This window comes from Chenopodium album, chromosome 10 (assembly GCF_948465745.1).
Source record: "Chenopodium album chromosome 10, dcCheAlbu1.1, whole genome shotgun sequence".
Lineage (NCBI taxonomy): Eukaryota > Viridiplantae > Streptophyta > Magnoliopsida > Caryophyllales > Amaranthaceae > Chenopodium > Chenopodium album.
In genome coordinates, this window is record NC_137843.1 from 27,579,094 (window position 1) to 27,723,272 (window position 144,179).

Sequence of the window (144,179 nt, forward strand, 5' to 3'; positions counted from 1 at the left end):
CACGTACATCCATTTTTTATTTGTTATTATGTTTTTTTGAAACACACGTACATCCAGTTTCAATTGTTAGATCTTTTCAAATTCAATGACCTTGATTTATTTTGATACATATACATTTTTTGTTATTTAAAGAGCCACAAGGACAGATGATTAGAATTGATTTCAGGATCTTTTAAAACCACAAAGAAAGCTCTAACCACATAAGATATCCCACACTCTCATTTTCATACATATACAGATATACTAGTAAATAAATGTGACTATGTGAGGATATAATCTCATCTGATATATGTCCTATATTATCATATATAACCGGAGATAAATAACATACTAATCCGTAGACAAATAATAGGCTGATTTGGGACCTTAAAAAGCTGGCTTTGTAGGCTAGGGCCTAGTAGATTTGGAACCTTATAAGGCTGGCTTTGTAGGCTAGGGGTGACCATTTTGGCTCGTTTAACTGCATAATTAATGCAAATTGGACCAACCAAGATTATTATTGATGAAACTTTTGGATCATTATATGTTGTTGTTAGGCTGTTAGCATTGAAAATGAGAGCATAAAATAAAGACAAACTCTGAAAGTGAGAAAATGAATTATTGCCAAAATAATGTCCTTTTTTTTCTTTTTTTTTTTTTTTAGGGAAAAATAATGTCCGTTTAGTGCAACGAAAGATTATAATATTTTATGCTAAAAGTAGGTACAATAATCTATTGAGGATTTGTGGATAATGGTTGATGTCAAGTGTCAACTGATGAGAGGAAAACAACCAAAACATTAAAAAGTGAAAAGAACTTACTGAAATGTACTCCACTTATACTTTTAAGAAATTTGAATTTTAACACCATAAAAAAATAAAAAAAAAATGAAAACCTGAATTTGTTTTTTAACACTACCAAAAATAAATAAATAAATAAAAAAACAAACAAAAACAAACCTTTTATTTTAATACCACAAAAATTTTACAAAATTTGTTTTTACCACCACTTAACTGATTGATGGATGGAATCCGTTAGATAGGGTCAAAGTGCCACATGTCGTCATGCTATTGGTTAAATTAAAGTAAAAAAAAAAATAAAAACCCAAAAATTAACCACAGCCACCCTCCACCACCACCGGCGAGCGCTTTCCCCGCCCACGGCCATCGAAACCCACCCCTCCTCCTTTTTCGCAACCGTAAACCATATCGGTCCACGAAGTGTTTCCCACCGAAAACAACCATCATTCTCCAAAAACGACCACTGACATTAGCCACTAACGGTCGCTATCGATCGGTTTAGGGGCTGAGTAGTCGATTTTGACCCTAAACCAGTCGATTTTGGCCAATAGTCACCGTTTTTGAGACAGGGGAGCCGTATTGGGTTGGGAATCCACCAACGAGTGGTTTGTCGACGCCGATAGAAAGGATGCGTTCGGTGGTCGGATCTGGAAAAGGAGTGCACTGTTGGGGGCGGGGGTGGCGACTGTGCGTATTGGGTAGGGAAGGGGTGCCGATGATGGTGGTAGTGGTGGTGGTGGTGGTTAGGTTAGTTTTAGGGTTATTTATTTATTTTTTTTAAGCTAATAACATGTCGACACTTGGCAACTTGGACCCCACTTAACGGATTCTAAGACAGAATCAGTTAAATAGTGGTAAAATCCAATTTTAAAAAAATTTTGTGGTGTTAAAATAAAAGTGTTTTTTTTTTTTGGTAGTGTTAAAAGTCAAATTTTGGTTTATTTATGATGTTAAAATTCAATATTTCCTTATTTTTAAGGAAAATTTATCTAAACGATACTTATTTGTTTATTTTTTTGTGAAAATTGATCTTATATGTTCAAAGTGATGAAAAAGATCCTTATATAATTAAGGACCTTGACATTAGAATATGACCACTTAATTCATGTTTCCGATATTAGCCATCAGTGACATGCACGTGATATATAAAAAAAATGTCTTTTTCTTCTTTTTTTTCCCATGATTTTGAGGAAAGAGGAGATTTGAGAGAAATTTGGGGATAGAAAGAGAGAGAATATGAAAGCGTTGGGAAAAAACCATCACGTGCCACTTGCGTGATGGTCAACGCCGGAAAAGTAAAGTCAATGGTCGTATTCCAATATCAAGGTCCTTCCTCACAACAAAAAATGACTTATAAAAACCGTTTTCACCACTTTAAATATATAAGGTCCTTCTCCGCAAAAAAATGAACACATAAGCACCTTTCTAACAAATTTTCCTTTTTTAAACGAAAAATATTGTGCATAATGGACTAACCGTAAATATGTTCTCACAACAAGCGTAGTTTCATTAAAGAACTCGTTAAAAAAATAATAAAAAAATAAAAAAGTAATATTAAAATTTATTTTATTCTTTCTTTCTCACAACAGGCTGTGTATGGATTCATTTAAAAATTTCGTTAGCGACCCGAACATATATTTTTCACTTTTTCACAAGTTGCGTGCGGCCTCTGCTGAAATAGTTTCCTTTAAGCTCTATTATCACAACAAACGTGTAGGTCTTGTGTATCACACATTCACACAAACTAGCATTTTACTCCAAAAAGAAAACTAAGAAAAAAGAGAAAATCATGTCTAAGAATTGAACTTGTACAACGCCTTAGACAATCCTTTCTAGTGATGATAAAAATGCTTTTATATCACCTCGACTTTTAATTGAAATTCATGCAAGTTAATGTCACTCATGAACTCCTCCTTGATGTGGTTGATCATTGGTCTCGTGACTTATGTTCTGAATTTGGCATATACATAGCCTGCTTCTCATTAGTTTTTAGGCTTAAGTGAGATTGATATGACAAAGATAGACACAACAAATGGTTCAGATTTAGGTCATGTTTGGTGAATAGTTGAAAGATGAAGCTGAATGTGTAAGTTGATTTTGACTAGTTGATTATTTTAATTTATTTAACTAACTTAATTATATAAAAGTGTTTGGTAAATAAGTGTAAGTTGATAGTTATATGAGTAGGTAAAATTATCAATAAGGACATTGACAAATATTTAGTGTTGATAATTAATAATTCCTAAAAAGGTAGGTATATGGCCAAATTTTTATGAAATTTAATGGACAGATATGAAAATAATTTGAAATTGATACTTCTTCCTCATTGTTGTATTTTTCCTAAATTTTTCAAGTAATTCATGATAAACTATAGTTTTTGCTCAATCAAAATCATTGATTGTTGAATGTATATTCAAATTTTTTTCACTGAAACTAATTGTGTAACTAGTTGTGCGTGTGTGCGCAACGTGCACACCCCCCAATTGTGTAAATTTTATTTAGTAAAATGTTTTTGTTGTACCTTGTACTACCTCCGTTCCTAAAACTTCGACTCACTTACTATTTATATAATCAAATTAAAATAACTTTGGCTACATTTTATTATTTATATAATCAAAATAAATTAACAAATTTGATCTTATTAGATTCCCCTTATGATAACTTTTCAAATATTAACTTTTTAAAACTTTTACTTATACATAGCTAAAGTTATTAATGGTCAAAGATGTTCATTGGAGACCGTGCAAATACAAAGTGAATCAAACTTTTAGGAAGGGAGAGAGTATATTTATTACATATTAATTAATTAGTTTATGATTATTATAAGTTATGTATGCTAAACAATTACTAGCTACAAGTTTAATTTTTAACTAACATAAAATCATAAATAGGTTGTTCTTGGATTATTTTACGAAAGAGCTTCAAGCCCTTTTGGTTAGGAGGTATTGGGAGGAAAAGAAAAAAAAATGGATTCTTATTATGTTAGGTTTTAAAAATCAAATGGGATTTGATAGGAAATGAGGGAAAATAGAAGAAAAGCTCCTTTTACAAAATCTTCCCTCTCATTTCATCACAAAATTGAAGGAATTTGGGAGGAAAGAAAGAATTTAAATATATTTAACTTAAAATTAGTTTTTCTCTCCATTTCCCCCCTTTATTAATGTCATATCAAACAATAGATTCCTCTCAATTTTCTTATTTGGTAAATTAGGCATGAGCACAACACAGGCACGGTGGGCGGTACTTCCGGCACAACCCACTAACATGGCACGACCCAGCACGACACGCGGCACGCCAGGCACGGCCCGTGAGAAAAAGACTAATTTGTTGTTGTTCTTTTTCAACGACTTTGTTTTTATCAGCTATAAACTGCTAGTTACCGGATATATTTCCCCTCTCTAACGGTTACTACATCCCCTTCCCTATAAATGCTTCAACTTCCATTTTTTTCCACAATTCATCAACTCATCTATTCTCAATTCTCTAATTCCCTACTCTCTTATAATCACTACTTCCCAAAAAAAAAAAAAAGAAATCATATAATCTTTAATTCTCTAAATCTCTAATTCTCTCATATATTAAAATTAATAAAAAAAATTATAAGTTTGGGAAATTAATTAGTGGAAAGCAATCGAAGCGTCGTTGTAAGTTCTAACTCAATTTTATTATTATTATTATTATTATTATTATTATTATTATTATTATTATTATTATTATTATTATATCTCAAAAACGGTTAAAGTTATATAACCTATAAAAAGTTATTATTGTTATTATTATTATTATTATGAAAATAACAAAAACCTACAAAGTCAATCAATTTACAAGAAATTGGTAGGGAGCCGAGATACAATCTAGGCCACTCACCTCTCTAGCTATAGCGAACCTGATCAAGGTGAAGATGTGAGCAGCTGCACGAGCACCTATATCCTGAGTCTTAGCGAACGCCTGAACCCGCTTGAACAACGCAATAGCATCCTTCTCTAATTCCCCCAACGAAGAAAAAGGATAAAGGAAAAAAAAATAGCCAATAGCCCTGCAACGCGTCCCATACTTGTCTCGCTTCCGCTGAGCCGCCGCCGACACAACAAGACTAGGAACGAAGTCAGACAACTTCGATTGAAGACCCCGTCAAGACAACACATACATCAAGGCTTCTATCCCAGGAATAAAGCAACACACCTGCTGGTCGAAGAGCCCCGTCGTTCCCTCCATTCAACCCAACGTTAACCTCCTTTCTTGCAGAATTTCCAGACCGAAAACAAATATCAACAAGGGTGTTGGTGTTACGAACAACGTTGTGCCGATGTTTAATACCTACCATCCCAGCACAAGACACTTCATGATCCCCATAAATTTCCCCATCAAAAACCTTTGAGCAAGCAGAACACGGTGTTGAAACGGAGAACAAAGGAACAGCCAACCGGTAGCAAAGAACACAACGGTAAGTCTTACCATTCATAGTCTGACCCAAACCTGATATCGGGACCGTCTGCAACCAGGCCGAAGTGTGATCCCGCTGTTGGGACTTCAATAAGGCAACCTGACGCGGAGATAAGGAGAAAGTGGAATCCGCAGATGTAGTGACCTACGTGAAATATATATCTGCCAGTTTTTTCATGAGTTTGGGGGGCAGGGATCTCACTTGGGTTACTTATAAGTTCATTCTCCACAATCCTATTATAAAGACTAAGAGCATCATTGAAGGTCGGTCCTAGACCAACAATACCAGAATTGCGAAAAAGCGTAGCATGAAGACCAAAAGACTGCACATGCGACGCAAGGAAAGCATAGTGTCGAACATCACCCGTCGAATAGACACCCAAACCACCATAAGCAAAAGGTAAGGTGGCAAGTTGCCATTGCCAATCACCAAAACCAGTCCCCGAAGCAGTTACAATGCGCTCTAAAGAAGCCCGAAGGGCCACATTAAAAGAAATTTGTGCCGTTTCAAAAAGACGAGGAGGACAAGTGCACATAGCAAAGTAGAGTTTTGAAACCCTGGTAAATGCACGAAGAAGCAATAACTCACATTTGGGATCATTGAGCTTAGCAACAACATCCATTAGCACAATGGTCTTCGACACTCTCAAAGTCATGTTTGAAAACAGGAAAGATCACTCCTGAAAATACAATAGAACAACGTAAGAATTTCACCCCCAAACCGCACCTGAAAGCCGCCTGAAAACGCAATAGAATCGCCCAAAAACAAGCCATTCAAGAAAATGCCCAAAAACCACCTAAAATTTGCTTGTAAACTGCACCAAATAACGAGCAAATCGCACCAAAAAATGCCCAGAAACCGCCTGAATTTCGCTTGTAAATTTCCTGACTTGACTTGAACCCGTTGCCTGACTTGAACACTCTTGAAGCTGCCGGAAAACCCACCGGAAAATGATATGGAAGCCTACCCTACCCACCGCTAATTGCCCACAAGAGAGAGTTTAGTTTATTATTATTATTATTATTATTATTATTATTACTATTATTATTTGTTTTTGTTATTGTTTAGGAGAATACAAATGTTATTATGTCTATTAACAGCTCTAACATGAGATTTTAGGAATGGAAAGCGTTTTTCAGGCAATAAAGGAAAAAGGATATTAAAATATCAACGGATTGTGCAACTAGGTGGAACTCCACCTATGAAATGTTGAGTAGAGCAATCAAGTACAAGAGTCCATGAACAATTTTTTATAGTAAAAAATTTCCACAATTTTCTTTACTAGATGATGATTGGTCTAATTGTGAAAAATATATGCAATTTTTACAATTACTATGTAGTATGACACTTTGTTTTTATTCTTTTTATAATCCTTGTGCTCATTCTTTTCTTAGCAATGCATGTTTACTTGCACAACTTTTCGATGAACACCGATCACAACACGATTATGATGGGTATCTTCCACTTATGGAGGAAAAATGGCGTAAATATTACACTACTCTTCCTATGATTTATATTTTTGCTTTTATATTAGATCCAAGACAAAAGTATGATGGCACATTATTAATTGATAATTATTTTGAAAGCTTGAATAATTTTGAAGATGATGTTGAATTTTTTAAAACTAATGTGACTAATCAATTTTTTTCCTTATATAGAGTTTATAAATCTAAATATGGAATCGTGTCTCGATTTTCTCCTTCTCAATCATCCAAAAACGTAAGTAAAAAGGCCAACAGTTTATTTGCACTAGCTGCTAACATGATGTCTAAGTTTTTAGGTAGTGTAGACACCCAAAAGTGTCTCCCCAAAACCAAACCCAGTGATGAATACCTTTTGTGTCGAATGATTATCGAACGAGGTGAAAGTGTGAAAGGTCAAGTGTTGCGGTTGGTTTTTATTAAATTCTTTCTTTCTGTTTTCGAAAACAACTCTATTTTATAAAAACAGCCAATCCAGTTTAGTTTGGTCCACGACAAGGGTCCAATAGTAGTGTAGTTGGATGGGGCTCGCAAAGAGCTTTCCAACGATATATTATAAGCCCAATTCTGATGAATAATGAGGAAGTTATGGCCAAAATACTAAACTAGGCCCGGTTTGATCTTTACTTACGGCCCAATGATCTAGGGGAGGGCCCAATTATTATTCCTAAAGTTATTAGAATTAATTATAGTCTTCTAGAATTCTATATAGGGTTCTCTTTAATCCTAATAGAATTAGAATTAATAATTATATTTTGATAAGTTTTATTTGGAATAAAATATTATTTTATGAAAAATACGATTTCAGTTTTCATACGGACTTTACAAATCGATTTTGATTCATATGTGGACTCCGTGTTGAAAGCGCGTAGAAATCCAGGCTGTCGCCACGCGACAAGCCTTGTCGCCACGCGGCAGACCCTGTCGCCTGGCGACAAGGTCGGTTTTGCAGCGACAACGTGGAGTTTTATTCTTTATCAAATTCTACTTATTTCCGGAATGTTTTCTTATAAATAGGGTCCTAAACCTCCGTTTTTATTCATCTACAATCAACATTCATCTACAATCGTCCACAATCATTTACAATCATCTCTCTCTAAACTCTCTCTAGCTTTTCTCAAACAAAATTCCACATACACGAGATCTAGAAACACCTAGCCAAGTTCGAAGTCGCCTTCGCCCTAGACGTGAAAGGTTTGATATTTCTGAGGGTTTGGTCCCTAATCTCTATTTCAATTATTTAATTCAATTGTTTGATTTTATTATTTTCCTTGAAGTTACTAACGCGTGTATTTTGTTATTAGAAAGAGGTACGAGGCATCAAAGTATGTAATCTTGTTGCTCTATTCTTGTAGAAAGCATGTTTAAATTTGTTTAATTCCTAGTATCATGTTAGGATGTTTTTGTTGCTTTCTAGTATCATGTTTAGGGTGCCTTTTACTCTTTTCTAATATCATGTTAGTACCATGTTAGGTTTAAAGCATTGATCTTTATTGCTCAGTGACATTCTACGATTTGTTATTAATCTTGTTAGTATCATGCCTAGGATCTTGCTATTATTGTGCTTTAACATAATTATAATTGTTATGATTATTTTAATTGATTATAATGATGATTATGATGATTATTATGTTGCTTGATTATTATTATTGTTATTGCTTATCACGCCTTTTATGCATGCCTAAGGGAATTTGTACTTGTAATCACGCTTAATAAGATAATTAATAATCTTGTTTAGGGATAATATGATTATAATTCAAGTGATCGCCAATAATAGTTTATTTGTGCATTAAATTCAACCAACATAGATGAACAGGTTTAGGGTTAACCTATTGTTTACATGCTAGTCAGAAAGCGCACATGAATACGAGAAGAATGAAGTAGAGGCCTATTTAGGGCAGGTTCAATCTCTTTTAGGTTGGATTCGTACCTTCATCCCCGAACCCTATTTGGTTCAAGACCTTTTGGAGTTGACGATCTCCTGGATCGTTAAGGGGTGTAATCTTCACCTTGTGAACGGTTTACAAGTTCCTAAAACTTGTTGGCGACTCTTTTGCTCTAGCTTCCTTCCCTTTGGACGCCACCATACTTAAGTGTATGATCACAGTGGGGTTCAAGCTTGGGGTTAATGGCTTGAAATATTCCCTACAGGTAGTGATTCATTATTTAAGAGAACACAAAGCGATGTTTCGAAGTTGTAAATGTACTTCATGAAAGGCATGGACGATGAAGTGAAGTATGGCCTCGACATCCTTGATTGGTGGAAAACACAAAGAATGAAGCATCCAATTTTGTTGGCAATGGCTCGTGATATTTTTGCTATCCAAGTCTCCTCCTTTGCCTTTGAAAGAGCTTTTAGTGTGTTAGGAAGGGTTTTAGACAATATAAGAACAAAACTAAAACCTGAAACACTTGAAATACGTGTTTGTTTCAAGGATCAGTTGGATGCTGAAACTCGCTGCCAAGATCGTACTTATGTAGAAAACGACGACGATGAAGGAATGTCAGGTTCTACTAGATCTCAATCAATTCAATTGGCCAATGAACTTGAACAAGAAGAAGACGAAGACAAAGAAGAACAAGAAGAATAATCAGATTGCATAATATTGTACGAATTTTGTATTATCGAACCCCGTATAATAAAATAAGCTATAAAGTGAAGTTATTCATCAATTATTGTACAATTTTTATCATTATAAGTTATTGTATTATCGATTTATCGTACCGACGTATAATAAAATAAGTTATTCATCAATTTTTGTATTATCGCAATCGTAAATTTTTTAATTATATGCATTGTTGCTTTTTGCTAAATTATAATATAATAATACAAAAACATAAATTATTAAACTATTTAAAAATACTCATTTTAAAGTTGTTCAAAAAATATATATATATATATCGATTTTAAAAAAAAATTGAAAAATTCAAGGTCGTGCCGTGGGCTAGGATGTGCCAAAAGCTGGCCCGACCTGGCACAACCTGACACAAGCCACCACCTAGCACGGCACGATGTCCTCCTGTAATTATAAACATTTGTTTATAGGTGATTAATGCATGTGTTGAATGTTATATATCTTTTCAATGTTCAAAACTTTAGCAAGCTACTTTATACTTAGTATCGAGTTCATTCAAGTTGATCTTGAAAACTATGTTTAGTGGAAGAATAAGTACCTATGACAAAAAAATAAACATTAGATAAAGCAATAGAATAGTCAAAAAATAAGCTTGCATATATTATACCAAACAAGTATAGAAGACTTGAGACCTGTATAATTACTTGTATAGATGTATGGTGTTACAATTAAAATGTATTTAACTTTCAATTATGGTCCATGTCGATAAAAAAATAGATTGATAGATGTCAATTTAAAGAATGCTTGTGATAGTCATGACACGGCAATACCGATAATTATGAAGACATATCGTCGATGTGTGTTCCAAGTGCCTATAAATCATGAAATGTGGCTTTGCCCCTGGATTTGAGTTATAGTTAATGTATTTGGCCAACCTTTGACATAGCTTCTAGTTTTTTTTTTTTTTTTTAATTCCCTGCTAGAGCTGCACATATGATCTTTCAAATTTCACTTTCATGGAATTTAAAATGAATCAATACCCTTGTAAACTTGATGTCATGAGCATAGACATCAGTTTTTTGTTACTAAATTAGTAATTCCAATTGATTTACCAACCGACAATTGAACCTGATTTCTCAAATCAATTTTAGTTTTAGACACAAAATGACAAACTTGGTTTTCCACTTCACATCTCCCTGCAACACAATTGCTTATGCACTGAATTGTACTAGTACTTGCTACCTTAGTTCCTTAGGCCTCATATAGGACATTCAAGTTTTAGCTACATCTATTTCAGCTACACGACTATAGTACCATGTAGCCAAATTTATAATTTGCAGCTTATAACAATAACTCTTAAATTAGAGGAACAAACTTTTGGCTTCTAGTCCCAAGCTTAGATCCAACATCATCGGCATCGGCCACTAAGCTGTTGGATTCGGTAGTAAGAAAACTGTAGTAGTTTCTATCAAGAAGCCAACTGCTTGTGAATTTGAACCTTCTGGAGGAGTCAGATCATTTACTACCATATTTTGAAGGGATTATAGACAGAATAAGGAGGAATTCCTAGTTTATATTTGATATCAACTTCATTTGTTAATATCAGGGTACTGATGTCATTTCACATGGTTTAGTTAGGGGCAAAATCGTAAAGATAATAAAATAAGCTGTTTTGCAAGTATTTTCCGTTTTTGTATTCCCGTTTTTGTATGGAACCGACGTTAACGTCTGGTTTCCTCTTTAAGCTCTTTGTCAGTTTGCTATCTACCCTTTCCATATTGTGAAACTCTAATAGTACTTCAATGGTTGAATCGAATCCGATGATTGTTTGGTGGGTAGTCAGTCGAGGAGTTGTTCAATTGCTGGCTAATTGCAAATCCCCAATTATCGGTTGGTCGGATTGGTTGAGCATCAATTCCGGCAGTCAGTTGCCCGCAATTATTGGTTAGGCTTTGAACCAAAATCCTCATTTATGACCAGTTGTTGGGAGTCGGCGGAGGATTTGTTGAATTAGAGGGCTATTTGCAAACCTGATTACCAGTTCCCGGTAGTCGGTGTAGGCGTTTTCAGTTGAATCTAAGTAAGGTAATTGCAATGTTGAATTGTTTTAACTATTTAATTGGTTGTTGATATTAATGTCGATGCTGTGTATATTTGAGTTGTTAGATTCGCTGATAAATATTTGATTCTGGATTGATTTTGGCAACTAAACATTATTAATTTTTGAAGATCAGGCTTGCAAATTGTTATTCCAGAAGCTAATTGCAATGTTAATTTTATCTAATTTTGTTTTTACTGTTAGTATAATTGAAAGATGAATTGATTCTTGAAATTAGTTCTTTATTAAAATTTGGTCTTAATTAATTGTATGCATGTTGATGTACTGTTAAATTGGTTAATTTATTGTTGCAAATACTCAGTTAAAGGGTAATTTTGTTTTGGTAGGTAGAATATATGGGTGGAAGGAGATGTTTGAAGCGTAAAAGGAGTGCTACCTAACAAGACGACTTCCAAAAGGTATTTGTCTGTAATTTAGTTTTACAGCATACATTGTAAGTTGTTGATTGCAATCTTTAATAATCGGCAATGTTATGTTATTGGAGGTTGATTTTTACACAGCCACTCCTTTAAAGGTTCTAACTAAGGACATTTTTAAGGTAAAATGTATTTTGTCTCTGCTATTTGATGTAGTTGTTGCAATGGTTACATGTATTTTGTATTTGCTATTGATGCTGCAGGATGATTCATTAATTGTTGGCGGACAAATAAAAGCTAGAGGGGAGGTGATATTGGAAAGGGATAGAGCTAGCAGTCGGGTGAGTATTTGTTTAAGGACATTATGGTTTTACGTTTTAATAAGTGATTTGTAGTTCTAAGTAGGTGATGATGAACCTCTTCCTTGCAGCCACCTAACACTAGTTGTCGTATTGAGACGTTTGGAAGAAAAAACAAGAAATGTAACCCAATTAAAATAATTATAGTCTGATGAAAGGCCTTTGTCAGGCCCATTAGTCCAATTAGTCCACTCACTACAAGCAAAGCTAACATTTACTACATTGAAACAAAAAAAAAATAAAAAAAAAAAATCTCACACATACTACATAATTATAAGGTACAGAATTATAAGCTACATTACTTAATATAATATTTTTAGCCTTACCAATTGCTATAATTCGAACACCCATACGAATGAGTTGATGAAGTTACTGTGGTACAAGCTCCCAAATGTATGAGTTGCTTGTTGAAGTCCTCAAATTGTAGTACACGTCCCTTGTGAATGTTATTAAAAGACAACCACCAGCAGTGGCGGTTCTTGAAACGCCACAGACGCGGAATGTGTGTAACCCTTGAAGGAGTAATCGTGCCATGTGTATCGACACTCGTGTTTTAGTTAATATTATCATATCCGGCATGTTTAATTCTATTGCTGACTTGATTGATGGCAAAAACGTCTCCTGAGCCATGTCCCTGCAATTCCACAGCATGAATTTAGTGGTTTCCAAATTCAGGACCTTCTCATCGCTCTTGGTGACCAACACCTTTATCAATGCAATCCTCCCATCTAACTTGTGGGTTGAATTTGCAGAAAATGATATGGTTAAACCAGTAGCATACAATGGGGATTTTGACGTTGAACAACTTGAAATCATTCATGTAACTTTGCAGCTTGATTGAATGTTCCCCTTTTGATATCCAACACATCTCTTTCACATCTGGAATTTCTGAGCAAGGATCAATTACAGCCCTAACTGTTGCGGGTAGAACACATTCACACCCGGGCCCCTTAACACCACAAAACTTGGAAATGAACCACTGTATAAACACCTTAAAAACTTTTGGATGTAAAGCCAGGTCGAAAAGGTCTGGTAAGTGCGCTGGCGTGGCATAGTTCGCAGGTGTTATCCGCACCAGGTCTCCCTTAACCCTTTCTCCATTCGCCACCCAAGCTGCTGCTTCCATTGAATTAACCAATTTTAAAGTTACCATGTTGTCCTTCAATTTCGGATCCTCAATTATGCCCAACAGACCCTTGTTCATGGGGTTAGTATTTGTAGATCGTGGTACTTGGTTTTTGAATAAACTTAAAGTGGTTGTATTCACAACAATTGAAGGTTTTGATTCAAGGTTTTTTTTTCAAATTTGGAAAACTCAGAATTTGACATTGGTTTTATGAGTGACACAGGAATATTTAGATTTCTTTTCACCATTTTTGGGTGGACTTCAACTTCGTTGTGTGGGTAGAAGGTAAGACGTTGTTGGTTATAAATACAGCCAAAAATGTTGATTCATTTTAAGCGGTGAAGTGAGTAAAATATCCCGCCATAATGAAAATGAAAGTGTAACAGATTTTGATATAAGAGAAGCGCCAATATTTACCGCCAAGTGCCTTAAGTCAATTCTATAAACACCTTCACTGTTGATTTTTCCAATCTTTTATTTTAATGTTTTGTTTTTTTTTTTAAAAAAAATTGTTATTACAATATTTAAATAATGAAATCATTATCAATTATGTTACTACATAAGCTAATTTGATTTAAAGTTTGTAACATTTATTTCAAAAAATCGTACTTTTAATAACAACTGCATTGAATGAACTTCGATCAAAATTTATATTATTTTTTGCACTGCAAATATGCAACAATGTAGCAACATAGATATATGATACGACTTGATACTAACCCAATTACAAGGGTTATGGGTTACAGTGTTCATTCGTTAAGGGTCTATTATATAAAATGTATATGTTATCCCTACCTCAATTGCGGGTCCCATACAAAATCTATTGGTGAATTTATGAAATGCATATGTTATTCCTATCCTAGTTGCGGGCCCCATACAAATTCTATTGGTGAAGTTATATAGGAGTAGATTTTTTCCTTATCCTGAACTCATTATATATATGGATAAGTAATTTTCCTTTTCCTAAACGCATTATGTCTAGGACATAATAGTACACTTACATATTAGCTTTCACCAAATTACTATCATGAATAAAAAGTGTATAACCAATTGCCGACCACTAGATGTAATGTTGAAGGGAGGAATCCGTATTAGTGAAGTTACAGAAATTTATGGAGAAAGCGGGGTTGGTAAAACACAAACATGTTTGCAGTTGGCCATCAATTGCATGTTGGATCCTGAAGCAGGCTTATACGGCTCATCCAATTACTTGCAAGCGTCCCCAATATTTCCTGTGGAGAGACTGCACCAGCTTAGTAGGAACCTATTTCGTACCGAGTTCATTGATGAAGATCCTCTAGGGTTTGTTCAGGTAAAGAGAGTAGATGATCTAGAGCATATCTTTTTGGTCCTTAATCAAGTTGAGGCCATGGTTTTGAATTCCTCTGAAGGTTGTAGACACACTAGAGTTGTTGTTCTGGACTTAATAGAGTATTTTTTTGGACACGCTCATGATAATACACAATGAGGATTAGTCAATCGGACGCACCAGTTAATAGTTGTGGCAAGAAAAATGAAACAAATAAAAAGATAATTTAATTTAGCCTTCATCGTGGTCAACGAGGTCACTGATGTCTTTCAGACAAATGGATTTTTCTCTGGGAGGTTTTGCACTTACACTTCAGGAAAGTAGGTTAAGGCAGCTCTTGGAGCAACATGGGAAGAATTGATGCCGAATAAGATGTTTTTATCGAAACAATTTGTTCAAGGTGAAGGAACCAGTTTCTGGTACCGGGAATGGATGATTGTAAAAAGTACAAACACCATCTTACAAGGCCGGAAATGTACGTTTTGTATCACAGACGCAGGATTGGTACCAATAAATTCGCATGTGCATTAAGTTGTTCTATTTTTATTTCTCTTCCTTTTAAATCAAAGTAACAAACTTATCCTCTACAAATCAATTGTCTTATTTTGTTCCTAGTTAATCCCAAGACATCTTTTTTTTTAATTATTACTTTATTATGGTGTTATTTATGTTGTATGGTATAAGGTTATATTTATGAATGTACTGATGCCTTGTGGGCTAAATGCCTATGCTGACTCTTCCCATGTGAAATTACTTTGTAATACTACACGGGGCAAAGTAGTCCCTTTAAAGTAATTAAATTTGGTAACTAACATGGACAATTGGTTAATAAAATTGAGATTAGAATATTAAACATTGAAGGACCTAAGTTTACTGTTTCAATAGAACTTGAACATTTAGAACAAAATGGTTAATATAATTGACATTAGAGTATCAACCATTAGATTATTACAAAGTAGCAACAAACATGCTTTCATTCCCCACTGTCTCTTTTGCCTACTAACTGTTCGATGTTCGCTCTTAAGGGTCCTCTTGTCTAGTCCTCCTCATCATACAAGATTGGATACGGGAGGCGGTTGGTGGTTGATGGACGTCGCTGAAAAGTAAAACAATAGACAAAATCATTAGTGTTATCGAATGAGGCAATACCCAATATAAAGCGCTTAATACAGTTGATTGTTACCACTAATTCTGCCCCTTAACAGTGGCCAATTAATGTGCCTGATCTTTGGTAGAATAGAGGAGATGCAATTTCATTCCAAAACAGTGCTACACCACCCAGTCTCTGGTTGGAAGTCGCGTATAAGGTGTAATCACCACTCAAAGCCATCCTCACGGGTGATAATTGTCCAATTTGTGCTCTAGCCTCTGTTACTATTACAACAACGGGAGAAAACTGTTGATGAATTTGGTTAAAAATGTTTATGAATGATGGCCTGAGTATATCAATTGCGTTCCAACAAACAATATTTTCACCAGTTTTAAACCTGGCCAAGGGATCATTTACATGAGCCGATGTTCCATTCACCGTTACCCTGTAATGGCCTGTTGCCCTGTTACGCGGTATGAACGATACAACATCTACCTTCACCATCCTTGTTGAGTTTTGTAATCTGATCACCCGGACATTTTCGTTGTTTGATCCAAACATCAGTTGGATCTCTTCAGTTGTTAGTGCATAAGGATCGATGTTTGAAACATCATTCACATGCTGCGGACTAGATCGATTCATTGTGTTTTGGGTGTAAAAGAATAATTTATTACAATAGAATTATAGTGAGCTGCATATGGATTTGTGGAAATGAGAAGGAACAAGGATGTCTTGGTCCTTCTTAGTTGTGAAAGGAACTGAAATCAGTAACAGGTTCATTGCAAGGTAAGTGGCAACAAATACTGACATTAAGTACATGCTACAACTGAGACATTGGAATAGGGGGATGGGTAATTTTTTCCCTATACTTGTTATTTTGTTGCTATTCACATGTCATCTAGCTGGTAATACTTGCTTTGTTGTAATGACTCTATTTTTTTTATAAGTAAATTAATTCATAGGTAAAATGACATCAAATGACATAAAAACTATAGAAAAACATCATACACACTTGCAATGCATTAAATCATTAAATTAAGATCATAACACCATTAAATAAAAATAAAATAGCTGAAATGCATTACATCATTAAAATAAAATACAACACCACCACATTAAGGAAATTAAATACAAACACTATCCATCTGTTAACATCACTTATACATAATAGTGGTAAAAAATAAATTACTAGAGAATATGTTAACTGACCCCCTTTAATTTCATCTACTCATCATCGTCATCGTCGCTGGTGTGAACCTCCGAGTCAAATGACCCCCTTATTCCATCAGCCAACTTCTCAGCATATGTGAGTAGAGAATGTTGCAAGTTCTCAACATAATTTTCTGGATAATTAGCCTGCCCATACAATGGTGTCTGCGCCATCTCTGGGTAGTTGGACATAACCCCGTTCTTTTGGCACATTAAGTCCTTAAACATGGTAAATTGTTCAGTCTGATTTAAAAGTGTTACATATATATTCCTCCCCAAAATTAATCCACTCCCCATGCTTCCTTTTTTTGCCAGTTACATGCTTTACCAAAAATTCACTACCAAAGACTACTGACCCCCAAGGTTCCCCGTGAATTTCAATTAATTCAGCAACCATTTTTTTTTTTCCACTTATTAAGTTTCATGAACAGGTGGAAGAAACTAGACAAATAGCAATATTTCTCAGCATAATTTTCGCACAACCAAAGCAAACCTCTTAGTGTTTTCAACTTGAACGAGAAACAAATTTTGAACAAGTCGGTCATGTAAAAAAAAGTAGTACATTTCACGACGAAATTTTGGTAGATCTATAATATTAAATGGGTTCAAGTAAGGGTGTTCAGGGTGGAATTCTATACCTGCCACAGCTCGACCGCTTCGACTTATAGCAGCTAGTTGATGGCTGAACATCAGCGACCTGTTTTGAACCTTGAGGGTGACATAACCAAGAATCTATTGAATCTGGGTTGGGCCATCTTCAATGCGAGCCATTATAATCCCCGCGTTCGTAGCTTGCTTCCTTTTTTTACTGGGAGGAGAAACAAATTCATGTGGTAACCCATTAAATGGGCTAACTATTTCACTCAGTTCTACCCCATTGATGGCCATGGTATAAAGGGTTGCAAGTGTGACTAAGGGGAGATTGGAGCTAAACGGTTGCAGGTCAGAGTAAGGGGAGATTAGATTATGATTTTATCAGACATCGTTTATATAGAGAACGCAGCACATTTAATAATTCTATCTACCAAGAAATAAAAAAATTAAAAAAATTATTAATAATTCTGTCTACCCAAGAAAAAGGAGTTGGTAATGTGAAACTGTTAATAATTAAACAATATGAATATCAGAACTTATCATCAACGATATTCGTGTCCAATAAAAACAGAAATCCAATCCAAACCAAACCGAATTATTAATTCGGATTGGATATAAAATTTAAATCGGATCGGATCGGATTGAAATTTATTGAAAATTCGGATTTTAGGATCGGATCGGATTGACCTTGTTTGGATCTAAAGAACCGAAATATGAAACATGCTTTTACAAATAAAAATACTTTATATAAATCACGTTAAATTATGTTCATAATTACATAAATATAAAATATGTTTTTAATATTTTTATTAATCTTCTACAACTATGTATTTAAGACTAAACTATTTATAATTGCATTTGCAAGGTATTTTAATTTGGATTAGATTCCTGCAAAATTCGGATCGGAACTGAATTGAACTGAATATTATGTGGAGAAGGAAATTAAGATCTGAACTGAAATGAATAGAATTGAATGTTACTAAACTGAACTGAACTTAATTGAACCGAATTGAAGTAAACTGAGTTAAATATGTAATGTGAGAAGGAAATTAAGAACTGAACTGAATTGAACTTTACTGAACTAAATTGAATTGAAAAGAATCTGAACAGAACAGACCCTAAATTTAACTAAACTACAATTCAGGTAATAACAACGTCATTAATGCATGGCTATTATAATAAGACCTTTACTCAAAAATTATGAACCATTCCACTGTACTAAGGCAAACACTCGTAGCTACTAGCTATTTATAATAAGACCAATTACTCACAAATTACTAAATATACTTGCTAGTTGATAAAACCCTACCCCTACCTAAATCTCGGACTTAGATCCTACTAAAAACTACAACCCCTTGATCTACTTCTTTATAACTAAACCTAAGGGCCGAACTAATTTCCTACTCAATACTCGCAGAGTACTGTTGACTAGGATCTAACTACATGCACTTTCTTTTAGGCGTGTCATTAGAAGCGGCGCCCTTGGGTTTACCCTAGAACCTTACACTTTGCACTCTTACATTTTCAATACCTACAATATCTCAAGCCTCTTACACCCTAGTACCCTTTATAATCAAAACGTGTTTTCCATATAAGTAATTGAAAATTGGAAATCTACATTCAGATCAATGAATACAGATATAAACTACATCCATAATAATGATTATAGAGATGAAAACTACTATGTTGGACACTAGATGTCTCTGTAGAACATACCGCACGAACAACAGCAACAAACTCTCTGTGGAACTTTGACTTAGAGCTTTGACTTCATTTCATGCTCATTTATGAAACCATTAATCACGATCACTCCAATACGCCTGCCACTTACTTTGATTGAATAGTTATAAGGATATGCACAATAGCCATCCACATGATTGATATGGCTGAGTATGACCCTATTTAATAGATTTCATTTCCTAATAGGTTGTTTGTCATAAAGTATTCAATTCAGTTATGTGCTCTTCAATTGAAACTTTTATGCTGAAATATTGTCGGCCTCTCTAACGAGTAATGGATTATGGAAAACTATATTGTGTTACAAAAAATAAAATTCTAAACTAAAAAATTAAAAATGTAATCAAAAGCTAACTATAGATTTGTTATTATTATTATTTGATCTAAATCATTATATATAAAAGGGATATAAAACTAAACAATGTTGTACTACTCCGTATGATCTACTGGAATAACTAATAACAGAATATTGAGGATATACTAGAAGATATACGTTAATGAAAACCGTTTGAAAATGGCAAATCCAGTTGTCAAACTCAGTGAGTTAAACTTGAACCGATTATGACCTTATCCGATTACAACACAACCCGAAATAGATCTGATATGTTTTTTCCCATAACTAGCGGTGTCCATTCGGATTTCGGTTTGGATTTAGCCCAAATCCAATCCGATCCGAAATAAATTTCAATTTTTAATTCCCAAATCCAATCTGAAGAACATTTGGGTAATTGGATCCGATCCGAAAATCAAAATGAAAATACATTGCAAATTTTTAGGGGCATAAAATCATTATAAAAATAAGATTGCAATAATAAAATTTCAAATCTTGAAAGTAAAGTAGTACATGATCTATACAAGTATTGAAAACATAGCTTTACATGATTAAATATTATTATAATCATAAACATAGTTTAACATGATTAATATTAACAATTTTTTTTCGCTATATAACGCTTTCGTAATTCAGCTATTTCGTTTTTTGGATCCAAACAAGGTCAATCTGTTTCGATCCGAAAATCCGAATTTTGTATGACATTCAATCCGATCACATCCGATTATAAGTTTGGGTGCGATACGAATTGGTAATTCTGTTTAGTTTGGTTTGGATTCTAAGTTATTGATTGAGTAAGGGCATGTTACTAAACTGTGCTGAGCTAAACTGACCTGACATGAACGTAGTGCAGCTGAACTGAACTGAACTGAACTGATTGGAGTTGAACTGAACTGAACTGAACTAAGCTAAAATGAATTTTTTAGGCGGCACGGGAAATTAGGAGCTGAACTGAACTGATCTAAAATGACCTAAATTGAACTTCACTGAACTGTTTAGAGCTGAATGAACTGATTGGAGCTGAACTGAACAGGGATATTAGGACCTTAACTGAACAAAACTGATTGGAGCTAAAAAGAACTGAATTGAGTTGAAGTGAACTGAACCGATTGGAGCTGAACTGAACAGAACTAAACTAAAGTGAACTGAAATAAAGTAAATTTGAATAGGCCCTATACTTTTTTTTTTAAGTTATTTACTATATTATTTTAGGAACGTACTAAAATATAATTAAATGCATGACTACAGTCTTCGGTTTCTAAGTATGTAACATTGTTTTGTATTTCAATTTCAAATCTCATTTTGTAAATCAATTCTAAACATCAAATATAAAATTTCCAAGCAAATTAAACCTAATACAATGTATGTATTTGTAAATAAATATGCATTGTTTCACTTTTTAAAAATTCTACTCCGTGCTAATTAATTTCAAATAATTAGTATAAAAGTCATTTTAGGAGTTAGTAGGGGTTAGTAGGCTGAACTAGGTGGTGGGTGGGTTTGAACAAGGATTCCTTCCCACTCTCTGTCTCCATTATATAAGCAATTTTTAACTCTTCACTCCAAACCCGCAAAAATACAACCTTAAAATTACCAGAATCCACTCCAACTTAGAACTCTATTTTCTCAAATGGCCTCAAACTATCCACCTAGTTTATACCCTTCTCCCATCTCAAAAAATGCTGAATTTAACTACTTCCAATTGAACTACTATACACAACCTGAAATTAACTTCAATGATTTCGTGTACTTTTACAGTACTACTGGTTTTCTTACTAAGAACATCGTTGAGGGCAATGAGATTCGTGATATAATCGCGAAACCGGAGGAGAAACAATACATGATGAACAATCTCATGATATTTAACAAGGCTGTAGTCATCTTCCCAGCACACCTACCAAACATTGCAGATGTTGTTGGTAGACCCGATGTCCAGAGCGCTATTCGTCAGTTGGAGAATGACCCTGAAATTGTGTACGAAGGGGCAACCAAAATCATACCAAAGCTACTAGTTAACATGATTGACCCCAAGCCGTTTATACCTAGGGGTGGGCCGATCTACACTCTGAAGATCAGCAATGCAACCACTCACTTTGGATCGTGCTCGGACTCTGTTCAATTTATGAAGGTAGATTTAAATTTTATTGCATGCTTAAGTTTGATTTAAAATTAGATGTTGATTTACATATAATTTCGTGTTTTTATTTGATTTATACATAGACAATGATTTTAATATAATTCCATGTTTTAAATTGATTTGTATATAAACATTTATTTAATTTAAATTGCATGTTTTGATAAGATTTATTTATAACAATTTATAACCATTGATTTAACAATTGACTGATTTAAACATTGATTAGCTTTGACATTGAATAGTACGTGTTCATTGTACTAAATTAACATGACGTTCATGACATTGGCAAATGCACTATTGTGAAGTTGAATAAATTTTTGAGCTTGTGCGTTTGCAAATTGTAATAGCTCCACCAAAATGTAAAGTGGAACTCTTGTGTTGATCGTATTCTTAAATTTTGGATGCTTTAAGACGAAAAAAAATGAAATTGTCCTCACATTGCCTAATTGAAAATCTTGTACCAACTTTGTAATGGGTGTCTAGGTGGGGTGTGAGATGACAAGCATCAATTTTATGGTGTACTGTGCTAAAGTGGACGCAGATAATCCCTGTAGCCGCTACTAGAGAGTGAGGCTCGTTCCAGAAGTAGAACATGGTAAGAAAAATCTCCTAGAAGGAGCAACTATTGTCCTTTGGAATGGTCTCGAATTTCTAGGCCGTCATTCACTGTCCATTTCCGTGAAATAGTTGCTACGCATAACCCTATCTTCATGGTGTTGACTAAGGTTGGGAGAACAGCAACAAACTGTACCAGGGTGCTAGGTAATCTGGGCACCACGATGTGCTGGAAGGTTGAAGCCGGAGGGGGCTTACTAGGCGGCAGTGTATTGCTATGGGATCCGACTAGGGTTGCTGCTAGTGTAACCCTAGCAGATTCTGCCTCTATTGAACTTCGCATGGTTGGAGCTATATCTCCTGTGGAGATTTGAAATGCAGGGGTAATAAGTTATTATTTTGGGTATCAATTTAATTTATTTAGTATCATAAAATAATTTTGTCACTCAATAATGAATTTTTGGTTGTGCTTGCTGCAGGATTGTTGAGTCTGGTGCTGCATCAATGGAGTAGGAATATTATAATGTTTAATTATCCGTATGAAGCTGCTTTCTAATGTGATGATCTTAATCAACAGTAGTTAATGTATTACTCTAAGTGACTATATGTTAATGTAGGTTTTTTGTGGTATGTATTAACCTAAGTGGCTTTGTGTCACAAGGTATGGACTTGTTTTAGTGTAATAGTTTAACTAAGTAATAAGGAATACTAATTTGTCTACTATTTTCTGTCATTAATAGTCGTCGCAGGTAACGTAAAGTAGAGTAACACATGGTTCACATAAGTTTAAAATCACAATGCATGCTTACATGACATTAGTAGGAGATGAATACATTATTTACAAATATGATGGTCTACAAATTTATGGCATTTATTTACAATACATTAATTTGGAGGACTACTTAAAAAAAATAACTAATATTAGAACGGATTGCATAAGGTTGAACACATAAATAAATTTGCACACATAATTAGTTGCAACCCAAATTAAGTACTAAAAAAGGCAAAAATTTACTAGATGGGTATGCTGAAAATTATTTCATTACAACTTAAAAAATACATAAAGTTTTTAATAAGGGAAGTTCCCACACTATGTTTAATCATTTGATTTCAGAAAAGTTTTGAATATCATTACTAAATCTTATCGGGTTTAAAAAACACGTTCTAGTAATAATAGTACCCAGGCGAAAATTTATTGTAGTTGAATTTGGTGAAAATTAGTTCACATAAAAGTTCTTCTAAATAATTAGATTCCAAAAAAAAAAAGTTTTATGGTCAAAATTAGATTACAAAAAAAACTACTTCAAATAAAATATTTGGACCTAGATTTGAGAAGACGTACCACAATGTTTATCTATTACAACAAGGCATCCTACTTTTGCAAAGTAGTCTGACTAGAGTAAGGTTGAAGTGACAATACATACTGATACATGGGGAAGAGAAGGTTGAACAACTAATGGAAGTGACCCGATATCCCGTGAATTGCATCCAAGCAATGAAAGAGTGGACCTGCTAACTAGAGGAGTGTAGGCATCATTGTACCTTTTTATTTTGTTTTCCAAATTTTTAAGATTAATATAATTTCAATGAACTCATTGGGGAAGAACATGGGTTGTAGTAGTACACATTTGTAAGTGTAGTACATGGCAAAGAAGATCAAAGTGGATCAACGAAAAATTTATGAATTTTAATTCGCTTTAACGTTTACTTATAATTTGTAAATTATATTTATTAGTTATCTTAAATATTTAATATTCTTCCAAATTTAGTACAACCAACCAGGGATTACATTCATAGGAAAAAGTTGAACAATTAAAATGATTTACAAGGTAAAGCTGTGATGTACAAATTTTTATAAACAGTAATGCTGAAATTAATCGTTACGGTCCTACTCAAAATACCAAAAAAACTATCATAATTAAGATTAAAAAATGTTTTACCTTTGGGTTTAGCATTACGTTTAGGGGAAAAGGCAGCAATAATACTAGAATTTAATTTATAAACCTGGGTTCACTGTACACCCGGGTTTATTGCACAAAAAAATTTGTTGGTCATTTATAAGGAAATTAGCCCGGGTGTAGGGTACAGCCGGGTGTAGAATGATCGCTCTCCGATAATACGGTGTAGTATGAAGTACAAGGAACAAGTTAAATTGTAAGTAGAGGGGCATGTGAATTTTAAAATCTCTTTAAGTCCAAAAATCGTATATTGTGACGAAAAAGGATAAAAGCTTTTTTGCGGGAAAGGTAAAAAAATTTGAAGATGTATAAACAAAAAACTGATGTTGCCTTTCACATGCAAAATATGGTGTGCAGGGATTTGTTGTCAGGAAACTGTCCCATGCACCACAGAGAAGTAACTTTATTGGGTCTATAATTACATAGATGAAGTACACTATGGTGAAAGGTCCGGTCTAAGTCTGCAAATATCCAACCACTTTTACCAATTGTCATTAATTAAGTAAAAATTTCAAATTTAACACACTTGATTTAAAAATAAAATAATTGTAACATTTCCAGTGTTACATGTAACAAAGTATAAATTTTAATGACAGTAATATTGGTTACTGTCAATTTGGAGCTTATATTATCAAAGGGTAAAAGAAGGATTTGATTTGGTTAATATTTTTCATAGAGTAGGGTGGCAATTGGATTTGGATAAAAAAATTTCACAAATGAATATTTCTGTTCAGTTCAAAGGATAAAAATTTTCACAAATATTTTTATAGCTTACGGCATTATGGGCCAAAAGCCAAAGCAGATACATTAATATACAAAATGAAAATGGTAGATCGTACCCAAATACGTAGTATATGTTAAGACACACCAAGTTATTTACTTAACTAGTTAACCTGTGCCGTAGAGACGTAAAGGGTAGTATATCTTATAATATAATTGACACTAATATCTACAAAACCCGTAATATTAATAGGAATTTCACCGATTACAACTTTCACATCTTTCTATTACAACAAAAAATAGCTTAAGTAATTGAATTAAACAAAATAGCTAGCAAATTCGCCATCTATATGACTTAATATTAATACAAGTTACTCCGTATTTTTGTACCTTTTCTCTACCTTAACCTTTAAACTAACTTTCCACTTCTTAAAATCATCCTTAAAAAATGTTGAGTATGTACTCCATCCCATCAGTTTTCCAAATGAATATAATTATTCTATACTTTGTTTGTATAAGAAAGTTTGGAAGCAGATAACAATATAAAAGCATGTGTAACAAAAGGTAAAATGGGCATAAAAAGGTAAATTGTAAATGGTTCATTAGTATCATACACAAGAATTGCCATTTTAGTAATTCTAAAATTTAGAATAATAAGTTTTTATGCAGTTTTACGGCTAAATGTAAACTTTATCTAATTCTTATCTTTCTTTGAACCGGTTTGGTTCACTTTATTGGTTTTTTAATGTCATGTTTTTTTTGGGTTTTTTTAAAATTTTCTAAAATAATTTTTAAACTTTTTTAACAATGAGTATTGTTCATTTTTGTCAGAGCAAAGAAAATGATTTTGTGTAACTTTTTTAACGATATTCTATGTTTATTTTATAATTCCTTCGAACGTTTATTTTGTGTTACTTTTTTAACGATAATTCTATGTAATGCATGTAATGTGCTACATAAAAGGAATTAGGCATAGATAAGAAGAAGTAAAATGGTTGTTTTAGGGATTGAGCACAACTATAAAACACATGTGAAATATTTAACTCAAATAAACAACGCTTAGTTATAATAACAACGTAATATAATCTAAATAAACAACGCTTAGTTAAATAACAATACTTTTTTTTTTTCATTTTAGTATCTTAAATATATACATACATTTTTAACGTCTTGTTTTTGTTTGCGTGCTTTCCTATTTTGCACCTAGAATTTATAAATTACAAGTTTTGTACCTAAATTTTTTAGAAATTTAAACATAAAATTTAAAATTTTCACCCAAAAAATTACAAAAATACACTTTCCGGTCCATTCCGGTCCGGACCAGAATATTCTGGGTTTTACTCGGACCAAACCAGAAACCCGGAATCCCCAATTTGTGAGGACCGAAGACCGGACCGGAATCAACCGTTCCGGTCCAATTCCGGTTCGGTCCCGGTCGGTTTTCCGGTCCAGGTCCATTTCTGCACACCCCTACATGTGATCATCCCTTGCACCTAAGAAACGCTAACCCACCCAACACCAAAGTTCTTCACTATGTCAAAACACCCTAACTATGTGCTTGTTGGTTCCAGTTCTGGTAAATATGCCCAGAGTGTTGCTGAGAAATTCAAGAAGCGTCAGCGAGCACTGCTCAACAAAATCCTCAAAAAAAAATGCTAGCAAAGCCCTAAACATCCCTAAGAAAAGGTTGGAAGTTCCATCTTATACCCTATTCAAGAATAAAATGAAGCAGGAGGAAGTTCCAAGGGTTCCCGCATTCCAAAACGTGAGCCATATTCATCACCTCCGGTTCGACGTGCTGATGTCGTGAAACCACGAGCTTCTTTGACCATCACCAAGCCTGCCATGAACCAGGCACCACCTGCGGTGGTAGAATCACCTGTCCCTGCCATCAGCCAGGCACCACCTGCGGTGGAATCACCTACCCCTGCCATCAGCCAGGAACCTCCCATGATGAAAAGCCCTGCTCCGGCCGTCTTCCAGGCACCGCCTTTGGTGGAAGCCCTTGCACCTAACGCTGACGTGGACTTGAACCAAGCACCACCTCCTGTTGTAGACGAAGACGTTGTGGTTTTCTCCATCGTCGTCAGGAGCTACACGGTCGGAGACGTGGGGGTGTTGTATGACATTCGTAGTGATGAGACCTTTGAAAGTATCTTCGATGATTACGCGTCCAAGATTGACGTGAAGCCATCAAGGATAAGGTTGTACAAGAAAGAGGAGCACATCACCAGATGGGAAGTCGCTGGTGAAATCGACATCGAAACTGGAGATGTTTTGTACGTCGTTGGGCTGGTATTCACTTAAACTTCTCTCTCCATATTTATTTCGTTTTTTCCCCTATTATTCTGAAGTAACATGTTCCTATGAATTCCTTTTTATTATTTTAACAAGAAAGGTTCCTAATTTGAGTTTTTGATACAACTTATTAAATAAGATCCGTTTGTAGGGTGTGTTTAGTAATCGTTACTTAAATATCTATGGCAACTATTGTGTAATACTGTTTTATCGCGATTGTTAGATATGATAGAATTTAGTATAGTCAATGAGTAAAGTGATATAATGTATATTGTTAAAAATTAAAGTATTGTGAAACTATTGATACTAGTTTTAAATCCTGTGAATTTGTTGGTGGGATTGATATTGGATTGCTGAATGATTAAACACCATGATACACGCACCTTAATTAGTTTACAATTTTATAAAATGCTTTATATTCAACAAATATTAAATTAAAGAGTATAGTTTATATTCAACAAATACATCGAAAATTCTTAATTTGGTCTGTCTTTTGGGTGGCAGCCTGGTATTGTGAACACAACCACTTGTATCAAGTGCTTCTACATCAAAAACACAGGCCACCGTAACAAGAAGAAGCTGCAAGTTCAGGGCAAGCTGGACACCCCATTATGCAGGTTGTTTCACATTTGGGCGAAGGAAGTGAAGGTGGATCCAACTAACTTGTTGTTTATGCATGAAGACAATGTTCTCACAACCATGCACACTATTCGTCAAGCCCACATTCAAAATGATGACAAGATTGTTGCCCTGCCTGACTTCATCTGACTTCATCTACTAAGTACAGTGGATTCTCTATCGCACATGAGAATGGATAGTTCTATTTTGGTTATATGTGATTGTTAAAATGGCGAAACATTTTATTTTGTTGTGAAACATTATCTATTGGTGTGGCTAACTCTTTCTTTTGATTTGGTAATGGTTGTAAAAATGTAAACGATCGTAGACTAATATCTTTTGTGAATGTCCACTTACTTTAAATTAGAAGCTGCGAGCTGTTGTTGAACAAGGTCAAATGTTATGAATGTAGTTAATCAAATGGTAGTATTTAGTACAAGACCATGGATGTAGTTCACTAAGTTTAGGTACTGTTGTGGCTGAGCCTTTTATGTAGCACATTACATGCATTACATGCATGTTATGAAGTATGAATGTAGTAAATTTTATTGTGTTAATAAAGTTTTTGATTTTTTGGATGATATGTTATTATTAGGGATTGTGGTTAGTGATATGTCAGATTGTTGTAATAGAAATAGTGAGTAAGTAAATTCTAAAACTATTACTACATTGAAATACCCAACAAAAAAATGGCCTAATTAAAAATGGCCTAAAACGATGTAGCCCAATCACACCCACTAAAAGGGGAAAAGGCCTAATCATATGAACTCATAACAAGTATAATAAATTTTCAAAAATTGAATATGAAAACCGTGCTGCAATCAAATTTATTTAACCAAGCTAAAAGACTATAGCCCAAAGACACTATATCACAATCACATAACAGCCCAAAAAGGACAAGCCCTTTGCAGATGCAGATGAAGTAGAAGAAATATGACTACTGCATGCACTTATCTGTGATCGATTCGAACCATAACCTTCCAGCTCTTTAAACACCGTTTACTAAAAAAAAAAGTTCAAAATGATCATGAAATCTGAGTAATGCATTAACATTTGAATGTGGTAGTCTTATGAGATGCGTGAAATATGAAACTATGAACCCTCAAACACAACATAAGTTTGTTTTAAAGTTTTAAACAGAGGTTTAATAACGCAATTAACACATACGGGGTGGCATGCTAATACTTATGGGTTATCAATTAAGCCCAATCAAGTAAGCCCAATCATGATGTGCATGCAGATAAACAAGTAGTACTAAACTTATGGTTCTACTACCACGACGAGTTCAGTTCAACACATATACTCACAAAGACCTGCATGACCTGCATATAATCACACAGACTTAAAGTCTACAAGCCAACATAAATAAGTCTAACAAACAACATCAATAAGTGTCGGGTCATAAGTCATAGCATAAATTTGATACAAAACAGCCGAATCATACAGTAAACTAAAGTTATGCCATTAGTCTAACAAAAGAAATGCAGCAGTTTCCAACCAAATACATAGCATAAAGCACCATCTTTCAGAACTCGTACGAGTTATCTGAGTCACTGTCTTCTTCGATCAAATCAGGATCTACGCAGTCCTTATACACATCGCTAAGCTGACGGGTTGATCTCCTTCTTTTACCCTGCAAAGAATGTGTCAGTTTAATTCGTTAAATTCAAAAAATTGAGAACCGCAGACATTACATGCAGCACTCACCTCGATCACCTCGTTACTTTTCTGGTTATTGGGAGATCGTTTCTTGGTCTTGTATCTGTTCTTCACTAAACTCTTGTACCTTGACCCTTTAGGCTTGCCACAAGGATTCTTGCATGGGATAGGATCCTTGATTTGTACAACAGATGATGGTGTCTGGGCTTGGGTTGCCATCTGGTTTGATCCTTTTCCTAAGGGAGGTAAAGATGGGAGTGCTGCTTGCTTATCAAAGAAGGTTTTCCTGCTCTCTTTAACATTCAAACACAGCTGGTTTAAACTTCCCATGACCATCTCAACGGTGTCAGTATCGTCTACTGCATAGGTCACGTCACAAATTTCTTCAAACTCCCTGATCATTTTACGGCACTGCTGCACATGTGGTGTATCACCTGGGTCATGGTAGGCAACTTTAACCCGGGTATGCTTTCGAGGTATATCTTTCCTCCACCTATCAAGAATGTATTTCTTGGGAATATAAAGAACACAATTTAAATCAAAAACACGTATCACATGCTTGCACAAAATCCCAAATGTCTCAAATTTACGGCACTCACAAGAAACCTCCTTACTGTCATGATCAAATATGACACGGACTAACCGCTTCCTGTCAGTAATTATGTCCTCACTCTTACCTTCGGGTATAATCCAAACCCGGTCCTCTAGTACGTACTCCGTCTTATTGTTCCCAATATCTCGCCTCTCATTGGTGTTACAATACCCCATCCTTGCACACTCCTTCTGTACTTCCTGAAACTTAGCATCGGTGTATATTTCCTGGAATACTTTCTCAATTTTGAAACAACTAACGAGCCTCCTAAGGTATTTGCCACATCTTGCATCAGCATCCAATTTACGGCACCATTCAAATCAAATATCAAGAACACAATTCAAATCAAAAACACGTATCACATGCTTGCACAAAATCCCAAATGTCTTAAATTTACGGCACTCACAAGAAACCTCCTTACTGTCATGGTCAAATTTGACACGGACTAACCGCTCCTGTTAGTAATTACGTCCTCACTCTTACCTTCGGGTATAATCCAAACCCGGTCCTCTAGTACGTACTCCGTATGATTGTTCCCAATATCTCGCCTCTCATTGGTGTTACAATACCCCATCTTTGCACACTCCTTCTGTACTTCCTGAAACTTAGCATCGGTGTATATTTCCTAGAATACTTCCTCAATTTTGAAACCACTAACGAGCCTCCTAAGGTATTTTCCATATCTTGCATCAGCATCTAATTCCGCTCGTATACGCTTATTCGTCGCTCTGGTATGTTTTCTCGGGAAATTCATGTGGCTTCGTAGTTCTGTTAACAAAGCCATCGAAGAAGCTATTTATACTCTCCACACATTGCGTTGTCTTCATTCCAGCCCATAAATGCTCCTTCATAAAAGCCGGAATCCACATATGTCTTTCCTCAAACAGATCAGACAACCAATCATTATCTTGTAGATGATACTTCTCAATTAATGCATGCCACCGGGTCTTAAATTCCTCGCAAGTAAAGCTCTCATATATAAGAGTCTTTAACGGACTCTTAAAATAAGCATAGCTGCAACCCTACATAACTTCAGCAAATAGCGTATACCAAATATAAAAATACAGAAAAAAAAAAATCAATGCAGAACCAAATATGAAATGGAAACCAGATGAAGGAGGTCAATTTGGGACCACCATTACATAAATAGAACAGGTATTGAACTTCTAGGTATAACACTACATACCTTGAGCAAACATCGTATACCAAATATGAAATTACAGAACAAAAAATCAATGCAGAACCAAATATGAAATGGAAAAACAGATAAAGGAGGTCAATTTGGGACCACCAACACATAAACAGATCAGGTTCTGAACTTCTAGGTATGGTAGAATCACATTCAAAATTCATCACAATACAGAGTATTGAATATTTAACTTTAAGAACTGAATCCCAATTGCAGAAGTCATGTTAAACTGAACACAACACTCGATGGAGAGGTACTCCACCAACAAATGGACTTAGAAGGCATCCTAAAGCAACACAGTAGCATATTCATTTCTGAAACATTTTAGTTGATTCTATTGCAATGTAAAATCACCCAAAAACAAGTCCATTCAACTTAATTAAGAGATCTTTTTTAACAAAACCTTCAGTATACTTACTCTTTACACTTGCCCAACTTCTCCGGAATTTTCGTCATGATATGCCAAATACACCAGCAATGGCGAGAAGAGGGCATCACAGCTGCCAGGGGCTTCCTCATAGCGGCTGCTTGATCTGTTAAGATAGCACTCGGGGGTTTGTTGCCCATACAAGCTAACCACTATTTAAAAATCCATAAGAATGTGTCAGAATTTTCATGTGACACTAAGGCACACCCCAAGAGTAAGGATTGGCTATGATGATTGACCCCAACAAAATTGGCAAACGGGAGCTCATATTCGTTTGTAAGGTATGTTGCATCAAAGAAAACATCCCCAAACTCCTCGTAAGCTACCCGGCTCCTAGCATCAACCCAAAAAACATCCTTCAACCGGCCATCTTCATCTAATCGATGAACCTGAAAAAAATTCTGATTATCTGCTTATATCCGGTCAAAGTAGGCCATCATGGCAGCAGCATCACCACCTTCCATTTTCAAGCGTCTTTCCTTGTATACCTCGTGTTAAAGGTCTTTTACTGTCGAAAAATTATCAACACCACCCATCTCAGTATCCATACACCCATGGATTTGTGTTACAGGAACACCTTCTTCATAATAATCCATTAACTTCCTCTTCACCGTTGAAGTATAATTCTTCATTCGGTATTCTTTTACTAATTTGGACTTGGTAGGATATAAGTCGTGGACATGGTCTAGAACAACAGTCCTCAATACCCACTCGCCTTGAGAATTCACACTTGCATATATTCTAGCTTCACATTCACATTTCTTGGAGGTCCTATTCCCCCGATTTAATTCATTTTCACCAATTTCCCCATTCACTACAGCCCCTGCACCACACACTTCCATAGCTTTCTCCCTCTTCTTGGCTTCCCTCCTAGCCCTCATATCAGGGGGGCCCAACACTCACATCACCAATTTATCGCCCTCCTCTCCTTATCCTTGGTGTACGACCTTGACTGACGAGTTACACCAAAGCCATGTTGCTCTGCATGTTCTTTATAATAGCTTTCAACATCCTCCCACCTCTTAAAAACCATCCCAACTATAGGTGGTTCAACAGTAGAATAAACACAAATCTTGTTTGTGGACACAATAATTTCCACTGTATCAAGGATTTTAACCGGATATGATAAAGAAAGGCCATACTGACTACATTGGGTGGGCTGAACATAAGGTGTCAAGCAATCCAAAGAAGGAACTTTAGTTTCAAGAGGACTATCATGTACAAGACTCTGATTAGACATATTTACCTCATTCACCAAACCAGACTCAGGGCAAACAATTTCAGCTTCCACGATACACCAACTTTTGAGAGTCAAAAGTACAGCTTCACAAAACCATATAACACAACTAATTTTTAAGTCATAAGTTATACAATAAATTAACAGAAATAGCAAATTAATTACCAACAGAAACAACTCATGAGCAATATTGTTTTATAACACGACTTTGACAAATAAATAAATAATACATCACAACATCGTTTCATCCAACTTACAAGCACTGAAGAAGTATAATATACCATTTACATACATCACGAATTTGTACTAAAATCCCAAGAACAGCCAAATTAAACAACCACACCATAACCATCATACATACAACCCCAATTTCATCATAACCATCATACATACAACCCCAATTACACTAGAATAAAAAACCATAATCAAAGAAAGGCCTATATTAACCAATAGAAAATAAACAACCATCATTCCTCAATTCTTGCTTATATTAACCAAATTAAATCAATTAAACACTGTCAACTTCAGCTCAATTTTTTTACAAAGTTAACCAGTAAGTCGAAGACCATACTTGGAAATTTAGGGACACGGGATTTGACTTAGGGCTTAACAATCGATAATTTGCAATATCTCTCTCCTCTGCTTCACATTTACCCCGTCTAAACCAGTGATGGTCCAGTAGCGAAATCAAGTCGAAGATAGAAGTTATGCTTGGATCGTCTGTATCACGGTGGTGTCGAATTATCCACCGCCGAACATCATCGCTCTCGTGAAAATTTTTCTTCCTATAACCAAGGTTATTATTCTCTCTCCTCTACTCCAATTTTACCCCCAATTCATGAATAGAGCAGACAAGGCATCAAAATTTCCGTCAATTTCAGAAAGGTTACAGTATTGGAATAAAATATTGTAGGAACGGAGTCCTAGTCAGCATTCCACTACTTTTCACAAACATTTCAGAATAAGTTCCAACTATGTACGATTATGCCATGATATTAACATGGCATGTTGAAATCTGTTATAAATGGGGACCGGCTCCAGAATAAGATTCTTACTTAATGACTTCCATATTCCTACAATTCAATAAGTAGTTTCTATAATCACTATAATCCTACAGAATAAACAGTTTCCATCAAATTTAGTAACGCACAACAAGGAACAAAATTAAAAATAATGTAAAACCAAAATGTCACATTCATAATACAGTAATATTTATAAAGGTTAGCAAATCCTAGAATAATTAAAACCCAAAAAATAAAGAATGTGCACTTATCAGGTTATCATAGTGGTCTCGATTCATTTGAGTAAAGTCGATAGTGTCATTAAACTCGTCTAAGTTTCATAATAATTAGAGCACATGAGGGAGAATCTTCTATTTAACATTATGTATGAGTATCTTATCTTAAATTAGTTCTCTAATCAATTGTGTATGCCAATACCATAATGGGTAATGCTTAGCCCATCAACGTGCTGTGGCTACTAATCCGTGCACAGGTAAATAAAAAAAATAAAAACAAGTACCGGAACTCTAAAACTAGTCTTATCAACGGGATAAGTTTAAAACTCAAAAAACATTGTCATTTTAAAAGTTTGATTGTCATTACTGGTATTATATTATCTGTGTTGCTCAAATTAGCTATTTTGCACCCGTCATTGGATATAATTATATTGTCACTCAGCAGTATCAAAATACTATCATTTCGCGCGGTTGAGTCAGATTGTAAAGTTTGTGTTGCCATAAATAGTAAGTATTTTTAAAAAAGAATATATATATGTACATATATATATATATATATATATGTACATATATATATATATATGTACATATATATAAACGAGTTACCATGAGAACTAGCCTGATGAGTCTATTTTATATGTATTTTTATTCCCCATTTCATGGTTATATTTAAGCTTACTTGAGCTCTGCGGAACTATTTTTATTATTAATATACGTATCCTATTGTTTTTGTAGAGTTGGTATTATTTTGTAAGATTTGCAGATTTATGACAATTCCCGAGCTTATTGAGCCACTACGAAGATATTGGAGTTTGGTCGTATTTTATGACCGAATATGTTTAACTTAAGGCCGAGTTAGATAAATTTAGTTCGGTGATTAAGGACTTGATTGGTTAAGAAGTACAAGTTTTACAAGCTACCATTACGGACAAAATAATGAGACCACAAATCATAAGACAAAAAACAAAGGTCCAAGAGTAAGCAAGAAGGCCCAAGAAAGAAGCCCAGTTTGCTATTATCCGGGCCCGATCGGGCAACCTATGGCCTGGTCAGGCAAATGCTTGTTGTTGCTGCTATAAGCTGATTGGGCCTTGTTGCAAGAAGCCCAATAGCTTTAGTTAGCGAGGCGGTTAATTGGCTGACATTAAGCTTTGTTTACCTAGGATTCTTGTTTGAGTTTTATTAGGAGCTGTACTTTGTGGACACCTAATAAAAGGAGGCAAATAGTACTTAGGTTGGCAGCAGGATTAGTTTTGTTTTTTAGTTTTTGTTCTTTTAGTAGTTTAGCTTCGTATTAGTTTTAGGTTTAGTTTTCATTAGTTTTAGGTTTAGTTTTAGGTTTAGTTTAATCATATGCGAGTAGTTTAATTTTAGGGTTCTTGAGGATCCATAATTAATGTGAAGGAATAATTTGTTATTGTTGATTATTGATATTGCATGATAATTTCTTATTGAATTGTTTTAATTCTTTACAATTGGATTATGAATCGAGCAGATGTGATTTGATTGTAAAAGTATAGCAATATTAAATTGATAAATCAAGCAGATGTTAATTTGATATTAAAGACTATTTTCAATAGGAACTTAGATCTAGTAAATTACGAGAGCCTGTTAGATCTATGTTGATTAATAAATTGCGAGAGCCTGTTAATCTTTTTTTTTTTTGACATCAACATAACCAAACAAATTACAAAGTAAAGGAAAAACTAAATTAAACTATTACGACTTTCATTTGCTAACAAATGAGCTTTATGAATCTGGTCCCTGTCTACCTTAAGAATATTACAACATTGAAAATTCATACCCAGTTTCTTAATTTCTTGAAAACTCCAGTAGATACTTAATCATTGATGTCCTCTTTTTACAAGAAGTTTATTAAATTTATTGAATCTGAGTATATGAGTACTTTCGCAAAACCCATATTCGCATACCATTTCAGTCCCTCAAGGCAAGCTTGGGCTTCCGCATGTAAAGCCGAGGTTGCAAGTCCAAAACATGCTCCCGCATCAAAGAACTCCCCTTCATGAATCTTCACAGACCATCCAAAGCCAGCTCTACCACTTATTTTCACCCACGATCCGTCCACCTGTAAAGTACAAACCGGCAAGCCTATACTTTGGCAGAAAATAAATTTTTCCTTACCAATGTGGACTTGACTAAAACCTAGCGGTTCTTGATTTTGCGCTCCTGGATCATCCAATATTCCAATTTTCCTGAAGATTCGGCTTCCTAAATTCTTCTAAAAATTTTAGGCCTTCTTCAATATTCCTGGTTACACTACCAGTATAACCGGTGTCACCCCTAAAAACACGCTGGTTCCTCATATCCCATATGCCCCACAAAGTAGCTATGAAGATTGTTATAGCTTCACTGTGAATTCCATCCCGACTATTAAACAGTAGGATATAAGATTGAATCCATTTCCCCAACGTAATAGAAATAGAGTCATTAATTGTTTGGCTGTTAGTGACATGGACATAATTTTCCACGCAAATTCAGCCATAGTACAAAACCTGAACAAGTGTTCCGAGTTTTCAACATCCAGACCACAATGGCCACATATCTCATTTATTTGCACTCCTCGTTTTGTTAGATTCTCCTTTGTCGGAATGGCATCATAAAGGATTTTCCAAAGAAACATACTCCATTTTGGTGGTATATCAAGCCTCCATATAATTTTGCAACAAATATTATAGTCTACATCTTGATCCATTTCTTGCGCATGAACAATATTCGATAGGAAGCTATATCCTATTTTAACTATAACCTGGAAAGGGCAACTGGAAAAGGAATTGTTGTGCGTTATTGCGTAGAAAATACACACAAACACAATCCTTTTCATTTCCGTAAGGATATTATGATGATTAAGATTAGGCATATGTCTTAGTTCCTTTTTTCTCCCTTTTTACTTCTTCTACTTCTCATATATTAGCTGGCTTTGTATATATGACATAAACTAGATAAATTTTGTTAAACTTGATCCAATAGTTGGTGGGAACCTCTTCAAACTTCAAACTACAAAGCGCTAACAACCAAACCCGTAAACATAAGCCTTTTAAATTTAAATTGCTACTTCTATTTTTATATAATTTTTTAAATCTTATATAGAAATTATAAAAATTTATTGGATTACTAATAAAAGAAAAGAAAATTGAATAGTTAAACCAAACGTTTAATCACTTCCATCTACCAACTGGGGTTTGTATTTCTTTATTTATACAACTTCACATACCATTTTCTGCTCTATTACCGTTGGAGTATACAGCACAAGTCAGCAGCCAACTCAGCTTACACAGCTCAAATCAGCAATCAGCTCAGCTTGATAATATTACAGCAGCAACAAACTTACAGCTCAGTTTTTTAGTTTGTTAAAGCATTAAAAAAGTTGTTACAATTTGTAACTAACTATTGTATAAATGCAAAACTCGTGATGTATTCTCATTATTCAATCAATAACAACTTTCTTTATTCTTTCTCAAGCTTCTTTCTCTCTCAATTTTCTCTCTATTTTCTGGAGTATTTTTTCCAGAATAAAGTTCAATTCATGAACTTCAACATGGTATCAGAGAAGAATTTAGCTTGTTTTTTATCCAAATTCCGCTTGATTTCTTGATTGTTTTCTGTTAAACAAATTTTTCTATCATTTTTCTTGCGTTTGATTGATTGGTCATTAAAAAATGGCACCTCGTAATTCTGGAAATAGTTCTTCAAATACTGATGCAAATGCAGAAGTTAATCCTTCACAGAATCCAAATTCTATGTATTTTTTGAGCAATTCTGATCTCACAGTTACAAAATTGGTGAACATTGTGTTTGATGGAACAAGCTTCAATGATTGGAAACGATCAATGACAATTGCTTTATCAGCGAGGAATAAGCTGTGCTTCGTTGATGGAGGATTGAATCAACCTTCAAGTAATTCACCAAATCTCAAAATCTGGACCAGGTGCAACAATCTGGTAATATCTTGGATTTTGAATTCTCTTGATCCTTCAATTGCTCGTAGTGTTCTATATTTGAAGACAGCAAGGCTAATTTGGCTGGATTTAGATGAAAGATTTAGCCAATCTTCTGAACCTCAATTGTTTTCTGTTCAACAACAGTTAGCTGATATTGCTCAAACAGATTCTGAAGGTATTCCTGAATTTTATACTCGAATTAAGCAACTATGGGATCAATTAGATAGTTTAGTTCCTTTTCCTGCTTGTGTATGCACTGGTTGCAATTGTACCTTAACTCAGCAGTTGTTCAGATCTCAGCAGAATCAAAGATTGATTCATTTTTTGATTAAAGTTCATGATAAATACTCACATACTAAGAGTACTATCTTGATGATGAATTCTTTGCCAACTGTGTCAAAGGCATACAGCTTGTTGTTACAAGAGCAAACTCATATGAATCTGAGTAATATCAAGAATTAGCACAGTCTGGAATTTGCAGCATTTTATGCTAAAAAGTTTAATGACAGCAGAAATCAGTTCACCAACACCAGATTCTCTCCCTCTAATGGAGGAACAGGACAATCAGCTGAGTTTAATTCTGGAATTTCAAACATAAGAAATTTTGTGTACACAAGGAACAACTTATACTGTGACCATTGTAAGATGAGAAATCATACAAGGGACAAGTGTTTCAAGTTGCATGGTTATCCTTCTGATTTCAAGAACAAAGGAAAGAGAGTTGTAGCATCAGCTCAGCTTGAGAGCTCAAGTATTTTTGAGTCTGCAAATTTGATTAATATGTTAGTCACTCAAGATCAGCATCAACAAATCTTGCAATATCTGGATAAGCAACGTTCATCTGAGCAAGGTGAACTCTCTGGAGGTTCTAGTTCCCTTGGCTTAGCTGCTACTTCTCAGTTGGCAGGTACTTTCTGTCTATCTACGTCATTAATTCCTAAGTGGATTTTAGACAGTGGTGCATCTGAGCATATGTGTGCTGACATTTCTATATTCAAATCATACTCAAAATTATATGATGAAAGATACATAACAATTTCAGATGGGAAGAAGTTAAAAGTTGAACACACATGAACAATTTCATTAAAATCAGGCATTATACTTCATAATGTTCTGCATGGTCCTGGTTTTCATTTTAACTTGGTTTCAATATCAAAACTCTGCAAAGATATGTCATGTTCAGTATCATTTACTAATGATACATGCTTGATTCAGGGCCCTTCTTTGACCAGTCCAATAGAGCTTGGTAAGTTGGACAATGGACTGTACAGTTTATGATGACCATTTATTTGCAAATAATGTTGTTACTCTTGGAAATGTTGGCCTTGCTGCTATTGAGGAAGCCAAACTTTGGCACCTTCGTTTAAGACATATGTCTTTTGACAATATAAAAACCATCAAAGGTACTGATGTACATGGTTGCTTAGCTGAAAACTTGTGTCAAGTCTGTCCATTAGCTAAGCAGTCTAGGTTTTCTTTTCTTACTAGTTTAATAAAGTCTTATAAGCCTTTTAAGCTGGTTCACATAGATGTATGGGGTCCTTACACTCATACTACATACACTGGTTGTAATCAATTCTTGACAATTATATATGACTTTTCAAGAATGACTTGGATTCATTTTATGAAGAATAAAAGTGATTCAGTTTCTATTATGACTCAATTTCTTAGTTATGTTGAAACTCAGTTTTCCTCAAAGGTCTTAGCTGTAACATCAGATAATGCCTTGGATCTTACAGAAGGAGGTATGAAACAGTTGTTTCTACAGCATGGTATTTTACAGCAAAAATCCTGTAGTGATACACCCCAGCAAAATGGGTGGTAGAGAGAAAGCATAAACATCTATTGGAGACTAGAAGAGCATTGTATATTCAATCAAATGTTCCAGCTCGTTTTTGGAGTGAATGTATTTTAGCAGCAGCCTATTTGATCAATAGGATGCCTCTTAAATCCATTGATTTTGTTACACCCTATGAGAAGCTATATGGTTCTGTTCCTGACATTTATCACCTGAAAGTTTTTGGATATGTATGTTACATTTCCACTTCCAAAATACACAGGACTAAGCTAGATCCTAGAGCCATTCCATGTGTTTTCCTGGGATATCCTCCCAATCAGAAAGCTTACAAAGTTCTTAATCTTGGCACAAACAAAATAGTAATTTCCAGAGATGTTTTCTTTGAAAAACATTTTCCATTCCATTTTTCTTCTAACCCTCACCAATCCTATTCAAACAAATTCTTTCTTCCTGTTATTACATCAGTCTCACCCACTTATCTTAATATTCCCGAAATTTTCTCAAATTCTTTCTCAGAAAACACAACCACCAATTCTGTTCCTGATATTTCTTCTTTTAATCCTCCTACTCATATTCCTCAAAATTCTACTTTACCTTCTATTTCACAAAATGTTGCAGAAACCCCACTTAGACAGTCTTCTAGACCAACTAAACCCCCTTCCCATCTATTTGATTATCAGTGTTATGCTGCTACAGAACACTGGTGTAGCCTAGTGTCTTTTGATGCTCTTCCTGCTAAGCAGCAACTAGCAATATGTGTAAATCAATCTCTTGTTGAACCAACAAGTTATGCAGAGGCTGCTACACATCCTTCTTGGGTTGATGCTATGGATAAAGAGATTTCTACCCTTAACAAAAACAACACATGGGATATTGGTATGCTTCCTAAAGGGAAGAAAGCTATAGGATGCAAATGGGTTTACATAATCAAGAAGAATGCAGATGTTACTATTGAAAGATACAAGCCAGATTGGTTGCTAAAGGCTTCACACAAAAGTATGGGGTTGATTATAAAGAAACATTTTCTCCAGTTGTCAAGATGTCCACAGTCAGATGTTTGATTTCTCTTGCTGCACAGAACAACTGGAAATTATTTCAGCTTGATATAAACAATGCCTTTCTTCATGGAAATTTACATGAAGAGGTTTATATGAAGATTCCAGAAGGTGTGTCTGCTCCTGCAGGTCATGTTTGTAGACTAAAAAAGTCATTATATGGTCTCAAACAAGCTTCTAGGCAATAGTTTGCCAGATTAGTTGAAGAATTACAGTTTCAAGGGTTCAGCCAGTCAAAAAATGATTACTCTCTCTTTTTGAAGAAGGATGCAAATGATACTACCTTAGTTGCTGTTTATGTTGATGATATAATCATACACAGCTTCAAATGATCGGTTAATTTCTAATTTGAAGACTCATTTGCACAAGACTTTCAGCATCAAAGATTTGGGAGAGCTGAATTATTTTCTTGGAATTGAAGTGAGTAAGTGTGCCAATGGTTATGTTTTATCTCAGAGAAAATTCACAAAGGAGCTTCTACAGGATTGTGAATTTGATATCTCAAGGCCTGCAAACTCTCCTTTTCCTTCTACTTTGAAGCTTCACTATGATCAAGGTGATCTTTATGATAATCTTGCCCTTTATAGATGCTATGTTGGGAAACTGAACTTCCTAACTAATACAAGGCCTGATCTTGCTTTTGCTGTTCAGTCCTTGAGTCAGTTTATGCATTCTCCAAGGATCCCTCACATTGAAGCCTTGAAACATACCTTAAGATATGTTGCTAGCACTGCTGGTCAAGGAATTCTACTTAAGGCAACTGATCAACCTGTTCTTCAAGCTTTTTGTGACTCTGATTGGGCTGCTTGTCCATCTTCTAGAAAGTTTGTCACTGGTTATGTGCTACTTCTTGGTAATTCTCCAATTTCATGGAAGTCCAAGAAATAAAGTACCACTTCTAAAAGCTCAGCTGAAGCTGAATACAGAGCTATGTCCCATGCTGCCAGTGAGGTTGACTGGTTGGTTAGAATTCTTGGTGAGTTAGGCTTGGTTGATTTGAATCCTGTCAAGCTACACTGTGATAGTCAATCTGCTATTCATATAGCTAAGAATCCAGTTTTCCACGAACGCACCAAACACATTGAAGTGGACTGCCATTTCACCAGAGATAAGGTTCTTGCAGGCTTGATTGAGCTATGCTATATTCCTACAGGACAGCAACTTGCAGATGTTTTCACTAAACAACTTCCTGTTCTTCAGCAACAAACTCTTTTGTCCAAACTTGGCATGGTTTCCTCACCTCTGCCAAGTTTGAGGAGGGGTGTTGGAGTATACAGCACAAGTCAGCAGCTAACTCAGCCTACAGAGCTCAAGTCAGCAGTCAGCTCAGCTTGATAATATTACAGCAGCAACAAACTTCCAGCTCAGTTTTTTAGTTTGTTAGAGCACTAGAAAAGTTGTTACAATCTGTAACTAACTATTGTATAAATGCAAAACTCGTGCTGTATTCTCATTATTCAATCAATAACAACTTTCTTTCTTCTTTCCCAAGCTTCTTTCTCTCTCAATTTTCTCTCTATTTTCTGGAGTATTTTTTACAGAATAAAGTTCAATTCATGAACTTCAACAATTACCTTCTTTTATTACTGTCTAATTCTCCTTTCATTTATATATATGTATGTTTTTTTTTTAAGAATTTGTTAGAATACTTATATTTATTATTTTTTGGGGTTTTTTTTTATTTTATTTTGAATGATTAATTTGTGAATGTTGAATTACAAATGGAGTGGAGAAAAGGGAAATTGAACCCATTTGTTGGGAATTTGAAGGGAAGATTAAAGTTAAAGCAGATGCCTGTCAATCTGATTGATAATGATGGATTTCCCAGAGTTGTTTTGACTGAACCCATGGATCATCTGCTGAGGTTTGATCTCTATTTCTTTCTACTTTTATTAAAAATTGTTGATTGTTATTAGGGGTGTCCGTTCGGTTTTCAATTTGGATTTAATCCAAAGTCCAAATCCGTCCAATCCGACACATAATTCGGTTTTCAATTTTTCAATCCAATCCGATCCGAATTTCTGTCCCAATCCAATCCGATCCAATCCGAAATAAAATTCGGTTATTTGGATCCGATCCGAAAATCCGAATTATAATACATTATTGTTTTAGCGCCTAATACGATTTTAAAAATAAAGCTTTAATATAAATACAAGGCTTCAAAATTATGATTAGAATAAATAGTTTAACATCAAGTCATTAATTAATTAATACAAAGTATCCCTAATTTATTTTATGTAGTATTAAGTATTTGAGCTAAAATTCAAAAAACAAAGAAATCCATATTTATACAAGCTTAATTTTACAATTCGGTTTTCGGTTTGGATTGGATCCAATTAGGGTTAATCCGATCCAATCCAAAAATCCGAATTTTCAAAAAATCTCAATCCGATCCGATCCGATTTAAAGTTTAGATCCGATTCGAATTGATAATTCGGTTTGGATTGGATTGGATTTCGATTTTAATCCGAATTATGAACACCCCTAATTGTTATGTTGATCATGTTATATGTGCAATATTAATTGTTGATTGTTATGTTTTATCCCGGATTATTAATTATTGGTGCACCTGTGACCCTAGGCTTTTTATTATTGATTTCTCCTTAATTATTCTCCTTAGTTTAATTTACTTAAAAATAATTTGGTTACTTGATAGTTTAGATTATATTAATTAATTAGGAATAGAAAGACTTGTTTCCTGTGGATTCGACTCTACTTCCCTACCTACATAAGTTAGAGGACTTAGGTAATACTTTTGATTAGGTGATACGACTTTAGCCTGTCAAAATTTGGCGCCGTTGCCGGGAAAACAATTTTATTTCTATTTCTAATTATTATTAGAGTCTAGATTATTATTTTTTTTCCCCTTTTATTCCTTATGAGTTGAAAATATCCATGCTTACGCCACTACAAGAATTATACTCCCTCCGTTTTTTTTTATTTGCATCACTTTGGATTGCACAAAGTTTTAAAAGAGTAATATAATATTGTGAGTGAGTGAATAAATTTTTATAGTAAAAATAAGATGGGGACCATGAAGAGAAAGTATGTGAGAGAGGAGGAAGTAGAAGGTTTTGAGTATTTCCATCTCTTTCTTTTTATTTTTCCTTTTACCTTGATTTCTCTTTATGTGCTCCTAACCTTTTCTTTGTAGGGATTAATATGCTTGCAATTAAGCCCTATCTAGTGCTTAATGAAATGTTTGCAGGAGCGTTTGATAAATTACTCAAGGCATTAAATTCTTCCGATTGAGAGGAGTATGGTCGAGCAGGACCTTGATAAACTATCGCTTTGCGGGAGGCAACCCGTATTTTATTACTTTTTATTTAGTTTTTTATATTTATTTTTGTGTTTTCTTTTTGTTTTGTTTTAGAGAGGTAAGGAGAGTGTATCTTATGCTTGTGGGAGTTTAAATATTATATATTAAGAAGGCAAGAACTCATAATGTATAGTGTATACATCATTACATTGTACAACAGCTGGTATCACCCAAGTTGCACACTAGTTCTTAAAGCTCTATACATTGTATATAAGTTGTTATATGTACAATTTTGATAAGAGAGAGAAAAAAGAAATTGATGATCTTCCCCTGATTACAAAGGAACATTACAAATTGACATTAGAACAAAAAATGTTAGAAGAGAAAAAATGAATAACAAATATCCTCAAACTATGTAAAGTAAGAGGAAGACAAAAGAATGAGCAGGAGCACTTGATTCCTCCAGAATGACATGAACTTTTGTAATAGACTCACTTGAGATTTTCATTAATTGTTAAGAATTTCTTAAAGTGCCTTCTTTCCTTGGTTCAGCTCCTGCGATCTCAAAGGGAGGAAAGACAAGACCTTCATCCTACAAATACAGAGCACGTAAGTTGCAAGTCGCAAAGATGAAATGATTCATATAACAGACTCTTCAGTAGTGTGAAAAAGATAAAATGGATTATAAACCATGACTTTATTCATGCAAGCACTCCAATTCAACACGTAGCTAACTATTTCAGCATTTTTACTCTTCAAGATCAAATAGTGCAAATGATCCACAGTAAGAAGTCTGACAATTTGCCTAGACATCAGATTTAATATCTCAAACCACGTTAAAAGTTGGGACTTGGGAGAGTCAAGAGATGGGGAGAATCATAGAATGCATTGGGTAGAAGAAAGAAATGAAAAGCGAGAAAAGGTAGTAGTGACTAGTGAGTAGTAATGGGTGAAGTAAGGAGGGAGGAAAGAGCAGGAGGATGATGCTGAGGCGAAATGATACCCATGTTTCAGTTTTAATTACCCAACACGGCTACTTGAGGCGAAATGATAAGACAGCATAACATCATGTGGAGCAAGTAAAGCATATCAAGGATGAAACTAAAACATGACCCAAGCCCTAGAATAAAAACATAAACTTGAATTGAAATTTGGAAAATTATAAATAATAATCCCAACTTTCCTCCGTTTTCTTTTAATCATCCAAACTTTGGATTATTCTGGAATAATCCCAACTTTGGGAGGGTGTTATTTTCTTCAATCCCAATGACCAATTACCGGTTAAGTGGTTTTTTTTTTCTTTAAATGATACGTAGCGCAATGTTATTGGTGAAAAAAAATTTAAACAAAAAATAAAAAATAAAATTTAAACAAAAGACCACCCAGCCAAACCCTTGACGCCGGCCACCGATATGCCAGCCGCCACCACTTCTCTCTCCCCCCGTGTTGGTGTTGCGACCCCCGCCCTCCTCCTTATTCGGCTCTCCCCAACCATCGCAACCACCAAGGAAACCCAAAACTCCCTTAGAAACACATCCCCCAATTGCTAAGATCGTCATTAATCATGATCTCCGCCGTTCTCGACGCTTCAACGGTGCTCTTTACGGCGTGTCGCCGCTTTTAATGGTGGTCACACATAGTATATTTACTCTCTCCGAAAAAATCGTGTTCTTCAATGGTGGAAGCAACCTCATCAAAGATTCTCTATCAAACTCATCAACACGCTTCCGGTTCTTGCTTCTCCAATTATCCGCCTCTGCAGCTTTGAAATTCTCTGAATTTTTTCGGGTTTTTAGGGGTGAATTGTTTGTTTATTGTGATAAATTTTGGTAATTTATTTTCAGGGTATTGATACTGCTAATTCTGGAATATTATCATTGATTTCAACTCGAGGCATGTGGAATTTGATTGTTTCCTTGGTGTTTGAGTGGAAGAATGAGAGGGGGTTTCAGACGGGGAGGAAAACGACGACGTCAGGGGTGTAGGAGGCGCGACAGGCCGGCGAGGGATGAGCGACGGACTGGCAGTGGGTGGAGGTTAAGGTGGGTCGGTGGTGGAAAGAGGGGGGGCTGGTGGTTTTTTTAAAAAAAAAAAATATTTTTAATTTTAGGTCCAATCGAGACTTGATACATGTCAAGTAACCTAATACAATAGGTCATTGACTTTTGTTGACCGATTTGGGATTGAAGAAAGCAAACACTCCCTAAAGTTGAGATTATTCCAGAATAATCCAAAGGGATTATTAAAAGAAAATGGAGCAAATTTGGGATTATTATTTACAATTTTTCCTTGAAATTTTAAGAAAATTACACTTAGCTGAAACTACCTTGATATAGTGATATTAGCTAGACCTGAAGTGACCTAAAGTCGAAGTCACTTAGAGACAGTTGCAACCTTAAACTGAAATGACTATAACCAAATACAACTCTAAAAATAGGTGGCAAACTCAAACCAAACTGAGCACCAACAAATTGTACAAAAAAATTTTGCTAAGTTTGAACTTTTAGAATTTCTATTATTTTATATTTTTTTCTAGTGTAAATTTTTAATTTTTCCGTATATGTTCTTTATTCTGCATATTCAGAATGTTTCTTTGTTTACTAAAACATTAAAGGATAATTTTACAAAGGTGGTTTCCAATAGATCGATGTAATTTTTTACCACGTGCACATTTCAGGGTCCAGGTACCTTCTACTTGGAACTAAGCTTAGATTCGTCCACCTCTGCTGTTTAAAGATCATCTCCCATTGTCCAAGTGGCTGCTATCTTTTTACATCGCAAATTCCCTATACACTTTGTTTGGATTGAAGGAAATAGAGGAAAAGGAAGGAAGAGAAATTGAGGGATAGATAATCTCTCATTTGGATAGCAAATGAGGAAGGAAGAGAACTGGAGGGGAAAGAAATAGAGGGATAGAATTGCAAGAAATTGATCTCTCCAACGATGGAGAGATTTGGAAGGAAAACTCTTCATTCTTCCCACCCCTTCTCCTCCCTCCCCTTCTCCTCCCTCCCCTCTTTTCCTTCCCCCTAATCTATCCAAACACACTATTAGTCTCTATGCCTTGGCCGCTAATTAAATTGAAGACATCCTTCATGCATTTATAGGGGCACACTTCCTTTCGTTGGCAAATGCCAAGGCATATAATATGTAATCTATGGAGGTGCGGAACATGAATAAATTTGGTGAGATAAGGCCTAAGATACGATAAACAGTTTATGAGATTGCCATTATAGATAGGCCATGGAGTAAAGGGTCTATAAAAGGAGAATCTGGAGCAGCACATAGGTATAAGGAATGAGTTGGAGGACTTGTTACTAGATTAGAGAAGTATGAATCAAATGATGGGTTCAAAGTGTAGTAAAAAGGAGTTAAGAGTTTATTGATAGAGGTTCTTTTTTAGAAAAATCTGCTCAAATAATCCCAACTATAAGTGCTCTGCGCAAAATAATATGACCGTGGCTATTTGATATCAGTAGTACCACCTTTTGTACTATATGTGCAAAATGGTACACCGGCCATCAGAGAAGGTATTTCGAGGAATATTCCGTCTAAATTCATTTCTATACTATTTTTTATTTTATTTTTTTACTTTTTTTTTTTTTTTTTTTTTTTGCAAGATACATATTATGTTATTATTTTCCTTACTACCTAAATCAATAATCCCACCCCTTTGTTTTTCTTTTTAAAATTTTTTGTATCCTCTTTTAGTTCTACAGTTGTTCAAGCTAAGTAGGAGGATACTAGTTATATTGGTTGGTGAATGTGAGTAAATTTTTGGTTTTTAAAACAATTTTTGAAACAAATTATATCAATATAATAATGCAATCAATTACATACTACTAAAAGCGAATCCAAGGGGACACTTGCGCATTAAGTATAACATATTTAAATATTTTTTCCCACCTGTTTTTATCGTTTTAATATATTTCATGCATTTTAATACTAGCCTACCGCGTGAATCAATTCATTATGTTTTATATAATTAGATTGTTTTTATAATTATTCAACATCCGTGCAATGCATGGGGTTTAACCTGTTAAATGCTCTATTTACTTTTGTGTGATAGTAGAATTTTTTTTTATACAGAACTTAACAAAATTTTGTTAGCAGCTAATAATTTTGTTACCAACACATGCTTTTTAATAAAAAATATTAGCAGCTACATATTTTTTCTAAAGCTGGTGTTAAAAAACAAGATAAATAAAAAATAAAAATAAATTAAAACAAATCTTTCTGATGCTTAAGAATTCCATTAAGCACTACAAATGTAACCCATGATAAGATAAGGAATCCTATTGACACATTTTCACCTAAATAAACTCTACAATTGATACTAGTTTTTCAGGACTTAATTCCCATGCAACAGTACTCCAACAGAAACGAAAGCTAGAATTTCCAATGCCCCGCCAGCATATAGCAAAAAGACAAAACACCCAGGCCATAACACCAATCCTGCCCAAAACACCAACCCTGCCCAAAACACCAATAGTACACAACTTCACTTTCATCTTGAATCCCATTTCACATAATCCAAACCCGAACCTATCACGTAAGAGAAAATCCCCTACTTCAACCTCCTAGGTCACCTGTAAAAAGTTGAAATCAAACTTTATGCCCTTAGTCTACAATCTTTTACCCCTCCTTGACCATGATGATTTCAACTTTGATTCACCTGGATTTTCTATGGAGTACATTATTTCTTCATCTCAGTTGTCTGGGTTGGGGTTCAGTTCTCCTGGGATGATCTTTCATTTTCTAACCCTCTGAAAAAGAAGAATGTGAAGAAGAAAGCTTTGGAAAGACAGCATATGAAATGGACTAAGGCTGGCTTTAGGAAATATTTTGGTCATGTTCATGGGATGTGTCCTTGGAGCAGGAGGGGACAGGAATGGTGAGTCAATTTTCTACAGGCATTGGACAAACATCGTCAATATAAGGACTTGGAAATTTGTATGTCATCAGGAGGTTTCTCTGATTTACCCTTGTCAAAGCGAAATGAACCTGACAATGTACAATTTTCTCATGATCCTGCTGATAACTCTACTGAGGGGTCGGTGGCTCCCCCTGTTGGGCCACCCTATGTTACATTGACACGGGTACGGGTATCCGATATTGGTACGGATCCGAGTGTCCGATACGTCATTTTCAAAAATTTAGGACACGGGGACACCGTCTTAACTTTGGACTCGGGTACGGATACAGCAATAAAAGTCAAAAAAAAGGATAATTGTGGCAAGTTCCCATAAATATGTTAACAAGTATTTATGTATTAGACTATATAGTGTAGTACTATTTACCTAATCTAAAAATGTACTGCACAAATTTAAAAAATATAAAGTACTCTTATTTACTGTGCAAGCTTTAAAAAGTATAGATTATAATTTCTTTAAAAAAAAAAAAAAAAAAAAAAAAAAAAAAAAAAAAAAAAAAAGAGAGAAAATGGAGTGTGGGGTAGCCTGTAGCAGTACTTGTCGGTCTTTCTTCAAAAGAAAAGTAATACTTGTCGGTCTATATTTCTCTCTCCAGCCATAAGCCATTTATTTTTTATTTCTTTCTCCTCTCTCCTCTATACTTGTCGGTCTATATTTCTCTCTCCAGCCATAAGCCATTTTTAAAGCTCCAAAGAGCTTGAAGCCATGAACTCGCCAAAGTTTAAAGTTAATAGTCTGAATTTCTGATATTTAATTAACAGTCGTACCCGAGAGCAAGATGACGTATGCGGAACGGATTTCATACCCACATCTGTGTCGGGGTATGACGGCAATTTTTGCCGTGTCCGAGTAACATAGGGGCCACCCGATGCGAGATGAAATTTGGATCATGGAACTGTAGGGGTCTTGGTCAAGTGGACTCCCCTAAAGTTTCGTATATTATGTCTTTAGTCCGCTCTAGTGGTTTAGATGTTATGTTTTTTATGGAATTGCTGTAAAAAAGTTATCTAGAGTTGCTTTTTCTGGTTTCTGTGGTTCAGATGCAGTAGGTTTGAGTGGTGGTTTGGTTTTGTTGTTGTTTTCACCACTTCAGTTAGTTCCTATTCTAATAACTCCAAATTTCATCTTCTGTAAAATACTTGTGGGTTCAGTAACGAGATTTGTGGTTTTTGTGTATGGTGCTCCCCATGTTGGAGATCGACCTCATATTCGGTCTGCTCTTTCAAATATATTATGTTCAACTCCGAATTTGGTTTTGCTCGGGGATTTTAACCGGGTGGAGTTTTTAACAGATAAAGTGGGTGGCTCTTAATGGCGATTACAGTCGGGTTTATTGGACGTCCCGTTCACGGGGCCAGAGTTTACTTGACTAATAATCGTTCTGATTTTGACTCCACTTTTGAGCGCCTGGATAGAGCCTATGCAACTGCTTCTTGGTTTCAAGATTATCCGGATACGGCTATTGTTCATCATCCCATTCTATTTTCTGATCATGCTGCAATCATTTTATCTGATTGTGCTCCGCAATATATGGGAAAGAGGCCAAATAAAATTGAAAATTGGTGCTTATTATCTTCTGAGGTTGCAACGCTTATTTCCACTCTTTGGCCACAACATATTTCTGGTTCCCCGATGTTCTCTTTACGAACAAACTTTCAGTAATCCGTAGTTGTCTTTTGGCATGGTGTGTTTCTCATAAGGAGTGGGGTATTGACTGGAAAGGGTTAATTTCAGATGAACGTACTTCTTTACGTCTCCATTTTCATGTTGATCGGGCCTAATTCTTTTCTACAAGACAGGAAAAGATTGCTGAAGCTCAAGCTGCTTTTCTATTTTGGCGTCAACGCGCAAAGATTAAGTGGGATGCCTTCGGAGACTCTCATTCTCGGTTGCTATTTTCTTCCGTTCAGGCTCATCGTCGCCGCAATCGGATCCTCTCTCTGAAAGATGATTCAGGTTTATGGATCTCTGCTTTGATTCGTAAGGAGATTATGGACTTCTATTCCAACTTGTATGCTGCACCACCTTCATCTTCTGAGTCATCACCTTTGGATTGGGAACAATTACACCTTCCAACTCTATCTATGGATCTTCGAAGTCAGTTATTGGTTCATTTTTCGGATCCTGAGATTCGAAACGCAATGTTTGGTATTGACGACGGGAAATCTCCTGGTCCAGATGGTTTTACTTCGGCTTTCTTCAAATCTTACTGGCATAAGGTGGGAGACCATGTTGTTTCCGCAGTTTAATATTGTTTTGCTCACGAGTACATGCTAAAAGACTGGAATCGTACTTTCCTGGTTCTTCTGCTTAAGGTGGACCATCCGGAACTGATTTCTCAATTTCGTCCTATAGGGTTGTGCAATGTGCTTTATAAATGCATTGCTAAATGTCTCACCGGTCGTCTTAGGCAGAATATGCCGTTTCTGGTACCGGATCTCCAGAATGCGTTTGTCCCAAGCCGCTTGATGTCCTGATGGCTCACGAGCTTCTCTCTTACATGAATGCCTCCCGGACACGCAAACGATTTTATGCAGCCCTAAAACTTGATATGAATAAAGCTTATGATCGTGTGCGCTGGGACTTCCTACTTCAAGTGTTATAGGCTTTTGGGTTCCCTCCTTACTGGATCCATCTCATCCAACAGTGTATTTCTACTGTTTCCTATCAGGTTTTGGTCAATGGGCACCCTTCTTCTTTTCACCCACATTGTGGTCTCCGTTAGGGTGATCCTTTGTCGCCTTACCTTTTTGTTCTTTGCATGGAAGTTCTTTGTGCAATGATCCGTAAGGCTGAAAAGGCCTCTTTATTAGAGGGTCTTCGTATTTCTAGGGGAAGCCCTTCTATTTCTCACTTATTCTTAGCGGATGATGCCTTATTATTCTTCCGAGTTTCATCGGCGGCTTGTGATCAGGTTATGTCTTTATTACATGATTTCTGTTTGGTTTCTGGTCAAAAGTCCTTTGTTAAGTTCAGTCCCAATACTCCAATACTCCGGAGGACTTCAGAGGCTTACAACATGCATCTTACTGCTAAACCTTCTCTAGGCTCATATTTGGGTCTACCGGTGGATATGGGTCGAAGTAAAACTGCTGAGTTTGGTTTTATGGTGGATAAGATCGTTCGTCAGTTATCGAGCTTTGCTTGTCTTAATCTCTCGGCTACTGCAAAGTTGGTCATTATCAATAGTATTCTAGTTGCCTCTTTTAACCACATCCTTTAAGTGTTCAGTGTTCAGTGTTCCGAAAACCATTTGTGACCGAATTGATAATTTCCTTGCCAGCTTTTGGTGGAAGTCGTCTGAGTCTCGGGGTATAGCTTCTAGGTCTTCTTCCCTCCTTCATTTGCCTAAGGGTTTAGGTGGGCTTGGTCTTCGGAGGTTGGGTTGGTGTCACGACTTCTCTTCGCCAAGTATCCTTCTCTTAACTCTCTTAATAATCCTGGTAGGGTTTATCGGCCTTCTTGGGATTGTCGTGGTTTAATGGAGGGTTTTTCTACTCTAACCCAGGGAATTGCTTGGAAGGTTGGCAATGGTTCTCGGGTTCGGGTTACTGAGGATGCTTGGGTTATGGGAAATTTGGTCCAGTTTAAATATTCTTGTTCTGAGTCGGTGCATCCGTCTCTTGTTTCTGATCTACTTGATCTGCGTTCTAACGCGTGGGACTCCTTTGAAATTCATCGGTTCTTTAATGATCCTACAACTTCCCGTATACTATCACTAGATCGGCCTCTTTAACCGATGGATGATTTTGTTTATTGGAAATTTACCGAGGACGGTTCGTTTTCATCTAAAACAGCATATGCAATGCTCGTTCGTCAGTGCTCTTTAGTTGTTTCTTCTGTTTGGGTTCCATCTTCTTGGTAGAAACATTTTTACCGCTTACTACTAAGCTTTAATAGACCCAGTGTGTGTTTTCTGTCAGCAAGATCAGGAGTCGGTATCCCATCTATTTCGGGATTGTCCTTTCTCCAGCCGTCTTTGGGTCTGTGGTCCGTTGGGTTTCACTTAGGACTCTTTACATTCTGAACCTTTTCTTGTTTGGTTTACCGCTATTATTTCCCTCTTCCGATCCTCCAAGTACTGGGATGGTTTAGCTTGGTTTTTTGCTCGGCTTTGGACTATTTGGCTGGCTCATAACAATGTTCGCTTTCGTCAATCTCCTTCTTCTCCGGAGATGATATTCCGAGCAGCTGCAAATTGGGTGGCTAGAAATTCACAAGCCTTTGAGCTCAAACATCAAAATCTACTTATGCGTCCTATTAATCACTCTTCTTCTCCGGATCCTATTTGTTGTCTTCGAGGGATATCTTCGGATTCAGTGGATGTGTGTTTAATTTTCGACGGTGTGCGGTCGTCGTCGGATGATTGTGCTGGTATGGGTTGGATTATTCGGTCATTTGACTCTTCGCAAGTTCTCGGGGGTGGCGCCGGGCTTGTCACTCCACTTCAGCTTTGCAAGCGGAATTCCAAGCATGTCTGTGGGCACTCCAAATGGGTATTCTAAAAGGTTATGGACGGATTCTCATGTACACCGATTGTTCTACCCCGCTGTCATTGCTATCCGGTTGCGGTTCAGTTCCCATTACTTCGAGGTGGTTATTTCATGATATCCATTCTACTCTTTTGAGTCTTTCTGTGTGTGTGCAGGCTTACAACGGTCCCTGGATCTTGGGTTAATCCAGCTCATTGGTTAGCCACGAAAGCCCGACGTTGTCTACTTTTGTATTTTTCTTTTTGACTTGTTGTTTGTTTATTAGTTCTTCTTGTAAAAAAAAAAAAAAAAAAAAAAAAAAAAAAAAAAAAAGAAAAAACTCTACAATTGATAATGGGGTATGTTCTAAACAAGACAAAAAGAAAAAGGGGAAGGGGATTTAACTAGCCACGTAACAAAGTAGTATGACATTATTGATTTGGGTAGTAAGGAAATTATTAACTAATATATATTTTGAAAAACAAAAGTAATATATAATAATAAAAAATGAAAATACAATAATATAATAATGAATAAGGATGGAATATTCCTCAAAAATACCTTTTCCGATAGCCAACTTACCAATTTGCACATACTGCTAATAGCAAATAGCTAAACTCATATTATTTTATATACACTGCTAATAGCTAGGATTATATTAAGCTAACTTTCCTTCTTTACAAAGTAGTTAATAGGAGTAATATTAATGAGCTCAGAGAAAATTCCATTTAAAATGTTATTGTCAAGACTCCCTTTATTGATATATGGCATCTAAGTCAAGATAACTAGTAAAGGCTATAATGATTAAGTTAGAGGTGTGATTCCCCTCATAATAAGATGGAAAAAATAATAATAACCCTACCGATCATCGACCTTCTCAAAATACTCTCAACTATTGATTAAGTCACAATAATCCTAAACATTTATCTTAGCCTTTCCATTCCCTTTCTTAACCCACCCAAAAACCATACAACCCTTTTACCACCACCAACCACTTCCCTATTAGCACGAACTACTACAACTGTTCAATCGTCACCACCACCACAATTGGCTCTGCCCCACCACCACCACTACCACCCTACCATCATCACCCATGACAAATCAAAGCACAATAAAACCACACCCCAAACACTTAGACCCACCTTCTCACACCTTGTAACCACCCTTCCTGACCGCCCAAAAACCAGATTCACCCAAAAACCAGATTCAGTGAAACTACACCCTGCCCTTTCAAAACCTACCCCACACCCACTCACTAGGAAAAATCCACTACCTTGATACCCACTCCCAACCACACAACACTAAATATTTGGAAAAAAAAAACATTAAAACAGGAAATTATTACCATTTCTTCATCAATAATGGCATTAGATGGTCAAATTCAACCACAAAAACTCTAGATTTAGAGTTTTTATGGTCACATTTTGACTATTAAAACCTCAAGCTTCAATGATGGTGATGAAGCAAAAAGAGAAAGAGGAGAGAAAAGGGGCGGCGACAAGGGGCGGGGTTGGCGCCATAGCGGGTAAGAAGCACTAAAAGGTGAGGGCAAGGAGGTAGCAACAACAAAGAGTGGCGGCACCACCATAAGAATAGGGGAGAAGGTGGTGTTGCAATGGTGATGGAACAACGGAGGTGAATGACCAAATACCCCAAACAACTCTATATTAAAGGGTTTTGATTCCCTTTCCCTCTTTATCCTTTTCTTGATTTCATTCACTTTACCCTATTCAAACCAAACACTGCCAAAGATTTGTTTATTCATATCTAGATCCATCACCAAGAATTGCTCATAACATGAGCTTCAATAAGGGATAGTCTCGGGGAGAGATCTTGAGAAAGCTAAATGAATGAAACAACAATTAGCTCTAAGGAAGTAATGAAGCATATGATGCTCATAATGGTTATGGCCTTGTATTTTCTTAAATTTCTTCCATATTTGAAAGTGAGAGGATGAAGGAAGAAAGGGGGGGTTAAATCTCGGGAATTGTCATTTTAGGGGAGTACACCGGGCTAACTCGTTGAGTATCCTTTGGGTATGCATCTATGGTAAGTAGTTAATTGCTTGTTTAAATATGTTGTCTGATGAACTCTTCAGGTTTCTTGTTACTATTCTACAACTTCCCCCCTTTATGCCATTATTTAGAAGGCTACAGTCCCCAGACAAGTGAAAGCATCTGTATGGGCAGCTAATGTAGAGAGAGTAGACACTTCAGAGTAGTGAACATGTGTGTGTTCAGAGGCCAAACAAGGCTTTGTTTCATCATGTATTATCCAGTTTAGTTCAAAGTTTCAGAGGCAAAATGGGTGTTGTAATATCTGTTATTGTATGTGCTAATTGGCCGGAAAAGAAATTATAGGATTCTCATGGTCAGGCGTCTTCTCCAGCTTTGTTTGTGGGACAAGATGGTTTCCCTATCTACTCATTTCTCTCAAACTAATGTGGCTTTCTGCAATGTATGTTATTATCCTGAACATAATTGATTTTTTTTTTTCTCTTTTTGCTTGCTTTAGCGGGTGTTTTGTTCTTCTTATGAGGAGTATTAATGAGTCTAGCAGCTCTAGCCTACTTGTGAGAAACTCCACTGAGCTCAATGCGGATTTTAAAAAGATGAAGGAGTGTTTGGTTGGAGCTTTTTTAATGGTATGGAAGGGAAGTGATACCATTCCAATGTTGGTTGGTATTTTTTAGGGAGAATGTCATACCTTTGGTATCAAACTCTACACCCAAATCCAAGGAACCTCAATCTTACCTCACCCCTGTAAAATTATAACTCCATACCCCCAAGAATCAAACCCTAATTTCTCATTAAGAAAGACAGAAGAGAGGGACTGAATGTGTTGTCGAACTTTTCCAGCGAGAATACAAGTGATGCAAGCAACTTTTTTGGGATTTAGAATTTTTGTTATAAGCTCTCTCTGTCTCTCTTTTTTAAAAATTTTCAAGTAGCTTCATTTAATCTTCTATCTCCATTAGTGTGCTTCAATTCTCCCTAGGTGCCATCTTTTTTTCTATAAAAAAAACTACCCATTAATTGTACAGGATTAAATGGAATTTTGACTGCTCTTTATTTTCTTAATTTGGGTCTTGGTTGATATCATTGATTGTTTTAATTCTGAAGATACATGAATTTGTTAAATTTTAATAAAAGGTAAAGATAGATAAATTATTATTAAAAAAAATACTTCGTACAATACTACAATTCTTCTTGAAATTTTGATTCCATACCTAGAGTGAACCAAACAGTATAAACAAGACATCAATCCAATCAAGGATTAAACCAAACACTTTGACTTATGTATGAGGTTTTCAATCCATACCTCCTTGGTATAAGTCCCCAATCCATTCCATTCTAATTTTTTTGAGCCAAAAGCTCCCTAAGCAAAGCTATGATTGGGTCAAGAAGTTCGTGAGGGTTAAAATAATTAGTTTAAATAAAATATAGGAAACTAGTTATGTTTTATAAGTAAACAAATTCAACAAATACCTATGAGAATCTTAATGTATCAGAACTTTAAGTGTTAATACCTAGCTGTTGTGCACATAACAAGCAAGGAAATATATGTAAGGCCTTGATAAGCAAAATCACAAAAATTCCATTGTGATTGGATGAGTAAGCATTCTAATTTATTTTTTTTTTCCTTTTATGTTGATAACATTTAGACATTTAGGCATTCAGATCTAATCATTACAAAAAGCAATGATGAGACATTGTAGCATGAAAGACAATTTCTTGGTTAAAGCTCATAACTCGGCACATTCAAGCTTGGTAAAGAAGTCGAGCCGAGCCGAGACTGAAAAGTCTGAGCTCCACAATTTCAAGCTTGGCTTAATCTCAAGTTTGGATTGACCAAAGCTGTGCTCAGCTTGTCACCATATTTTTCTGATTACAATGTAGAAAAAATACTTACAACTATCAAAGTAGAAAGTGGCATAGAGCTGCTACGGTGACAAACTGACAACTAAGATAATTCATAAAAATCTTCTCATTGTTGAGATGTCAACCCACTAAAGTTGCCCAATATCAAGAACAAGCCCATTGTAAACAAGGTATTCATACTCTCTTGTGGCTAGGCACATATTAAATTCTCAGTACCAACTACATATTTATGCCTTATAGATTGTTAAGAGAATCAAAGCTTCTAATTGAGAAAAGAAATGGAATACTTACGAGACAGTATCAGCGCCACAAAATATAGGAACCCTTCCTAATCCTACGCCAAGCCAGTGCTTCCTCGGTGAAGATACTAGATTATCAGCATCTGAACCTGTTGCTGTCAAAACAAACTTCGAGAAGAGATTGAGAGCATCAGATATAATTGGAAAAAACATTATTTACTATGATATAAATGGTAACAACCAAGTCCCCCGAAGGTCTGAAGGATATACCTTATTTTCCTAATCTAAAATTCCAATCAAAGAGAGAAAGAACAACAATATAACTACTTTTTCATCAATTTTAGAATTCCAACAACTTAAGTGACTGAGAACGTTAAACCCTTGTGCAAATGCATGAACACCATTTAACACGGTATGAATGATTTTCTTCTCTTTCCAAATCTCATCTAATATTTACCAACCAAATATATCCTGACACTCACTTGTTCAAGAGAAGAGAAAACAATTCAATGCTTGCTAGGTAAAACAGATACATGTCATAGGATGGAAAACTGATCATATATGTCGCTTTGGGGATTATGCTATAATAAATTAATTTAAATATATAATATCAGTTAGTTTCTTAGATACCAGCGTATCCAAAGCAGGTTTTTGACTTCTCCAGATATAAAACACTTTTACCAGCAGAATGCATTTCATTATAATTTCACAATTAGAAGAAAATTGCCACAACACAAGTTAACCATTAGAGTCCCTCTCATGCAATCATTATTCAATAATTGATCCCTAGAACTTAAAGAATCCAGAAATCTTTGCATTGAATCCATCTATGCCACAAAGAGGGAAATCAAAATGGATTCACTGACACAATAACTAGGCAGCCATTAGTAAAACAACCTATGGAACAAAATGTCCATAATGCCCATAAGGATTTTCTAAAATCAAGAAGAGGAGTCCATATATAGATATAAAAAAATGCAGAGCTAACGTACCAGAGGAAAAAGAGTGGCCATGACAGCATAGCTCTCCAGAGGAGGGAAAAAGAAAATTGCCAGCACACATGGACTTCCTGAAATCATGCCCCAAATCTTAAGAAAAAGACAAACTAAGAATCTCGTTCTTATCTCATTGACTCAGACCCATGTATTTTCTTGAAATTTTAAGATGATAGATAGATTCTTAATCTATATATTTACCTCCTCAATCCACTCAATGATATTTAATAATTTAGCAAGTCCACATAATACATCATTTTGGAAAGCTTTTAAAAGGACTCAGCTTTTTAGTTCATTTCAAAGAACATAACCATATAATTTGAAAATGAAAAAGTAGAAAAATATATAAAAAAAAAAAAAAACCCTGAAACCGAAATGGATCGAGCTCATTGGTCCACATCAGAGGCAGATCCACAACAAACCAAGGGTGTGCACTACTCAATGCTTCAATAAAAACTATTTGAGGCAACTTGATGCAAGATTATAAAGGTAGCATTTTGGTTGACCCTAATATACAATAGAGCTATATCATATTAATGTGGGTCTAGTGTTCTTACATTGTCAACTGGACAATATTCTGATTACTTTTTTTTTTTTCCCAAAATGTTTCATATAATGACATAATCTTGATTTTTTTCTCACTATAAATTGTCAAAAGTTATAAAGATAACATAATAGCACCAGCCTATAGAAGGGACTACAAGAGGTCATAGATGAATAAATAAGCTTATCAAACCAGGTTTTAATCATTGTTACTTATCAAAGTACGGAGTATATAATTGTGCATATCCTATATCAAAATCCTAGATACGCCATTGGTCCACATACTTGTATGTATAAGACCCATTAAGCTATTGAACTTTCAACGTGTCTACAATAGAGTTACTTTGTCCTATTTCTTAATTAACTACATTTACATTGGTTTACTTGTATCAAAACCAAATCAACCTTAAAGTACATTTGTACTTCAAGATGTGCCTTCTATGCATATGGCCAAAATGACAGTGAAAGAAATAGTTAAAATTTAAATTAATACATTTGATTTTCCTTGTACTTAAATTACAAAGCATATTTGTCAATCGGGAATAATCATAAAAATATATAATTTCAAGCAAAAGGAAAACATAAAGTTCTTCATAGCTCAATACAAGAACTTATATCACTTACCATCCAGAAACTAACTTGAATTTACTAACAAAGCTTGAACCCAACATAATGGTGAATATTAAGATTTGACTTAAATTGACTCAAAAGTTACAGGAATATGGATCAACAATCACGGGATATATCAATCACTTAATAATTATTTGTTCATGCATACCAAAACCAGCAAAAAATGCCCAATTGGACTCAAAGAAGTCCAGCCTTCGATCGAGTGTAACTCCTGAAAGATTCCATTTGTACCTGATAGAACAGCATCATAGATATTCAAAATCAAACAGATGCAAATACAATAGAGTACATTGAATAAAAAACAAGAGGACGTACTCAAAACAGTAGTAAGCATACATCCAGGAGAGCAGCAAGAAATTGAGTGCTTTCCCAGCATATGGTATGAAACCAGTGGCAAAAACCTGCATATATCACCATGAACAGTCAAGGTAGGATCAAACTAGCTTCTTTTAATTAGATCTTTTTTTTTTAAAAAAAAAAAATTTTTGAGAGGAAAAGGGTTAGAGCCGTAGAGGGTAGAGAAAAGCAGCTGATTTCTTCACCATAGTATGTGCAGAGGCCAACGTTCACTGATAATGATGACTAGCTTACACGCCTGTGACAAAAAATACATACAAAAAACATCAGAAGTAGTCTCACCTCTAGGAAGAAGAAGCTCAGGAGAAGAACTGAGTAGACTTGCTCTCCTATTCCAATCATGATCCTAGAAGTGGATGGTGAGAAAATATTCAATCATACGGAATTTAATGTAAAATGATCCCGGCATTAAAAATACGGTTCCAACTAACAAATTGATGATAAGATTAATGTACAAATCAATCATGCTAAAAGTTGGACAAATAGTAGCAATTAAGTCTGATGACAACTATCCCTAATGGATATAGCACCGAAGTTACTCAGCATTATGTCTTGTATAAGTAGGACAGTCACTTAGAGAGGTTATTTTTTATAAAAACAGATTAAGTGTAAATTCAAAAGATAGTAGCAATCACATTTGAGATTTACCCTCCAAGACCAGCAGATTTATCTGAACCAGGAATTTGTGCAATTAATGCCTCTTTTTCACCTGCCATCGGTGCTGTTGAAGGCTTATGTTTCCCCATAGCAATAAACCCATGCTTAGCTATATCATTGTACCTATATATACAGAAGGTTGAACAACCTTAAAATTATAAATAAAACTTGAAGACTAGTAAAAAAAGACGAGAGAGCTTTTTTTAACAGTTCCAATGTTCAAACCTTTTGCATTTACTACAGTCAATTCAAGAGTTTATGAAAATATAGGGGATAAAACAAAAAATATAGTGCCAGGATGAGAATTAATAAAAAAGGGTTGTTGCATATTCATCTTAGTGGAAAAACACGACAACTGTGATTGCCTTTATTTTCATTGAAAAGAAATGTGTTGTGGGAAAGATTTATTTAATTCATAAATGCAAGAAGCCTCTAGTTTTTTTACTTATGCAACTTTTAGAAAATAGACTAGATTCATTTGTCTATGATACTACAATATACTTTAAGCGTAAGAATCCAGAAGATAAAAGCAAATACATTAAAAAGTTACCAGATATTGCTCAGTATAATGCTGGACACGTACAATGGATAGAACCACACCAGCTGCATTAAACAGGCAAACAAAACTTTCAAACTCCAAAATTGTTTGAAACAGGTATGCAAAATATTCTTTCTCAAGAAAAAAGTCCACTCAAGAAGGAACCACAAAAAATATAAGCAATGCGCCAATCAGTAATTTTCCACATGCTATCAAGTTGAAACATATAGAAAACAACTCAAAGGAGGAACGTCACAGGGAAGAAAGACAAAATTACCTAAGACCAAGGCAACTGTGGTGAATTCATAGAAAATGAGGAGATAGCAAAGAAAGACTTCATGAGGACAGGGATATTTATGGCCAATAACCCTTTAGATTCCAAACAGCCAATAGAATAAACATGTAATCACATTGCAAAGGATGATGACATATAAATCACACGCAACAGAAGTCATAAATTATATGATCTTATGTAGAGCACTTCAGAAATCAATCAAGCATTCTTTTTTAATATAATTTTCAAACTTTAGTATTTATTCTCCAATCTGATCTTTCAGAGTGTTTGTTAACTAATACTTTGCAATTAGATTTGAAGGAAACTTGACTCTCTTTTTCTAACAGTGGCAAACTTTTCATGGATATATCATATGTTGCATCTCATAAATAAAAGGGAAAAGGAAACAAAAAAAACCAAGCATCTCAAGGAGAAATGACAAGATTCATAACAAGATCAATTTATGATCCTATGTTACAGAGACTTGATATGAGTCATCTATAAATTCAGGAACAGCCAAATTTATACCATGATGTCAGTTGAAAAGAAATGACAAGATTCACAGACTGAACAATAAGATTTCAATAAGTCTACAGTAACTGATTACTCAGGCAAATTATTTAGCCATGCAACTAAAAAAATGTACAGGATGACACTACAAATTAATTGAAAACAAAACTCACATAGATGAGTTGAATCAGAAGTTTTCGCATTGTCGAATAAATAGTCAAAATCACTCCATATCTCCATACTTCATCATACATAATATGAGGGCATTGAGATGGCAATATCCATTCCAACATAGGAACAAGAAATGCTTTCAATATATATACACTGCAACAACATATATGGAAGATATATCAATAATACTGCAACATGAGTGTAATATGACTAGCAACTATGAAGGTAATGATAACAGCATTATCTATGAAGGTAATGATAACAGCATTATCTATAAGCAATCTAATAAGAGAAAGACAATTCAAAAGGACTACAGTCAACAGTTACTGATAAAAAGGCTGTTAAAACAAGCATGGTAGATAAAAATCATAGGTCACTATTCTCATCAAAAAATTTAATTTTCCACCACTGGTAGATACATAACCACATACATGCATTTATATGTAGATGTACAAGTATTGGTACATACATATCGCAAAGCCAAATATAATACAGGCCTCAACAACCACAATAATCCTACTTAAGATTTGGATCATGAAACCATTCCAAAAATCATCCTTTGTCATTTTACAACCACAGGAAGAAACTTTAATCAATTCAATTTCTTTCACAGTTGACGTGGAATTATTCAAGCCAAAACAGATCAACATGACATGAAAAGGGGTTAAAAACAGGCGAGCCAACCAACAGCACCCACCAACATCATTACCCACAAATTGTTCTCTCCCGGTAAGAACCAATTAAGGGGTCCCAAACAAGAGGATTTTTTACAAAATGTATGCTATGGAACAAGTCTCTCCTATTCATTAACTTTAACCTTGATTTGACACAACCCCAAATAACAAAAACTATACTCACAAGAACAATTATTGCGTCCATCCTCCTCGTGTAGCTAGATTCACTTGCGAGATAAAATCACATTAAAAAAAATGATGTGGAAAGAAAATTTTATGTTTATGAAATCTACAGCATACAACATATGTGCTTAACATAGAAATTGCTGTGAATTAGTTTCTAACAAACCCGACTATATTATATGCAGCCAGGAATTAAAAATACAAACAAAAGATCAAAATAAAACCATAATTTAAAATAAAAATAAAAAATAAAAAAAATAAATAAAAAAAAAACGCTAACTTCAATCCTAAAGTGGACTGAAAATAAATAGAAAGCAAGGTTCTGCATTATATCTTGTGTGGATGAATATAAATACTTGTACTTGGGTAAACAATCAATATGCCAATCAACATATTGCCAAATAATTTCAAATTTTGACAAAATTAAACCAATTAATTAGGTACACAACTAATATATTGCCAAACAATTTCCAAATTTAACAAAATTTTAAGCTTTTAATTACCTAAACAATGTGATTAAAAATAAATATAAACAAAAGTGAAACAATAATCAAATTAAACTACAATTAAATAAAGATTATAATTTTAACCACCTGCCCAGAAAAATAAATCCATTGAAGAGAAAACATTGACTAGTTCGAATCAAAAGGCTTTTAGACCTGCAAAGTGAAACAAATCAAATTAGTTCAATCTAAAATAAATAAAATTCAGCAGGTTAATAAATAAATTAAAAACACAAATTTTCTTCAAAAATAATAAAATTAGGAATAAACCTGTAACAGAGAATGGCAACTCTATGAACGCGACAAGCCTCTTTGAAACCATGAAACCAAAGAAGAGATCCTTGCTTTAGCTTTGCTAATGTAATTTCTCCAATTGGTGGACTAGCCATTACTATGAAGCGTGAGAAGAGAGAGGAAGAGAAATAGAGTAGAACTACTTCGTAATAAATAAGGCGTTGATTTTAAAAAGAATTAAATTGATTTAGTTTAGTTCCAAATATTCTTTTATACTTTGGGATAAAGAGATGTAAGCGAGGGTAAACGAGGAACATAACTCGTTAATCAAATTCAGTCGGCTTGGATTTGCATTGGCGACCTCAATGAGATTCTTGCTAACTCGATAAAAATTGTGGAGGGGATAGAGCGGATCGGCAAATGTCAAATTTTAGAGAGGCTGTGGATTTATGTGAGTTTCGGGAAGTGAGGTTTGAGGGCTATGCCTTCACGTATGATAATGGGAGGGAAGCGGATGACAATGTTCAATGCCGTTTGGACCGAGCGTTGGCTACTAATGCTTGGTTTGATTTTTTTCCCTCAAGCAAAGCTGATACATATTGATCGTGAGTGGACTGATCATAGCCCAATAAAGCTCATTCTCGAGGCTGATGTTAGTGAGGTTGAGAGAAAAAAAAAACTTTTCCGTTTTGAGCAAATCTGGATTGTTGAAGAGGGGTGTGAGGGAGTTATCTCAACTGCTATTTGTCGCTCCCATTTTACCAGGTAACGCTCCCTTTTTTTCTTGAAATTACCACTATGCCCTTTATGCAATATGGGTTATAAAAATGAACTTGTTCCCCATTTGGACACCATACATGAAACGGTACCCTTACTTCACGACATTGTTGTCCCGAGCTTCCCAAAATCGGTCCCCACGACCTTGCAACCAAATCGGTCCCCACGACCACCTAAAATTTCTATTTTCAAAAATCGTTAAATTTTCCGACGGGTCTTGGGTCATGGACGGCGAGTGGAACATACGTACGCCGGAGAATGCGTCGGATCATTCTGTAAGTATTTTTTTTTTTATTTTCGGTAAGTAGGACATCCGCCTAAAATTTCCGGATGTCCAAGGTACATCCGCCTAAAATTTCCGGATGTACCATGGAACATCCGGAAATTCCAAGCGGAAGTTGGGATCCGCCTAAAAAATTCGGATGTTCCATGGTACATCCGGAAATTTCAGGCGGATGTACCTAGGCACATCCGGAAATTTTAGGCGGATGTACCTAGGGACATCCGGAAATTTTAGGCGGATGTCCCAAAATTTTTTTTTTTTTTTTTTTTTTTTTTTTTTTTTTTTAAATTGTTAAAGTACGTTTATCAACATATGTCTTGTGATTATTGTTGTGATTTAGTATTTGATAATTAATGTAATTTTGTTGTATTAATATGATTATTAGTAATATGTTTAATTATTATTATTATTAATATTATTATTATTATTATTATTAATATGTTGATATTATTGTTGTTGTTGTTGTTGATATTATTATTGTTGTTGTTGCTGTTATTTTTATTGTTGTTGTTGTTGTTGATTTTGTTATTATTAATTAGTAGAAATATAATTTTAATATTAATATTAATATTATTATTATTATTATTATTATTATTATTGTTGTTATTGTTATTATTATTATTATTTATTTATTTTTATTATTATTATTATTATTGTTTTTATTATTATTATTTTGACATAAAGCATGTTTTGTTTTAATTTGTATAGGATATGGAATCTGAGGAAGGCGGTGACGGTGTGAATTATAGTGGGAATTTTGTCACCGATACGTTTTTTCCTACATTTGACGATGCTGTTACATGGGCTGATGGTGTTTCCATAAAATTGGGATTTATATTGGTGAAATCGTCTTATAACAAAACCATTTATGGTCGGCCGTATCGGTATTTGCGATGTGATCGGTCACGAAGGAGCAAGCCGAGAGATTTGGAGAACGCGATACGGAAGGACACCAAAACCAAAGCTAATGGTTGTCCATTCTACATCAAGATATATTATGATGTCAGCACCGAAAGTTGGAAGATCATTGCGAAAAATGATCACACCGGGACACATAACCACCCAATGATTGTGTACCCAGAGGGACACCGTAAAGTGAGCGGATTGAGTCCGGGTGCAAAACAGGTTGTGCGGGACATGACAAAGTCCAAGGTTGCTCCCCGTAACATCATGTCCACTATTGCCGAGCAATTTCCTGATGATCATCCAAACATCCGACACATTTACAATTGCCGAAATGACTTCAGGATGGAGATGTCCGAAGGAAGAGGAGTTGTTCAGCAATTTCTTCATCTGGCGAGAGAGAGTAAATACATTTACTGGGTCACGAACGATGATCACAACGTTTTGCAACATGCATTTATGGTGCACCCGATCATGGTCAACATACTCCGCACATACCCACATGTCATAGGTATGGATTCTACTTACAAGACCAATCGATATAACATGCCTTTCTTTGAGGTAGTAGGCGTGACACCGACAAACCAGAATTTTCTAGTTGGATATGTTTTCATGCGCGACGAGTGCACGGCTAGCTATTGGTGGGTGTTGCAGAGATTAAGGGAGTTGATTGGGTTTGATATAGAGCGATCTGTATTTATTTCAGACCGTGATCTTGGGCTTTGTGCGGCTTTGAGAGAAGTCTTTCCAGGGACGTCACATTTACTCTGTCTATGGCACATCAACAGAGATGTGGAGGCTAAGGTGACGAAGATGTTTGGAAACAAGACGGTTGGTGTCAGTTTTAGAGCTGGGAGATGGTTCAAAATCGTGAATGCAACAACACAGGCGGAGTATGATCGTGCTCTAACTGCCATGCAAGTGAGGTGGGGAAAATATCCGGAAGTGATTCAGTATGTTCAGAGAACATGGCTTTGTCATAAGGAGAAAATTGTGAAATTTTGGACGAACCAGATTCTTCATTTTGGTAACACCACCAATTGCAGAGTTGAGAGCCAACATTCAGCAGTGAAAACTTGGTTTGAATCATCCACAGGTTAGTTGTATGATTTTATTAGTTGTTCTGGTTGTTACGTAATTGTAATTGCATTTCAATTTACTAATTGGAATCATTGGCAGGTGCTTTGGATACCGTATGGGCCCGAGTCCATTGTCATATCGGTAATCGCATCATAGAAATTCGTAATGAGTTGGAGGCATCAAGGTCTAAAATTGGTCAGATGTACAGACAGTTGCCCCTGTCACGTATAAATGGCAAAGTGTCTCAACATTGCTTGAAAGTTCTGGATAAGGAGATGAAAAGGATGCGGGATTTGAGTTACCAGGTCCATGAACGGTGCGGATGTGCTATGCGTGTGACCCATGGTCTTCCATGTGCTTGCCAGATACATGATTCGATAGTTGCACAGACGGGATTGTATAGCAGCCAAATTCATTATTTCTGGAAGACACTGGTTAGGGCACGCAACGGGGTTCGGTCACCGACTCGAGAGTTTGTGATTGCTACAGTTGGTGGATCACATTTTATCCGTCTTGACCTTGTACCTGATTCACCACTCCCGCCGATCGCCGGTTGGTGGACGGAACACCACGAGGATAGTGTCAACGGATGGGATCAAGCATATCAATTGAGAAGGGACATGTGGGATGCATTAGTTAGGTAGTTTGTAATGTACATTCACTAACTTTGAACATTTGTACGAAAATTAGATTTATGAAATTAATTTTATATGTATTTGCTTTTAATCTAACATGATATTTGTACAAAACATCAAATATAAAATAAAATAAGTGTCCAGTTTATACATTACATTTTTAAAAATAAAATACAAATAAGTTCATAACATAATTAAAACCATCACTAACAGAACATCTAATCAAAATAATCTAAAGTCCCATTTTTGACTTCCAATCAAATACAAGTTGCTCAGTCATTGTTCGAGTCTCACTCGACATTTCAGGATACTCAGCTAGTGCTCTTTGGTGAATCTCCATGGACCGACCCATCCACTGCAAATAAAACAATAACATATTATAACACAAAAATTAATAGAAGTCATTGTTAATATAATATTAAGCATTAATACGTACGTAATCAGTGTTAGTCCGCTCAGGCAGGTTGCTTGTAACTCCTGGACCTGGAGATACCCGCGGGTGAGAAAACCTGTACAGCCACTGCATGTAACCGGGCGCAACCGAAGGAGCTGCAGCACTAAGCCTGGGTAGGGCACCTAAAACAACACTCTGAGATACCCCAGGGACAAACCTATTCCACAACACAGCTGTCATCTCAGTCGGGAAGTCTACCCGATACATCTTCAAGTTAGTCGGCCTCTTGGCCTTCTCTGGCCTGATGATCTCGCGGGGAATGCCTTGCACGAAACCAAGCTGGCGGACCACTCTATCCGGCATGTACGGCTCAATGATGTTACGGTACTGGATGCAGCCAATGAATAAAGTGGGGGGCACTCGTAATGCAGGATCAGCTCCGTACGGTAGCCAGTTCACCTCACGGTCGGTAAGCGCATCAATCCTAGTACGAAAAGCTAACAGGCGCTCCAGGTTCTTGCTAGGACATCCCGCTCCTACATCCCAAGCAGACGCACGAGGCATTTGAAGGTCCCGGGTCAAGGTACCCTGCTGTGGCCGAAAGCACGGAAAGTACTCGTAAATCCACGCTTGCAGAAGCGTGAGACAACCAGCAATCGAATCAGCACCTTTCCGTGATGCCGTGCCCAGTTGTCGATACAAGTAGGCCAGTGCAGCTGTTCCCCAAGCATACTCGTTAATAGGGACATCCGTGTGACATAGCTCGTGGAGGAAGGAAGGATGCGTACGGTTACCACTCTTGTCTACAAACAGTGTACCTCCAAGCACTAACCACAAGTATGCATCAAGCTGCTCACTAAAATCCCGGTCGACCGCCAACGTCGACTCAAAAATCTTATCAGTCAACACCCCACTACCCTGCCAAATGGTCTTTGTGCCGCAAACCTCAGACAGATCATCTGGAGTCATATCCATGGTGACCGAGCACTCGTCCCGTAACACGTCCGTGCTAGGAGTAGTGGACACCATATTGCCTGCAACCCGTAACCCAAGTATGTTGTACACGTCGTGCAGCAAGATCGTAATCTCCCCAAATGGCATGTGAAAGGTGTTCGTATCTGGCTGCCACCTCTCAACAAAAGCAGAAATCAACGGCCAATCAAGTCTCTTAAACATCAGGCCGGGCAAGTGAGACAACCAACTAGCATCAATCTCCGCAATGGCCTCCACAGATTGACGGCCTCGCCAAGTACACAAGTCAGAACATAACTTTGTCCTACTCAAACAGCGCAAAACACTACGCTCCTGCTCCATCCAGATATATCGTGCCACGTGACCGCCAAAACTAGGGATAACTGACCCATCCTCAGGCCCACCCGGCATCGGTTCCTGCACTAACCATGCCTCTGCAGAGCTGGAAGTAGGCTGACTCGACCCACTACCAACAAATCTCCCAAACTGACCCCTATATACCATATGGTAATCCTGAGGGTCCTGTTCTTCATCCCGGTCACCAGCATGACTACCCGAACATTCGTCTTCCTCGTCAGATATGGGTGCTCCACTTGCAGAGTACAAGGGCCGACTACTACCAGACTGTTGGTCTCTCGACCAACCACTAGTAGACCCGTATTGCTGCTGCTCGGGCTGAGCCAGTGAAGATCGAGATGTCTGTCTCCTAACAGACGCATTCAGACGTCGTGATATTGCATGTCGAGCACCAGAACCCTCGATCTACATAAAATTAAAAATTAATCCGATTTTAGTAATAACAATAACAATAATAACCATAATAACAATAACAACAACAACAATAATAATAACAATAATAATAACAATAATAATAATAATAGTAATAATAATATCAACAATAATAATAATAATAATAATAATAATAATAATAATAATAATACTAACCATAACACTTCAAAATAACAACAACAACAATAATAACAACAATAATAACAATAATAATAACAATAATAATAATAATAATAATAATAATAATAATAATAATACTAACCATAACACTTCAAAATAACAACAACAACAATAATAACAACAATAATAACAATAATAATAACAATAATAATAATAATAATAATAATACTAACCATAACAACAATAATAATAACACTTCATAATAAAAAAAAAAACAAAACAAAATCCGAAAAAAAAAATAAAATTAACAACTTTTTTAAACGGCCAAAAAAAAAAAAAAAAAAAAAAAAAAAAAAAAAAATTGGAACTTCCGCCCTAAATTTCCGGAAGTTCCATGGAGGATCCGCCTGGAATTTCCGGATCCTCCATGGAACATCCGGAAATTCTGGGCGGATGTCACACTTCCGCCCAGAATTTCCGGATGTTCCATGGAGGATCCGGAAATTCCAGGCGGATCCTCCATGGAACTTCCGGATATTCTGGGCGGAAGTTCCAGGATCCGAAATTAAAAAAAAAAAAAAATTTTACCTCGTCTCCACCGCCGCCGCCGCCGCCTCCGCCGCTGCCACCAGCTCCGCCAGAAGTCCTCCCTCCGAATCTTAGCCTAATCCGCCTCGAATCACCCATGTAAAACAATTTTTGAATTTTTTTTTTTTTACAAAAAAATTGTTTGAGAGTTAGAGAGTAAGAGAGTTTGAGAGTAAGAGAGTTAGAGAGAGAAGTAAAGAAGTGAGAAATGTGGGTCGGGAATGAAAAAACCGTATTTATATATCAAGGGTAAGATTGGAATTTCAAGAAAAAAAGGGAGCGTTACCCGGTAAAATGGGAGCGACAAATAACAACACCCGGGAGTTATTCGTGATGCGTGGGATTGTGGCTTAAGCATTGAGCATAAGTTGCAAGTGTGTGCGGCTAATCTGCGATCTTGGGGTGATGAAAAATTCAATAAAATCTTTAAAGAGTTACGAAAATAGAGGAAAAAATTGATGAAATTGAACAAAGGTGGGCTGACTACAAGGCAGAAAGAACAAAGGAGAGCTTTGGTGCGGGATATTGGTAATTTGGTGAGGCATGAGGAAGTCTTTTGGAAGAAAAGATCAAGGGCCTTGTGGCTTGAAGCATGTTGGGCCCGTATTGTAATACGACCCATTACATTTAGGGCACCAGTCCAAGAAACAATAACTCAGCAAAAATGAGCAAAACGGCTTGATTGGAATAAACAAGGAAAGCAGCATCAAGGATATCAATCAAGGAGATACTTGCCAAAGATACACCTACAGAACAGGGAAGAAGATAAATCAAGAAGATCTTCCTCATTTTGAATATATTCCAAATATCTTTGTAAACCCTAGAGATCCCTAGGTATAAATAAGCATAATTAGACATTTTGAGCATTCATGTACGCACATATACTCTAAATATAATAGAATTACTCTGCATTCACCTACGGAGCTTCGTCCCTACTGAAGAAGGAGGCTTGTCCTTAATCAGTATTGTATCTCTAAACTTATTCTCTTTACATAATAGAGTTCATTCTGTTTGCCTATTGTTTGTTCATTGCTTATCTATTGCTTTATTGCTATTTTATATGCTTTTGGTAGTATGATTGTTATTACCCCTCAAACCTAGCAGATTCTCATATGTCCTTGTTGAGATTTTCCTAAACAAAGCGGGAGATCGAATTACTTCGTTCTTTCATCGCCGGGCATCTGGACGAAAGAAAAAGAATACTATTCATTCCCTAGTTGATGATAATGGAATAGAAAGAAGGGGAAATGTGGGCGTTGGGACTGTTGCAAAGGCCTATTTTTCGAACCTCTTTTTCGACTGAAGGCTGTGTGGTATTGAAGAGGCATTGAGTGGTATTGAAAGCCGTGTTTATCCTGAGATGAACACAATTTTGAGAGCGGAGTATAAGGGTGACGAAGTTCGTAAAGCTTTGAGCCAAATGCATCATATCAAAGCTCCGGGTCCGAATGGTATGTGCCCTTTATTTTTTCAAACTTATTGGCATATTGTTGGCCCTTCGGTGTGTAGTCTTGTTCTTGGTATTTTGAGAGGTGACTCCATTCCTGCTTATTTGAATAATACTTTTTTGTGCTTATACCAAAGAAGAAGAATGCTACCAATATGACTGATTTTCGCCCCATTAGCCTTTGTAATGTGATTTATAAGCTTATCTCGAAAGTGTTGGCAAATAGGTTGAAGGTCTTCTTAAGTAAGATTATTTTAGTAAATCAGAGTGCTTTCACCCCGGGGAGACTTATTACAGATAATGTGTTAGTTGCTTTTGAGATGTTCCACCATATGAAAACGTCGAAGGCTAAAAAAAGGGAACTTGGCTCTCGAGTTAGACATGGCAAAAGCCTATGATAGAGTTGAGTGGGTTCTTTTGGAAGCGGTCTTGGTTTGTTTGAATTTTGATGCCTTGTGGATTGGTAGGGTGATGGAGTGTGTGCGTACAATGAGATTCTCGGTTTTGATCAATGGTACTCCGACTGATGAGGTTGTGCCATCTCGGGGAATTCGTCAAAGGGACCCCATATCCCCTTATTTATTTATTTTGGTGGCGGAGGCTCTTCGGGTCTACTCCGTAGGTCCCTTGAGAATGGTGCTATTCATGGTGTTAGAATTTCGACTGAGGCCCCTCCCATTTCTCATCTCCTTTTCGTTGACGACTGTGTGATTTTTGCAAAGGCTACCATTGAAGAAGCGTTTGTGATAAAAAAATATTCTCCATGTTTATGAGTGTGCTTCCGGACAAAAGGTTAACTTTGATAAAACCACTATCTCTTTTAGTGGTGGAATTGATGAGAACCGTAAGAATGAAGTCGCCTCAACCTTGGGTGTTCGTGTGGTGAACATTCATGACCGCTACTTAGGTTTACCGACGATAGTTGGGAGATCGAAAAAAGTTTTGACTAAGGGTATTAAGGAGAAATTATGGAAGAAGTTGCAAGGTTGGAAGGGAATGTGTCTTTCAAAAGCGGATAGGGAAATTTTGATAAAGGCAGTGGCCCAATCTATCCCTACCTACGTGATGAGTGTTTTAGACTCCCTTCCTTTTTTTGTAACGAAGTCCGATCTCTTATCTCTCAATTTTGGTGGGGTCAAAAAAAGGGCGAACGGAAGATACACTGGTTAGCTTGGAAGAAAATTTGTAGGTCGAAAGCTGAAGGGGGCCTTGGGTTCCGTGATCTTAAGATGTTCAACTGCGCATTGTTGGGAAAACAAGCTTGGCGTCTCGCAATGCAAACCGATACTCTCCTACATCGTGTGCTCAAAGCAAGGTATTTCCCTAATTCTTCATTTTTCGAAGCAAATCTGGGATTTAATCCTAGTTATACTTGGCGAGATATCTTTGAGGCAAAGTGGGTGGTAGATAGGGGATCGAGGTGGAGAACTGGCAATGGGCAAGGGGTTTGTGTATGGGGTGACAGGTGGATTCCCGGGACTCAGACTAAGAGAATTATTTCCCCTTGTCCCCCGGGGCAGAATGTATGAGGGTGGCAGAGCTGATTGATACCGAGAATGGTGGGGAGTGGAATGTCAGTAAAGTGCGAGAGCTTTTTATCCCATTTGAGTGTGAGCGCATCCTTGCTATCCCGATTAGTAAAAGACTCCCTGGTGACACTCATTGCTGGGATCATGAACAAGATGGCAATACGCTGTTAAATCAGCTTATAAACTGATTTTTGGTGAGCAATCGGAAGCTAGCTGTAGCTCTTATAATCAGTCCCTGCATAAGGTTTGGAATCAAATTTAGGGGGAATTTGTCCTGCCCCGTATCAAAACCTTCTTTTGGCGTGCTTGTAATGAAGCTCTTCCCACTAACAAGAGTCTTAATATTCGAGTGCCTCACATTCCTATAAGCTGCGGTATATGTGGTAGGGAGAGTGAAGATGCTGCCCACGCAATCTTGCATTGTCCTAGAGCAAGTGATATTTGGGAAGAATGTGGTTTAGAGGGGGAAGTGTCGGGTAGGTGGTGTTCCTTCCTTGATTGGGTGATCAATGTCTTTTCTCATCTTGAGAAAGACAGACGAAGGTGCGTGATGGCCTATTGTTGGGCTATTTGGGGTGCCCGAAACAGGAGGTTATTTGAGGGTGAGTGGAGTACTCCGAGGGAAGTGGTGAGCTATGTGGAAAAACTGATGTGTGAGATGGAACCTGATGGTGCTAGTGCTGTGCAGCATGAGGGTCGTAATGAAGCTCAGTGTTGGCAAGCTCCTCCGTCGAACTATGTAAAGATTAATGTGGATGTTGGGATGTTAGGGGCAATTGGCTTTGGGATTGGGATTGCTGCTAGGGACCAGGCTGGAACTTTGCTTTGGTGTGCTAGCGTGAAGATTGCTGGGGAGTGGGATACTAAATGCGCAGAAGCTAAAGCTATCTTGTTAGGCCTAAAATTTGCTCATGATAATGGCCGCCTTCGAGTTGTATTAGAGAACGATAGTGAATCTGTGATAAACGCTATCTCACGCGATGATCAAGGTGGAAATTCTTTCCATTTGCTGCTAGATGATATCAGGCAGGCTGCTAGTAACTTTGACTCTGTCAAATGGTCTTGGGTGCGTAGGCAGGGGAATCACGTTGCGCATGAGCTTGCTCACTTTCCTCCTTTTGTAGTTGGTAGAACTTTATGGTTTGATAAATTTCCTTCTATTATATGTAACCTTGCTACTGATGATGTTTCTCTGTTAATTGAGTAGTTGTGCCCCTTTGTGGGTTGTTTCAAAAAAAAAATGTTTTACACCTAATTGTTACCCGAAGTAGATGTTTTGGGTCTTTTCCCGAAAATAAAAAAAAATAAAAAAAAGTTGCATTTATTTGCAACTTTGTCATTTAAAAAATATTGTATGTTTTTATCAATAAGATAATCATATTGAGTAGAGGTGATTCATGGAATTTCTCAAGGTAAACTAGGCTTTAGATAAGAAGGTTTTTAGCTAAAAGAGGGTTTTAGTCGTTAGACCCAATTGTTAAATATTTTCTAAGGTCTTTCAAAAAAAAAAAATCTAAGGTGTATCCATGGGGGTGTCGAGCAGATTAATCATATTGAGTAGAGGTGATTGACATTAGCCTGACCCACTAGTCCGGCTGACCCAACCTGAAAATAGAGCAGGTTTGGGCAAGCCTAAAAATGCTTTTTTTTTTGTTAAAATCATGAACCCGACCCGAAAAAAGCCTAAAAGCCTCTTAATGCGAGAGCATCAACACTACTTTTGGGCCGTATTCGACTAATGTTGATTTGACTAACACGGAAAAATATTTGGGCTCGATTTGAATTATTTGGATGATTTTCCTCATATGTGGGAGGCAACTTTGGTTGTATTTATTTTAGTTATTTTCTTGTAATTAATCCTAGCCTTTCATTTTGTATCGTTTAGATTTATTGAGCTTTAGGGTTATATTTCATGTACTAGTGCCTTTTATAAAAGAAGTTACTTTATGATGAAATAGATAGACTTGTTTTGCTTATTGAAAATATGAGGATTTTTCTCCTTTTTGAGTTCTTTGTGATCTCTCCTTTGTGGTAAAATCTCAATCTTTATCAAACTTTGTGATTGATTAGATTGAAATCATTGTTTCATTACACTTTGTGACTAGTGAATCAAGTTATTTTGCTAGATAATCTTACTTGGTGTTTGATTATTTTACCCTTGTTCTTAGATCTTGATCCAAGATCATATCTTTATTTTTCTTTGCCATCAAAAACTCACAAAAATCATCAAAATTAGATCTTTGTTCATCTTTTACATATCACGCTTTACATCAACAGACCCGCTACTTTAATAATATATACTTATAGCCTTACATCCAAGTGTGGGGATATTTACCTACACCCCCATCCACCCAGCTACCAAATAAAGTAATTTTTGTTAAAAAAAGAAAAAGAAATTTCATTCTCCATTATTTTCTTCAAAAACCTTCATCTTCCATTGTCTCTCTCCAAACATTTCAATCCACTTCATTTTCTCTCTCCAAACCTTCATCCTCTTCATAATCTCTCTCTAAAAACCTTCATATATTTCCTCACATGAGTTTTGTCATAATCTATTTACGTCACTACTTACCGAAACTTCATTGTCGACACAAATTCATTAATGAGGTACTAATTTCTCTTTTTTTTTTTTCCAATTCAATAATTTCATATAATTGTTAAATGTCGACTTCATCACCCTAATTTTTTCCCCAAATTAATTGACAAAGCATAGAAGGAAATCTTAAATTGTTGGTTGAATTATATTAATGTTTGCTATACTCCCTCCATTTTTTTTAAATGCATCACTTTGATTTTTGCACTATTCACATACCATGGTTGACTTAATTTTTTTCACCTCTATAAAATAAATTAATGTTATTATATAATATATCCTTGGATTAGTCAAAACGTCTAGTTTCATAATTTAATTTTGTTACAATTTTTACTAATAAACAATAAAAGATACTCACGGTCAAAGTTACATCTTGGCAAATGTGCCGGTCAAACTGATGCAAATAAAAAAACAGAGGGAGTATATTATATTTTTTTTCGATATTAATATATTGGTAAGATGTCATATTATTATTAGGAAAAATTGTCAAAAATAATACAAACTTTGAGCGGTCCGCTAAAAACAAGTCAATTTTTAATTATTTTTTAATAATACAAACTTTGAGGGATATCCGCTTTAAACAAGTTATTTTACTTATAAATTATTTGGCCGATTAATTTTTTTTATTTATCTTATAAAGTTGTTTAATAGTTTTTAAAAAATATACAATGTTACGCGTTTCATATAACCTGTTCATGAGATAACTAACCGGTTTTAACTTGTTCAGAGCGGATATCCCTCAAACTTTGTATTATTCAAAAATAATTAAAAGATTGACTTATTTTAAGCGGACTGCTCAAAGTTTGTATTATTTTTGACAATTTTTCCTTATTACTCCCTTCGTCCCCTTTTGATAGTCCCTTATGAGCATTTTTCACGGGAATTAATAAACACAAATAAGAATAGTAAAAGTACATTGAAAAAGTAAATTGGCATTGGGTATGCAAAAAAGTAGAGAGATAAAGTAACAAAAATACATGGGAAAACAAAATTTACATGGAAAAGTTAAATTTGCACCAATATTGTTGCAAATTGGAGGGAATTTTGGTAAAAAATTAATATTAATGGTTGTTAGAAAAAGCAAATGGGGTGAACATTTTGGGACTAAAATTTGCCCATAAAGGACTATCATTTGGGGACGGAGGGAGTATTATGGTTGAATTATGTAAGAGTTTGGAATTTTCTTTTTTTTCTTGAACTAAATTATATTGTGTTCTCATATTTTATGATTGGTGGACAAGAAATTTTAAACAATGTAATTGTTGTAATTTTCTATTATTTCGTAGGATTATTAAGAATTGTATTTTTGATAAAATGTTCATTTTTTTTACTTTTACCACCAAGAAAAAACACAAAATTATTTTTTACCACCTGTAGACACCTGATTATGTCTCCCCAAAAACCAAACCTAATGATGAATATTTTTCACGTCATTGATATCGAGTAAGGTGAAATGTTGAAGAGTCTCGTAAATTCTTCTGTTTGCTAAAATGTTTTAATAAAAATAATTCATTTCTGTTTTCGAAAATCATTCATTTCGTATCCTGTTTATGAAAAACGTTCAATCTAATTTAGTTTGGTCCATAATATAGGTCTAATAATTGTGTAGATGGATGGGGCTTGAAAAGACCTTTCCAACGATATATATATTATAAGTCCAATTCTGAGTTATAACTAGGAAGTTATGGTCAAAATACTAAACTGGGCCTAAAATGAGTTTTATGTGCGACCCAATGATCATGTGGAGGGTCCATTAATCTTAATTATATTCCTAAACTGATTAGGATTAATTATAAGCTTCCATAACTTTCTAAAAGATCTTAATTATCCTTTTTGAAAAGATAAGATCAAAGAAATTGAAATTGAATAAAACTCCTCTTTTTGAAAGTCTTAATTTTATTCGAAATGAAAGACGTTCAAAGATGATCAGATATTATTTTTGTGCCTCATAAACTTTATCCAAATCTTAGATGGTTGGATAGCCCTTGAAATTATCTTTCCAATGATATATTATAATATTAATTGCGAGCTATAACGAAAAAGATATGAAAGAAATACGAAACTCTATCCAAAACTGAAACCCTTTCACTATTTCGGCCATATATTTTATTCTACAAAAGATTTTAATCTGATTCTAATTGGGATGGAAAGTATACTTGAAGATATTTCCAACGACATGTTATATGATTTATTTCGACTTCTGGATCAAAAGATATGATAAAAACAAAATCCTCAAAAAACTGTTTTTATCGTGCCGTGATGGTCCCATCATGCCAAGATACTTTTTATCTTGCCGCGTCAAAAGGAATTTTACTCCGACTCGAATTGTAACGCTTTTCTATCGTTTTTGGATATTTTTCACTATAAATAGAGTCGATTTCCTCCGTTTAAATCACCAACAATTATCTTTCTATTTTTTTTTCTCTCTAAATGCTAGAATCTTATTTTTTTTCTTTCTTTTTTTAAACCTTGCCTTTTCAAAAATAACGTTCGTCCGTCACGAGACTTAGACACACCTAGCCAAGTTCGAAATTGTCTTCTCCCTATTCGCCCTAGACGTGAAAGGTTGATAATTTCTGAGGGTTTGGTCCCAAATCTTATTTCAATTCTTTGATTAGATTTACTGTTTTAATATTTTCTTTGAAGTTACTAACGTGTGTATTGTTTTGATAGAAAGAGATACGAGGCAACAAAGTAAGTTATTTTATTGCTATATGTCTTTAGAAAGTATGCTTAGATTATATTAAAGGCCTGTTCACATACGATTATTTTCAGTTCAGTTCAGCTCTAATAAGTTCAGTTCAGCTCAGCTCTAATAAGTTCAGTTCATTTCAGCTCTAATAAGTTTAGTTCAGTTCAGTTCAGTTCAACTCCTAATTTCCTTCACTTATAAAATTTTCATTTCAGTTCACTGTAGTTCAGTTCAGTTCAACTCAGTTCAGTCAATGAGAACATGCCCTAATTCCTAGTATCATGTTAGGATGTCATTTATTGCTTTCTAGTATCATGCTTATGTTGCTTTCTATTTCTTCTATCATGTTAGGGATAAAACTTTAATTTTTATTGTTTAGTGACATGCTAGGATTTGTTATTAATCATGTTAGTACCATGCCTAATATTATGCTTTGATTAGAATATTATTTTGATGATGATGATTTGTTGTGTCAAATAATATATAATTTAACGTAATTTGTTAATTAACGAATATTTTCACATTATTTATTAATTTACATATTGTTTTACGTTATTTGTTAATTTACAAATAATTCTTATATAATTTATTAATGGTTATATGTTGCTTGATATATTATTGTTATTGCTTGATTATGCCTTTTCTACAAATTAAAGGGAATTTGTACTTGAAATCACGCTTAATAAGATAATTAATAATTTTTATTTAGGCTAATATGATTTTGATTCAAGTGATCGCCAATAATAGATTTAGTTGTGCATTAATATTCAACCAACATAGATTAAACAGATTTAGGATTAATATATTAATTGTATGTTAGTCAGAAAGCGCACATAAATATGAGAAAAATAAAGTAGAGGCCTATTTTAGGGCATGTTTAATCTCTTTTAGGTTGGATTTGTACCTTCATCCCCGAATATCTAGTCATGGTACCAGACCACTATGGAGTTAGCGGTCTCATGGATCGTGAAGAGGTGTAACTTTTACCCTGTGAACGGTTTACAAGTTCCTAAAACTTGTTGGCGACTCTTTTGCTCTAGCTTTCTTCCCTTTGGATGCCACCACATTTAAGTGTATGATCACTATGGGGCTCAAGTGTGGGATGCTTGAAATATTCCTTACAGTTTTTTGGCGACTCCACTAGGGAGGAAAACTATTTTAATTCCTAAAATTTATTTTGGCAATAATTTTCAATGAGTGAATGAGACTTGAAACGTTCTAAATATTCATGTGTGTAATTTTGATTGACATTATTGGCATAAGCATAAAAAGGTCCGTATTAGAAAAACCACCCGTAATGCGTCAAAAAACATAGGCTTTTTACACGTAGGAATTTTGGGAAATATCTTTCACAACTAGAATAAAAAAAACGTTACTGACAGGCTAAAGTCGTATCACCTAATCAAAAAATAATTACCTAAGTCCTCTAACTAATGCAGATAGGGAAGTAGGGTCGAATCCACAGGGAAACAAGTCTTTCTACTCCTAATTAATTATTATAATCTAAATTATTAAGGTAACCAATATTTGTTGTGATTATAAAGACTATACTACGAAGATTATGAGTAAGGAGAATAATTAGGGAAGAAATCAATAATAATAAGGCCTAGGGCATAGGCTCACCAATAAATAATACTCCAGGGTAAAACATATAAATCAATCATCAATGTATCAATTAATCAGATCATAAAGGGCTTTCGCTACGTATTACAATCACAAAGTTAATTTACCGGTATTAAATCTCATCTCTCGAATCTCGACTTAACCATTTATAAATTAAACTGCCTATTGAAACTAGGCCTTAATATTAATTCTCATCTCTCGAATCTCGAAGCAATATTGCGTAACTCATACAATTAAACCAGCGCTAATCTAATTGCATAGTATTAAATCAATCAATAGGAAATTAATCTAGCACTGACAATCAATAATAATAAATTACCCCTTCATGTTATTTATGGATCCCCATAAACCCTAGAAAGAAAACTACTCACGCATAATTAAATAAAAACTAAACAAAGCAATTATACAAGACATGATAGAAGAAGTAAAATAAATAACTGAGATTAAACCAAGAGTTGTAGAGAGAGAAACAAGAGAGAAAATAATACTAAGAGTTTAATTAAGGGAGAGAGAGAAAAGTTAGAGAGTAAAAAGTGAAAAGAAAACTAATCTAAAAACTAAAAACTAAAAACTAAACTTAAACTAAGAACCTAAGCTAAAAACTTGCCCTCCACGTACTACTACTTCCCTTATTATATAAGAAAAGAAAAGGAATCCTACTAAAACTCAACTAAGAAAACTAATCCTAGTTGAACTCCCGAAAAACAAAGCGTAAAACTAACAAAACAAAACTAAAAGTTAGCCCACTAACATGCTTGGCCCAAAATAATTTAACCAACAAAGCAGCAGCGGTAGCTTGATACATCCACGCCCGATCGGGCCCGCTTGGCTAGGGTTGTAACTGGGCCTCGACATTCTCTACTACCCTTTGCTCTTGGACTCGGGCTTTTAGAGTTCATTAGCCCAAATTTATTCACTTGTTTGGTCCGTGATATAATAGCTTGTAAAATCTTGGACCTTCTCTCGTATCGAGCCCTTAATCACCGGATTGAATTTCTTTAACTCGGCCTTGGGCTTAAAATATACGGTCATATAATACGATCAAACTCCAATGACTTTATAGTGGCTCAATAAGCTCGGGAATTATCATAAATCTGCAAATTCCTACAAAATAAAACCAACTCTACAAAAACACTAGAAAACTTATATTAGTAATAAAAATAGCTCCGCAGAGCTCAAATTAGCACAAATATGACCGTGGGACGGGGAATAAAAATATATATAAAATAGACTGATCAGTTACGAAAATTGAAAAATTCCAAGAACACAGAAAACTGCTAAGGCATGTAGAAACCGTCGCTGAGAGAACAGAGCGCATCGCAGTGCGATGGCTCTGTCGCGACGCGATCGCGGCGCGACATGGCCATCTCCTCGCGGTGGTCCCTCTTTTCTCGCGCCATATTCTTCCAATACCGAGCCAGACATCTGCCTTCTTGATTTGACCGATTCTAGCACTGTTTGGCCGATTCCACTTCCTGATTGAGTTTTTTCCTTCTTTTCTGAAACCAATATGTGTTCTACATATGGCCATAACCCTCTGGGAATTCACTCTCCATCTACCCAATCGAACGCTCATTATAACGAAGGGTACATCCAAGTTAGTGAATTCACCAAACTATGGAAGCAAGTTAAACTTGCGGGGTCCCATCCATAGGTGCCAACCTTTCCAAAGGTAAGGCTTCCGCGCAATGCATCCGGATTCATAACCGTGGACCCTCTTTGACTACCATAATCCTTGAACTTTAGAGAACTAGAGCCATGGTTAGGTTGCAAACTCATTGCATCATATTGTGACTATTTGACTATTTGTGCATATTTGCTTGCGCATACTTACATGTGATTAAACTAACCGCTTGTTTGACTTGTGAATATAAATATGCTTAAATAAGCTAACCAATGACTAAAGGACTAAAAGGAATGGTGTCCTTCGAACAAGTGTATTATTCCGATAGAGGGTTCGGAGCTGTTGAAAAACTATTTATTCAGTAAGTTCAAGTGGTCGGAATGCCTAGGTGGAGGCCGCTTCCGATCAATAATATAATGCATAATTAATATTACAGCTTAATCTTGACTGAACCCTTCGGGTCACACCCAAGCAACTAACGATCCGATGCGACGAATTAATTCAAAAGGAATTAATGAGTCACCCGAGTATTATGAACAAAGAGACGTCAGATTCCGAGCTTAGAGCGTCAGAATCGAATCTCAAAAGTTGAGCCAAAATTTAGGAATTGGCGAGACGGGAAAATGCTTCAAGTAACAATTAAAAACCCTAGCCACGCGAAGGCTAGGGAAGCGCGCCACGTTGGCAGCCACCAAGTGGTAGTGCGCCAAGTTGGCGGCCCAACCGAACCCAACTTGGGGCTTAAGGTTGGGTGCCACATGGTTAGCTCACAATGCATGTGAGTTGCCTTGGGGAGCAAGTGAGGAAGTGGTCCTCACCTAACCATGTGACACTTGTTACTTTGTTATTCCTTGGTTTATTTAACAAAGGATTGAATTCAACACTCTTTCTATGTGGGATCTTTTTGTGAAAAAGTCCCACATTGAAAGATGAGTGGAATTCACAAGGAAGCACTCCTTATAAATAGCCAAGATATGCCTTGGGATTGTTCACTTGAGTAAGAACTCAATTAGGCATCTCCACTTGAGAGAAAACCTATAAGCTCATAAATTACTCAGGTAGTCTTTTTGGTCAGATTTGGCTAACCTCCAAGTATTAGACCGGTAGGGTCGAGTTGCGGGTGGACTTTCATTGGAGGTCTTTGCCATTTGTGAGGCTCGTCTTTTCTCAAGTAAGAGCTCCGTCCGAGTGAGCGAAGCACGTTTCAAGGGTAAATTAGTCTTTTCTCTATTCTTGTTGATTATGCATTTTGTTATATTAATTGTGAGTTTGTTCTTGGGCTCGGGTTTTATTTCCGCTGTGAGTCGGACTCATCGAAACCCAACAGCGGTATCGGAGCCTTGCTCATTTATTTTTATAACAAATAATTTTCAAGATGTTTTAAATGATTTATTTTTTTGGTTTATGTTGCTGATTAGATTAGTAGCTCGGTTTTATTAATTTTAATCCCGTTTAAAAGCTGATTATGATCCCGAACTCAGATTTTCGCCCAAAATTAGTGAATTTTGGGTGGAAAAGGCGTTCTGGAAATGTTTTCACCCTTTTAGAACTGTGTTTTAGGCCAAAATCTGACCAGAAATGCCTTTTTCGAGGGATTTTTCGTTTTGACGAAAAAGTTTAAGTCTTTCTAACCTTGAATCTTAATGGCATATTTATGGTGATTATGTATATGGTTCTTTCCTTAATGTTTCTGATTTTTTTGAACCTCTTTAAGCATGGTTACTTGGTAGTAATTAGTGCTTGAAAGAGTGGTTAAAATTTTCACATAATTGCAAATCCATTGCATTAAGTGCGAAAAATTTATTCTTTGAGGCTTCTAAGTACTAAAGATCCAATCTTTAATTGTTTTAAGTGGTTGGAACTTTGAGTTACTAAATTCCATGAATTTTTGGTTGAACTTTTGATTTAATCATGTATTATGTTGATTGGAATCATAAAGTTTGAATCTTGTGATAGAAATTTAATTTATCTTCATATTGGAAGATATAATTTTTCTAGGATTCACAAGTTAAAGTTGGAATCTTTATTTGAATATTTGTGTTCATAATTCCAAGTCCCCTTTATTTTGTCAAAATCTCATGATTAATTTAAATTAATTAAATTAATAGTGAGTATTGCTTTATTCATTTTATTGCATCAAGTTGAACCAATTTTATTAAAGAATAGTTCTTGGAAATAATTTTGGTTTTGTGCACTTGGCTGAATTTATTAAGTTGGACTTGTTTTAATTTCATTTTGCTCAAAATATTGATTCTAAAATTAATTTAGAATTGATTAGAAACGTCACACAAAATAGGGAAATAATCCCAAGGCACTAGCACGCAAACCGAGGCACAATAGCCTCGAATTTCCCCTGGCCAACTGGGCTGCTCGCGCAGTCCGCATGTGGCTACCGAGGGATAAAGGCTGTGTGCTTGGTGCGTGCGAGGATTGGTGCGCATGTGTGAGTGTGTGTAATGCGAGCAAGTGTAGTGCATTGATGCGTGGTAGAGTGTGTGTGGGGTGTGATGCGTGCTTGTGGCACGATGCGCACAACCCCACACTTGGCACTTTAGCCCCGGGTTTTAACGCTATGCTAATTTTGCGGTTGTGGTCGTTTCATTGATTCTAATTAATTTAATTATACTTGTTTTAATTATTTTAATTAAAATTTTTTTAGGCTAGGCCTCGGCTTTTGAGCGGCATTTGCAAAATTAATTTTGGCAAAATTTTAGGCTTACCGGCTTAATTAATTGGATTAATTAAGATGGATGCGGAATTTAGTGGGAGCTTCAATTTTAGTTGCGCTAAATTACATAATCGGTTAAACAACTTTGACTAGTTTTAATTAGGCGCGTTAATTGGATTAACAACCTAAATTAGTTACTAGTTTACGCGTGTTTATGCATTGTTACTTGTTTATCGTTGTAAAATGCATGGGCCATTCACAAATAGTGAATGGATGAATAGAATGTATATTTTCTTGCAGGTTTTATAAAAATGGCAACTAGTGGGGCCCGATTAGGATAGAAAATACGGACTACGTTCCGTCTCGTATTTTTGTAAATCTAAATACGGTCTGCGAACCGTTGAGTATTTTTGTACCTTAATATTTAGATTAGTCTTAATCGTAGATACTAGTATTTGCATTATTTTGGTTATGTCTTGAAGACGGAGGTTCTTGGAAGACGAAGCCATGAAGTTGCAAAAGACGACCCTTGAAGACTTGAACACTCAAGGGTTCATACTAGTTATCAAATGCATCATTTTTTTATGTTTTCGATATATATTTATGATTATATATATATGACTTATATGTTAGATGCATGTTTAGGATTTTGAATGTTGGGATGATTAATTAAGTTCACTTAAATCAACCAACATAGAAACCTTAGGTCCCTAAAATATTGAGTAAAATTTGCCATTCCAAAACAACACTTATCGACCTATTGAGAGTAGTGACGGGCTACGCCAAAACGAGGCACTATTATTCCCTAGAATACGTAAGATATGATGATGGGTTTGCCAAACCAAGACATCGCATACACGTTGGTTTTGGTTATACACAACGATATGAGTGACGGAGTCCTAACATGTCGTGGCAAAGTGGATAAGTTGTTGAGAGAGCATTAGATGCGACGATTTATCTAACCAAGAGTGGCATGGAGCCATTAGCAAATAGTTTCTTACCTTAGAATATTAAGTGTTAAGACAAGCCAAAGCATGCTTAATCACTCATTGATTCTTTGGATCTTGGAATCGCCTTATTCTCGCCAAATGGGGACAAATTTAATGCGTGGATAAGACGCTTAATAAGATTGAAAATTTGCATGAATGCTTTTAAATTTCTAACTTATTATGTTATTTTCTTGATAAATGGTTATACTTTGCACTTATATTTGTAGAATTCCAAATCAAACTATATTGTTTTCCATGATTGGTAAAGGAAATCTTTGAGAATAGTTCTCAAATAAAGGAAAGGCATTTCTAAAATACAATTCTCATAAATGACTTTTACAAGTCCAAAAGTACGGCTGGACATCATGTGTTCAAAATACTAGATAGTTTTGACAAACATGAAGTATTGTGTTCATGAAGAGACATTAAATGACATAGGAAAAAGGCTATACACTAAAAGCGCACTTGTCCGGAAGGATAAGTGGGAGATTGAAAGGAATGGTGTCCTTCGAACAAGTGTATTATTCTGATAGAGGGTTCGGAGCTGTTGAAAAGCTATTTATTCAGTAAGTTCAAGTGACCGGAATGCCTAGGTGAAGGCCGCTTCAGATCAGTAATATTAATGCATAATTAATATTACAGCTTAATCTTGACTGAACCCTTCGAGTCACACCCAAGCAACTAACGATCCGACGCGACAAATTAATCCGAATGGAATTAATGAGTCACCCGAGTATTATTATGAACAAAGACGTCGGATTCCGAGCTTAGAGCGTCGGAACCGAATCTCAAAAGTCGAGCCAAAATTTAGGAATTGGTTGTAGGAGTTTATAGGTACAAATGCGGAAAACATGAATCATATTCATATAGCACCCATTCCCAAGATCATGCATAACACATAAAGAATTAGAATTAATACCTTTGAAGCGTGATTCCACTAGTGATCGAGCAAGAACAAAGGGAGATAAAGAACCTCAAACGTGATTCCTCTACTTGGTCCACAGGCACGGATTAAGACCTCCACTAATGCTAGTTAGTCGCGATCGAACTCTTCAATTGACTTTCTACGGAGAAGTATGAACAACGAACTAGTCACGAACCACCACGAACGCCACTAGGGTTGGTCGGCCGCAAGTCCAAAGGGGGAGAGGAGTGCCGTGAGAGAGATAGAGGGAGGTTAGGGTTTTTGGGATTTTGGTTGCCTTGATTCACAATTCATTGTAAGTTAATTGTGACTTAACTTGTCAACCCTAGGCATGGATCTAATTATAGATCCCATCTCTAAATAAGAGTCCATGACAAAGCCCAATTCCTAATCCCAATCAAACTACACTAGCCCAATCCTATTCATGATTAGTTAAATGCTCATAAGGCCCATTAATGGGTCTCTTACTTGCTTAACCCAATACCTTTGTGTGTGACCTCATAGGATCCATTCTAGTGGGCTTTGGACTATTTTACTAGCCCAAAGATCATCTCTCATAGTCTAGCAACAGATGATGACGCCCCAAGAGAATGAACTTATTATCTCCATAATAGTGATCCTTGATATATCTAGTAATTGCACTTATCGAAGACATAACTCCTTCATTGGCGAGACGGGAAAATGCTTTAAGTAACAAGTAAAAACCCTAGTCACGCGAAGTCTAGGGAAGCGCGCCAAATAGAAGCGCGCCACGTGGCAGCGCACATGTCAGTACGCCAAATGGCAGCACACGTGGCAGCCACCAAGTGGCAGTGCGCCAAGTTGGCAGCGTGCCACGTGGCAGCGTGACACATGGTAGCGTACCACGTTGGCAATGCCATGTGGCAACGGGCAGCAGACCCGGGTGATGGGTCATGGACGCTGGCCGAAGGATGGCGGCCCAACCGAACCCAACTTGGGGCTCAAGGTTGGGTGCCACATGGTTAGCTCACAATGCATGTGAGTTGCCTTGGGGAGCAAGTGAGGAAGTGGTCCTTACCTAACCATGTGACACTTGTTACTTTGTTATTCCTTGGTTTTATTTAACTAAGGATTGAATTCAACATTCTTTTTATATGGGATCTTTTTGTGAAAAAGTCCCACATTGAAAGATGAGAGGAATTCACAAGGAAGCACTCCTTATAAGTAGCCAAGGTATGCCTTGGGATTGTTCACTTGAGTTAGAGTTCAATTAGGCATCTCCACTTGAGAGAAAACCTATAAGCTCATAAATTACTCGGGTAGTCTTTTTGGTCGGACTTGACTAACCTCCAAGTATTAGACCGGTCGGGTCGAGTTGCGGGTGGACTTTCGTTGGAGGTCCTTGCCATTTGGGAGGCTCGGATTTTCTCAAGTAAGAGCTACGTCCGTGTGAGCGAAGCACACTTCAAGGGTAAATTAGTCTTTTCTCTATTCTTGTTAATTATGCATTTTGTTATATTAATTGTGAGTTTGTTCTTGGGCTCGGGTTTTATTTCCGCGGTGAGTCGGACTCATCGAAACCCAACAAGGGCTTTGCTTAATTAATTGATTAATTAATTTGAACCAATAAATATGCCTGAAATCGAGTCATAGTTCCTTTGAGTCAACCGGATTTTTATTCCCATATGCTGCACAAGCGTCAACTTGTTTTGGTCATAACCGAAGTTCTAGAAAGAATTACGAGTCGTACAACCAATGGATCTGTAGCCCAAAGTTTTTTCTTTCATTGGGTGTTGGTTTCGTCCAATTCGGAGTCATAGATCAAAAATGATGACTAAAATACTACATCCTGTCCAGTTTAGTGCACATACGTGAGGTCTTAATTTAGTCGTCGTTCGAGTCTAGTCACATAGTCTAGTCACATGGTCATGACACGATTCTTGAACATATCACTTACACTCACAAATCTTCACACACTTTGTGCATGCTTTTTTAACACCATGACCGTGCCTTAGGTTCATGCATGAGTCGTCCTTTCCGTCATTCGAGTTAAGGGTCCGTCCTATTCCAGAAATGTCTATAGCTTTCCACGTTCTTTCACATTACTTTCCGTACATTACATACCTCACACCTTTCTTATACTTTCATCTTACATTCTTTCTCCATACTTATCATTCCCCTCATACTCCATGATCTTTCCCCATTTATGCATGTTGAATCGAGTTTGAGTCAAATAATTAACAATAAGTATCCAGACTTCCCTTTCCACAGCACTTGGTCAAGGAGTGAAGGGCATTTAATCAAGGACAACATCTTCATTCAAGTACTACTCTTCGATAAACCAATCCGTCAAAGAAGGAAAGCTAAGAAAATGTCTACCCAACAAGAAGTTGATGTGTTGAGACAAAATATGACTAACTTAACCGAGATGTTCAAAACTCTCGCTCTTTAAGTCAATGATCCAAGCAAGAAATGACAACTTGAGCGCGTAGAAGAGAGACTTAGCAACATTTCCAACGATTATAAGTTATCTCATAAGGGGTATCAGTGGACAAGGAACTTCTTCCGCAGAAGTTCAATGCCAATGACATTCCTAAGTTCAAGCCAACTGATAACCCTTACTTCGATTTGAGATCTTTCGAGACCATAATGAACATTAAGGCAGTTGATAAAAAGGCATTTCCTTTGCTATTCTCACTATCCCTTGAAACCGTTTGTCAACAATGGTTTTTCTCCTTAGATAAAGAGAAAGTTACCTCTTGGGAAACCATTACAAACGCTTTCATTGACATTCAAGTTGAAACAGACCATAGACAACTTGAGATGTTAAAACAAAAGGAAAACGAAGGATTTACATCTTTCTTCAACAAGTGGAGGGAAACACCCGCTAAGATGGTTGAGGTTCCTACTGAAAAGGAGTCCGTAAGGATTTTCATCAAGAACCTCCAAGAGAAGTATTCAAAGCATTTGAAATACCAACACAATCTGAATACTTTCAAGGTCGTCTATAACATAAGCATTGACATTGAAGATGACCTTGCAAAACAAAAAGCTACTAATAATAGTAACAAAAGTGGCTGGAAAGGAAAGAAAAACGACAATCCTTCTTCTTCCTAAAACACCTACTCTAGTTACAATGCTAGTACCTTTGACCTTAACGATGTATTAGCCATGGATAATCAAGGACCTAAAAAGAAACCCAAAAGAGAATTCACACCCATTGGAATGACCTATGATGTTGCTTTCGATCGTCTCTATGATCGAGGATTAATCAAACCTATTGGCCCTACTGAAGATCCAACGCCAGAAAAGCGATATTCGAGATGGAATCCCAACTCTTATTGCAGTACCATCAAGAAAATGGTCATACCACGGATGAGTGTTACAGATTTCAAAATCTTATTCAAGATCTCATAGATGCAAACAAGATTCCGTTGCCTCTATCTGGCAAGAAGACCGGGCGATGATAAAGCAAAGACACAAGACGAGCTTCAACAACAAGATTTCGTGACTTCTTTTCTTCCTTTTGATTTCCCCTTCCCCAATAAGTCTAGCATAGACACCTTTTGTCTTCCTTAGATTTATTCCATAGGTTTTACTTTAATAAAATGAGCATTTCTTTTCTTGCATATGATCATTGCATTGCATCATAAAATAAAATAAAATAAAAAATTGCCGGACTAAGCATAAGGTATACTAAAGATTCGAGGCACCCCTTGTAGCCATATCATATCACTTTCACCTTTCAAAATACTATCCTTTCTTGGTAAAACACTTTGGGCCTCGTCTAACGATATACCTTTCTTTTTTCAACCCATATCTACCTAACCTTGGGATGGGATGGTGTGCAACTTATGCAATTTACAAATAAAAGCTTGAGTGATTTAAAAAAAATTATAGCAAAAAGCAATAAAGTGTGCAAAAGGGCAAGTGTTCCAAAGTCTTTGACATGAACATATCTTTGATAAGACACGTCTCAGATTGCGTCTCTTATCGAGTGCTCGGTACCGTGCCTGAGAAACATGAATGCCAAGTGAGTGATAGACCGCATGATCGGGATTGCCTAGGGCTGGCAAATGGATCAGGTCGGGACGGGTTCGTGTTCGGGTCAGCTGATTTCGGGTCAGCTACCCCTCAACCCGAACCTGATCCATTTAAGTTTTCGGGTTGAGAATCCCAACCTGAACCTGATATTTTCGGGTTCGGGTCAACCCGAAAGTAACCTGAATTGACCTGATTTTTTTATTTGGGTTTAAATCATGAAAATGACCTGATAATAGCCGCGTTCGGGTCAACCCGAATTCAACCTGATATTTAAATTAAGTTATTTAGCACGTCTAATTAAAGATTAGATACAAAAATATAGTATATTATATAAATTACAAACCAAAATTTAAAAGCAATCAATGTTTTTAATTTTATATAAGACTTTATACAACATAGTTCTCAAATATTGTACAATGATGGAGACTTGAAGCAAGCTGAAGCAGGGGCTATGTTTGTTGCGTGTGAGGATCCAAATCTGCTAAAAACAATAAAAGCAAACATCAATAATAAAGGACTCAATCCCTACAATACAATAATATAACAAACACAAACAACAATTAAAACAAAAATACAATATCATATAAATTATGGTTTGAATAACAATTAAAACAACAAACAACATCAAAATTAGGCTTTGAATAGCAAAGAAAAACAACAACAATAAACATGCAAGATTCGTATTCAAACAACAACAACAAAAAAAAAAAAAATCGTACAAAAGCAAAATCCAAAATAGTAATTACCTTGAAGGTTGAAGTGGTGAATCTTTAAACACTTAAATTATGAAGGAGAGGAAGATTTAAGGATGGAAAAACTGAAAATGGTTGATTTGGATCAGAGGTTTGAAGAGTTGAGAGTTGAAGAGAGAGAGAGAGAGAGAGAGAGAGAGATAGCCTAAACGGCTGATTTGTGAGGAGGAGGCATTTTGGATTTTAGGGTTTTAGATATTAGTCACATATATTGGGCTTGGGCTTAATTTTTATCAGTTTTGTTGTATTTTTTTGTTATTATTATATTTTTTTACCTTATAATGCTCGGGTTATCAGGTCGGGTTCGGGTTGACCCGACCTGATTTTGACCTGAAATTTATTTCAGGTTAAGTGGGTCGTTTTCGGGTTGAGATTTTCAACCTTAACCTAACCCATTTAATTTCGGGTTCGGGTTCGTGTTGACCCATTTAAGTTTTCGGGTCGAAAAACTCAACCCTAACCCGCTTTTTTCAGGTCGGGTTCAGGTCGGGTTTTCGGGTCGGGTCAGTTTTTGCCAGCCCTAGGATTGCCCATACTTATCAAAATAAAAAAATACAAAAGCAAAAAAAGAGAGACCAAAAATATAAACAAAGTGAGTTCAAAAGTGAGGAACCCTCAAGCATACAAATACAAAGATTCAAAAGAAAAGTTTCACACCTTGCTCTTGAGCCTTTATCCCTTTCTTCTTCGACCTTTAGCCTAACCACGTTACAACCCTTAAAAGACCTCTTTGAGGTATACACACACTTGTGCGAGGTTCGGCTGGAGTTACGTTCGTCCCGATTCCTAACGGGTACATAGGCAACCTCACATTGAGGTGCAGCCGTAATAAAAATGCATTCATATTCATATTTACACTCACATCATGATCATATCAAGGGATTTCCAATGCTCATCCCTATCTATTTAGAGCTAGACTTGGGGGCTTAATCCCTACATCATTAGCTTACCTAGCCTAAGAGTCACCATAATTTGACTCTTTTCAAAATATTTTTCCACACACTTAGCCCTTGCGCCCAAAATTTAGTGTCACTTTCACGCACATCACAGATACATGGCCAAATAAATTTCTATAGGAACCCTTTGTCATGAAATCTTAACACAACGTTGAAGCATGCCTTGTCATATCAAGGTAATTCACTATCATAATCATCATTACATCACAAAGTATGAAGTACTTAGCCTCCGCGCCTAAGTTACCCAAATACTTTCATCATTGAGCCATCAATTGAGATTGCCTAGGATGCTACAATCCTTGCACCATGAGATAGAACATCGACGTGTACATTAACTAAGCTCATTCAACATGCACCATCAAACACTCAAACACTTCACTTCTTCCTTTCACGTCTTTCTTTTTCAGAAGAAAGATGGTAGCCTCCACAAAAATGACGGAATTTTTGTTTTTCTGCATTTTCGAGTCGCACGAGGACAATCACAATACAATGCGCACACGAGCCATGTACACTTTGAGTCATGTCGTGTCATCACATCGAGTTGAGTCTACGAGCACGAGTCATGTACACTTTGAGTCATGTCGGGTTATCACATCGAGTCGATTTGAGTACATCGAGTTATCAAGTCAAGCAAAAAACATTAAGTCTTACACAATGAGTCGAGTAAACACCAAACCTTGAGTCAACCTTAAGCAAATCAACTATCAAGGTCCTTTGGAAAAATTTGATCTCTTTTACAGGGCTTAAGAACATCTTCTTCAAACGAAAATTTTTCCAAGATTGGATTGTCATTTCAAACTGACAATGTTTCCAAGAGTGATTGTCGAGCATCTTCTTCAAACGACAATTTTTCCGAGATTGGATTGTCACCTTTGGCAATGTTTCCAAGCGTGGATTGTCGTGCTCCTTCTTTATTTGGCAAGTTTTTCCAAGTTCGGATTGTCATACATTCATCAAATCTTCGACAATTTTTCCAAGATTGGATTGTCATCTCAAATTGGCAATGTTTCCAAACATGGATTGTCGTGCTCCTTCTCCATTTGGCAAATTTTTCCGATTGTCATCAACTCCTTGGCAATTTTTTCGAGTTTGGATTGTCATACACCAAGTTCCCTATGGAAAAATTTCCCAAAGGATTGTCTTAGGTCTTTATTCAACTTAATATTTCGGGAAAGGTTCCTCAAACGTGGATTGTCATTCATTTCAGTAGTGGAAAATTTTCCCGAGACAGATTGTCGGTCAACTCTTTTTTGCAAATGTTCCAAGACGCGGATTGTCGATAGTGGCAATATTCTCCTAAAAAGATTGTCTCATACCATTGGCAAATTTCCAAGGCGGATTGTGAAATACTCCGTATTTTTATGTATTTTTATAAAGTATTTAAGTATTTATAAAATATATTTTTAGGGGTTCAAGTAATTTAATTAAATATTTTAAAAGGTTAAAGTATTTTGGAAAAATTGCAAATAATAATACAACCTTTGACCGGTTCTTTTTTAATAATACAACCTTTCGATTATTTATTAATATTACAACCTTTGGGGGTGTTGAATTTTAACAGGCAAAATAACTTGTAACCTGTTGGACAGGTTACCCATGACACGTGTCGTCATGTAATTGGTTTAAAATTAAAAAAAAAATTAAATTGTAATTAAAATTGTAATTAACTTTTAATTTTTTAATAAAATAAATTTAATTAAATCTTTAAAAATAATTAATTAAAAAAAAAATCCACCCACCACCATGCACCACCACCTCTCCCTTGTTTTCTTCACTCCCCTGCCATCACCACCCAACCAACAACAGCAGCACCGAACCACCTCCGCATCTCCCTCACAACCCCACGTCCCTACTCCCTCACTGCCACCACTGCCGCCACAATCAGCACCACTTCCAAGAACCATCAATCATCATCCCATGAATCGCCTCACCAACAACCACAACTCCCATCATCTTCGCCACGCCAACAACAAGAAGAGCAGCCACCACGCACTGTTGCCTCCAATCACCACCAATCACCACCAACAACCACTAACCTCAAACCACCTATCCCCTGCATCATAGCAGCTCCACCACCGCACAAACTTGCATCTTCCAGCCACCAAATCTTCTCCCCCACTCATCCAACATCGACCACATCAATTGCAACTAGCCAGCAACAATTCTCAACTATCGTTGCTCGAACACCATTGCAGCCGCATAAACGAACCTCAATTAGCCCCAATTTGATTGGAACTGTTCGCGGGCGCGCATCCATACATCGCGGCCTTGATTTGATGCTCGATGATTGATGTTCAGGATAAATGGTGGTGATTCAATGATGATGATTGATGGTGGGGCTTGGTTAGGGTTTCGTTTGGATGGTTGGCGCGACGAGTAAGAGGAGGTCGTGGTAACAGGGGGTAGGTCATGGTGAGCTGGACACCGGCCGTCCGGTTTCTGGGCTGGGGGAGAGGGACCTGCGTGAAGGGGAAGGGGAGAAGGAATGGTGGTGAAGGTGGTGGCAAGGGTGGTGGATTTTTTTTATATATAATAATATTTATAAAAGTTATTTTATTATTTAATATATTTTAAAAATAAAAAATATTAAATAAAATTTTAAAAATCAAATTAAATTAACAAAACCAATAAAATAACGACACATGGCATGGTAACCTGTAAAAACAGGTTACCAACCGGTTTTTGCCTGTTAAAATTCAACACCCCCAAAGGTTGTAATATTAATAAATAATCGAAAGGTTGTATTATTAAAAAAGAACCGGCCAAAGGTTGTATTATTATTTGCAATTTTTCCAAGTATTTTAATTATAAAGTTTTATAAAAGTAAATTATCTTTTGGGCCAAATGTTTATTAATTATTTGGGCTCATTTAAAATATCGTGTGTAAAATAGTCCTTCATACTCAATAATCAATTTCATTAATAAGTCCAACCCTTTATTTGAACCCTTGTGGGTTAAATGTTTTATAATCTAAGTCCACTTATTTATTGAGTTCAAACTTAAACCCTATTCTCTACTCTATAAATACCTCTCAAAACCCCAAAATTTTCCCACACAAAGAGGCTAAAAATCATATTTGTACAATGTAAGTTTTCTTTTCTTTTTCTTTTATTTTTCTTTTTCCTTTATTTTTTTTCTTTCATTTCTTTCTGTTTTTTTTCTTTTCCTTATTCCTTCTTTTGTTTCTTGCTACGCGAGGAATTTGGGAAACAAATCCCACCTCACGCATGTGCAGCCACCTCATGCCACCTGTCGCCCACCGAAACACTGCCGGCCAGCCGGCCGACCACCACCCCTCGGTGGTTCTCTCTCTCTCTATCCTCTTTTATCTTGTTTTAATTATTATTCCTATACTTTATATTTTGGGTATTGATTTTAATTGTTTAAACATGATTAATATATTTTATAATTGTGTTTTAATGATTAAAGATTGTAAATTTTAGATTATAAAGTGTTTAATTTTTAGATTTATAAAGTATTAAAAGTTAGGGTTTTAATTATTAAAGTGTTGATTTTTTAGGTTCTAACTTAAAACTAATTTGGGGGCTTTATATACCCATTGATTGGAAGTGCTAATAAAGCTTAAATATTGTATCTTTATGGAGTTTAATGAGTTTTCATTAAGAATTAATTGTTGGAATTTATTATGAAGTGCTACTTTTGTGTTCTAATAAAAAGGGGTTGATTACCCATAAATAGAAAAGGTTTTATTTGGTTTTAATATAATTTTCAGATTTATTTGAGGGGTTTAGACCTTAAAAAGTGTGCTGGAATTTTTATATAAGCACTATAATTATGTTTTTACTTTGTGGTTTTAATTACCCACTTAAAGAAAGAGTTTTAAAGGTTTTAAACCAAAATTTCAGCTTGTTAGAGAGGTTTTAAGAAGTTTAAAAGTTGCTGGAAATTTGTGTAATCAAGGGATTAATTGAGTTTATGTATTTGGTATTATAGGAGACTTTAAGTTAAGTAAATTCTAGCATTTTGGCTAGTTGAAAAGACGATTTGAGGTATGTTCGCATACTTGATATTTATTTGATGATGTAGGAACATGCTAGGCTTTGAATAATTAATTCCAAGTAGTACCATGATAGATTTTGATTGGAATTTGTTGTTTGGTTGATGTAATTTGAGTATGGATTGTTTGTGAGAATAATTAATGTTGAGATTAATTATGAGTCACAAGAGATATATGCAATGGATGTTAGAGGGAAGATTATGGGTTGATTGGAGGAGAAATGTAAGCAAAGAAATATATGGGTTGAGTGAAGTTTGGAAGTAATATAAGGACATCTTTGTGTGTGAAGGAAGGATTAATGTTGCATTGTTTAAAGGAGTTAAAGGATAGTATTGTAAGTCATTGAAAAATAGTTATATTGCCTTGGGGAGCGCATGTATTTGTTAAGTGAAGGAATGAAAATGTGTATTTGTAGAGTGGCTTAGAAAGATTGATCAAGGTGACAATGAAGAGTAATTATCTTTTGAATTGGAGTGACGATTGTTTGATCAAATGGAAGGAATTGAACATCTTTATTTTAGAGGTTAGGGTTGAGGATAGGAAATATCAAGTATAAATATTCGAAAGAAGACATTTTGAAATTGACGTTTATGACAAGATATGGACGGTTTGAGTTTTATTTTACCTTTTGGGTTAATGAATCACCTATACTTTCTATGAACTTAATGAATCAAGTGTTTTCATTGAAGATATTTTGGTAAAATTTAAATATGTAAAGGAAAGGACAATGGGATCACTTGTGATAAAGTTATTAATATAGAGAGACAAGCAAATGCACGCAAGGTTTTCCAAGAGAGTTGTGATTGAAAGAAGGACCATTTTGGGAGATCTTGTGGCAAATTTTAGAGGGAATTGTTGGTGTGGCAAGGATAGAAGTTGTGAATTATGAACTATGTCATAAGTATGTTGATGTTTGAGGCTTTTAAGTTGGATAATGGTGATGAAAAAGGCCTATGATGGATTTTCAAGGATTATTGACAAGTGAATGCATTAATGGAGAGTAATTGAAAGTTCTTGGGAGAGTAATAAGTGTAAAATAACTTTGTACGAAAACATGATTATTTGAATGAAGTTCAAAGTTTGAGATGGACTCTCACACAGAAGAATTTGAATATGTAATAAAGAGATGATTGGAATTAATAAAAGACCATGGATGAGACACTTAATATCGTCGAAAGGAAGCATAGAAATGGATGATGCATTAGTCATATTTGAAAAGTAAACGAGAAATAAGGAAATTAACCTATTCGAAAGTGTTGGAAAAGTTAAGTTAAGAAGATGTTGGGGTAACAAGAGTATGAGACCAACAATATTCGAGGAGATGAAGGAAAATCAAGTAGAGAATGTGAATTTGGATCGAATTCGTTAGAGAATGATTGATTTTAATAATCATAGAGATAAAAGCCTGGATTTATTTTGTAAGAAAGACGCAATACACCTTATCCAGGAAAGGACAAGTTGTATAAGGATTTAGTAAAGGTGTATTGATGGTTTATAATAAAAGTGACATCATTTGGATTGTGGTGGATTGGTTGTCTAAGTCTATTATGTCTAAAAACCAATGAAGGAGATTTGGAGGATGGAGCAACTTGCAAAGACTTACATCAAATTTGTTGTGAGACTACATGGAGTTCCTAAGAATATCATTTCCGATAGAGATTCCAAGTTTCTTTCAAGATCCTGGAAGGTATATAGGAGAACTTTGGTAATAGATTGAGGCAATTACAACATCCACCAATTGGTAAATGGACAAACGAAGAAAAGAATGTATGACATGGGAGGTTATGTAGAGAACATGTGTATTCGATTTTCAGAAAGGATGTAAATATAGCTTGAAGTGAAAAAAAACACAAGATCACAATACAAGCCAGCATTGGCATGGCAACATTTTGAGATTGATATAGAAAGAACCATGAAAGTTCACTATGTCAAGGACGTTAGTGAGATGACCGTTTAAAGAACTAAAACATAAAGTGATGTAAGTGAAAAGTATCTAAGAATGGATTTGAGTGTTGCAAGTTAAACAAGGGACAGGTGTTATTGAAAATGTAATCAATGAAACAAAGGATGAATTTGGTAAGAAAGAAAGGATGAGCCAAAGTATATAGAAATATATGAGTTTGCATAAGATTGGTAAAGTGATGAATAACTTGCATATTATTGGACCTTGGTAAGGTACAAGACATTTTTCACAAGTCATTATATTGTGAAAGAACATTGACTAAAGGTATGAGTTACAAAGGAAACTATGGAGTTTAACCAATTTGATCATGAGAAAGCTAGACAAAATCAAAAGTTTTGAATAACAAAGTGCTTATTACTTATCTAAAGGATTGGTGAAAGATGGTTTAGATGGGAGTTAATTACTTTTAGTATGATGAGTAAAGGATTGACAATATTATTAGTACTCGCAACAAAGAATGAATATAAAGAAGTATTATGATTTTACCAAGGATGGAATGAGAAAGAGAACAACATAACTCTAAAGTTGAGTTAAGCGGAGTTATGAGGCCGTAACTCGTTTTCTTTAAGGGGGGTAGAGTGCGATAGAATTACGTGCTTTTCCCTAAATTTTGGCATTTTAAGTGCTTTTTCGATCAGTTTTACACCAATTTTGTTATTTAGTTTTATTGTCTTACGCACTAGGATGTGTAAGTTTATTACCAAAGTTGAATCTTACACTAATGTAGTGTGAGTTTGTTAGATAGTCTGATAGTTTACACATTATTTTGTGTAAGTCTGTTAGTAAAGTTGTTATTTTACGCACTAAGCTATGTAAGATGTTAGAAAGTTTGTTATTCTACACATAAGTTTGTGTAGAAATGAGTAAAAGAAATAGGAAGTATGAGTCACAAAAAGTACAGCAACTAAAAGTATTAAGAAAAGTTTTTTTGAGATTTTTAAGTATTTATTCATCTTTAAACAAGTTTTTAAAGTTTCATACCTAAATTTCGGGGACGAAACTTCTTTTAAGGAGGGTAGACTATAATACTCCGTATTTTATGTATTTTTATAAAGTATTTAAGTATTTATAAAATATATTATTAAGGGTTCAAGTAATTTAGTTAAATATTTTAAAAGGCTAAAGTATTTTAATTATAAAGTTTTATAAAAGTAAATTATATTTTGGCCAAATGTATATTACTTATTTGGGCTCATTTAAAATATAATATGTAAACTAGTCCTACATACTCTTATTGGAATAACTCATTTCATTTAAATAAGTCCAACCCTTTATTTGAACCCTTGTGGGTTAAATGTTTTATAATCTAAGCCTACTTATTTATTGAGCCCAAACTTAAACTCTATTCTCTACTCTATAAATACCTCTCAAAACCCCAAAATTTTCCCACACAAAGAGGCTAAAAATCAGATTTGTACAACGTAAGTTTTCTTTTCTTTTTCTTTTTCCTTTATTTCTTTTTCTTTCTTTTTTCTTTCTTTTCTTTATTCCTTCTTTTGTTTCTTGCTACGTGAGGAATTACAAATTCCACCTCACGCATGTGCAGCCACCTCACGCCACCTACCGCCAACTGGAACGCTGCCGGCTAGCCGGCCGGCCTTCTCTCTCTCTCTCCTCTTTTATCTTGTTTTAATTATTATTCCTATACTTTATATTTTGGGTATTGGTTTTAACTGTTTAAACATGATTAATATATTTTATAATTGTGTTTTAATGATTAAAGATTGTAAATTTTAGATTATAAAGTGTTTAATTTTCAGATTTTATAAAGTATTAAAAGTTAGGGTTTTAATTATTAAAGTGTTGATTTTTAGGGTTCTAACTTAAAAGTAATTTGTGGGTTTTATATACCCATTGATTGGAAGTGTTAATAAAGCTAAAAGCTTGTATCTTTATGGAGTTATAATGAGTTTTCATTAAGAATAAATTGTTGGAATTTTATTATAAAGTGCTACTTTTGTGTTTTAATAAAAAGGGGTTGATCACCCATAAATAGAGAATGTTTTATTTGGTTTTAATTTAATTTTCAGATTTATTTGAGGGGTATAGACTTTAAAAAGTGTGCTGGAATTTTTATATAAGCACTATCATTATGTTTTTACTTTGTGGTTTTAATTACCCACTTAAAGAAAGAGTTTTAAAGGTTTTTAACCAAAATTTCAGCTTACTAGAGAGGTTTTAAGATGTTTAAAAGTTGCTGCAAATTTGTGTAATCAAGGGATTAATTGAGTTTATGTATTTGGTATTGTATGAGACTTTAAGTTGAGTAAATTCTAGCATTTTGGCTAGTTGAAAAGACGGTTTGAGGTACATTCACGTACTTGGTATTTATTTGATGATGTAGGAACATGCTAGGCTATGAATAATTAATTCCAAGTAGTATCATGATATATTTTGATTGGAATTTGTTGTTTAGTTGATGTTGGTGATTGAATTATGAAGCATGGATTATTTGTGATGGATTGGTGATTGAAAATAATTAATTTGGCATGTTGTATATGAACCACACTTTTATTATTGGTATGTTAAGGAGCATGTTTAATTAAACTAAATGTTAAATTTGGTTTGGAATATTGAAAAAGAATTTCTTTATGGTTCATATAATTTTTATTGATGCTATAAGCATGAGCAAGGAGCTATTTAAGTGTCAATGTACACGAGGATTAAATTATATTTTGGTGCCTTAGTGCACTTAAGGTGTTTTTAACACCGAGGGATAGGAATTATGGCGCATTATGCGTTTAAGGTGTCTTTGACACCGAGGTAGATTAAAAAGGGTTCAACATTAAAGAGTATTTGGTCATTAATTGTTCAAGAATTAAATTGGTATGTTTGATTGCTTGAATGATTATAATGTTTGATTGTGTTATGGTGTGAGAGTCATCACCAAGTTTAATAAAACGTAAATAACGTAAAGTGAAAGAGATTACGCACCAAAACTCTTGGAACGTATATACCTTGAGTATAACATATGGGGGGAGTTATGTGACTTTATATTTGACCATAACTTCTACTAGGAGTATAGGACGCTGTATTTTCCTTTTTTTATTATGTGCAGGAATTCCGCCACTTAGGAGTGGTTATTTTATACTGGCACGGTTAGCTCCCGTGTTAGTACCCCTTTGTTGGGGCAGGTTAGGGGAAAACCCGTTCAATGCGTAATCAATGCTAAATGAATCAATTAGTTATTTGATTGAGAGTCATGTTGTATGTTGTATGCTTGTAAACAGGTGCAATGAGGTAAGTTGTGTGTTAATAGGTGAAAGCATGTTAGTGTGTTTAATTCGGCATTGCTGATTGTGTTTGTATGTTAGTTTGGTCATGTATTTACCTTGGCCCTATGATGACCCATTTTTAATGGAGGGCAGTGGAAACAAGTAGAGAGAAGCTTTTCAGGTGATGAAGCATATTCATGATGGGCATGAGTGAAGAGCGAATCATGCTAGTTTCCATAGGTTTTTGATGTGTTTATTGCTTTAATTATTTCATTATATTATGCTTGTGAGACTAACGCAAAGGTTTTTAAGTTGGTTTGGTTTTGTTAAGGGCCTACAATGGTTCCAAGTTGTAGGTTGACTTTGTTTTACTTTGGTTTGACTTTACTTTCGTTTGGTTGACTTTTAAGTTGAATGGTTTTTGAATGTTTTTAAAGATAGCCTTCCGCTGTGTGTCTTTGATAGTTGTTTTACCTGTTTTCACGGTGGCGGTAATGTCTTAGATTTTCCTATTGTGAATTTTAAAAAGAGCAAAACAGGTATTTTAAAGGAAATGAATTTCTAGGGTGTTACAGATTGCTTTCAAGAGTTATGTTCCAAAATGTGGATTGTCGATCGTAGCAAGGTTCTTATGACATATTGTTACGCAGCATGGGCAACTTTTCCCAAAATTGGATTTTGGCAAATTTTCCGAGATGTGGATTGTCATTTCATTATGACAACATGATTTGTTACGCAGCATTGACAACTTTCCCTAAACCGGATTTTCGCTCATCATTCAAGAGTTGTGTAGGCAACTATTCCTAAAGAAAAAGAGGATTTTCATCACCCCCAAAGCGCGTATTCAAATGAAGCATCAGCAAACGGAAGACGGCTACAAGCAACGGTCTTCGAAGATGTTCCCTAGGATATGGAAGGTTGTCATAACAAAAATGCAACGAAAAAATCGGTTACTCCAAAGACGTGTACTCGACGGTGCAAGATACGCGTTTCTAACTCTCTTATCTGTTTAACTAACGCTAGTTTGCAGGTATCGGAGTTACAAGAATGATCTAAGATCACAGAACATTCTGAATCATTCTCCGTCCCTATCGCTACTTTGAATTTTGTATTCGAAACTTGCGTTTCTCCAAACTCAATCAAAGTGGGGATTTCTGTAGACACCTGATTATGTCTCCCCAAAAACCAAACCCAGTAATGAATACGTTTTGCATCATTGATATCGAGTAAGGTGAAATGTTGAAGAGTCTCGTGAATTCTTCTATTTGCTAAAATGTTTTAATAAACATAATTCATTTCTGTTTTCGAAAATAATTCATTTTGTATCCTGTTTATGAAAAACGTTCAATCTAGTTTAGTTTGGTCCATAATATAGGTCCAATAATTGTGTAAATGGATGGGGCTTGAAAAGACCTTTCCAACGATATATATATAATAAGCCCAATTCTGAGTTATAACTAGGAAGTTATGGTCAAAACACTAAAGTGGGCCTAAAATGAGTTTTATGTGCGACCCAATGATCATGTGGAGGGTCCATTAATCTTAATTATATTCCTAAACTGATTAGGATTAATTATAAGCTTCCATAAGTTTCTAAAAGATCTTAATTATCCTTTTTGAAAAGATAAGATCAAAGAATTTGAAATTGAATAAAACTCCTCTTTTTTAAAGTCCTAATTCTATTCGAAATGAAAGACGTTCAAAGATGATCAGATATTATTTTCTTCCTCATAATTTTTATCCAAATCTTAGATGGTAGGATAGCCCTTGAAATTATCTTTCCAATGATATATTATAATATTAATTCCGAGATATAACGAAAAAGATATGAAAGAAATACGAAACTCTATCCAAAACTGACACCCTTCCACTAATTCGACCATATCTTTTATTCTACAAAAGATTTTAATCTGATTCGAATTGGGATAGAAAGTAGACTTTAATATCTTTCCAAGACATATTATATGATTTATTTCAACTTATGGATCAAAAGATATGATAAAAACAAAATCCGTAAAAAAATTGTTTTTATCACGCCGCGATACTTTTATCTTGCCTCGCGTCAAAAGAAATTTTACTTTATTTCGAATTCCAACTCTTTTCTATCGTTTCCGGATGTTTTTCTCTATAAATAGGGCTGATTTGATCCGTTTTAATCACCAATAATCATCAACAATCATCTTTCTATTTTTTTCCTCTTTCTCTAAAAGCTAGAAGCTTATTCTTTCTCCCTTTTTCTAAACCTTGCCTTTTCAAAAACAACATTCGTCCATCACGAGACTTAGACACACCTAGCCAAGCTAGAAGTTACTTTCGTCCTAGACGTGAAGGTTGATAATATCTGAGGGTTTGGTCCCAAATCTTATTTCAATTCTTTGATTAGATTTACTGCTTTAATATTTTCCTTGAAGTTACTAACGTGTGTATTGTTTTGATAGAAAGAGATACGAGACAACAAAGTAAGTTGTTTTATTGCTATACGTAGGGAATATTTCAAGCATCACACACTTGAGCCCCACTGTGATCATACACTTAAGCATGGTGGCGTCCAAAGGGAAGGAAGCTAGAGTAAAAGAGTCGCCAACAAGTTTTAGGAACTTGTAAACCGTTCACAGGGTGAAGGTTACACCCCTTAACAATCCAGGGGATCGTTAACTCTATTAGATCTGGAACCATGACTGGTAGTTCGGGGATGAAGGTACAAATCCAACCTAAAATAGTTGAACCTGCCCTAAATAGGTCTCTACTTTATTCTTCTCGTATTCATGTGCGCTTTTTGACTAACATACAACCAATAGATTAACCCTAAAACTGTTTAATCTATGTTGGTTGAATATAATGTACAAACAAATCTATTATTGGTGATCACTTGAATTATAACCATATTAGCCTAAATAAGCTTATTAATTATCTTATTAAGCATGATTACAAGTACAAATTCCCTTTAAACATGCATAAAAGGCGTGATGAAGCAATAACAATAATATATCAAGCAACAATAACAATCATCATCATCATAATAATATTCTCAATAATAATAATAGCAAGATCCTAGGCATGATACTAACAAGATTAATAACAAATCCTAGCATGTCACTAAGCATTAAAGATCAAAGCTTTAACCCTAACATGATACTAACATAATATAAAGAAAGAATAGGAAGCATCATAGAAACATGCATGATATTAGAAATCAAAATAATCAAAGCATGATTTCTATACCAAAAGATCAATAAAGTAATTAAATTACTTACTTCGATGCCTCGTATCTCTTTCTAATAACAAAATACACGCGTTAGTAACTTCAATGAAAATTATAAAACAATTAAATTAATTTAAATAATTGAAATAGAGATTCAGGACCAAACCCTCAGATATTATCAACCTTTCACGTCTAGGGCGAAGGCAACTTCAAACTTGGCTAGGTGTGTCTAGAACTAATGTATGTGGAATTTTGAGAGTGGGAAGGTTTAGAAAAAGAATAGAGAGGGAGAAAGCTTCTAGCTTTTAGAGAGAAAATAGAAAGAGATGATTGGTGATTGTGAATTGTTGATTCTTGATGATGGAAAACGGAGGAGATACGACCCCTATTTATAAGAAAACAGTCCGAAAACAAATTAAGTCCTATTCAGAATAAAACTGGCATCTGTCGCCAGGCGACAGATGTTAGCGCCAGGCGACAGACTTGTCGTCTTGCACTAAGTCAAAATTAAAACGCGCTTTGTACGCGGAATCATCTTCTTAATACGATTAAGCAGCTAATTCCGCATTAAGCAGATTAAAATCATATTTGTGCCAAATCACATATTTTATTCAAAATAAAACTCTTTAAAATATAATTATCACTCCTAATCTTATTAGAATTAAAAAGAACCTTGTAGATATTTCTAGAAGATTAAAATCAATCCTAATAACTTTAGGAATAATAATTAATAAGCCCTCCTCTAGATCATTGGGCCACATTTAAAAATCATTTTGGGCCAAATTTAATTTAAGCCATAACTTCCTCATTATTCATCGGAATTGGGTTTATAATATATCGTTGGAAAGCTCTTTTCGAGTCCAACCCAACTACACTATTATTAGACCTTTATCATGGATCAAACCAAATTGGACTGACTATTTTCATAAATAGAGTAAGAGAAGAAATGTTTTCAAAAACAGAAAGAGAGATATTTTAATAAAGACATCCACATCACTAGACTTTTCACACTTTCACTTCGTTCGATAATCAAATGACGTGAAAAGTATTCATCACTGGGTTTGGTTTTGGGGAGACACATTTGGGTGTCTACACTATATATCTTTAGAAAGTATGCTTAGATTATATTAAGGACCTATTCTCATACGATTATTTTCAATTCAATTCAGCTCTAATAAGTTCAGTTCAGTTCAGTTCAGCTCTAATAAGTTCGGTTTAGTTCAGTTCAGCTCTAATAAGTTTAGTTCAGTTCAGTTCAGCTCTAATAAGTTTAGTTCAGTTCAGCTCCTAATTTCCTTCTCTTATAAAATATTCAGTTCAGTTCAATTCAGTTAAGCTCTAATAAGTTCAGTTCAGTTCAGTTCAGTTCAGCTTTAATAAGTTCAATTCAGTTCAGCTCAGTTCTGTCAATGAGAACAAGACCTAATTCCTAGTATCATGTTAGGATGTCATTTATTGCTTTCTAGTATAATGCCTAGGTTGCTTTCTATTTCTTCTATCATGTTAGGGATAAAAATTTACTTTTTATAGTTTAGTGACATGATATGATTTGTTATTAATCATGTTAATACCATGCCTAATATTATGCTTTGATGAAAATATTATTTTGATGATGATGATTTGTTGTGTCAAATTATATATAATTTAACGTAATTTGTTAATTAACCAATATTTTCACGTTATTTGTTATTTACAAATTGTTTCACGTTATTTGTTAATTTACGAATAATTCATATATAATTTGTTAATGGTTATATGTTGCTTGATATATTATTGTTATTGCTTGATCACGCCTTTTCTGCATAATTAAAGGGAATTTGTACTTGAAATCACGCTTAATAAGATAATTAATAATTTTATTTAGGCTAATATGATTTTAATTCAAGTGATCGCCTATAATAGATTTAGTTGTGCATTAATATTCAACCAACATAGATTAAACAGGTTTAGGATTAATATATTGATTGTATGTTAGTCAGAAAGCGCACATAAATATGAGAAGAATAAAGTAGAGACTTATTTTAGGGCAGGTTCAATATCTTTTAGGTTGGATTTGTACCTTCATCCCCGAATATCCAATCATGGTTCAGGACCACAATGAAGTTAGCAATCTCATGGATCATGAAGGGGGTAGTGTGACCTTCACCCTGTGAACAATTTACAAGTTCCTAAAACTTGTTGGTGACTCTTTTGCTCTAATTTCCTTCCCTTTGGACGCTACCATGCTTAAGTGTATGATCACTATGTGGCTCAAGTGTGGGATGCTTGAAATATTCCTTACACCACCAAACTTTTAAAAAATTTATTTTACCAACTAAAAATCTAAAAATTATTTTTCACCACCTGTTGTCAAAATAATCATTAAATCTAACAGAATTAAAAAAATTCTTCGATTTTCATGTCAAAAACATGTTCTTTAATGTTTTTGTAGTCATTTTGGCCATTTGAATTCGATTTAAGGTCAGAATTGACTAAAATTTTTGTTAAATTCCTCATTTTGCCTAATAAAATTACCTCGGTTTGTGTGACCCACACAAAACAAGACATTTTAGATAATTTTAATTAATTATGACCTCAAATCAGATCTGAAGGACCAAAATGACCCTCGAAACCTCTAAAGAATGTGTTTTTGGCATGAATATTGAATAATTTTTTAAAAAAAACCGTTAAATTTAATGGTTCTTTTGATGGCTAGTGGTGAAAAATAATTTTTTGATTTTTAGTTGGTGGTGAAATAAAGGAAATTTTGTCTAGAACTACCCTAAAGATAGGGTCATTTATGAACAACTACCCATTTTTTTTATTTGTTTAGAACTACCCAGAAATTACAAAACTTTTGGGTAGCACTACCCATTAACGTTTTCCATCCAATTAAGACGTTATTGGGCTCACTTTTTCCACTTAATTAACTTCCCTAATTACCTCCTCTCTCCTCTCGAATTAACCTCCCCTCCATTCTCACTCAAAAAATCCAAGAGAACATACCCAGTCAATTGAACACAAATTCTCAATTATTCAAGTAATGTTTCACACTTTCCTTTTAATTCATTGTTTATTGTATCTATTTACAAGTTTTAATTGAACGCAATTAACATAATTAAGGTGTCAATTAGTGATTCGGATTAGGGTTTATGGGTTCAAATAAATTTGGGGGTTTTGATTTCTAGGATTTAGGAGTTCAATTGAGTTCTAGGTTTCGGTTATTTTAACTTTGAGATTGAATTCAATTGCATTTTAATTACTAATTGGCCGTTGTAATTGGTAGGATGTCTAATTAGCCATTGTAATTGGTAGGATGTCTAAATTTGGGAATTTTGATTTCTAGGGTTTAGGGGAAATTAAGTACGGAGGAGAGAGAAGGTAATTAGGGGGGTTAATTAAGTGGAAAAAGTAAAAAAGTGGGCCCCATTAACGGATTTTTGGACAGAAAACGTTAATGGGTAGTGCTACCCAAACTTTTCTCAACTTATGGGTAGTTCTTAACAAATAAAAAAAAACGGGTAGTTGTTCACAAATGACCCTATCTTTAGGATAGTTCTAGACAAAATATCCTAAAATAAAACTTTTAAAAGTTTGGTGATAAAAAACAATTTCGTGTTTTTTCTTGGTGGTAAAAGTAAAAAAAAAAAACCTTCTTTTATTAATAGTTATTTATTCTCGGTTTGATAGATGTTTATTCATGTTATAAATATTTATGGCTATTTACATATAATAGATTATTATTAAATTTTTATATAATGTTCATTTCTACGTAGTTCTTCAATTTTTTCTTTAATTTTGCAAAATTTCATCAGTATCTTGAACTATTCATTTTTATTTAGAGAGAATCTTAATTGAATTTTGATACATACTCGTACACATTTGTATACATGGTAAAAAAAATAAATATATTGACAGTTGTTCGTTTCAATTTTGAATTTCATTATATACTCATTCTCATATTATATACTCATTCTCATATGGATATATGGTCAATCACATTTTAAAAGTTGCTCATATAAATTTCGTGTAATTTTAGTCTATTATAAATGTCATTTTAGATGGACTTTATGTTCATTTGCAGAATGATTAATATTCAAATTATAATAATTGGCCTTAAACTAAAGATAAATTACCAATTTGATTATTGGAATGGAAACATCAATTATCAATTTATATTGCTTAATTCATTAATTAAAATTGTTATTCAGTGAAGTTTGACTTTGTAATGTAATCGGCCGTATATGTTCAATTTAGGTGGAATTCATGTTTAATTGTAGAAAGAATAATATTCAAATTAAAACTTCAATTATCAAGTAATATTACTTATTTCTGTAATTACAACAGTTATTTAGTGAATTTCATATAGTAAATTTAAGTTATAGTAAATGTTCACTTTAGATGGAATTAATGTTCATATGTAGAAGGAATAATATTCAAATATAAAGACAAATTATCAATTTATTAATGGAATTGAAGCATTAATTATTAATTAATATAACTTAATTCTTTAATTAAAACTCTTATTTGTTGAATTTTGGCTAGTAAATTAAATATATCATAAACATTCATTTTAGATGGAATTTATGTTCATTTATGGTCATTTTATAATAATATATTTTTAATTAAATTTGATACATGTTTATTCTCATATTAAAGGATATTCATTTGAAATTAACCATTATGTCATGTCACCCAAGAAACTAATATAAACTAGTGAGTAGCTCGGGCGTTGCTTTGGATTGTGACTGTTGTAGAAGTTCAACCTATTGGAGAAGGTAACATGCCACATGTCGTTTTTCTATTGGTCAAAATATTGAAAAGAAAAAAAAAATCCTTTCTCTCCTAGCCTTGTTCCTTTCCTCCTTCTATGGCTTCCTAGCCACCTTCCCCTCCCTCTTCCATAGAAACACCGTACCATTACTGCCCCACAAATTGACAACCACCATCCAACCACCTCGTCTCATGACAACAAGAAACCAACAGCACCAAAATCCCCAAAAGCCCCCCCATAACACGAGCAAGTCGACCCCAATTAAGAAAAAACAGTTTAATTTTGAAGCTTTTGCCTTCAATTATTCTAAATTATCTTCTCAATAACTAAAAAAATGTATTTAATTGGATGAATTGTATAATTTATTTGATTTTGTGTGATTTGATAGAGTGATGAGTAGAGTTGCAGCAACAACTTAGGGCCGCTTGATTGGTATCAACGAGGAGGGAGAGTTAATTGTGATGCAGATTGGATGGGTGGGGTTATTGTAGTTGGCTATACGTGGGTTTTTTGGGGGGTAATGGTGTTTAAAGGGTGGGATTATGTGTGGGTTTGAAGGTGGAGTGGTGGGCAGTGGTAGGAAGAAGATAGGTGAATGTTCTAATTCAAGGTGGCGACGGTGGGGATGTTGGTGGTGTCAGTGGTATTGCGGTTGTGGAGAGGAGAGGGAATTAAGAAAAAAGAGCAAAACAAAATTAATTTTTTTTTTAAAAAAAAACTTAACCTGTAAAATAGGTTATAGGTCAAAAGGACCGTTAAAAGAAGTGGGGGTTAAAGGTGGGATTATTTCTAGAATAATTAAAGGTGGGATTGTTTTCGGAAGACCGGACAAAGGTGGGATTATTCTTTTCCATTTTTCCTATTATTAAAGGCTTTTTAAAACTGAAATTATCGTTGTCAAACCAAAATTGATTTTTTTTTTAATCGAATCTTTTGGTTTGCATTTATATAAAAGTTTTTACATATGAATAACATAGTTGATATGAGCTTAGATGGTTAAGTAGTCACCTTTGATATAAAAGGTTAACACATGGCATATCGATGTTTTAGAAACGCTTTTTAATATATTAGTATAGATTGGTATAAAAACATAAGGATAAGGAGATTTGAACCCTCAACCTTTCATACCAAAGATAACTATTTAACTATCTAAGCCAATTATCAAATATGTTATTAATATGTATATGAAAATAAATATTTTTTTTTAAAAAATAAATAAGTGAAAAAAGATACTCAAAGAATAATTCAATTTTGGTTTGACAACGACAATTTTAATTTTAAAAAGCTTTTAATAAGATTAATTGATTGTACGTCTACAACAGTAGCAACTTGGGTTGCGCCCGGGCTACTCACTAGTTTTCATATTGAAAGAGGTTCATTTGCAATCTAATACAATATTCATTCTCATGCCTAAACATGTTCATTTAGTTTAATACTTGTTCATTCTTAAATTAAAAGATACGGAGTATTTGTTTTTATTTTATTACTTGTTATGTTGTCGTTCCAAAAACAGCTGAATTAAATTATGATAATTGTTCATTCTTGTATTGAAATATGCTTATTTGACTTTTAATATTTGTTCATTTTTATGTTGATGTTCATTTGGATTTTAACATTTGTTCATTCTCATATTTAGTTGTGTTTCTTTCTAGCAATGTGTTCAAATTTTTATTTGCAAATGTTTATTTCATAATCCTGTTTTGTTTATAGTATAGTGTTTTGATTGTTACTAATATTTTCTTTTAGATAATTTATTCGTTCTTTTATTACACAGTATAATGAAATAAAAAAAGTTGAAGACGATAATGAATATATTAAGAAAAAGATATGTATCAAGAAAATCACAAAACATGGGTACAACCATACAACAAGGAGGATGCATGTTTCTATATATCTTTTACTTATACTAAATGTATTAAATCAAAAGACGACATTTATTTTGTAAAGCACATATGTGATATGTACATTTTGAAGTTATTTTAAACCTTTTTTTTTCAAAAAAAAAATAAAAAAAATTAAGCATATCTACATTTTAAAAGTTTAAAAAGTTCTCTTTATGCTTAAGAAACAATGAGTAGATATTAATTTAAATAATATTATAATTGTAATTGAATGAGTATATATTGAAAGATATTTTTATATATTTTATATTGAAAGATATTGTTTGAAATGAAATCTATTAAATTAAACAATAAGATTATTAATTAAAAAAAACTGTCTAAAAAGAACTTTGAAAAAAAATATAATAATTTGAATATAGTACATCATATTAACAAGATTCATTTAATGATACAAAATTGAACATTTAATTATATAAAAACGAACATGTTACATGAGATGCGAAATATAAAAACTATAAAATGACGTGAAAAGAAGGGGTGCAAGCAAGGCTACCTGCATATGGATGTAGGCAAAAATTTGTACCGCTACTTTTTTGCGAGTTTGGGCATGATATATGATGTTAAGGCCTGGTCTCACCTGAATTTTTTTTATCACCTCTAATATTGAGAGGACAAATTTGCTCAACCCTGTTGATTGATTTATATATCATACCAACACAGTAACACTACTCTCACTTGCATGCTCTAAGAAAAGAAACAAATAAGAAACAGAAGAAATCGGCACATTGATGTACATCAAGTAAGAGACCGACAACAATTCCTCCTCCAGGGAAAAAAAAAAAAAAAAACTTTACCGACAAATTCTCTCTCTACAAACCCCTGTCCTTATCTTTACCACCACCCACCGCTTCCCCTTTTCTCACCTTTTACTCGCCGGCGATCTGCGCTCCTATCTTTGCCATCGCTGGCGAGTGTCGTTCTTTATAGTTAGGTGTTTTTTGCTTTCTATTTCGGTATTTCCCGGCAAAGAAAACAGAGGAGTTGCAAATTGGTTTTGTTTTTCGAGTTCATCGGGGATTCAATCAAGTTTTGGTAGGTCGTCAAGTGTTTGATCTCTAATATTCCAACGAATCAAGGAGCCAAGGCTATTCTTAACGCCGCCGTTGAAAGGAATTTCGTTAATTGTTTCCCGGCGGTAAAGGTGAAGTTAAGACTAGGGTTTTCTCCCTTAATCCAAGGTTTGATTCAAGGGAGGCGGTCTTCTTGTGTTGGACTTGACGACTAGTTGTTGTGTTTGGCTTTGTTTCTTCCATTGTGGTGGCTACTGGTTCTTTGCTTCTCCGGGACTCACGAGTGGCTTTGTGGATATTTGTTGGTTTTCTTTGCTTTAGTATGTTGTATTAGCTTAAGTTTATGTTTAGTGTTAGTGTTGTTGTGTTGTGCTTGCTTAGTTTGTTTGTTTTGTTGTTTAGGTTTGTTTATTTCAATAATACTCTTGCCATGCTTGTTCATGAGCTGGCGTTTCATGGGCTAGTTCTAGTTATGGAAGCTTACGAAGTGTTATTGCTGCTCTTGGAGTTAGGCTGGTCGGGCTTTCCCTTGGATTTAAGGGAAGTAGGTTTAGGCTGCGCATGCCTTGTTGGATGGGTGGTCCATTTGATTGCCTTTTCGGAGTGGGATTATGTTTCCCTGGGATTTAGATTTCATCGGGTGAGGGGGAGCTTTAGGTTTGATTGTGTGTTTCCTCTCAATTGTTTGGGTGGAATTTTGTTTTTGGTTTTCCAGGGGTAAGGTGTTTGGTGCAGGCACGAGGATTAGCCTGCATTTGGTGTCTGCAGGAGCTGAGTGGTTTTGCGCGGAAAGGTTGGTTTGCTATTCTTGTTGCTTCTAGGTTGTGGGATGATTTGGATATCTATTCGGTAAATATCATCCCGTCTTTGGTGTTGGTGATGACAGAGTTTGACATCGTTGTTAATCTAAATCTTGAAGGAGGCTCCCCATCTTTAATGTTTGGAGTAAGCAAAGCCCTCCATTTTCTTGCACTCTCTGTTAGTAGAGTAGCAAGAGAGGAACCTGCATTTTGGTGCAAGGTTTCTCATGGCAGAGTCGTTCGAAAACAGGATTCTCAAGTTATGTTCCTAGACTCCTAGGAGGTCGCTATGTTTTTCGTTCTCTAGGAGTGGAATCGGGTCAAAGGCTTTTTTTACAGCAGCAGGGTGCATTCAACTTTGGGTTGTTATTTCATCTCTCTGCTTCTTCCATTGCAAATGGGCTTATGGGTCATTGCAAGTTTCGGTTTTCTTCCCAGGTTTCAACCTGTGGTCTACGTCCATCTTGAGGTTTTCAGTTCATTTGGCAATTCTTGGTCCACGATAAGGTTTTGATAGGGTTCGTATGGTTGTCAAGGCTCCAGAGTAACTGGTATAGCGCAAGGCGTTCTGGTTCTATCATACACTTCGTTCTTTCTCTATAGGGTGTTCGTTTCTTGTTGGTGTTTAGGTTGGTGTGTGTTTGTTTTTTGTTTAGCTCCTAGGTTGTAATTTGTCTTTGTTATTTAATTATGAGTTCTCTTTGTCAAAAAAAAATAAAAAAAATAAAAAAAAAAACTAAGAGACCGACAATAATGCATTTATACATGATCTCCAGATTGAGGTAACAACAGCCCCTATAGTCTATACTAATAAGTGAAACAAAGAGATTTGTTGACACTGAATTATTATAGATGCAAGTCCTAATACTTGTAAACTATATAACTTCAAAGGTGAATAATTCTTAGAACCTTGTACATAACTTTTAAGCTTGCGTAATAGCTCAAGGAAGCCATAAAGTGAGTTTTTGTTAACTCATTGCTTACACAAACTGAAATCCTGTTCATCAAATCCTATCCGATGCAGTTTCTCAACTTCAAAAAGCTTCATAGGCTGCTATGGTGTTGAATATCCGTTCAAAATCTTCTCTGCAAAAAAATGGGAGAAAATGAATACTCTTTCCGGCCTCAAATAATAACAACATAATCCTATTAAAAACTTGCAGAAAAAAGTTCACCTGTGCTAAACAAAAATCAAATTATGATAAAGTTTTTCACTATAATTAAGTCGTGAACAAAGGATAGAAAAGATTCAATAGCCATCACAAAAGGTACTTCGGTAAAATGAACTATAATCATATTACAAGATTAGAATTAAGGGCCTATTCACTGAGCTAGGTTGAACTGAACTGATTGGAGCTAAACTAAATTGAGCTGAAATGACTATTTTACGAGAAAAGGAAATTAGAAGCTAAACTGTGAATTGAACTGAACTGATTGGAGCTGAACTGAGCTGAAATTAGGCCCTGTTCACTTCAACTTATTTTTGCTGAACTGAAATTATTTTTACTGAACTTAATTATTTTTGTTGAACTTAAATTATTTATTGAACTGAAATTAAAATTATAGAATTGAAATTATTTTTACTGATTTTCTATTATATTTCTTCATTAAGTTTACTGATTTTTCCTGACTGAAATTATTTTTACAGAACTGAACTTATTTTTACTGAATTGAACTTAATTTTAGTGAAGTGAAATTATTTTTACTAAATATTATTTTTTTTAAAGTGAAGTGAACAGGGCCTTAAGCTGAAGTGAACATGCCCTAAGTTGAAACTAATTCCAAAGGAATAAAGTACTAACAAACAGATATTAAAGCCAAAAAAAAAAAAAAAAAAAAAAAAAAAATGGGAACTAAAGAGTAGCAGTCAGTCACATTATTACTCTGTTACCAGATAATGAAAGGCATAAACCTAAGATAACAGCGAACTATCCGGGAAAATATTTGAAAAAGAAAAAAAAAAAAAAAAAAAGCTATACAAAAGTGCTATTGTGTTCTTTTAAGGGTTTCTTTGAACATAGATTTTAGGGATATTGATAATTTACTAAATTTTACAAAATAGAATTACGAGGGAAATCTATAATTATGTGTTGTATGCAGTAAATAAATGTTTGGTATTTCTACTTTGAGAATACTTCGCGTAATTTTTAAGAGCTATGTAAACATATTCTTTTTTGCATATTGAGTAATCTAGGATAGAGGAGAGTGCATAGGTGCATGTCCTCTACTAAACACTGGAACCTGTCAGAAATTTTAAAGTTTGAAAATGACCCGAAGAGTAAGGGCCAACAAGCCAAAACAGAAATCATGGGTTAGTACAATGCCCTAATAAAGCAAGCTTCTCTCTGCAACTTTTATCCATTGAGTTGAGATAGAGCCTCTAACAATAACTGAACAAGTGTCCCAAACTTCTATAATTCTCATTCATGCTAACCCAAAGGGTGGCAGGTGGCTTATTATTGTGGATGACAAAAAGTTTAGTAGGTTAAAATCTTGGGATTTTGAAGATCGAATCTTACATGCATCTCCCGCTTTTGTGGTTCACTATACACTTAATATATGGCTTGTTTACACCATTTGATTCAAGCCAAAATACAAAAACAAAAAAGTGCATACTAGAATAATTAGATGCTAAGTCGGATGGTTTAGCCCGAACAACACTTTTGGGGCTAGAATGCTAGGTTGCTTTGCTTAAAAAGCATAGATCGGGCCAGGCCACAGGAGGGATACTTGTCTAGTGGTCTTAGACCATCTCCAATGGTGAGACTCAAGTTTTAGTATTGAATTACAAAATGAGTTGTTTTTTTCCTCTAATTATGATACCCAACCCACTTCTCAATTTAGCAACTCATATGAAGTCTAATTTCCCAACGGTGAGACTCTGTAAAAATATACAAATGTCACTTTCAATTTATGACCCACCAAATCCATTTCTTTTTTAATATCAAATATTATAAGATTAAAAAATAAAAAAAAAAATAAAGGTAAAACTTAAATAAATTACAAAATATATTAGAATATTAACAAGGGCTCCACACTTTTTGTCAAATGAGACTTAAAGTTGAGTATCTAAACTTAGCAACTTTCTTTTGTAGTTGCTAAGTTTAGATACCAAATTATTGGTATACATTGCAAAAAATACTCTCTCTCTCCTAAAAATACTCACTAGAGTCTCAACATTGGAGAGGGTGTTAAAGCTAATCCTGAATTTGATCACCAAAGCTCCATACAGTGGCGGATCTACATAGTCACAAGGGGTCAGAATTTTGGTATAAAAGTTTTTAAGCTGAAGAGTTATACTAATTGTTAAACTTTGTTGTAGTGGTAAGAGGAGAACGTGATGAGCTTATGCGGGGCAATGTCATCAAGGGTTCGAACCCCACTATGCTATTTTTTTTCCTATTTTTTCATTATCTTCCTTTCTAAGCTTTTTCACCTACCCTACTCTTTGTTCCAAATCCATTTCCCTCTTAACTTTATATCTTACACTATGTGCTATAAGCAAAGCATTAATAAGATTAAAAGTAATTTAAAATTCTCCATTAGTCTTATTAATAAAATTTTTATTTCATTTTCACAAAATATTTATGATGTATGGAGTATTTTATGAACTATATTGATAAATTAGATACGAATTGACTATAAAAATAAAAAAATAAAAAAATAAAAAAAAAAAGTACGAGTACAAAATTACTAGTATTAATTTTTTAAAAATTATTTAAGTTGATACTCCATCCCACAATGCATTTTTTTTATCGTAATTATTTTTTATAAGTATAATATATTTTATTAGTAATTACCTTTTTTTTAATAAGTTCTCAGTCATGTATGCATATCCAAAATCACATTATCAATTAATAAGGAGCACAACAATGTACTAACACATTGCATTGCATCATTAAAATCACTTGTTTTATTATTTTGCTAATCGTTTTTGTGGGAAATATTTCAATATGAATCCCTAAAATAAAGTCCAATTTTAATTTCCATTTTAAATTTTCTCAAACAACTGCGCGCGCGCTACTCCTGATTAGAAATCGTGGATCCACCACTGGTTCTATAAATGTGTCATCTCTTAGAAGAGTTAGGACACCCAATCTTCAAACTCAAGCCTATATTCTCTTACGGTGTGTTTGGATTAAAGGAAATGGAGGGAAAAGAAGGGAAGAGAGATGGAGAGATGTGATATCATTCATTTGGATAACAAATGAAGAAGGAAGAGAATTGAAGGGGAGAGAAATGGAGGGATTAAATAGTAGGAAAATAATCCCTCCAAGAATGGAGAGATTTGGAAGGAAAACTCACCATTCTTCACTCCCCTCCCTTTCCCTCCCCTCCTCTTCTCCTCCCTCCCCTTCTTTTCCTTCATCTTTCTTTATCCAAACACACTATTAGTATATTTTATTTATCCTAATTTTTTGGTGCACCATTTTTCAGATCTAGGATTTTCAAAACCTTGACAAAAATTCTCAGACCATGTTGATTTTATGCTAAATACATTTTTTTCGTGGAAGGTCTGAACCACATCCCATGTTCACATCCAGTTAGGGTCAGGTTGATACGCGTACAGCTGAGGTAAAAGCTGCGTCGGAACATCACAGCTGAAAGCTGTCCCGATTCCATTTTTATGTCGTGCCAGGAAAGGCTGAAAAGCTTAAAATGCATTATTAACTAAGGTTTTGTTTAGTTCACCTTATTTTTACTTATTTCAGAAAAAATAAGTTCACATCAAATCAGAAAAAATAAGTTCAAATCAGATCATCGTTTTATGTGCAATTTTTTATCGCTAAATATATTTAATTTCGTAATAAAAAAAATTATGAAACTTACATATTAATAAAATACACATTATTACGAATCTAAGAAGATCCCACTTGATATATTTTTTCCTTATAACTTATCGTACACTTAAAGTCAAAGTTTGGTCAAATCAGACAATAAAAATCAGATCAAATCAGACCACTAGATAAGCAAAAATAAGGTGAACTAAACATGACAAGTATGACAAATATCACTTACTTGATTAATACCAGTTTGCATTGCAGGTGAATAGTTCCTAGAGTTCTGTTCATCTGGCGTCTGTGAAAATCTTTGGTTTTCTGCTTGAGATACATATTCTGGACCATATCTTATACTTGCTCCCTGGAAAGAAGTACCACTGGGTCCTTGACCATATCGTCCAGCCTCACTTTGTTCAAAAGATCCAACCCCAGTTTGCCCATCAGCTCCTCTTGCTGGAGGCGGGGGAGCGTAGTTCCTACCATCATTAGGATATTCCATTTGTCCTTGGGGTGTGTAGCCCCCATGGTTACTAGGGTAGTTCCTCATCTGTCCTTGGGGATGGTTATAGACATGTTCTCCTGGGTAATTGCTGCTTTGTCCACGTGGGACAGGAGTACCATGGTCACTGGGGAAATTTTGCGTCTGATGCTGATGGGTATAGCTATGGTTGTAGTTTCCCTGATGAGGAGGCACATAAGTGTTTCCACCACCCTGCTGAGGAGGCACAGAAGTGTTTCTGCCTCCCTGATGAGGAGGCATGTAAGTGTTTCCACCACCTTGATAACCATCCCTTCCTTGCTCAGGATAATTTGTCCTATTTGGCGGGTAGCCCATCCCTCCCTGACGAGGAGTGTTTTGGCGCTCTAGATTACCACCCTGTGGCATATAGCCTCTCCCTTCTCCAGGCATTGGATTATTCATTGGCCTTTGTTCATTTGGTCTATGTCTCTTTACTCTACCATACTGAACTGGAGGTGGTCTTGGTATGATGGTTCCATTAATGTACTTATCTCCTGTAGTAGGGCATTCGAAACAAAACTTCAATAAGGAAGCATAACAATAAGCCGTGCAGGATACACTGAAAGTACAGCTATAGAAACAACAGTGGGATAAACTTGACAACATATATGTGAGAAATGACCACAAAAATCCCCAGCTTCAATTTGCTTAAAAGTGACTGCATATAGAAGCATAAGTTGCTTTTACCTCCATATTCCTTGTTCACTGGGTCTATGTATGAATCTGGCAATACGAAAATAACTCCAGGCATACCTGCAGAAAAGTTCATCTTTAAAGAAAACATTATAGTTTGGCAATTAAAATAATTTATTTTAGCACAATATTACCCTCAAATTTCTGTGATGTCTCCTCATCCATCTCAGCTTGAAAACCAGTGTAAGTAGTGGTGCTACATGCATACATTCTCTTCTTTGCCTCTTCAACACTGATAATGTTGAGAAAGAACTATATATTAATCCAAGATCAACACATACGACTCTAGTGCTTGATTGAAACAAGCATGATAGAAATAGAACAGGCTAAAATGCTTATTAAGAACAGATTAGGAAGAAGAGGCTGTATTTTATTATAGAGAGAGAGAGAGAGAAAGAGGTCACTAAATTTCTGATCAAATGGACAGTTTAAGTGGGTAAAGGGATTCGTTACAATACACTGGAGTGAATTGCAAGAACAAACAGCTAATATGTATTTGTTGTGAGATAATCTTGTTGCAATATAGATGCAATTGTTCCCCTCATACCATTTTAACCCCGCTTTTGTTTTGTTTATCCCAAATCTTACATTAACTAACTTCCGCGGAATCTCTCCCTTAAATTAGTCCCCTAATATCCATTGCTCCAATACAATTATTCTTTGTGATGAATACACACATGTTAGGCCTGGCCTATAAAGTTGAGTACAACTTTCATAATAAAAGAATGAACAAAACCAGTGATCCACCTGGCCATCGGGGAAGTCCGAACTAGTTCATAGTCCAAAGAGGGAGAGTTGCTACTTTTTTTTTCCGAGGGAGAGAGTTGCTACAATTAGTACTTCCATGTCAAGATAAGACCATGATTCCCCTTTATTGTGCTTTTTCTAATCTATATTTCCAATTTGTGGCTGTAATATTTGTAGAATAAGTAGAATTCAAAATCTATTTGGTTACTGTCATCAATAAACCATAACATTTTGCCAATACAAAGGGTTACTAGTAGCAATAGGCTAATGACATTAATGCATAATCAGCTTCTTCCCCCTCCCCCTACCAAAACTCACTTGCAGCAGACCCTACAACCATAAATCCATAACCACTCTACCTATGGAACCCCAGCCGCCAACATCATGACACCTCTACTAATAAACCAGTACCATGAAACCTCCCTCCAAATACAACCACACACCAGCACCACCTACCTCCAGATTGAGCTATTTCTCCCAGACCACACCATAAACCTGCCTAGTCAATCATCACCACCTCGCCATAGTCACACCACTTACCCTCCTTATCCCGGACCATTTCCGTACACCCTAGCTGCCTAGCCAACGGCCCCATCAACATGCCTAGCCAGCCGCCACCACCTTGCCATATTCACACCCACAACCCAGCAATTACATCCCACCAACAAATTAAACTGACATTTACCAAATACAACTAATTTTTACTAATTGCAACTTCTTCGTATTAATTTTTGTCGATTTTTAATTGAAGTTACTGAATCTTTTCGATTAAAATTGTTTTTTTTTTTCTTCTTACTTATTTTTTTTTAGTAAGGTGGGAAGAACACAGAACAGGGCATAAACTCTGAATGAAAATGAGAAAATACTTCCCTCAACCAAATGAAGCCCAATTAATTGAACTTATAAATTTTTTTTTTAAAAAAAAAACAATAACCCCTCATTTCCAATCAATTAAACCATGAATAGATTCAAATTCAAAAAACAAACAAACAAATAATTCGAGAAGCAAAAAACGAATACCTTCCTACAACTTTAGCCAAAGTTTGAACATAAGTCTCAACCATTTCTTGAGGAGAAGGTCGTTGTTGAGGATCCTTTCCAAAGTCCATAACAATAAGCCAGTGTTTATAATCACAACCCTCGAACAGAATGGTATCGGGATCGATCTTTTCGGCATCGTTGAACGATCTCGCGGAAGAGAGACAGAAGTGGGTAGAGTGGAAGAAACGACGGGAGAATGAAGGGGAGGTAGAAGAGGAGGAAAGGGGGGTTTGGAGGAGGAGAGAGGAGAGAGGATTTGAGGTGGTTGAGAGGTTTCGATGAGTGGCGAGGAAGGTGGAGGACAGAGAAAGTGCTCGGCGGAGACGAATGGCGTTGAGCGCCATTAGAGGAGGAGGAAGAAGAGAGTTGAGAGTTGGAGAATGAAGGGTTTTATGAGAAGTGAGAGCTGAGGTTTATGCAATTTTGATGTAGTTTATGGTTTTGTTTACATTAGGACTAGGGAGTATGAGTTAATCGTGTTGATGGACAAAAAACGTCGATTAAGGGGCATTTTGGCAATATGATTAGGTAAATTTGGGAGAAAATACAAGTTGATATCTAATATCAACAAAATTTGTTATTATAAAGATGATGTGGTCTTTTCCCGTGTTAAATGAGGGGGCAAATTGGTACTCTCTCATGTTTCTTGGCAATTCTTGTAAGTCGGTGTGGTCTTTTGTCATGAATATAATTTAGATTATGCTTGTGTTCATTGTATTTAATTCTGCTTGTATTGAGTTATTTGTTTGAATCAGTAATTACTTACTATCCCATTTATTAATTGTTGGATTCGTAAATTGTTGTTGTCTGATTTTACAATGTTTTAATCTTGCACTAGCACTAAGATATGGATGGACGAAGATGTTTAAAGCGAAAGTGGAGCATAGAGTAAGCATTGAAATGATCCAACTCACGAGCTGAAAATTTAAAATTTTGTTGATGGTCAACCAGTGCCACCTGGAATTTAAGTGGAATCCTCTTCGATTTCTATGTCTAAGTTATGGTTTCTCTCTCCTTTTACCCAGAATTGCAAACAATAAGAAATAGACAACGTTAAATTATCCATCAACTAAACTCTTAAAATGGAATTGGCACGAGAAAGGCAAATAACAAAGTCCTAATAAATCAGCAGTAATAAATGAATAAATTCCAAAAAGCAACGCTTTATTTTCCGAAATGTCACTATATTAACAAGATAGTAGCTTAGGTCTCGTGCCATGCACGGTAAGTCTAATTTTTTTTTTTTAATTTTTTTTTTTTTTTTTTTTTTGTAAAAAATTAAAACAATTATATCTAACAAATAAAAGTGATGCTTTAAACTAGGCGTGTCAATCGAGTTTGCGGTTCGGTTTATCGGTTTGTAACGGGTCGATTTTTAACGGGTTGGAATTATTATCGGGTCAGTTCGGGTCGGTTTTAAATAATTTCGAGTCGGTTCGGTTTGGTTTATTTTTATTACAGTTTCTTTTCGGGTCGGATTCTATTCGGGCTGGGTTATAACTGGTTCGGGTTATAATCGGTTCGGGTTAAATTCGGTTGGTTTAAAAACGAGTTTTGTCAGTTTAAAGCGGGTTTTGGGTCAAAGCATATCGGGTCAGTTTGTAATAGGTTCAGGTCATAATCGGTTTGAGTTGAACTCAGTCGGTTTGACAACTGGTTTTGCCAATTTTAAATGGGTTTCGATAATGTATATCTTCTAGTATATCCTCAACATTCTTAAATTATTTATTCCAGTAGATCATAAGGAGTATTAATTAGTTGTTTAGCTTTATGTCCCTTTTTTGTATAATAATATTCAGGATCAAATAATAATAACAAATCTAGAGTTAACTTTTGATTCAGATTTTTTTTTAATACATTATTGTGTTCCATAAGCCATTACTCGTAAAAGGACGATAATATTTTACCATAAGAGTTTCAATGACATCAAATTTCCAAATCTTTTCAATATAAATACTTCATAATTCAAATTAAACCCTTTTGTTTTATTATCGATAAAATATACCCAAAAAAAGAAAAAAAAAACTCTACGGTCATAACGGGTTATAGACTTACGGGTTATAAACGGTTTGATTATAATCGGTTACGGATTGTAAACGCTTCGGTCATAACTTATTACGGGTTATAAACAGTTCGGTCCTAACCAGTTACAGGTTGTAAACGATTTGGGTTTATCGGGTTTTTGTTGGGTTTAAACGGTTTCGGTTTACAATGGGTTGGGTTGCTATTGGGTTCGGAAGTACTTGGTTAGGGTTGTTCTTGGTTTCAGGTTGTACCAGTTCGGCTTGATAATGGGTACAGTTCATTAACGGTTCTCAAACATTCGGATCGGTTCAATTTTAGGTTTCAAAAAATCAGGTTGGGTCGGTTTACGGTTTTAAAATAACAGGTTTTTAGCGGTTCGGTTCCTTTTCAAAACGGTTCGAATTCACCAGTTTGGGTCGGTTTTTGACAGCTCTACTTTAATGTAATAATTTTTTTAATATCAATAATATAAATAAATTTTATTAAAACTACTTTTTCTAGCAAAATCTAATATTACTTCATTTATCAAATAATTAAAAAGGAGTTGAATAATATTTTAGGTAAATGTTTATGGAAGAATAATAAACACCAATTGAAACCGAATATATTTTTCATAAGATAATATAAAAGATTTTGAATGATATTATTATAATTGTATCAAATATTCATTAAAAAAAAAAAGTTAAAAAGGAAAGGAGGGCTTTGGAGGGAAAAAAACAGCACCAGAATGTGACATGTGTCACTCCCGATGTCTATTTCAGTATTTAGTTATTGATGATTGATTGTATCAAATATTCACAAAAAAAAAAAAGTTAAAAAGGAAAGGAGGGTTTTGGAGGGAAAAACTGCACCAGGATGTGACATGTGTCACTCCGGATGTCTGTGTTTAGTATTTAGTTATTATTGATTGATTGATATTAATATAGGATATCAATGGGGACTAGCTCTAAATTTGGAGCGTGAATGGACTTAACACCATTTTGCTCGTTGTTACCTCATTTAAGCGACATCTATTATTTGTCAAAAAAAAAAAAAAAAAAAAAAAAAAAAAAAAAAAACTTATATTAAATCTTAAACTAATTAGTAGCCTGAATGTTGCCCCTGTTGGTTTTTTTTATTTTTATTTTATTTTTTTATTTTTAATGTTGGTATTTAGAGAGTCACAAGAGTGGTGTGAATTGATCCCAGGATCATCTGGAATTGGGAGGGGAGCTTTAACTACTTGAGTTATCCCTTACTTTTAGGTTTCTACTGTTGTTGACGTGCAATAGATAACATTTTTTAAAGGCTTTTCAAAACTAAAATTGTCATTGTCAGACCAAAATATAGTTATTTTTTTAGTATTTTTTTTTAATTGAACCTTGTGATTTGTACTAACATAATTTTTTTTTGATATATATTAATAACATAGTCGATAATTGGCTTAGATGGATAAATAGTCATTTTTCTTATAAGAGATTGAGGGTTCGAATCTCCTGATGTGGTGATCAGATTCGCGATATAGTCTTTGACCAATTAGTTATACCCTTCTTCACGTTTTCTTTTCATTTGAACCATGACATTAGCATCTTGAATATCAGATTAATGACCAAATTGTCAATAACAAAGTTTACTTAGCTCGTCGATCCTTGATGAAAAATTTGAGCTAGATGAGCTTCTTTTTTTAAAAAACATTGTTTATGATTTAGTTATAATTAGTGGAGGTTTTGAGTTTAGGGTGAAAATCATTCACAGATTCTGTATTATAAAATAAGGGCAATGTACATATTTAAGTTTTTGAATAAGATGAATGTAATAGCTTAATGGTACACTTTCTTTTTTTTTTTTCCTTGACAACGGTCTGGAAAAGGGCTAGCCCTCAAAAAACCTGTAATTTAATAACAACAACTCAAACAATGGAAATAAAAAAAAAAAAAAATAGATGTAATCTTCCTTAGAGCATTCTGGTGCTCTATCCTCTCCGTAGCTATAATACTCCGTATCTTTATACGTATTTTATTTAAAATAAGTATTTTGTGGGGTATTTAAATAATTTAAAATGAATTATTTATGATATTTTAATTATTTATTTTAAACAAGTTTGGGAATATTTTATAAAAGGAAATTTTTATTTAATTAATTATTTTATTAAGTTGAAATTTAATTTAGGAAATTTTTATTTTAGTAAGGTTTATTTAGGAAAGGGATTAGGAAAGAGTAAAAAGGGAAAGTTTAGGTAAGAAGGGTTTATGGAGAAAGGGGTATAAATATTCAACACTTGGGCAAATTAAACTTTGCCCATAGTGGAGAATACCCAAGGTAAATTTTCTCTCCCTTCTCCTTTATTTTTCTCTCTTTTTCTTTCTTTTTCCCCTTTCCCTTTTTCGGTTCACCACCGCCGGCCACCACCAACGCAAGCCGGCAGCAGCGGCGACGCCACCAGTAGGCTGGCAGCAGCCGGCTGTGGTGCCGGCCTGCTGTCCGGCCACCCTATTCTCGAAAAAAAAAATTAATCTTTTGTTTTTATTTTTGTTTAAATTCTAGATCTAATTATAAATTAAGGGTTTTGTATTAATTTCATGATGATTGATACTAAGTATGGTGCAAATTAATTTTCAGATTTTAATTCTAATTAAAAAGCCCCAATTTTGAAACCCTAGATTCATAAATAATTAATTATTGAAGGATTATGATTTAGGGTGGTTTAAACCTTTAATTTAAGTGTTTTAAAGCCTAATCACAGCAAGTTTTTATTAATATATAAATTGCTGGAATTTTTGGTAGTATACTAAAAATCAAGTTTCTTTAAGGAATTTTAATTACCCATTAATTGGGATTAAAGTATGAGGTTTTAAATAAAATTTCAGCTTGTTTTAATTAAATTATGAGTGGTTAATAAGAGCATATATTTTGGAAATTTGTGTAGAGTGGATTTTAATGTCATATTATGATTTTGGTTTGTAGGAGACTTTAAAGTGAGTGATTTCTATTAGTCGTGGCGATTTTAAGATCGTATTCAAGGTACGTTCGCGTACTTAGCATATTTTTGATGATGTAGTAGCATGCTAGATATGATTAATTAATTCCAAGTAGTATCATGATAGATTATGATTGGAAATTGTGATTTGGTTGATATTGGTGATTGAATTATGAAGCATGATTTATTCGTGATGGATTATTGATTTGAAAATAATTGTTTGGCATGTTGAATATGAACCACACTTTTATTTATGCCATGATAGAAAGCATATTTAATTAAACTAAATGTTTAATTTGGTTTGGAATATTGAAAAGGAATTTTGTTATGGTTCATATAATTTTTTATTGAAGCTATAAGCATGAGGAAGGAGCTATATAAGTGTCTATGTACACGAGGAATGAATTGTATGTTGGTGTCGTAGTGCAGTTAAGGTGTTTTTAACACCGAGGGATAGGATTTGTGGCGCATTATGCGTTTAAGGTGTCTTTGACACCGAGGTAGATTTAAAAAGGGTTCAACATTAAATATTATGTGGTCACTAATTATTCAAGAATTAAATTGGAGTGTTTTATTATTTGAATAATTATAATGTTTGATGTTATTATGATTTTATAGTCATCACCAAGTTTAATAATATGTAAATAACGTAAAGTGAAAGAGATTACGCACCAAAACTCTTGGAACGTATAAACCTTGAGTATGAACATATGGGGGGAGTTATATATATGGGGTTTTATATTTAGCCATAACTTCTACTGGGAGTACAGGACGTTGTATTTTCCTTTTATTATTATGCGCAGGAATTCCGCCACTTACGAGTGGTTCTTTTATACTGGCACGGTTAGCTCCCGTGTTAGTACCCCTTTATTGGGGCAGGTTAGGGGGAAAACCCGTTTAATGCGTAATCAAAACTAAATAAATTATTTAGTTACTTAGTTGAGAAGTTTTGTATGTTGTGTGCTTGAAAACAGATGCAACAAGGCAAGTTGTGTGTTGATAGGTTAAAGCATGTTAGTGTGTTTAACTACGCTTATGTACTCAGCTTTGCTAATTGTGTGTTTGTGCGTTTGTTGGCTTTGTCTTTACCTTGGCCCTATGATGACCCATTTCTGATGGAGAGTAGTGGAAACAAGTAGAGAGAAGCTTTTCAGGTGATGAAGCATATTCATGATAGGCATGAGTGAAGAGCGAATTATGCTAGTTTCCATAAGTTTATGATGTGTTATTGCTTTAATTATTTTATGATATTATTGGTTGCGAGACTAACGTAAAGGTTTGAATTTGGTTTGGTTTTGTTAAGGGCCTACAATGGTTCTAAGTTGTAGGTTTGACTTTGTTTTAATTTGGTTGACTTTACTTTCGTTGGTTAACTTTTTAAGTTGAGTCGTTTTTAAATATTTTCAAGAGAGTTTTCCACTGTGTATCTTTGATAGTTGCCTTAGCCGTTTTCACGGTGGTGGTAATGTCTTAGATTTTCCTATTTTGAGTTTCAAACAGGGCAAAACATGTATTTTTAAAGAAAAGAATTTCTAGGGTGTTACAGTAGCCTTCCCATTAATGACTTAGATGACGAGTTTATCAAGGATGGTGAAATTGAAGTATTTGATGATTCAAGTGAAGAAGAGGAAGAAGAGGAAGGGTCGTTTGATTCTGAATAACTGGAATGATGAAATCACATTATTAACTGGTTAACAATATGTGTGTGTGTCCCTTTTTTTTTTGGAACATTTGTTTTCTGTTCACCGAAATAATATGACTTATATAAGTGTTTATTTATTTATTTATTTTTTTAACATCAAATGTTTGAATTTAATTACTCTAGTAATAATCTATATAAGTTGCAGCCTATATTTATATATATAATTAAATCCTATGGGTTCTAGTTTTTTTACATTTCTAAAGATGGTTTGAAGAGGAGGAGGTAGAAGACTTGGAAATCGTAATGTTATTGCTCCTGGACAACTTTAAAATATCATTCGATCCGAAAAAGGTAAGTCTATGTATATTAGCTATCTTTTTCATTAAAATTTTATCTTGTATTTATATTTTTTTAACACACTTATTATGGGTTTTGGTTTTATCAACTAAGGTGCAAAGACAAAATCTGCACTTACTAAAAGGATGCAAATTGGTTTGTGTACTCAATATAATAGAGATGTTGAAGAAATGGTTGCAAAAAGTAAGGAAAAATTTATGCTTTACTTATTTTCTCTTATAAATAAAATTTCCTCATGGCCTTTGAGTCAATTTTTCTAACCTTGAAATAATTTTGGTAAATGTAGATTTGGAAAAACAACGAGCAGCTTGCATGGAAAACAATGTCGTAGAGTTTCCGACTATGAATCATGCTAATTTAACTATGCTTTTGAAGAAGAGCAAGCTGAAGAAGAGCAAGTTGAAGAAGAACTATGCTTTTGAAGAAGAGCAAGTTGAAGAACAACAATTTCAAGAAGAACTAGCAACCAACAATCACTCTGAAGGTTTTGTGAATGATGATAGGGCAGAGAGTATGTTATACCACACTAAAATCATTGTCACCACTTGTTACTCATTTGTTGTAGCACATAATTATTTGAATGTACGTTTAGCTGTAGGTGTACTTGGGAAACGAAAAAGGATGACTAGATTAGCTAATAGAGTTGCTGTGTCATTGCAAGTGAATGAAGTTGTTGATCCTCTCCCTAGGAATATATGAACTAATAATGATGTAGATAAGCAGCAAGCACCTAGAAATGGTTGCTCTAATGAAAATGAAAGTAAACCTATTTTTTCTAGCATTAAATATAAATTTCAAGTTTTTAGTAATTAAAAATAACTTACATAATACATTTATTCATTACATGTTAAAAGCTACAAGTAATACAAGAGCAAGAGGTAGTAGGGGAAAGTATAAAATTTTTGTTGTCAATATGAAAATCAAAGGAAAAGGCTCAAAATTAAATGTTGAAATTCCTGATGAAATCGATTGAGCAATTGGAGAAAATGCACGACATTTGGTGAATGAGTGTGGTCGCATAGTGAGAACCAAAGCTCCATTGAATGTAAAGAATTGGCACGAAGCTTTATCTATTGCCGATGTTAGCATGTGGAAGGAAATTCACTGAAATAATTTAAAATAAATTGCTGTAATTATGCTTGTTTTAAAGCCTACATATTGTGTTAAATGAAACTTCAATAATTGGAAAATTTTGGCTTTAAAACAAGCATAATTACAGCAACTTCAATTATGCTGTAAATCACTTAGCCAAATCATTCAAATAAATTCACTGGAAAAATTTCAAGTTAATGATGTAAATCACTTAGCCAAAATGTATACTTTCGTTGTAGATACTATGCAATGTTTGTATAGGCTGTGGAAATGCAGACTGCATTACTACTATAAGAGTGCCAAATGTGGAAAAACTGATACGGAACGCCTTAACAATCCTCCACCGGATTTACCGAAAGAGCAATGGGAATGGTGTGTAAAGCAATATGGGTCAAATGAGTTCAAGGTATTTTCTCATTGAACCTACATTTTAGAACTTTAAATTGACCTCTTATCTATATTCTTATAATCCTTGTTCATGTGTTTTTGTAGATAGTAAGCCAGAGGAATTCCAAAAATCGATTATCAGACAAAAGAAGTATTCACACTACTGGAAATTTAGCTTTTGTTGAAGTTGAAAATATATTGGTATGATTAATCTTAACTAGGGGTGAAAGTTCGGTATTCGATTTGAATTATACCCCAAACCAAATCCAAACCGAATTATTTCAGTTTCTGAATTTTGGAACCGAATCCAAACCGAATTTAGATTCAATCCAATCCAATTCAAACCGAAATTATTCGGTTTTGAAAAATGGATCCAATCCAAACCGAATTTTTCTAGGCTGTTGTTTTGGGCCTCAATAATTGGGCTTTTAATTGGACCTTTTGTAGGCCTAAATTAATGAATTACAACCCTTGGTCTTTAAGCCTAAAATTTGCCAAATTAAAGGAAAAGCATAATTAAAAAAAAAAAAATTGTCCAGCCATTAGAATAAAATTACAGACATGATAAAAGTCTTAAACATGAAATAAGAGTCTACATGGCAGCTAAAACCACCATAACAGCAGCTAAAATGAATATGGTAGATTGGCAGCAGCTAGAATCAACATGGCAGGGCAGCAGCTTCTTCATTTCTTCAACATGGCAGCTTCAAACAATCAAGCTCAACCAAGTCTAACAATTAAAAAATAAACAAGTTACATAATATATATGAAATAATGATAAGGAAATCAATATAATCAAATTCGAACAAACAAAACATTAATGTCACCAATTCGAACATTACAGAACATCAATGTCATCAAATTCGCCAATTTCGAACAGAACAAAACATCAAATTAACCAATTTGAACACAACAGAACTAATGAATGAAAAGAGAAGTAGGAAATGAGTACACATCTAGAAAGAAGAGAAGCAGGAAAAGAGAAGTGAAATTAACAGAACGAAAGTGAAATTAACAGGAAGAAGAGAAGCAAAAAATGAGAATTCTTACCTTTGAGTGACTGAGAGAGGAGATAGTGAGGGAACGCGAACATGAGCGGCGCCGTGGCGGTGAACTGGTGGTGATATGAGGGATCACGAAGCCACGAACACAAGCGGCGGTGAGAAACGCGATTTGAGGGAGCACGAAGCCATGACCACAAGCGAACTGGTGGTGAGAAACGTTGACCGGATATGTGGTGACCGGAGTGAGGAAGGTGGTGGCCGAAGCTAGTGAGGTGGTGAGGGAGAAAAGGGGAAAATTTGGGAGAAAAGGGGAAAATTTGGAGGATTACGGTTTTGGTGAGGAAAGTGCCGCAGAAGAGGGGAAAGAAGACGGGGAAAAGAGGGAAGTAATTTATGGTTTTAGTATATATATGTAGGGGAAATGGGCTAGGATATTTGGGCTTCATAAATTTTGGTTTGGATTTTTGGTTTTCGATTTTTGGAAGCCTCAAACCGAATCCAAATCGAAATATTTCAGTTTTGATTTTTTGAAACTGATTCAAACTGAAAAATGAAAAAAACCGAAACGAATTGCTATTTTGGTTCGATTTTTGATTTTTATCCAGATTACTTTTACCCTTAATCTTAACTAGTACATAACGAACTTTAAATAACACCCAAAAAGTGTTACATAAGTGGTAAAAGTGTTATTATAGACAATAGATAACACTTTAGTGGGTGATACATCCGCCCATGTTACCTAAGGTCTTATGTAACAATTTAGATAACATATGTAAACTTTTAAAATATGTTACATAAACCCTCTTATGTAACACCTTTTTATATTTTTAGTATCATTCTTATAGATTTACTTTTTATTTCTTATGTAACACTTACCCATCTTTAGTAACATTTTTCAATCATATAGTAACACTTTATCAGACATTGTGTATCACGTTTGCAAACTAATGTAGCACCTTGTTGATTATAATGTAACATTTTTCAAACATCTTTTGACATATAGTATCATTATACGTAGTATTAGACATTATGTATCACATTTTACAAACTAATGTTATACCTAGACCTGGCAAACAGGTCATTCGGGTCGGGTTCGGGTCGGGTCAATTCAGGTCGGGTCAAGTTCGGGTCAACAAATGTTCGGGTCGAGTCGGGTCGACTCGAGTCGACTCGGGTTTCGGGTCAAATTCAGGTCAGCACTTCGGGTCAAGTTCGGGTCAGGTCAAGTTCGGGTCGGGTTAAGTTCGGGTCGGGTCAATTCGGGTCGAGTCTTTTCGGGTCGGGTCAATATTTAGGATCAATTTTCGGGTCAATTTCGGTCGAGTCAACTCGGGTCGGGTCTATTCGGGTCAAGTTTGTGTTGGGTCACCAATATAAATTCACTTAAAAAAAATAGTTGGAAAATAAAGTAAAATCATTAAAAAAAAAAAAATCGTGAGTACCCATTACTTAGAAAATAAAGAAGCCTTAAAAGAAGTAATTAACCATTTCATCCTATTCTCTTATTATTCGGGTCAATTCGGGTCGGGTTGATTGGGGTCAATCAATTCGGGTTAAAATTGGGTCGGGCCACTTCGGGTTTCGGGTCATTTCGGGTCGGGTCAAGTTCGGATTTTGGGTCAATTTCGGGTCAGGTCATTCGAGTCGGGTCACTTCGGGTCATCGGGTCATGTTCGGGTCAACTCCATTTCGGGTCGGGTTCAGGTCGGGTCGGGTTAGTTCGAGTTCGGGTCATTTTCGGGTCAATGATTTCGGGTCAACTTCAGGTTACGGGTCGGGTTATTCGGGTCGGGTCAATCGGGTCGGGTCAGGATTGCCAGGTCTAGTTATACCTTGTTAACTGATAGGTAACATTAATTATTATTATTATTTATAATATGCAATATTTTTTTTCAAAAAATAATATTAACATGTACAACAACCACGGATGTGAAATTAACACATACAATATGTAATATATATATAAAAAAAAATCTATAAATATCGATTTCTTTGTTCGGCTAAACAATCTAATAATCTAAACAAAAAGAAAGTCAACTTTGGTCTCTATCTATGACCACCAAATTCCAAAACAAAAAACGCAAAATGTTAGCAAGCACAGTCGCAAACAGACAGCATCAGTAACAACAAACGGTAGCAGCAGATAGCAATAGCACCAGTAATAACAGCAGACATCAGTCAGCGGTAAAAGTGACAGCAACAATAATAATAGTTGAAATTTTTTACGAGTGAGCTCCCCAAAACGATGAACCATGAAAGATTTACGGTGTTGGTAGTTCTCTCGAATCAAGAGAAAATTCCTCAAGGATGTAACGTGCATAAGCACTTGAATTGGAAAATTAACAAAATCAGTCTCCTTGATGATATTAAGCCCTACTTGAAAACAAAATGATTAAAATGGTCAGCCAATATGCTATAACATAGGATGCCTAATTATATATTTTCACTTAGCAGATAGATGAAGAACAACAAGAGCAAGAGCAAAAAGGTTTTTTTATTTTTTTTATTTTTAAGTCAGTCAAGAGAGCTGAAATAGCATTTCAGAGCCATCAAGAGCTCTTGCCCACAACTTGTTTCTATCTGTCTGTTCAACTTGTTCCCCGACAAACTTGCACCACCAGAAATATCAGCAAAATGTTGTTATCTTCTACAAATCACATCTTTAAGGAGAAATCAACTCCAGAAACTATAGACATAATAACCATAATAGGTAGGTTGCTGACCTTATACTCATATTATTTTAGTTTATTAACCCAATTTTTCTTAGGTCTATACAACACTCTTCTAGCAATTTTGGTAGATTAGTAAGAGTCACCTGCTGTTATCTGAAGACAGTACTTTGCCCATAAACCGTAAATTGCTTCTGCTATAGTTGCAACCTGAGCAAGACATAGAGTTCCCCAACTAGCAAAACCAAAAGATATAAAAGTCTAATTTATACTTAACATATGATGCAGATGACTTATAGGCTCGAATTTCGCGATTGCGTAAATCCATCCAAGGTTAACAGCCTCATACAGTTTCCTGAAAGCCTGCAGTCTATTGTATCAGTGAAGTTCTATGTTAGTGAGGTTTTATGTTCGTCATTCTTCCACATATTGCCCACATTTCACACAATTTGATAAGTTGAAAACTTAACACTGGCATTAAATCCACTAGAGCTTTACCTATAGAATAATATATGTAAAACTAATCTTGAACAAAAGGCTCATTAGTACAAATTACTAACCTTGACAGAAAAAAGATCCTTGTCAGGGGTTCCCTATAAAATTACTAACATTGTTCACCATCAAGAACTAAAGGCGGAGAAAAGATCCATGTCAAGGATTGCTATCCATAGTACCTCATATTATTCATCTCTAGGGAACAAGTGTCTACCACTATAATATCCTGTAACTAGTATAGTATAGATCAGTCAAGCTCATTACTACAAATTACAAACTAAACAAAGGTAGCTTCCGTGTCACTAGACCTGGCAAATGGGTCATTCGGGTCGGGTATGGGTCGGGTCATTTCGGGTTTCGGGTCAAGATAATCGGATCGGGTCGGGTCAATTTTCGGGTCGGGTCATATTCGGGTTGATGCATTGGGTTAAATTCAACTCTCTATATATATATTTTTTGACGAGAAACTCACTATATTTATTAAGGCTACTTTTTTCATGGAATACAGTAATTGTTTGACTTTAGATTATTTTGTAATTTCATTTGGTATTGAATATTATATTATGTACGCATTATTATTGTACTATTTTTTTTCTAGACTTGTGAGAATTGTGACTTTTATTTCGAGGTTTAGTCAATTTTTTTAATCTTATGGACAAGCTCTGTAGAATAGTTGTTAAATTTCAATCATTTTACGATATTTTTTAATAACTTATAGAGATAAAAGGCCGAAGAAATCGAGAAAAGTAATCAAAATATGTAAATTACTTACACTGTTACACATTACAAATTAATAAAAAAAAATTAAGTCAGTTTGATTGCGGTTTTTTTCTATTTCGATTTGTTCAGGTCAAGTCTTTAGCTTAAATAGATTCTGGTCATTTAAGGTAAAAGATAATTTTGGTTCAGGTCACTTTGGGTTTCGAGTCTATTTGGGTCAATTAATTCAATTTAAAGGTCGGGTCATTTTGGGTATTGGGTCAATTTCGGGTCTCGGGTCACTTCGGGTCGGGTCATTTCGGGTCATTTTGGGTCGGGTCAACTTCGGGTTTCGGGTTAAGGTCGGGTCAATTCCACTTTGGGTCGGGTATGGGTCAGGTCGGGTTGATTCGGGTTTTGGGTCAATTTCGGGTCACTGTTTTCTGTTCGATTTCGGGTCATGGATCGGGTCATTCGGGTCGGGTCATCGGGTCTGGGTAAGAATTGCCAGGTCTACGTGTCACACATAACTCTTGTCTAAAAAGTGTTTTGGCAGACTTAGAAATAGAAAAGAAGCAAGAGAGGATGAGTATCACACTTTGAAGCAGTGCTATTCAGATTATTCGTCACTAGCACACATGCTCACTAATTGAAAACTTATTTCCTTAACTTATGGAATGGTTAGACTAGAAGAGTAGACAATAATGTGATCTCCACCCTGAGTACCAAAGGGTAATATTAAAGCTCAATGTCCTTCAATAAAAACTAAAAATGCATATACTTTGTATATGACTCTTATATTATCATCCCTGCTAATTGACATAAATTAAATTTAATGATAGAAAGGCATATCAGTTTACTAATTTACTCTGTTTGTAAACAGCAGACATGTTCAAAGAACCATCGTTTATAATTAGGTTTTGCTAGAAACCCCTAAAGGTTTTGTGATGAAAACCCATACACAAATTCATATTAACATAGTGATATAGAGAAATCATACTGGGAAAGAGGGGGGAGGGGTCACTTAGCCACTCAGGGAATATGACACAATGATTTTTCCTGATTAGTATAAAAACTTTATTTTATCAGCTTTATAGGTTGGAAACAATATTTACTTTTGAAAATTAAATACAACAGTAGATTGAGAAGAAATAATAAAACAATTTCCAACAGTTTTTTTTTTTTTTTTTTTTTTTTTTTTTTTTTTTTTTTTGCCTTTACACTATGTTCGTTTCTCAAGTTCTCTTTTGCAACACACAAGGCAAGGTGAATGAAATTTAATACTAAGTACTACAACAACCCCTAACACTAATCTTTTCTCAAACTCTACATGGTAAACAATGTATGGTTTAGTAAAACTAGTCTTGACGCATCTCATTATTCTATTTCCTTTTCAGGTTAGGAAAATCACTGGATTTATGCTCTGAGTTATTTTCTTCTATTCATATGTTTTAAATATAGAGGTCCATGATCATAACTACCAGAGCCGGCTAAGGCCCTGTGCATCCTGGTCCTCAGCACAGGGCCCCAGATAGATAAGGGCCTCATAAACCAAAAGCCCAAATTTTTATATTTGCTTTAAATTAGCTTTCTCATTCAAAGCTGCAGCAATAAATTACCAATTAATCAAATCTTTAAATATCTGTTGAATTTACCAAAAATGTGCTTGATTACTTTTTCTCTTTCCAATTTCAGATTTTAATTACAAACCTTTTGCATTCTAACTTACTCTCATCTAATTATTCTCAATCAATTTGCTATAAATTATATTTGAAGAATATTTTCTCATTTCCTTATTTTTTTTAAAAAAAACGTTTACATCTTTAAATTTTTTTCAATTCTTGAATTAATGAATTCCTATGAACTGAAAGTCTGAAATTTTTTTCTATGCTTTTGGATTGTTTGGAAAAAGAAAGCCACCACTCCAATATACCAAGTAAGCGAACAAATTGCATACATTTTTCTTTTTTTTTTTTCTGATTTTTTAAAGGTTGAGATCAATGGCAAAATTTTAAGCGTCAAAATTATTGAGTTTATTTGGTACTTCATTTGGCAGATATAATAATAATAACGATAATAATTTGAGTATTCTATTGCTTTTATTAGGGCCCAATATTCAAGATTAGAACAGGGCATCCAAAATGTATAAGACGGCCCTGATAACTACCTTAATGGTCATAAGTCGAGATATTTTTGCACATATTTTCTGGTATACTATACGAGTAGTGCAGTTTGATAAACTAAGGACATGCTTTTTTTTTTTTGGTTACATTTTATTGGGTGGGTGAGAGTGAAGTAGTAACCTATCTTTATATTTCCTGAAAAATCTTATTTTAGATTGATCTTGATATCACACATCTCTATATAGTATATACGCAAGCACAAGCATTTTATTATCCTCTCGTGGCTTTCTTATTTGCAATTAGTTACATGTACTATAAATTTCATCTATTCATTTAGCATATGGTGAAACTGATATCTAATTCTCTATTAGCAAATTCTTGAATTTCCTTTAAACCAAATTCTAGGCTATCCAACAGCCCTTTTCTTACATATGGAAGGCATATAACTTAAGTTTTTTAAAGCCTAAACAATCTATTCAATAAAAAATCCATTGCAAGCAGGAAACGAGTATAAATTTCGTAGCTTTTACAAAATAAATCATCTATATTTTACTTGATCAGAAAACTATTGATTTTATATCGAAGAGAACTTTATCATTCAATTACGTATCTTTGTATTTCTTGAAAAGTCAACGGCCTCGACAATTAGAGATTTTACAATTTGGCAGCAAATGTAGATACTTCAAGCAATGTCGACAGTATCAGTGTTAATTAAATTTCTGTGGGACCTCTAAACTAAATTTAATACCTTACCACTTAACAATATAATTAAATTGAACAATAAACCACTGCTTTCAAGACAATATTAAAGTATCCTTGAAACAAACCAAGAAAAACTACATAAACCTGAAAAATATATATCAACTTAAGCTAAATTAAAACCTAATAGAGACCTTAGCCAATAGTATCTAATTTAGGGAAAACAATCAATATCCATTACATGCACACTAGAAATACCAAAAACTATATCACTACGACAAACCACTAACACACAAGAAAATTCAGAATCAACAAACCAAACTCGAAAAACCGAATCAGGAATTTAAAAAAAAAAAGCAACTTAAAAACCGTTCAGAATCCAATAAAAAAAAATATATATATAAATGCTATAATCCGATTGCAATAATTCATAGATTCTTGAAGATTATGATTAAATAACCAAAAAAATTAAAAACAACAACTACAAATTAAAAAAATATCTAAAATTGAAAGAGCAAATTTGATGAAACCCAGGATCACGACCGAGACGACGACTGACTTTTTTATGAAATCGAGCGAGACGACGAATGGGTTTAAACCTAAGGGAGTATCTTTGCTAGCTAAGAGGAAACTTTTGAGAGATTGAATTTTTCTTTCATTTTTTTCTTTAGCCTGACGGTTTCAGAATGTTTTTTTTGGCCCAAATTCAATTTTTTTCCCGTTGGCGGAAATAGATTAGGTCAATGAATTGGTAAGTTAATTTGGGGATTACCACTTTTCTTTTTCAATTGCAAATTTTTTATTTTTTTTTTTTAAAATAAGGTAACACTTTTTAATGATACCATAAAATGTTACCTATTTTAAAAGTGTTACTTTGAAATGTTACTTATTTTAAAAGTGTTATATTAAGTGTTATGTTTTATAAAAATGTTACCAAAGTGTTACTTATAAGTCTAATAATTTTGATTTTTAAAAAGTGTTACCAACACGTGTTACATAAACTCAATTATGTACTAGTAATACTAACATACAATATATACCATCAGCACATGATATTCAATTTTTTTTTTGTATAGTGACTCTAAAGGAAAGGCATTTTTGTTGCATTAGACAAAAGAGAACGATGGTGTGAAGCCTTCTGCAGATGTGATATGGCTAGTTCAACATACACATACAAACAAAGAAGATAAACTTGAATGAGCTGATGGCTCACGTTATAAGATAATTCATGTATGTGTCACATATATTATATATTCTCTTATTGATGTAATATAAATTTTCCTTTAATCTAACTATAAGTTCATTTTAAAACTTTGATTACGTGGTAGGAAAAACTGAAAAATGTAGTTGCTACTGTTGGTGATTCAATGACATAAGAAGAGATATTAATTCAAGTTTTAGAGCCAAGGTTTGGGTATGTTCGTGGAAAAGGGACTGCACTACGCGGTTATACTAAAGAAAAACAACAATTGGAACAAAGAAGAGTTGTTGAGCAACAACAACAGAAAATACAAGAACAAGAACAAGGATAAAAGAGCTAGAAGAAAGCCATCAAAAGCAACAACAAGAGTTAGAAGACTGTAAACAAAGGCAATAAAAAGAACTTGAAGAGCATAAAGCACAACAACAACAAGCAATGGAAGATTTTAAAAGAGAGTTGTTGCAGCAACTTACAAACGGAGGTATCTAGCAATTAGGATGTGTTGTATTCACCTGATTTTTACTTTATCTGAACTTATCTGATCTTATCTGAACTTATCTGAACTTATCTGAACTTATTATCCCTTATTAGAATTATTTTAGTTATAAATTAAACCTGGATAGCCCTGATGAATCCTTATCACAACTTATTTGAACTTATTTTTCTTGAACTTATCTGAACTTATTAACCCTGAAATAAGTGAAAATAAGGTGAACAGAACAGGGCCTAAGATAGAGGTAAAAATTTTACTATGTATTTTATTTTGTGCTTTATATTCATTAACCTTAAAAGTTCCAAAACTGGATGTTAGTTGCAAAACTCGGTTTACATAGCCCACCAAAATTTTAAAATTTATCATCAATAAAAAAATGGTTTAGACTGTATAAAGGGTGAGTAAATCAGTAATTTCTTTTGGTTCTCACCTTGTAAACAAAAAAGAAAGGTGCATACCCTTTCGTACAACCACTGACAAAGTGAACACAATATCCCCTGCCACACTTCTGTACAGAAATTTTCAGATCATCAAATTAGTTTTAGTTGTTTAGAGACCACTAGATCTTTTTCTCTAAACTCGCAGAATACTTTTTTTTTGTCCTGGCAAAGATCACATTTATTTTTTCTTTTCTTTTTCTTTAAATCTTGTTATTCCCTTTTCTTCTTTATTTTTCTTCCTATTAGACTTTCTATGTATCACTTATACTTGACTTAATATATATAAATTAGGATGAAAAAAAAAACTGGTAATTTCTTGTAAAAAATATCAATTTACAAATAACTCATATTTTGATAACTCAAATGAAGTACGAAATTTGTTCCTATTATTTGGCTATCATAGATTAAGTTAAACTATTATTACTCTTATCATCTTTTATGTTACTGTAAACTTGTATAAGTGACGTCTAAAGTTGTATGCTACAACTAATGTTACGGAATTTGCTTGCTCTAACCTTTGAAAAGTTTTTATTGATACAATTTAATTTATATCTCCAATTGTATGCACATTAGGATATAGAAGTTTTGCTAACGTGCCTTCTTTGTGGATGTTGAAAGAAGATAGGTATTGGGTTTTTGGGCATTGAATGAACATATGATGTATTTTTTTGGAATGATTAAAATACTATCTTGAATGTTGTGGTAGGAATAGAGTACTACCAATTTTTGGGCATGACATTAAACTATGTGTATTTTGAATATTGTGTGACATTGATGTCACATTTTGGGCAAACATGGAAAATGTTTGTATTTGGAACAACGTCCATTTTTATGTATCCAAAATTATAAATGGGGATGCCCTAATTTCTCATAGTGAGAAACAAAATTTGTTTCTCACATGGCATTTTCGTAAATAAACCAACAACTTTATTCAATTGTGGAGCCCACAATAATGAAAAGTTGTTGATTTATTCACGAAAATGCCCCCGTGAGAAACAAATTTCGTTTCTCATTGAAACTGGGAATTTCCCATTATAAATTCAGATATCTTGGTAATTGTTATGATAAAACTAAAATAAATAATTACTATTAAAATTGAATTAGGTAACAATAGTGTATCATTTCTAAAAAGAATCAAAATCATACATTACATAATTTTTGCGAAGACTATTGTTGTTGCAAAAACGTTGAAGTAATACAATGACATATGTCGTCTTTCCTAAACTAATTATTGCAACGACTATTGTTGTTGCAAAAAACATGAAGTAACACAACGATATTTGTCGTTGTCTTTCCTTACTTAATTATTGCAACGACTATTGTTGTTGTTTAAACTATTTACTATCGATAAAGTTTAATGCATATTCAACAACAACAAATCTTTCACAACAAATAAAGTTGCTGCCTAAACAATATCTTTCGCAACAACAATAGTCGTTGCTAAGCCTCTAGCTACAGGCTTACCGGCAACGAATCTGCAACGACAAATACATCTTTAGCAACGACCAATTATATATTGCAACGAATTTAATCGTTGTGAAAAATGTGTGTGTGTGTTTTTTTTTTTGGTATAAATAGACCATTAATTCTCCTCACTCACTCACACTAAAAATCAGAAAGTCTTCTCTATTTATAAAACCTCACGACCTTTTCCTTCTCTCTCTCTTTTTCATTCTTTCATGCTTAAAGCTATCACCGTAAGCGCAACCTAAAGCTAGCCACTGCCACTATCACTACCGCCCAACTGCTGCCTTCCCGCCACCTTTCGCTGCATCCAAACTGTCCTGCTGTTGCCACACATCTGCTGATGTGACCTGCTGCTAGAAGGTGGAGTTAACACCTTCTTTCTTTCACCCTTCTTTTGTCGCAAAAGGAACGCACTCCAACCCCCATAAATACCCCTAATCATTTATGATGTGATTGCGAGATAAGAATTCAATGCATTTTAATAGTTGCTTGCTGTTTCTTCTCTCTAATTTCTCTCTCTAAAACCCTTTGTTTCTTAGTTACTAATTTAATCGCCGGAGGCTAATATTCTGGTAATGTAGTATTCGTGGTTTTGCAAGTGTCCAAGACTGAAAGAGGTGGATTGACGATTTGTTTCTTGAGGGATATTCCAATAAGACCCAAAAAATTTGGTGTCGTATGTGGGGACACAACTAAAATGGTCGTCAAAAGACACCTTACCCGATTTAGATGGAAATGTTGAAGATCTATAATTAACTATCAACAAGGATAACTATGTCGATCGTATTGGCCTCTACTCGATTCTTATAGAGACATGTATTAATTGCAACTCAAAAGAAATACAAACATGATTCAATTCCCTCCAAACATTTTAATTTAAGTTTGTTCAATATTTAATGCACACATAAATGTAATTATTGCGATCACTTGAATTAAACAACAAGATTAATAGGAACCTAACTAAACCGGTTGTCCAAATTATCATATTAATCGTGATTTTCAATTACAAGTCTCGATTAAAAACATGCAATATTGGTGATCAAAGCAATAATTCAAACAAACATGCATAGATATAGGAAGCATGCAACTTAATTGACAAATAATTTGGGAAACGAATTAAAGCACTAAAAAACTATTAATAACACTTTTACGCATGATACTAATTATTAAAAATCAATCCTAAACATGATACTAGTAATCAAAACAATAAAAATAATTACTCTAATAAAAAACAAAAGAATTAAATACTCACTAAAAACACCCTTCCTAACCCTAAAATCCCAACCTGCTTTCCCTCCACCTTCAAAACCTTAGCCGCTAGGTTTTTAGGGTGGGGGAGGGCGATTTATTGGGATTTGGGGGTGGGAAAAGGAGTTTTTAGCGTTTTTCATGGGGTTGTGGAAATCACGAAACGTTTCTGGCGCGAGGAAGAGGCTGTGGCACCGGCAAGTGGTCGCAGGAGGCTTGGGCGTCGGGGAACAGGTGTTGGCAGCCTGACAGGGAGGGGAAGGGGTGGTTAGTGGGGAGGGAATTACTTGTTTAAATAATAATAATTATTAATATTATTATCTTTTAAAAATAAAAATATTAAATGAAATTATAAATTAAATTTTCAACCAATCAAACATTTTGGCACGGTGTCCCATATACTTATTAATTAAGTTAACAACAGGTCATAAATTGTTTAAAGCGGATGCCGTCTAAAGTTTGTATTATTTAAAAACAATCAAAAGATTGACTTATTTTAAGCGGACAGCTCAAAGTTTGTACTATTTTGACAAATTTTCCTTTATATAATTCTTGGGAAATATTGGTATAAACCACCTTTTTGTCCAACTTTTTTGAAAAAAACCACCTTTTATGTTTTTTTATTTACTAAACCACCTTTTAAGTACCAAAATTCTTGATTGCACCACCCCTATTTCAAATTTTGACGAAAAATTTAACTGAGACATCAAAGAGGCCCACAACTTGTGCCTTTCGCTCCTAAATCATGTATTTTTTCACCCCCAAAACGTTTGACCCTTCTCTCTATATAAATGCATGACTAAATTGAGTAAAGCTCTAAAAAACCAAACCTAATTTTGCTACAAAAATTAAATTGTAGTATTTGTTTATTCTCAAACCCTAAATTGAGGTAACTGAAGTGACGGTTGAGATGGAAGGGAAGGTTTTGCTATGGTTGATGATTTGGAAGTGGATGGTAGAGATGCAATCTGTTAGATTTGAAATAGGGGTAGTGCAATAAAAAATTTAGGTACTTAAAAGCTGGTTTAGTAAATAAAAAAACATAAAAGGTGATTTTTTCAAAAAAGTTGGACAAAAAGGTGATTTATACCAATTTTACCTAATTCTTGGTTAGTTTTGTCACTAATTTGATCTAGGTCGTTTGAGTTTATCTGATTGATATGAATCACTATTTCTTTCTATGTATACTCCTTGTATATAATAACTAGTCTTAAACCCGTGCAATGCACGACAGTTTAATTGTATTATGATAATTGTTTTTGTATTTGTATTTTTGCCTAGTATTTCAATTTCATATAAGAATAGTAGAAAATATTTTAGTAGTAGTGTTAAATTCAAAACCAACTAGTTGCGAAATGAAACAAAACCAAAATTGCGAAATGAAACAAAACCATATGCGATTATACTAATATGGGAAATGTTTGTTTCAGATGGTTATCGAATTTCGTTGAACATCTATTTTCAATTTTCATAGAAATACTTACAACACTCCAAATCCATCATAATGTCAAATACATCTATATATATTTAAACTCAATTCATATAAACAAAACTTACATAAAAACTAATCAAAATTCTCATAACCATGAATTGATACATCCTATATCAAACATCAAATTACAAGTTACTGATTGACTATAGTTTTCAAATTGTTTTGATTATGAAGATATTTGGCATCAAAATAAAAAATGCAATATAAACCTAAAAAATACAAAAGCAAGCAAATTGTTATAAAAAAAATTACAATTAAACCAAATAGAAAAAAAAATGATTAATTAAAAACCAATGATAATTGATTATATTTCAAAATGCAATCGAAACTAAGTGAATATGCATTTCCAATTTCCATAATTTTTAAGTTTTGGTTCACCATAGAATCGCCTTAAGTGCTTTGCAAGGAATAATAATTTAGAATGTATCATGTGGTTTGATGGAAATTATAGAATTATTGAAGAGGAAGAGAAAGAAGAGGGCATGAGGCAAGAGGGAATGAAAGGAAGAGATTTCCAAATTGGAATAGGAGGATTATTGTTTGGAATGAAAACTGAAATCAATATTATGTTGTGCTTAGTACTATAAAAAAGAAACTGAAAATGGAAGTTATTTCTTTTATTTTATTTTATTTTTTTAAAAAAGTTATGTATTTTGTAAAAAAAATTAATAATTTTTTTTTATAAAATAGAATACTAAG

At 34.8% G+C, this 144,179-nt stretch overlaps 8 protein-coding genes and 2 long non-coding RNA genes across 12 annotated transcripts; 5 read left to right on the forward strand and 5 right to left on the reverse strand.

Annotated features, from left to right (window-relative positions):
* Positions 1–11,001: 11,001 nt before the first annotated feature.
* On the forward strand, positions 11,002–12,332 carry LOC145562384 (uncharacterized). Its single transcript, XR_014094357.1, has 3 exons — positions 11,002–11,365; positions 11,726–11,797; positions 12,019–12,332. It is a non-coding gene; the product is annotated as an uncharacterized LOC145562384 (long non-coding RNA).
* Positions 12,333–14,309: 1,977 nt separating this feature from the next.
* On the forward strand, positions 14,310–14,708 carry LOC145565107 (DNA repair protein XRCC3 homolog). Its single transcript, XM_081625204.1, has one exon. It carries the CDS (start codon positions 14,310–14,312, stop codon positions 14,706–14,708), a length of 399 nt encoding a protein of 132 aa, XP_081481330.1.
* Positions 14,709–21,078: 6,370 nt separating this feature from the next.
* On the forward strand, positions 21,079–22,864 carry LOC145563852 (uncharacterized). 2 transcript variants are annotated; one of them, XR_014094639.1, is made up of 4 exons: positions 21,079–21,638; positions 22,131–22,242; positions 22,373–22,585; positions 22,682–22,864. It is a non-coding gene; the product is annotated as an uncharacterized LOC145563852 (long non-coding RNA). The 2 variants fall into 2 exon arrangements; XR_014094638.1 differs by having other exon boundaries at positions 22,131–22,585.
* Positions 22,865–29,321: 6,457 nt separating this feature from the next.
* On the reverse strand, positions 29,322–30,223 carry LOC145565109 (protein FAR1-RELATED SEQUENCE 4-like). The gene is made up of 2 exons (XM_081625205.1): positions 29,504–30,223; positions 29,322–29,429 (listed from the first exon to the last, which is right to left on the reverse strand). Exons 1-2 carry the CDS (start codon positions 30,221–30,223, stop codon positions 29,322–29,324), a joined length of 828 nt encoding a protein of 275 aa, XP_081481331.1.
* Positions 30,224–30,763: 540 nt separating this feature from the next.
* On the reverse strand, positions 30,764–32,544 carry LOC145565110 (protein FAR1-RELATED SEQUENCE 4-like). Its single transcript, XM_081625206.1, has 5 exons — positions 32,173–32,544; positions 31,903–32,052; positions 31,668–31,815; positions 31,234–31,435; positions 30,764–31,061 (listed from the first exon to the last, which is right to left on the reverse strand). The coding sequence occupies exons 1-5, from the start codon at positions 32,542–32,544 to the stop codon at positions 30,764–30,766; spliced, it is 1,170 nt and encodes a 389-aa protein (XP_081481332.1).
* A 5,270-nt stretch (positions 32,545–37,814) lies between these two features.
* On the forward strand, positions 37,815–39,170 carry LOC145565111 (uncharacterized). The gene is made up of 2 exons (XM_081625207.1): positions 37,815–38,457; positions 38,578–39,170. Exons 1-2 carry the CDS (start codon positions 37,815–37,817, stop codon positions 39,168–39,170), a joined length of 1,236 nt encoding a protein of 411 aa, XP_081481333.1.
* Positions 39,171–44,348: 5,178 nt separating this feature from the next.
* LOC145563853 (protein EI24 homolog) lies at positions 44,349–64,646 on the reverse strand. Of its 2 annotated transcripts, none has more exons than XM_081624264.1 (11): positions 64,040–64,646; positions 63,860–63,925; positions 62,412–62,562; positions 61,467–61,519; positions 60,908–61,039; positions 60,542–60,605; positions 60,239–60,303; positions 60,051–60,133; positions 58,727–58,803; positions 57,787–57,902; positions 44,349–44,800 (listed from the first exon to the last, which is right to left on the reverse strand). In XM_081624264.1, the coding sequence occupies exons 1-11, from the start codon at positions 64,156–64,158 to the stop codon at positions 44,734–44,736; spliced, it is 993 nt and encodes a 330-aa protein (XP_081480390.1). In that variant the 5' UTR covers positions 64,159–64,646; the 3' UTR covers positions 44,349–44,733. The 2 variants fall into 2 exon arrangements, with proteins under 2 accessions (XP_081480390.1, XP_081480389.1); XM_081624263.1 differs by having other exon boundaries at positions 60,218–60,303; positions 64,040–64,639.
* Positions 64,647–67,753: 3,107 nt separating this feature from the next.
* On the reverse strand, positions 67,754–70,850 carry LOC145565112 (uncharacterized). The gene is made up of 4 exons (XM_081625208.1): positions 70,545–70,850; positions 69,549–69,809; positions 68,118–68,969; positions 67,754–68,036 (listed from the first exon to the last, which is right to left on the reverse strand). The coding sequence occupies exons 1-4, from the start codon at positions 70,641–70,643 to the stop codon at positions 67,914–67,916; spliced, it is 1,335 nt and encodes a 444-aa protein (XP_081481334.1). The 5' UTR covers positions 70,644–70,850; the 3' UTR covers positions 67,754–67,913.
* A 2,666-nt stretch (positions 70,851–73,516) lies between these two features.
* LOC145565113 (uncharacterized) lies at positions 73,517–74,727 on the forward strand. Its single transcript, XM_081625209.1, has 2 exons — positions 73,517–73,686; positions 73,908–74,727. The coding sequence occupies exons 1-2, from the start codon at positions 73,517–73,519 to the stop codon at positions 74,725–74,727; spliced, it is 990 nt and encodes a 329-aa protein (XP_081481335.1).
* Positions 74,728–113,933: 39,206 nt separating this feature from the next.
* LOC145563855 (uncharacterized) lies at positions 113,934–121,538 on the reverse strand. Its single transcript, XM_081624265.1, has 5 exons — positions 120,971–121,538; positions 119,338–119,435; positions 119,198–119,263; positions 118,229–119,004; positions 113,934–114,295 (listed from the first exon to the last, which is right to left on the reverse strand). Exons 1-5 carry the CDS (start codon positions 121,333–121,335, stop codon positions 114,284–114,286), a joined length of 1,317 nt encoding a protein of 438 aa, XP_081480391.1. The 5' UTR covers positions 121,336–121,538; the 3' UTR covers positions 113,934–114,283.
* Between the last annotated feature and the right edge of the window lie 22,641 nt (positions 121,539–144,179).

Excerpts from the sequence above, each read along its gene's own strand:
- LOC145565107 (XM_081625204.1), top strand. The coding sequence starts at position 14,310 with ATGTTGAAGGGAGGAATCCGTATTAGTGAAGTTACAGAAATTTATGGA.
- LOC145565109 (XM_081625205.1), bottom strand. The coding sequence starts at position 30,223 with ATGGGGTATTGTAACACCAATGAGAGGCGAGATATTGGGAACAATAAG. Across the intron at positions 29,430-29,503 it reads AAAGTAACGAGGTGATCGAG|GGTAAAAGAAGGAGATCAAC; the intron begins GTGAGTGCTGCA and ends CATTCTTTGCAG.
- LOC145565110 (XM_081625206.1), bottom strand. The coding sequence starts at position 32,544 with ATGAGGGCTAGGAGGGAAGCCAAGAAGAGGGAGAAAGCTATGGAAGTG. Across the intron at positions 31,436-31,667 it reads GAAAATTCCGGAGAAGTTGG|TTCTTAAAGTTAAATATTCA; the intron begins GCAAGTGTAAAG and ends ATTGGGATTCAG. Across the intron at positions 31,062-31,233 it reads GTATACGATGTTTGCTCAAG|CTATGCTTATTTTAAGAGTC; the intron begins GTATGTAGTGTT and ends GTAGGGTTGCAG.
- LOC145565111 (XM_081625207.1), top strand. The coding sequence starts at position 37,815 with ATGGCACCTCGTAATTCTGGAAATAGTTCTTCAAATACTGATGCAAAT. Across the intron at positions 38,458-38,577 it reads TAAATACTCACATACTAAGA|CATTTTATGCTAAAAAGTTT; the intron begins GTACTATCTTGA and ends TGGAATTTGCAG.
- LOC145563853 (XM_081624263.1), bottom strand. The coding sequence starts at position 64,158 with ATGGCTAGTCCACCAATTGGAGAAATTACATTAGCAAAGCTAAAGCAA. Across the intron at positions 61,520-62,411 it reads TTCTGATTCAACTCATCTAT|CTGGTGTGGTTCTATCCATT; the intron begins GTGAGTTTTGTT and ends TGTTTAATGCAG. Across the intron at positions 60,134-60,217 it reads TATGCTTACTACTGTTTTGA|GTACAAATGGAATCTTTCAG; the intron begins GTACGTCCTCTT and ends CTGTTCTATCAG.
- LOC145565112 (XM_081625208.1), bottom strand. The coding sequence starts at position 70,643 with ATGGGTGATTCGAGGCGGATTAGGCTAAGATTCGGAGGGAGGACTTCT. Across the intron at positions 68,970-69,548 it reads ACCCTCAGGATTACCATATG|ATTTTTGAGTCGACGTTGGC; the intron begins GTATATAGGGGT and ends TTGACTGATAAG. Across the intron at positions 68,037-68,117 it reads AGCGGACTAACACTGATTAC|TGGATGGGTCGGTCCATGGA; the intron begins GTACGTATTAAT and ends TTTTATTTGCAG.
- LOC145565113 (XM_081625209.1), top strand. The coding sequence starts at position 73,517 with ATGAGGGTGGCAGAGCTGATTGATACCGAGAATGGTGGGGAGTGGAAT. Across the intron at positions 73,687-73,907 it reads GAACAAGATGGCAATACGCT|GGAGAGTGAAGATGCTGCCC; the intron begins GTTAAATCAGCT and ends TATATGTGGTAG.
- LOC145563855 (XM_081624265.1), bottom strand. The coding sequence starts at position 121,335 with ATGGCGCTCAACGCCATTCGTCTCCGCCGAGCACTTTCTCTGTCCTCC. Across the intron at positions 119,436-120,970 it reads TTGGCTAAAGTTGTAGGAAG|TGTTGAAGAGGCAAAGAAGA; the intron begins GTATTCGTTTTT and ends CAACATTATCAG. Across the intron at positions 119,264-119,337 it reads GACATCACAGAAATTTGAGG|GTATGCCTGGAGTTATTTTC; the intron begins GTAATATTGTGC and ends ACTTTTCTGCAG.